The sequence below is a fragment of the Oncorhynchus mykiss genome, chromosome 13 (assembly GCF_057628025.1).
Source record: "Oncorhynchus mykiss isolate SJ-2025 chromosome 13, ASM5762802v1, whole genome shotgun sequence".
NCBI classification, from domain to species: Eukaryota; Metazoa; Chordata; class Actinopteri; order Salmoniformes; family Salmonidae; genus Oncorhynchus; species Oncorhynchus mykiss.
This window is the reverse complement of record NC_143034.1, coordinates 2671907-2804396: the sequence shown is the minus strand read 5'-3', so window position 1 is coordinate 2804396 and position 132490 is coordinate 2671907. Positions and strand designations below refer to the sequence as shown.

General features: G+C 39.7%; 8 protein-coding genes across 9 annotated transcripts; 6 read left to right on the top strand and 2 right to left on the bottom strand.

Annotated features, from left to right (window-relative positions):
* Positions 1-253: 253 nt before the first annotated feature.
* Positions 254-28262, bottom strand: LOC110506851 (uncharacterized). The gene is made up of 4 exons (XM_090194558.1): positions 27731-28262; positions 9000-9931; positions 4848-5277; positions 254-2648 (listed from the first exon to the last, which is right to left on the bottom strand). The coding sequence occupies exons 1-4, from the start codon at positions 27978-27980 to the stop codon at positions 1603-1605; spliced, it is 2658 nt and encodes an 885-aa protein (XP_090050684.1). The 5' UTR covers positions 27981-28262; the 3' UTR covers positions 254-1602.
* Positions 28263-29694: 1432 nt separating this feature from the next.
* Positions 29695-35279, top strand: LOC110500808 (uncharacterized). Of its 2 annotated transcripts, none has more exons than XR_016485550.1 (2): positions 29695-30433; positions 33250-35279. XR_016485550.1 is itself a non-coding variant. In XM_090194708.1 (2 exons), the coding sequence occupies exons 1-2, from the start codon at positions 30178-30180 to the stop codon at positions 30970-30972; spliced, it is 342 nt and encodes a 113-aa protein (XP_090050834.1). In that variant the 5' UTR covers positions 29710-30177; the 3' UTR covers positions 30973-31010. The 2 variants fall into 2 exon arrangements, 1 of the variants encoding a protein (XP_090050834.1); XM_090194708.1 differs by lacking the exon at positions 33250-35279 and adding an exon at positions 30887-31010 and having other exon boundaries at positions 29710-30433.
* Positions 35280-43523: 8244 nt separating this feature from the next.
* On the top strand, positions 43524-54143 carry LOC118940203 (uncharacterized). The gene is made up of 2 exons (XM_036948635.2): positions 43524-44226; positions 51197-54143. Exons 1-2 carry the CDS (start codon positions 43974-43976, stop codon positions 52000-52002), a joined length of 1059 nt encoding a protein of 352 aa, XP_036804530.2. The 5' UTR covers positions 43524-43973; the 3' UTR covers positions 52003-54143.
* A 3760-nt stretch (positions 54144-57903) lies between these two features.
* LOC110500803 (uncharacterized) lies at positions 57904-63823 on the top strand. The gene is made up of 2 exons (XM_090194694.1): positions 57904-58716; positions 61540-63823. The coding sequence occupies exons 1-2, from the start codon at positions 58206-58208 to the stop codon at positions 62247-62249; spliced, it is 1221 nt and encodes a 406-aa protein (XP_090050820.1). The 5' UTR covers positions 57904-58205; the 3' UTR covers positions 62250-63823.
* A 4266-nt stretch (positions 63824-68089) lies between these two features.
* On the top strand, positions 68090-81048 carry LOC118940202 (uncharacterized). Its single transcript, XM_090194557.1, has 4 exons — positions 68090-68732; positions 73189-73823; positions 75528-75951; positions 79448-81048. The coding sequence occupies exons 1-4, from the start codon at positions 68324-68326 to the stop codon at positions 80416-80418; spliced, it is 2439 nt and encodes an 812-aa protein (XP_090050683.1). The 5' UTR covers positions 68090-68323; the 3' UTR covers positions 80419-81048.
* Positions 81049-93558: 12510 nt separating this feature from the next.
* LOC118940200 (uncharacterized) lies at positions 93559-103671 on the top strand. The gene is made up of 2 exons (XM_036948630.2): positions 93559-94175; positions 100996-103671. Exons 1-2 carry the CDS (start codon positions 93803-93805, stop codon positions 102051-102053), a joined length of 1431 nt encoding a protein of 476 aa, XP_036804525.2. The 5' UTR covers positions 93559-93802; the 3' UTR covers positions 102054-103671.
* A 3214-nt stretch (positions 103672-106885) lies between these two features.
* Positions 106886-109821, top strand: LOC110500804 (uncharacterized). The gene is made up of 2 exons (XM_021578339.3): positions 106886-107603; positions 109154-109821. The coding sequence occupies exons 1-2, from the start codon at positions 107198-107200 to the stop codon at positions 109750-109752; spliced, it is 1005 nt and encodes a 334-aa protein (XP_021434014.3). The 5' UTR covers positions 106886-107197; the 3' UTR covers positions 109753-109821.
* A 7250-nt stretch (positions 109822-117071) lies between these two features.
* On the bottom strand, positions 117072-132033 carry LOC110500805 (uncharacterized). Its single transcript, XM_036939841.2, has 2 exons — positions 131374-132033; positions 117072-118643 (listed from the first exon to the last, which is right to left on the bottom strand). Exons 1-2 carry the CDS (start codon positions 131717-131719, stop codon positions 117787-117789), a joined length of 1203 nt encoding a protein of 400 aa, XP_036795736.2. The 5' UTR covers positions 131720-132033; the 3' UTR covers positions 117072-117786.
* Positions 132034-132490: the final 457 nt, after the last annotated feature.

Here is a 132490-nt window from a genome sequence, read left to right as displayed (position 1 = left end):
CTGGATTGGTTGAAATGTGATAATAAACTTACATAACATGCACCATTTTGACATAGTGGAGGTTATACTGAGCTTATACTGTCTTTCATGGTAAGATCGACCAAGATATGTGTTGCTTTCGCAAATATTTGTTCATTGGTTTTGCAAAAGTCTGTTGATTGGCCGGTCACTGGGTTAATTTGTTTTGATTGGTCAGTCACTGGGTTAATTTGTTTTGATTGGTCAGTCATTGGGTTCATTGTTTTACAATATGTTCAAATCAAATCAAACTTTATTTATATAGAACATTTCAGACATGGATTCAACACAATGGGTTTCACAGGAAACTTATAAAGCAATGAAAATAAAACCTGCAATATTTACTACACAACAAACTAAAGAATAACAAACTGAAAGACTAATGATCATTCTGAGGAAAAGACCATTGATTAAAATAGTAAGAATAGGTTGTAATGACTCCTGGCACAAACTATAAGCTTGATTTACGACATTGTTAGTAAACAATATCATTATACGAAAATAAATTGTAAGTTAGTTGCATAAATAATTATGATTACTAAATGTTACATTACATTTATGTATTATGAAATATCAAAACCGAATGTACATCCCTTTGGTAATATGTTTTGGCAATAATTAATAAAGACAATTAGCAATTGAATGTTGTAAAGAAATACTGTGTGTGTAAATACTAGGAGCGATGCAAGATTGTTAATAAAATTGTTCATAAACTTCTAGAACGTTAAAATTAGGTTGATTCAGTGGAGTCGTTGAAACGATTCGAAAAATACGTTTTTTTCAACGTTCAACCAAAGCCGAACGTAGATTGGACGTCGGGCATAGTCTTCTTTTCAATGACACTAGGTGGGATAGCCCCAATGTCAAAACAGTTTTAACGTTTTATCGACACAAACATATTACTTGTATTTTTTTTTAAAACACCTTATTAACTGCACAAACACCAAAAACACGTGTTTTGTCAATTAACAATAAATCACTGATATCGATTAGGGGGGAAATCAGATTGTTTCTTGCTGTTGAAACTAACGCAACTAAAAATGAAAATGGGAGATATCTTTTACCTCACTGGTTAGATAACCTGCAGAAAACAGTCAGCTACATGTTGGAGTGATGCATTTACATTTAGTGGTCCCTAAAACGAAGAGAAATGCAACACTTATTCGTCATCACTCATATCGATATCATTTGGAAATAAATTGCACGAGAGAGGGGAGAAGAGGTTGCACGTCCTGTTAAAACTAACAGCTCAAACACCACACAGAATCTGGGAATAATGTGTACATCCCTGGTTAGAGGACCATTTGTAGACAACAGCTAGCTACATTTTCAAGTGTTGCATTTTCATTCAAGTGGGTCGCTAATGCAACACTTTTTTTGTTAAATCACATAAATAGGACTCTTTCAAAACCTGGATTTTTCCCCTGATGAGGCTAATATCCATATCATGCTGAAATCAATAGATCAGGGGACAAACATTTAGGCTTCTACATTGTGACATCATTAGAATTCTCCTACTCCTACTACAATGTTAAAACATTCTACATTGTGACATAATTTCATTGATATCATGAAACAACTCCTTCATGTATGTACTTTCTGATGTCTAATCAGAGCTCTTTTATCAGAGTATCTCTTCCCACATTGATCACAGCTATGAGGTTTCTCTCCTGTGTGTGTTCTCTGGTGTATAGTCAGATGGCTAGACGTAACAAAACTCTTTCCACATTGATCACAGCTGTAAGGTTTCTCTCCTGTGTGTATTCTCTGGTGTGATTGTAATGTATATAATTTTGAAAAGGTCTTCCCACAGTCAGAGCAGCCATAAGGTTTCTCTCCAGTGTGAATTCTCTGGTGTGATTGCAATGTAGATGATTTTGAAAAGCTCTTCCCACAGTCAGAGCAGCTATAAGGTTTATCTCCAGTGTGAATTCTCTGGTGTGTTTTCAGGCTGCTTGTATCATTAAAACTCTTCCCACACTGATCACAGTTATAAGGTTTTTCTCCAGTGTGAATTCTCTGGTGTGTTTTCAGGCTGTTTGTGTTATTACAACTCTTCCCACATTGAAAACATCTATAAGGTTTTTCCCCAGTGTGAATTCTCTGGTGCACTTTCAGTGAATCTGATCTTGAGTAACTCTTTCCACAGTCAAAGCAGTGATGAGGTTTCTCTCCTGTGTGTGTTCTCTGGTGTGTAGTCAGATGGCTAGACGAAGAAAAACTCTTCCCACATTGATCACAGCTATGGGGTTTCTCTGCGGTGTGTGTTCTCTGGTGTGCTTTCAGATTACTTGATCTAGTAAAACTCTTCCCACATTGATCACAGCTATAAGGTTTCTCTCCTGTGTGGATTCTCAAATGTTTTTTAAGGTCTGCTGAAGAGGTGAATCTCTTCCCACAGTCAGAGCAGCAGTGAGAATTGTCTCCTGTGTGAATTCTCTGGTGAAGTTGTAGTGAATCAGATCTTGAGTAACTCTTCCCACAGTCAGAGCAGTGGTGAGTTCTCTTTCCTGTGAGTCTCTGCCGGTGTTTTATCAGACGTTCTGATGTGGAGAGACTCTTCTCTGCTTCGTCAGCATCATGAGGTTGTTGAGGCTCCCCAGAGGACCCGCGGTAGTCTCGTCTCTCTCCTGTGTGAACAACAAAGTCAGACAGATGGTTAAAGGCCCACAACAGCAGAAGTCAACTGTTTATTTTAGCCAAAAGAAATGTGATGCCCAGGATGTTGTACAACAATTTACGTCTGTAATGAATATGTAAACGCTTTGATAAACTTATTTGACAATTATCTTAATATGACAGTCAGTGATCAACAACAGTCGTATTTAGTCTTATTTTTTCACTTTTGTAGTAAAATTGATGATTCTAGGCTAGAATATAGGCACCTTTTCTGTGTTAAAAAAGTCGTCCCTGCTAATACAGAAACCGTTAAGGATGAAGTAAATCATTTTTTGTAAAGTAAATCTGCATGGAGCAACATTTTTTTGCCGTCGTCTCAAATCAACTGGTTTATACTTTTTTTTTTAAACACTTCAACCTGTAAGATGCTCTTTGCTACTAGCTTGTCAAGGAGCGTTAGCATTCACAAGTTATTACAGTTGCTGAAACCCTAAGCAGACTTTTAGTCAGCAATATAGGGCCCTCCCTGCTAATGAGGAAACTGCAAGTTATGAATATAATAATATAATAAGCTCTGCGTGGAGCAAAAAATGGTGAGTGAAGATTTTATACTGAACAGAAACTATAAACGCAACATGCAACAAGTTAGAGTTCGTATAAGGAAATCATTAGGCCCTAATCTATGGATTTCACATGACTGGGAATACAGATATGCACAGATATGCATCTGTTGGTCACAGATACCTTTAAAAAAAAAAAGTAGTGGATCAGAAAAAAAGTCAGTATCTGGTGTGACCATTTCCACCTTGTGCTGGGGACAATAACTGGCCTATAGAGTTAATAGAGTTAATCAGGCTGTTGATTGTGGCCTGTGAAATGTTATCCCACTCCTCTTCAACGGCTGTGCGAATTTGCTGGATATTGGTGCGAACTAGAACACGATGTTGTACACGATCCACAACACTTTAGTAAGGAAACAGCATGCTAGGCCATGGAAGAACTGGGACATTTTCAGCGTCCAGGAATAGTGGTAATGGCAACGGATGAATGGCACGACTAAGGGCCTCAGGATCTCGTCTCGGTATCTCTGTGCATTCAAACTGCCATCAATAAAATGCAATTGTGTTCATTTTCCGTAGCTTATGCCTGCCCATACTATAACCCCACAGCCACCATAAGGCACTCTGTTCACAACGTTGACATCAGCAAACCGCTTACTCACACGATGCCATACACGAGGTCTGCAGTGTGAGGCCGGTTGGACGTACTGACAAATTCTTTAAAAAACATTGAAGGCGGCTTATGGTAGAGAAATTAACATTACATTTTCTGTAAAACAGCTCTGGTGGACATTCCTGCAGTCAGCATGCCAATTGCATGCTCCCTCAACTTCAGACATCTGTGGCATTGTGTTGTGTGACAAAATGGCACATTTTAGAGTGGCCAGTTATTGTCCCCAGCACAAGGTGCACCTGTGTAAGGATCATGTTGTTTAAACTGCAGTGAAAAGTGATAGAGATACATCAAGGTTTGTCAGACCATGAGACATCCTGAAAATCAGACTTCTCACAAAAACATCTGAACAGTTTTTAGCTACACAATAATATGATCCCTCTGTAGAAAGGTAAGTCTCTCACCAACAGGTATATGTGGACACACAGAAGCCTGACAAGACTGGTCTGAAGGTAAAAGGTGAAATAAAACAGGGCTCAGGGCTGACACTTTGTTGCTGATTAAATCCCACATCAATCAATCTGCAGTTGAAACAATAACAAAGCTGTCATTCCGCCACTGTTTTGGTCATAAGATGAGGGATGGAGAAATGTAAGTAGTCTCAAATTCATAGACAAAAGCTTTTATAGCAACCTAGTGACCTCGTCACGATGTTCAGACATTATAAGGTGTTGACTTGACAGTCGCTCAAATTCATAGACAGACCTATGGATGCAAGGACTGACCATCCATGATATCAACATTATAGTTCTAACCATGTTGAGGATATACAGTGTTGATTTACATTTTGGGTCCTGATGGGGTACAACAGTTGAACTAAGCTCATGAGGCATGTGTTATATTCTTCAAGAATCAATGGCTATAAATAAATAATTTAAAAGTCCAAACATGGATGTAATTACAGATTTCCCCTTTAACACCAAACATCAGTTCAACAACTGCAGAGTTTGTGCCTCTGTTTTTAAGACTGTACTTACTAGTGTTAATCAGGGCCCGGTTTTCCAAAAGCATCTTATGACTAAGTTCATCATTAGAACCACTGGATGCATTAAGATGGCTTTGGGAAACCGGGCCCAGATATCCAGTTTCCTCCTCTTCTTCTTCCTCCTTTTTCAGTGTGACAGTCATCTCCCCCTCCTCTCCTGCATCCTCCTCTTTCTCTTCCTCCTCTTCTTTTACAGTAACATCCTCCTCCTCTTTCACTCTGAACGCGTCTTCCTCGTCTTTCACTGAAACGTCTTTCTCTTCTTCTTTCACAGTACCAGACTCACCCTCTACTTGTTTTTGTATTGTAACATCCTTCTCTTCCTCCTCCTCTTTCACGAGCGTTTCTTTCTCCGTCCAGCAGACCTCCTCTTCTTTAACAGGAGGAGAGTAGCTTAGTGAACTCATGGTCGGAGATGTTAGCTAGCTAGGCTAGTGCTTAACAAGCCAGCTAGCTGACTAATAACAACGTAAATGTGACAGTAAATGGTATAACTAACGTTAGACGACAGAAATGTGTTTACAACACAGTGGCTAATATACCACAAAACGTCTAAGAGCTTTATTGGTGCGTCTCTGTTGTCTACAAGCTACCGAGGTGTCTGACTAGCTGTTGTTGCTGTTGAAAGAAGAGTTCCGTCCACTACATTATACGTCACACTAACAGCATCGCCTTAAATTCCCAGACCGCCATCTGCTGACTGGAGTGGGTAAGATATCACAGTGGGAACGCAGATGAGTAAAAACATTTAATTTTCGGACAAGTTACAAGTACAACTGAATGCATTCAACTGAAATATGTCCGCATTTAACCCTGAATCAAAGAGGTCGGGGGGTAGGAATCATGAGTTTTTACTCACCAATGTAACAACACAGTGTGGTTAAAGATGTAGTAAATTCATTGTAGTCACGATCTGGTTAACTATAAGTACAAACTTATTTTTGCGTTATTACATATTTATGAACTTATTTCCGGATATCGCCCCACAATGCATTATTTCTCAAGTTCACCTGGTTAAATAAAGGTGAAATAAGTAAAAGAATACACTAAAATATGGATCTAGTCAGTGCTACCGAGTTCATTCGCTTGAAGAGACGCTGTTTATAGCTGGAAGGGCCAAGATGGCTGCGCACCATAATTTATTTTTTATTTTATAAAAGTAGTTTCCGGTCATTCCTATCATTGGTTTTATCTGCTGAATGTATGAAGAACTTCCCTGTGACTGGAATGATAAATGGATCATTTATTTCCGCGAAGTCGTGACAGGAAGAGAAAGGCCGTTCTATTGCTACGCAACAAGAGAGGAACGTGCTTATTAAAGACAACTGCCTTCGCCCCATATGCATAAAATCTCACACTTTCGAAATCTATGAATTCCCCTGAATTACAATTACTGCTAGGGTCCTCAGACTCGGTGGTCGGGACTGTAGGCTGGTCGGTGAGCTTGGTATCGCTCTCGACATGGTGTTCCTCAGTTTTTTGCCCAGCCATTTATCGGTTATCCATGCTGACCAAAGCTTAGCCAACTAGCTATAATTATTCAGCGCGCCGTTTCCAAAAAACATATCGAAGCTAGTAGCTACTAGCTAGCCTATTGTTAGCTGTAGCTGTCTGAAAAAGTGATCAACCTTTTCCCCTTTCTGTGAGTAAAAAAAACCCTCCCTAGGATCCAATGAGCTTCCTAAACAAGATAATGAATGCGGTACCTTATGACATTGCATGGCTAGGTGCCCAATCAAAATGCATTTTGGGATTTTAAGTACTAAATATTACATTATTACATCCCCCTACTTCACCGCTCCTTAGATTATGAGTTCTCACCTGGCATATAACATCTCTGTCCTGGTCTGCTCTACTGACGGGACCGCCAGCGCTACATTGGCAGAACCAGACAGGATTATTCACATTCCATCTGTTATGTTTATGGGAAACAAAACTGGGGGGGACACAAATTCAAATTCTATCTGGGGAATCCATGCCACCCCCTAGATCCGGCCCCAGACTCAGACTAATTAAGCAAAGAACACAGGTTGAAAAAGAGTTTGATTTATACTGTCTGGTGTGTAAAGGTGGGGGGAAAAAACATTTGATTTAATGTAGTTTGAATGAAATCACATCCAAATCACATTTATTCAACCACTGTGTGCCCAGTGGGAAGAGTGAACTCTGTATTTTTGAGGTTCGCTGCATGACTGTCTGTTTATGTCACAAGAGAGTTCTTTTGGCACCTTTTGGGTGCAATACAGTCACAGTTACTGAGGTGAAGGATTAAGTTGAAGCCTTAGTGGAAGGAAACTCCATCAGGGTTACTGATTCATTCCAACCAATCGGGGCTCTTGGACACACTCCGGGGCTCTGCACCTGCACACTTTAAGTTAGAGCGTGTTTTGCTAACTATAGAAAATAAGTGTTTGATGCTGATGGACCATTCGCATGCTGTTTCCTCACTAAAGTGTTGTGCGTATAATATAAAACCAACACATGCGGACACAGCTGCTTCAGCAGTTCTTACTGTTCATTTCTTAACAGGAGCTAGTCAACAATTGATCAAATACTTCCGGTGCTGCTTTTGGATTCACTTCCTGGTACACATCAGACCAACACACATGTTGAACTTCCACTTCCTGGTACACATCAGACCAACACACATGTTGAACTTCCACTTCCTGGTACACATCAGACCAACACACATGTTTTACATCTTCAACAACAAAAAAGTCCTGAGAAAACATGTTGTAAGATCTCTTATAAATTATTTTATTACCACAATGTTATGGTCAATACGGCCGACGGGAACTTTTATTGCTGTGGAGCAAAGCTAAAATAGCTAGCTGGTAAAATAGTATTTTCCCCCATTGGTAAGACTGCTAATACATCCTCCCCTCACACGAAGGCTCAAAATGCTTGTAGTTGCTACTATTTTAATCCCTGGTCATTACGATGTGTCAGTTTCGTTTCTCCTTTTCAGAAAGCGCCATCACAGACTTTTTCTTGACGAGGAAGTGTGTGGGCGTTACACATGCAAATAGCGCGCATGTTAGAACGAATCAAAAAGGAGCTCAACGTCAATAAGAATTGTGTGTGTGTTTGTGGTGGGGCTGAAGCTATTGACCTGGAAGTTGATGGGAAAGACATTTAATTGTTTAAAATGTTTAAATGTTTATTTAACTAAATAGCTAACAATATTGTATTGAGACGTACAAAGAGAAGAGTGTTGATTGATTGGTGAAGATTTTTAATGAGTGAGAATAAAATAAAATGTAACATCTACTACAGATCTGCATTTAAATTTCTTATTGAGCCATTTAAACAAACAGATAGCATCAAAATAAGCAACTAGGTCTATACTGCTCCTACATGTAACAGACTAGGTCTATACTGCTCCTACATGTAACAGACTAGGTCTATACTGCTCCTACATGGTGTAACAATACATCATGTAGATGTATATAATGAACAGACTAGGTCTATACTGCTCCTACATGGTGTAACAATACATCATGTAGATGTATATAATGAACAGACTGGGTCTATACTGCTCCTACATGGTGTAACAATACATCATGTAGATGTATATAATGAACAGACTGGGTCTATACTGCTCCTACATGGTGTAACAATACATCATGTAGATGTATATAATGAACAGACTAGGTCTATACTGCTCCTACATGGTGTAACAATACATCATGTAGATGTATATAATGAACAGACTAGGTCTATACTGCTTCTACATGGTGTTACAGTACATAGATGTATATAATGAACGTTCACTAATGGCCTTACACATTTTATTTATATTCAGAAAAAAATGTTTGCATTTATCAAAAGTGTTTTACAATCAGCACCTGTGTTCTCTCTCTAACATGGTGGAATAATACTGACGGGAACATTGATGAGATACACCACATGGTCAAACGTATGTGGACACCACTTCAAATGATTGGATTTTGCTATTTCAGTTACACCCTTTTGCTCACAGGTGTATAAAATACGAGTAGACATTATTTGGGTATGATTTTAACAGAATAAGAACTTTGAAAAGTTAGATTTCCACAATTACTTTAAAATAACATTAACCGGTTCCCGGTTGCTTTTCAAAAATAACGCTTCTGTTCTTGAACAGTAGAGATCACTTTCATTATCGGTTCTGTTTCTGTTCCTCAAATGTTTTGCTCTTTTCAGGGTTTAGGTTCTGTTCCCTGAACCGGTTCCAAGTCCTGCTCCTCACTGGGCGCGTTGGAAAGAGCGCGTGTATTCTCTCATGCCTTTTCAGGTTCCCTAACCGTGTAAAATCCTTTCCGCACAGAGAGCAATGGTAAGATGTCTCCCCTGTATGTGTCTTTTCATGCTCCTTCAGGTTCCCTAACTGTGTAAAGCTCTTTCCACACTGGGAGCATTGGTAAGGCTTTTCTCCCGTGTGTGTTTTTTCATGCATATTCAGGTTCCCTAACAAGGTAAAACCCTTTCCACACTGGGAGCATTGGAAAGGTTTCTCTCCTGTGTGTATTCTTTTATGTTCCTTCAGATGCCCTAACCGTGTAAAACCTTTTCCACACTGAGAACACTGGAAAGGTTTCTCTCCCGTGTGTATCCTTTTATGTACTTTTAGGCTCCCTAACTTGGTAAAATCCTTTCCACACAGAGAGCAACGGTAAGAGTTCTCCCCTGTGTGTGTCCTTTCATGCTCCTTCAGGTTCCCTAACTTGGTAAAACGTTTTCCACACTGAGAGCATTGTAAGGGGTTCTCTCCTGTGTGGGTTCCCTCATGCTTTTTCAGGTTCCCTAATCGTGTAAAACCCTTTCCACACTGGGAGCATTGGAAAGGCTTCTCTCCTGTGTGTATTCTCTCATGCCTTTTCAGGGTCCCTAACTGGGTAAAACTCTTTCCACACTGGGAGCATTGGAAAGGCTTCTCTCCTGTGTGTATTTTCTCGTGCTTTTTCAGCTTACATAACCACTTAAAACTCTTATTACACTGGGAGCAGTGGTGTGGTCTCGCTGGTTTGGGCGTCTCTGGGTCTCGTTCCCCTGAAGGACCATTTCCACGGTCAGAGTGAGAGTCTGGTCTCTCGCCTGCCAAAGACAAACATAATATTTGGTTAAAAACAGAGAGACGTAAATTAAATCTCCACATGACAAAACAGTCTTCCTATGACGTAACTGCAAAATACACAGGCAATGAATATATTGATCGGGGAACTAGATGCTGAGGAAAGTGGCTGTTGTAACAGTAAAACAACAACAGTATGTACAGGAGGAGATAAAAGATGGGCTTGTTGAGTAACCCCCCCCCCCCCCCTCTCCTCTAATGGTGATAAATCACACAGATTCAGCAGTGTGGACAAACAAACAAAAACTAGACGCAGAACAGATAAAGGAATAGAACATCTAAACAGAGTCAAGCTACTGAGGGTGTAAAACATTAACTAATAACCAGTGGTCAGAGTTTATAGAACATTAACTAATAACCAGTGGTCAGAGTTTATAGGACATTAACTAATAACCAGTGGTCAGAGTTTATAGAACATTAACTAATAACCAGTGGTCAGAGTTTATAGAACATTAACTAATAACCAGTGGTCAGAGTTTATAGGACATTAACTAATAACCAGTGGACAGAGTTTATAGAACATTAACTAATAACCAGTGGTCAGAGTTTATAGAACATTAACTAATAACCAGTGGTCAGAGTTTATAGAACATTAACTAATAGAACTAATAACCAGTGGTCAGAGTTTATAGGACATTAACTAATAACCAGTGGTCAGAGTTTATAGAACATTAACTAATAACCAGTGGTCAGAGTTTATAGAACATTAACTAATATAACTAATAACCAGTGGTCAGAGTTTATAGGACATTAACTAATAACCAGTGGTCAGAGTTTATAGAACATTAACTAATAGAACTAATAACCAGTGGTCAGAGTTTATAGGACATTAACTAATAACCAGTGGTCAGAGTTTATAGAACATTAACTAATAACCAGTGGTCAGAGTTTATAGAACATTAACTAATAACCAGTGGTCAGAGTTTATAGAACATTAACTAATAACCAGTGGTCAGAGTTTATAGGACATTAACTAATAACCAGTGGTCAGAGTTTATAGAACATTAACTAATATAACTAATAACCAGTGGTCAGAGTTTATAGAACATTAACTAATAACCAGTGGTCAGAGTTTATAGGACATTAACTAATAACCAGTGGTCAGAGTTTATAGAACATTAACTAATAGAACTAATAACCAGTGGTCAGAGTTTATAGAACATTAACTAATAACCAGTGGTCAGAGTTTATAGGACATTAACTAATAACCAGTGGTCAGAGTTTATAGAACATTAACTAATAACCAGTGGTCAGAGTTTATAGAACATTAACTAATATAACTAATAACCAGTGGTCAGAGTTTATAGAACATTAACTAATAACCAGTGGTCAGAGTTTATAGGACATTAACTAATAACCAGTGGTCAGAGTTTATAGAACATTAACTAATAACCAGTGGTCAGAGTTTATAGAACATTAACTAATAACCAGTGGTCAGAGTTTATAGAACATTAACTAATAACCAGTGGTCAGAGTTTATAGAACATTAACTAATAACCAGTGGTCAGAGTTTATAGGACATTAACTAATAACCAGTGGTCAGAGTTTATAGGACATTAACTAATAACCAGTGGTCAGAGTTTATAGGACATTAACTAATAACCAGTGGTCAGAGTTTATAGAACATTAACTAATAACCAGTGGTCAGAGTTTATAGAACATTAACTAATATAACTAATAACCAGTGGTCAGAGTTTATAGGACATTAACTAATAACCAGTGGTCAGAGTTTATAGGACATTAACTAATAACCAGTGGTCAGAGTTTATAGAACATTAACTAATAACCAGTGGTCAGAGTTTATAGAACATTAACTAATAACCAGTGGTCAGAGTTTATAGGACATTAACTAATAACCAGTGGTCAGAGTTTATAGAACATTAACTAATAACCAGTGGTCAGAGTTTATAGGACATTAACTAATAACCAGTGGTCAGAGTTTATAGGACATTAACTAATAACCAGTGGTCAGAGTTTATAGAACATTAACTAATAACCAGTGGTCAGAGTTTATAGGACATTAACTAATAACCAGTGGACAGAGTTTATAGAACATTAACTAATAGAACTAATAACCAGTGGTCAGAGTTTATAGGACATTAACTAATAACCAGTGGTCAGAGTTTATAGAACATTAACTAATAACCAGTGGTCAGAGTTTATAGAACATTAACTAATAACCAGTGGTCAGAGTTTATAGAACATTAACTAATAACCAGTGGTCAGAGTTTATAGAACATTAACTAATAACCAGTGGACAGAGTTTATAGAACATTAACTAATAGAACTAATAACCAGTGGTCAGAGTTTATAGGACATTAACTAATAACCAGTGGTCAGAGTTTATAGGACATTAACTAATAACCAGTGGTCAGAGTTTATAGAACATTAACTAATAACCAGTGGTCAGAGTTTATAGAACATTAACTAATAACCAGTGGTCAGAGTTTATAGAACATTAACTAATAACCAGTGGTCAGAGTTTATAGGACATTAACTAATAACCAGTGGTCAGAGTTTATAGAACATTAACTAATAGAACTAATAACCAGTGGTCAGAGTTTATAGGACATTAACTAATAACCAGTGGTCAGAGTTTATAGAACATTAACTAATAACCAGTGGTCAGAGTTTATAGAACATTAACTAATAACCAGTGGTCAGAGTTTATAGAACATTAACTAATAACCAGTGGTCAGAGTTTATAGGACATTAACTAATAACCAGTGGTCAGAGTTTATAGAACATTAACTAATAACCAGTGGTCAGAGTTTATAGAACATTAACTAATAACCAGTGGTCAGAGTTTATAGAACATTAACTAATAACCAGTGGTCAGAGTTTATAGGACATTAACTAATAACCAGTGGTCAGAGTTTATAGAACATTAACTAATAACCAGTGGTCAGAGTTTATAGGACATTAACTAATAACCAGTGGTCAGAGTTTATAGAACATTAACTAATAACCAGTGGTCAGAGTTTATAGGACATTAACTAATAACCAGTGGTCAGAGTTTATAGAACATTAACTAATATAACTAATAACCAGTGGTCAGAGTTTATAGGACATTAACTAATAACCAGTGGTCAGAGTTTATAGAACATTAACTAATAGAACTAATAACCAGTGGTCAGAGTTTATAGGACATTAACTAATAACCAGTGGTCAGAGTTTATAGAACATTAACTAATAACCAGTGGTCAGAGTTTATAGAACATTAACTAATATAACTAATAACCAGTGGTCAGAGTTTATAGGACATTAACTAATAACCAGTGGTCAGAGTTTATAGAACATTAACTAATAGAACTAATAACCAGTGGTCAGAGTTTATAGGACATTAACTAATAACCAGTGGTCAGAGTTTATAGAACATTAACTAATAACCAGTGGTCAGAGTTTATAGAACATTAACTAATAACCAGTGGTCAGAGTTTATAGAACATTAACTAATAACCAGTGGACAGAGTTTATAGAACATTAACTAATATAACTAATAACCAGTGGTCAGAGTTTATAGAACATTAACTAATAACCAGTGGTAAGAGTTTATAGGACATTAACTAATAACCAGTGGTCAGAGTTTATAGAACATTAACTAATAACCAGTGGTCAGAGTTTATAGGACATTAACTAATAACCAGTGGACAGAGTTTATAGAACATTAACTAATAGAACTAATAACCAGTGGTCAGAGTTTATAGAACATTAACTAATAACCAGTGGTCAGAGTTTATAGGACATTAACTAATAACCAGTGGTCAGAGTTTATAGGACATTAACTAATAACCAGTGGTCAGAGTTTATAGAACATTAACTAATAACCAGTGGTCAGAGTTTATAGAACATTAACTAATAACCAGTGGTCAGAGTTTATAGAACATTAACTAATAACCAGTGGTCAGAGTTTATAGAACATTAACTAATAACCAGTGGTCAGAGTTTATAGGACATTAACTAATAACCAGTGGACAGAGTTTATAGAACATTAACTAATAGAACTAATAACCAGTGGTCAGAGTTTATAGGACATTAACTAATAACCAGTGGTCAGAGTTTATAGGACATTAACTAATAACCAGTGGTCAGAGTTTATAGAACATTAACTAATAACCAGTGGTCAGAGTTTATAGAACATTAACTAATAACCAGTGGTCAGAGTTTATAGAACATTAACTAATAACCAGTGGTCAGAGTTTATAGGACATTAACTAATAACCAGTGGTCAGAGTTTATAGAACATTAACTAATAGAACTAATAACCAGTGGTCAGAGTTTATAGGACATTAACTAATAACCAGTGGTCAGAGTTTATAGAACATTAACTAATAACCAGTGGTCAGAGTTTATAGGACATTAACTAATAACCAGTGGTCAGAGTTTATAGAACATTAACTAATAACCAGTGGTCAGAGTTTATAGAACATTAACTAATAACCAGTGGTCAGAGTTTATAGAACATTAACTAATAACCAGTGGTCAGAGTTTATAGGACATTAACTAATAACCAGTGGTCAGAGTTTATAGGACATTAACTAATAACCAGTGGTCAGAGTTTATAGGACATTAACTAATAACCAGTGGTCAGAGTTTATAGAACATTAACTAATAACCAGTGGTCAGAGTTTATAGAACATTAACTAATAACCAGTGGTCAGAGTTTATAGAACATTAACTAATAACCAGTGGTCAGAGTTTATAGGACATTAACTAATAACCAGTGGTCAGAGTTTATAGAACATTAACGAATATAACTAATAACCAGTGGTCAGAGTTTATAGAACATTAACTAATAACCAGTGGTCAGAGTTTATAGAACATTAACTAATAACCAGTGGTCAGAGTTTATAGAACATTAACTAATAACCAGTGGTCAGAGTTTATAGAACATTAACTAATATAACTAATAACCAGTGGTCAGAGTTTATAGGACATTAACTAATAACCAGTGGTCAGAGTTTATAGAACATTAACTAATAACCAGTGGTCAGAGTTTATAGAACATTAACTAATAACCAGTGGTCAGAGTTTATAGAACATTAACTAATAACCAGTGGTCAGAGTTTATAGAACATTAACTAATAACCAGTGGTCAGAGTTTATAGAACATTAACTAATATAACTAATAACCAGTGGTCAGAGTTTATAGGACATTAACTAATAACCAGTGGTCAGAGTTTATAGAACATTAACTAATAGAACTAATAACCAGTGGTCAGAGTTTATAGGACATTAACTAATAACCAGTGGTCAGAGTTTATAGAACATTAACTAATAACCAGTGGTCAGAGTTTATAGAACATTAACTAATATAACTAATAACCAGTGGTCAGAGTTTATAGGACATTAACTAATAACCAGTGGTCAGAGATTATAGAACATTAACTAATAGAACTAATAACCAGTGGTCAGAGTTTATAGGACATTAACTAATAACCAGTGGTCAGAGTTTATAGAACATTAACTAATAACCAGTGGTCAGAGTTTATAGAACATTAACTAATAACCAGTGGTCAGAGTTTATAGAACATTAACTAATAACCAGTGGTCAGAGTTTATAGAACATTAACTAATAACCAGTGGTCAGAGTTTATAGGACATTAACTAATAACCAGTGGTCAGAGTTTATAGAACATTAACTAATATAACTAATAACCAGTGGTCAGAGTTTATAGAACATTAACTAATAACCAGTGGTCAGAGTTTATAGGACATTAACTAATAACCAGTGGTCAGAGTTTATAGAACATTAACTAATAACCAGTGGTCAGAGTTTATAGAACATTAACTAATAACCAGTGGTCAGAGTTTATAGGACATTAACTAATAACCAGTGGATAGAGTTTATAGAACATTAACTAATATAACTAATAACCAGTGGTCAGAGTTTATAGAACATTAACTAATAACCAGTGGTCAGAGTTTATAGAACATTAACTAATAACCAGTGGTCAGAGTTTATAGGACATTAACTAATAACCAGTGGATAGAGTTTATAGAACATTAACTAATAGAACTAATAACCAGTGGTCAGAGTTTATAGAACATTAACTAATAACCAGTGGTCAGAGTTTATAGGACATTAACTAATAACCAGTGGTCAGAGTTTATAGGACATTAACTAATAACCAGTGGTCAGAGTTTATAGAACATTAACTAATAACCAGTGGTCAGAGTTTATAGAACATTAACTAATAACCAGTGGTCAGAGTTTATAGAACATTAACTAATAACCAGTGGTCAGAGTTTATAGAACATTAACTAATAACCAGTGGTCAGAGTTTATAGAACATTAACTAATAACCAGTGGTCAGAGTTTATAGAACATTAACTAATAACCAGTGGTCAGAGTTTATAGAACATTAACTAATAACCAGTGGTCAGAGTTTATAGAACATTAACTAATAACCAGTGGTCAGAGTTTATAGGACATTAACTAATAACCAGTGGTCAGAGTTTATAGAACATTAACTAATAACCAGTGGTCAGAGTTTATAGGACATTAACTAATAACCAGTGGACAGAGTTTATAGAACATTAACTAATAGAACTAATAACCAGTGGTCAGAGTTTATAGGACATTAACTAATAACCAGTGGTCAGAGTTTATAGGACATTAACTAATAACCAGTGGTCAGAGTTTATAGAACATTAACTAATAACCAGTGGTCAGAGTTTATAGAACATTAACTAATAACCAGTGGTCAGAGTTTATAGAACATTAACTAATAACCAGTGGTCAGAGTTTATAGGACATTAACTAATAACCAGTGGTCAGAGTTTATAGAACATTAACTAATAGAACTAATAACCAGTGGTCAGAGTTTATAGGACATTAACTAATAACCAGTGGTCAGAGTTTATAGAACATTAACTAATAACCAGTGGTCAGAGTTTATAGGACATTAACTAATAACCAGTGGTCAGAGTTTATAGAACATTAACTAATAACCAGTGGTCAGAGTTTATAGAACATTAACTAATAACCAGTGGTCAGAGTTTATAGAACATTAACTAATAACCAGTGGTCAGAGTTTATAGGACATTAACTAATAACCAGTGGTCAGAGTTTATAGGACATTAACTAATAACCAGTGGTCAGAGTTTATAGAACATTAACTAATAACCAGTGGTCAGAGTTTATAGGACATTAACTAATAACCAGTGGTCAGAGTTTATAGAACATTAACTAATAACCAGTGGTCAGAGTTTATAGAACATTAACTAATAACCAGTGGTCAGAGTTTATAGAACATTAACTAATAACCAGTGGTCAGAGTTTATAGAACATTAACTAATATAACTAATAACCAGTGGTCAGAGTTTATAGGACATTAACTAATAACCAGTGGTCAGAGTTTATAGAACATTAACTAATAGAACTAATAACCAGTGGTCAGAGTTTATAGGACATTAACTAATAACCAGTGGTCAGCGTTTATAGAACATTAACTAATAACCAGTGGTCAGAGTTTATAGAACATTAACTAATAACCAGTGGTCAGAGTTTATAGGACATTAACTAATATAACTAATAACCAGTGGTCAGAGTTTATAGGACATTAACTAATAACCAGTGGTCAGAGTTTATAGAACATTAACTAATATAACTAATAACCAGTGGTCAGAGTTTATAGGACATTAACTAATAACCAGTGGTCAGAGTTTATAGGACATTAACTAATAACCAGTGGTCAGAGTTTATAGGACATTAACTAATAACCAGTGGTCAGAGTTTATAGAACATTAACTAATAACCAGTGGTCAGAGTTTATAGGACATTAACTAATAACCAGTGGTCAGAGTTTATAGAACATTAACTAATAGAACTAATAACCAGTGGTCAGAGTTTATAGGACATTAACTAATAACCAGTGGTCAGAGTTTATAGAACATTAACTAATAACCAGTGGTCAGAGTTTATAGGACATTAACTAATAACCAGTGGTCAGAGTTTATAGAACATTAACTAATAACCAGTGGTCAGAGTTTATAGAACATTAACTAATAACCAGTGGTCAGAGTTTATAGGACATTAACTAATAACCAGTGGTCAGAGTTTATAGAACATTAACTAATATAACTAATAACCAGTGGTCAGAGTTTATAGAACATTAACTAATAACCAGTGGTCAGAGTTTATAGGACATTAACTAATAACCAGTGGTCAGAGTTTATAGAACATTAACTAATAGAACTAATAACCAGTGGTCAGAGTTTATAGGACATTAACTAATAACCAGTGGTCAGAGTTTATAGGACATTAACTAATAACCAGTGGTCAGAGTTTATAGAACATTAACTAATAACCAGTGGTCAGAGTTTATAGGACATTAACTAATAACCAGTGGTCAGAGTTTATAGGACATTAACTAATAACCAGTGGTCAGAGTTTATAGAACATTAACTAATAACCAGTGGTCAGAGTTTATAGGACATTAACTAATAACCAGTGGTCAGAGTTTATAGAACATTAACTAATAACCAGTGGTCAGAGTTTATAGAACATTAACTAATAACCAGTGGTCAGAGTTTATAGAACATTAACTAATATAACTAATAACCAGTGGTCAGAGTTTATAGAACATTAACTAATAACCAGTGGTCAGAGTTTATAGGACATTAACTAATAACCAGTGGTCAGAGTTTATAGAACATTAACTAATAACCAGTGGTCAGAGTTTATAGGACATTAACTAATAACCAGTGGTCAGAGTTTATAGAACATTAACTAATAACCAGTGGTCAGAGTTTATAGAACATTAACTAATAACCAGTGGTCAGAGTTTATAGAACATTAACTAATAACCAGTGGTCAGAGTTTATAGAACATTAACTAATAACCAGTGGTCAGAGTTTATAGAACATTAACTAATAGAACTAATAACCAGTGGTCAGAGTTTATAGGACATTAACTAATAACCAGTGGTCAGAGTTTATAGGACATTAACTAATAACCAGTGGTCAGAGTTTATAGAACATTAACTAATAACCAGTGGTCAGAGTTTATAGAACATTAACTAATAACCAGTGGTCAGAGTTTATAGAACATTAACTAATAACCAGTGGTCAGAGTTTATAGGACATTAACTAATAACCAGTGGTCAGAGTTTATAGAACATTAACTAATAGAACTAATAACCAGTGGTCAGAGTTTATAGGACATTAACTAATAACCAGTGGTCAGAGTTTATAGAACATTAACTAATAACCAGTGGTCAGAGTTTATAGAACATTAACTAATATAACTAATAACCAGTGGTCAGAGTTTATAGGACATTAACTAATAACCAGTGGTCAGAGTTTATAGAACATTAACTAATAGAACTAATAACCAGTGGTCAGAGTTTATAGGACATTAACTAATAACCAGTGGTCAGAGTTTATAGAACATTAACTAATAACCAGTGGTCAGAGTTTATAGAACATTAACTAATAACCAGTGGTCAGAGTTTATAGGACATTAACTAATAACCAGTGGTCAGAGTTTATAGAACATTAACTAATAACCAGTGGTCAGAGTTTATAGAACATTAACTAATAACCAGTGGACAGAGTTTATAGAACATTAACTAATATAACTAATAACCAGTGGTCAGAGTTTATAGAACATTAACTAATAACCAGTGGTCAGAGTTTATAGGACATTAACTAATAACCAGTGGTCAGAGTTTATAGAACATTAACTAATAACCAGTGGTCAGAGTTTATAGGACATTAACTAATAACCAGTGGACAGAGTTTATAGAACATTAACTAATAGAACTAATAACCAGTGGTCAGAGTTTATAGAACATTAACTAATAACCAGTGGTCAGAGTTTATAGGACATTAACTAATAACCAGTGGTCAGAGTTTATAGAACATTAACTAATAACCAGTGGTCAGAGTTTATAGGACATTAACTAATAACCAGTGGTCAGAGTTTATAGAACATTAACTAATAACCAGTGGTCAGAGTTTATAGAACATTAACTAATAACCAGTGGTCAGAGTTTATAGGACATTAACTAATAACCAGTGGTCAGAGTTTATAGAACATTAACTAATAGAACTAATAACCAGTGGTCAGAGTTTATAGGACATTAACTAATAACCAGTGGTCAGAGTTTATAGAACATTAACTAATAACCAGTGGTCAGAGTTTATAGGACATTAACTAATAACCAGTGGTCAGAGTTTATAGAACATTAACTAATAACCAGTGGTCAGAGTTTATAGAACATTAACTAATAACCAGTGGTCAGAGTTTATAGAACATTAACTAATAACCAGTGGTCAGAGTTTATAGGACATTAACTAATAACCAGTGGTCAGAGTTTATAGGACATTAACTAATAACCAGTGGTCAGAGTTTATAGAACATTAACGAATATAACTAATAACCAGTGGTCAGAGTTTATAGAACATTAACTAATAACCAGTGGTCAGAGTTTATAGAACATTAACTAATAACCAGTGGTCAGAGTTTATAGAACATTAACTAATAACCAGTGGTCAGAGTTTATAGAACATTAACTAATAACCAGTGGTCAGAGTTTATAGAACATTAACTAATAACCAGTGGTCAGAGTTTATAGAACATTAACTAATAACCAGTGGTCAGAGTTTATAGAACATTAACTAATATAACTAATAACCAGTGGTCAGAGTTTATAGGACATTAACTAATAACCAGTGGTCAGAGTTTATAGAACATTAACTAATAGAACTAATAACCAGTGGTCAGAGTTTATAGGACATTAACTAATAACCAGTGGTCAGCGTTTATAGAACATTAACTAATAACCAGTGGTCAGAGTTTATAGAACATTAACTAATAACCAGTGGTCAGAGTTTATAGGACATTAACTAATATAACTAATAACCAGTGGTCAGAGTTTATAGGACATTAACTAATAACCAGTGGTCAGAGTTTATAGAACATTAACTAATATAACTAATAACCAGTGGTCAGAGTTTATAGGACATTAACTAATAACCAGTGGTCAGAGTTTATAGGACATTAACTAATAACCAGTGGTCAGAGTTTATAGGACATTAACTAATAACCAGTGGTCAGAGTTTATAGAACATTAACTAATAACCAGTGGTCAGAGTTTATAGGACATTAACTAATAACCAGTGGTCAGAGTTTATAGAACATTAACTAATAGAACTAATAACCAGTGGTCAGAGTTTATAGGACATTAACTAATAACCAGTGGTCAGAGTTTATAGAACATTAACTAATAACCAGTGGTCAGAGTTTATAGGACATTAACTAATAACCAGTGGTCAGAGTTTATAGAACATTAACTAATAACCAGTGGTCAGAGTTTATAGAACATTAACTAATAACCAGTGGTCAGAGTTTATAGGACATTAACTAATAACCAGTGGTCAGAGTTTATAGAACATTAACTAATATAACTAATAACCAGTGGTCAGAGTTTATAGAACATTAACTAATAACCAGTGGTCAGAGTTTATAGGACATTAACTAATAACCAGTGGTCAGAGTTTATAGAACATTAACTAATAGAACTAATAACCAGTGGTCAGAGTTTATAGGACATTAACTAATAACCAGTGGTCAGAGTTTATAGGACATTAACTAATAACCAGTGGTCAGAGTTTATAGAACATTAACTAATAACCAGTGGTCAGAGTTTATAGGACATTAACTAATAACCAGTGGTCAGAGTTTATAGGACATTAACTAATAACCAGTGGTCAGAGTTTATAGAACATTAACTAATAACCAGTGGTCAGAGTTTATAGGACATTAACTAATAACCAGTGGTCAGAGTTTATAGAACATTAACTAATAACCAGTGGTCAGAGTTTATAGAACATTAACTAATAACCAGTGGTCAGAGTTTATAGAACATTAACTAATAACCAGTGGTCAGAGTTTATAGGACATTAACTAATAACCAGTGGTCAGAGTTTATAGAACATTAACTAATAACCAGTGGTCAGAGTTTATAGGACATTAACTAATAACCAGTGGTCAGAGTTTATAGGACATTAACTAATAACCAGTGGTCAGAGTTTATAGAACATTAACTAATAACCAGTGGTCAGAGTTTATAGAACATTAACTAATAACCAGTGGTCAGAGTTTATAGAACATTAACTAATAACCAGTGGTCAGAGTTTATAGAACATTAACTAATAACCAGTGGTCAGAGTTTATAGGACATTAACTAATAACCAGTGGTCAGAGTTTATAGAACATTAACTAATAACCAGTGGTCAGAGTTTATAGAACATTAACTAATAACCAGTGGTCAGAGTTTATAGAACATTAACTAATAACCAGTGGTCAGAGTTTATAGAACATTAACTAATAACCAGTGGTCAGAGTTTATAGGACATTAACTAATAACCAGTGGTCAGAGTTTATAGGACATTAACTAATAACCAGTGGTCAGAGTTTATAGAACATTAACTAATAACCAGTGGTCAGAGTTTATAGAACATTAACTAATAACCAGTGGTCAGAGTTTATAGAACATTAACTAATAACCAGTGGTCAGAGTTTATAGGACATTAACTAATAACCAGTGGTCAGAGTTTATAGAACATTAACTAATATAACTAATAACCAGTGGTCAGAGTTTATAGGACATTAACTAATAACCAGTGGTCAGAGTTTATAGAACATTAACTAATAACCAGTGGTCAGAGTTTATAGAACATTAACTAATATAACTAATAACCAGTGGTCAGAGTTTATAGGACATTAACTAATAACCAGTGGTCAGAGTTTATAGAACATTAACTAATAACCAGTGGTCAGAGTTTATAGAACATTAACTAATATAACTAATAACCAGTGGTCAGAGTTTATAGGACATTAACTAATAACCAGTGGTCAGAGTTTATATAACATTAACTAATAGAGCTAATAACCAGTGGTCAGAGTTTATAGAACATTAACTAATAACCAGTGGTCAGAGTTTATAGAACATTAACTAATATAACTAATAACCAGTGGTCAGAGTTTATAGGACATTAACTAATAACCAGTGGTCAGAGTTTATATAACATTAACTAATAGAGCTAATAACCGGTGGCCACAGTTCACAGATGTTATATATATATATATTTTTTTTAAATTTCACCAGGTAGGCCAGTTGAGAACAAGTTCTCATTTACAACTGCGATCTGGCCAAGACAAAGCAAAGCAGTGCGACAAACGACAACACAGAGTTACACATAGGATAAACAAAAGTACAGTCGATAACACAATAGAAACATCTATATACAGTATCATCTACACAAACATATCAGCCCGTCTCACCTAAAAACTATATAATATACACTGCTCAAAAAAATAAAGGGAACACTAAAATAACACCTCCTAGATCTGAATGAATGAAATATTCTTATTAAATACTTTTTTCTTTACATAGTTGAATGTGCTGACAACAAAATCACACAAAAATTATCAATGGAAATCAAATTTATCAACCCATGGAGGTCTGGATTTGGAGTCACACTCAAAATTAAAGTGGAAAACCACACTACAGGCTGATCCAACTTTGATGTAATGTCCTTAAAACAAGTCAAAATAAGGCTCAGTAGTGTGTGTGGCCTTCATGTGCCTGTATGACCTCACTACAACACCTGGGCATGCTCCTGATGAGGTGGCGGATGGTCTCCTGAGGGATCTCCTCCCAGACCTGGACTAAAGCATCCGCCAACTCCTGGACAGTCTGTGGTGCAACGTGGCGTTGGTGGATGGAGCGAGACATGATGTCCCAGATGTGCTCAATTAGATTCAGGTCTGGGGAACGGGCGGGCCAGTCCATAGCATCAATGCCTTCCTCTTGCAGGAACTGCTGACACACTCCAGCCACATGAGGTCTAGCATTGTCTTGCATTAGGAGGAACCCAGGGCCAACCGCACCAGTATATGGTCTCACAAGGGGTCTGAGGATCTCATCTCAGTACCTAACCCCTACAACCGCATCGACAGCCGCATCATTGAGACGGCCCACCAGAACGGAGAGGACAAGATCAGCCTGTCCACCCTGGGCCGCGTCTACACTATCGACTTCAACTCTATTCAACTCTCCCCCAAAGAAATGCCACCCCACACCATGACTGACCCACCGCCAAACCGGTCATGCTGGAGGATGTTGCAGGCAGCAGAACGTTCTCCACGGTGTCTCCAGACTCTGTCACGTCTGTCACATGCTCAGTGTGAACCTGCTTTCATCTGTGAAGAGCACATGGTGCAAGTGGCGAATTTGCCAATCTTGGTGTTCTCTGGCAAATGCCAAACGTCCTGCACGGTGTTGGGCTGTAAGCACAACCCCCACCTGTGGACGTCGGGCCCTCATACCACCCTCATGGAGTTTGTTTCTGACCGTTTGAGCAGACACATGCACATTTGTGGCCTGCTGGAGGTCATTTTGCAGGGCTCTGTCAGTGCTCCTCCTGCTCCACTTTGCACAAAGGAGGAGGTAGCGGTCCTGCTGCTGGGTTGTTGCCCTCCTACAGTCACCTCCACATCTCTTGATGTACTTGCCTGTCTCCTGGTAGCGCCTCCATGCTATGGACACTACGCTGACAGACACAGCAAACCTTCTTGCCACAGCTCGCATTGATGTGCCATCCTGGATGAGCTGCATTACCTGAGCCACTTGTGTGGGTTGTAGACTCTGTCTCATGCTACCACTAGAGTGAAAGCACCGCCAGCATTCAAAAGTGACCAAAACATCAGCCAGGAAGCATAGGAACTGAGAAGTGGTCTGTGGTCCCCACCTGCAGAACCACTCCTTTATTGGTGGTGTCTTGCTAAATGCCTATAATTTCCACCTGTTGTCTATTCCATTTGCACAATAGCATGTGAAATGTATTGTCAATCAGTGTTGCTTCCTAAGTGGACAGTTTGATTTCACAGAAGTGTGATTGACTTGGAGTTACATTGTGTTGTTTAAGTGTTCCCTTTATTTTTTGGAGCAGTGTATATTGTTATGTTATATGGTTTAAGGTCAGACAGACTGATATGATTGTATGATGCATTTACACTGCTGATCAAACGTTCTAGAACACCTACTCATTCCAGGGTTCTTCTTTATTTTTATTTTATTCTATTCTTACTCACAGTTGTGACTGCTTCGCCTGGCATATTGTTGTCTCTACCTTCTTGCCATTTCCAAATCAAATCAAATTTTATTTGTCACATACACATGGTTAGCAGATGTTAATGCGAGTGTAGCGAAATGCTTGTGCTTCTAGTTCCGACAATGCAGTAATAACCAACAAGTAATCTAACTAACAATTCCAAAACTACTGTCTTGTACACAGTGTAAGGGGATAAAGAATATGTACATAAGGATATATGAATGAGTGATGGTACAGAGCAGCATAGGCAGATACAGTCTTATATTCAGTAGTTCTTCTCGACTGTATGTAATAAAACCTAAGATGACCTGGGGTACTAATGTAAGAAATAACACGTAAAAAAACAAAACACTGCATAGTTTCCTAGGAACGCGAAGCGAGGCGGCCATCTCTGTCGGCGCCGGATTTGTGCTGTTGTCTGTGCCCAATAATGTTTGTACCATGTTTTGTGCTGCTGTGTTGTCATCTTAGGTCTCTCTTTATTTAGTGGTGTCTCTCTTGTCGTGATGTGTGTTTACTCCTATATTTTTATTTAATTTATTTTTAATCTCAGCCCCCCATCCCCGCAGGAGGCCGTTATTGTAAATAAGAATTTGTTGTTAACTGACTTGCCTAGTTACATACAGATTGAAATATATTTATATATGTTTTATTTATTAATGTCAGTCTGTCTTACCTTAACTAAAAACCATATAACAACTATACATGTAAAGCTTCAAATAATGTTGTTTTTTTTATATTAATTTTCATGGGATGTTGAAGTGTAGAAACTGATCAAAGCACTACAGAAAAATATATATATATTTGGAAATGTTTAATTAAGGGAGATTATGTTACGTCTAGTCTGTGTGACCAGGCTGTAAACCGAGGTAGTTGATGTATTTTTTTACTATGTTACGTCTAGTCTGTGAGACCAGGCTGTAAACCGAGGTAGTTGATGTATTTTTTTACTATGTTACGTCTAGTCTGTGAGACCAGGCTGTAAACCGAGGTAGTTGTGATCAATATGATGAACCCGTTTTCACAACATTTAAGAACCTGGTGATAGAAAACAGTGTGAATGTAATAATGACAATGGACTGACTCAGGAGTAATTTAGCGAACTGGTAGTGTTTTCATTTGACTTAGAAAGAGTAGGACCAATAAGGACAATGGACTGACTCAGGAGTAATTTAGCGAACTGGTAGCGTTTTCATTTGACTTAGAAAGAGTAGGACCACATCAATGTCAATATATTGTAGCAATATACCTGAGAACACAGCGTTTAAGTCAGTCAGTACTCTCAAGTCAGACTGAGACATTCCCTTGACGTCCGGGCAATCCAATCTTTTTTCCACCAATAAATGCAAAAGGACAGCTGAAAGATGCTCTCTACCCTAAACTTTATTTATTGTTTGGAGAGACGGGGTTCCATCCTCCCAGGTAGATGGGCTGGTGTAGGATCATTTAGGGCCAAAGTAGTGGGATGGTGTAGGATCCTATAGGGCCAAAGTAGTGGGATGGTGTAGGATCATTTAGGGTTAAAGTAGTGGGATGGTGTAGGATCCTTTAGGGTTAAAGTAGTGGGATGGTGTAGGATCCTTTAGGGTTAAAGTAGTGGGATGATGTAAGATCCTTTAGGGTTAAAGTAGTGGGATGGTGTAGGATCCTTTAGGGTTAAAGTAGTGGGATGGTGTAGGATCCTTTAGGGTTAAAGTAGTGGGATGGTGTAGGATCCTATAGGGTTAAAGTAGTGGGATGGTGTTGGATCCTTTAGGGTTAAAGTAGTGGGATGGGATGGTGTAGGATCCTATAGGGTTAAAGTAGTGGGATGGTGTAGGATCATATAGGGCCAAAGTAGTGGGCTAGTGTAGGATCCTTCAGGGCCAAAGTAGTGGGATGATGTAAGATCCTTTAGGGCCAAAGTAGTGGGATGGTGTAGGATCCTATAGGGCCAAAGTAGTGGGCTGGGATGGTGTAGGATCCTTTAGGGTTAAAGTAGTGGGATGGTGTAGGATCATATAGGGCCAAAGTAGTGGGCTGGTGTATGATCCTTCAGGGCCAAAGTAGTGGGATGGTGTAGGATCCTATAGGGGGGAGTGACCAAAATGTGCAAAATCACACTCTGACCTGCAAAAGGCAGCGATACAGCTTCTTCATGTGAAAAGTCACTCTGAACTAGCCAGTCAGAGAACCTGAGGGGGACCAAGAGGCATGGAGAGGCAGCCTTTAGTTACTATGCCCCCAGCCTTTAGTAACTATACCCCCAGACTCTGAACTAGCCTGCCAGAGAACCTGAGGGGGGCCAAGAGGCATGGAGAGGCAGTCTTTAGTTACTATACCCCCAGACTCTGAACTAGCCAGTCAGAGAACCTGAGGGGGACCGAAACTGTGGACATATTTAAGATATTTTAATAACACACCTTTTCAGCTTTGCTTTTCCTTTAAATTAGTTAAGTTTTTATTGTTACTCTTTGGCTTTTTGATCCTCTGTTTGTTGTGCAGTAAATATTTCTGGGTTTTTTTCTCATTCTGTTGCATTCCATGTCTGAAATGTGCTGTATAATAAATATTGATTTGATAGTGAGAGCGCGACTTTTCCCTTTAGTTCAACAACTGCAGTGGGTGTTTCTGTTTTAAGACAGTAAGTTACTTACTGGGGTTAATCAGATCTCCAGTATCCTCCTCTTCTTCCAATATGACAGTTATCTCTCCCTCCTCCTTCACTCCAAAAACGGGAGCCTCCTCTTTCTCTTCTTTCACTGCAACATCCTCATCCTCTAATTTTGTTTCAGTGACATCCTCCTCTTCCTTCTCCTCTTTCACAACAACGTTCAGCCACAGACCCTCTTTCTCCGTCCAGCAGACCTCCTCTTCTTTATCAGGAGAGTAGCTCAGTGAACTCATGGTCGGGGACGTTAGCTAACAGTTAGCTATCTAGGCTAGTGAACTTAACCAGACAGCTACGTTCGCTGACTAATAACAACAATGTAAATATTAAATGTAATGGGATAACTAGCTAGACGACATAAGTGAGTTTAAAACACAGTGGCTAATATACACTAACGAGTCTAAAGAGCTTCAATGTTTCAGCTAGCAAGCTACCGAGGTGGCTGACCATTATCATTTAACTATAAAAGAACATGGCTGACTAGTTGCCTTATCAATAGTTACTACAGCCACAATGTCAACATTGGCCATCGTAAAAAATATATATATAAAAAATTAATAAAAAACATGACATGTTTTTGTCTTCATTTAAGGTTAGACACAAGGTTAGGTTTAAACATCTGATTTTAATAAGAGAAGTTGTAGAATTGAGAATTGGGCGAGGTTTAACCATAATTATGACTTTGTGACTTGGGTAACTAGTGACGACCGACTTGCTGTTGTTGTTTAAAGAAGAGTCCAGTTCACCTCCACGTCACATTCTGGCAGACTGGCCTGAAAGACTCACCGCGCCCTCTGCTGACTGGAGGGGGAAACGCAGTTGAGGGAATGTTTTATTTTATTTTCTGACTACAAGTTAAAACAATTTCAACGATTGGTTTTATTTTATTTCCAATAATAATGTTATATCACATTATATGAAAGGAACCTCAAAGTTCGTATTAATCATTTGAAACATTTAGGCTGTATCTGCTAAATATCATCCTATATTCCTCTCTGTCTCTCTTTGACCCTCTCTATCCATCTCTCTCTCTTTGACCCTCTCTCATAAGGAGAGGGAGAGGAGGGTCATATAATGTTATTCTTGAAAATTATTAACTTTTTGTCTGAAATAAAAATAAAATTAAAAAAAATCCCTCAACTGCGTTACAAACTCGTCAGCAGATGGCGACGTGGATCTTTCATGGAAGTCTGCCACAGTCTGACGTGGTAGCAAAGATTGTTATAACTAAACCAAGATAGACCACAACCCGTCGTTTCAAACCGGAACAAATTATTAAATAGTGGGCAGAACAAGCAAGGAGGTGGGCAGAGCCAAACACAAGCAACCAAGATCCTATTGGCCCGTTCTAGCGTACATGCGCATGTTTCCGTTACGGAACGCCGACTCTATGAAGAGCGTGTGCGTAACAACCCAATTCTCTATTGCACTCCTTCTAAACAACAACAACAATTTTGTTTAAAAACGTTGACAAAGGGTAACGTCTATAAAACTTATTCCACGATGTTTCATCGATTAGAAAATTAGCATATTGTCGACCACAATCCATCTCGTTCCATATTTTCCCACTGCCGACCACATCAATTCAATTCAATTAAAGGGGCTTTATTGGCATGGGAAAAATATTGTAAAAAAAAAATCTCGAACCCTCGACCTTCAAGCCCGAAGTCCAGGGCGCCATCGATTGTCCCGTAAAAGCTTGCTCCAGCGGCAGAGTCGATATCCGCGCTTGTAAAGCCAGGGTCGTTTCAATATGTTAACATTGCCAAAGCAAGTGAAGTAGATTATATACATAGATTATATACACAAGTGACATAAACAATAAAAATGAACAGTAAACATTACACGCACAGAATTTCTAAAATAATAAAAAACATTACACTATTTTGTAGTGAGTGGAAACGCCAAGCGGATGCTTCATATTTATACATCCGGTGAATGATCTGTCTCATTGCTCTTTGGTGATAGTGGAAGGACCGCTTCTTACCACAGTCATAAAGTCATAATTATGGCAAACCCCTATCCATTTATATAACTTCTCTTCTTAAAATCTGATTTTTAAACCTAACCTTAATCACACTGCTAAGATTATGCCTAACCCTAATCTTAAATGAAGAACAAAAAGTAGATTTCTGTTTTCATAAATGTTTTGCCAATGTTGACATTGTGGCTGTGGTAACGAGTGACAAGCCAAAGAGTCAGCCATGTTCTTTTATAGTTAAATGATAATGGTCAGCCACCTCGGTAGCTTGCTAGCTGAAACATCGAAGCTCTTTAGACTCGTTCATGTATATTATCCGCTGTGTTTTAAACTCACTTCTGTCGTCTAGCTAGTTATCCCATTTAATTTCATATGTACTTTGTTGTTATTAGTCAGCTATAGTAGCTGGCTGGTTACGTTAGCATTAGCCTAGCTAGCTAACATCTCCGACCATGACTTCACTGAGCTACTCTCCTCCTGACAAAGAAGAGGAGGTCTGCTGGACGGAGAAAGAGGGTCTGTGGCTGAACGTTGTCGTAAAAGAGGAGAAGGAAGAGGAGGATGTCACAGTAACAAAAGTAGAGGATGAGGATGTTGCAGTGAAAGAAGAGAAAGAGGAGGATCCCGTTTTTGGAGTGAAGGAGGAGGGAGAGATAACTGTCATATTGGAAGAAGAAGAGGAGGATACTGGACATCTGATTAACCCCAGTAAGTAACTTACTGTCTAACAACAGAAACACCCACTGCAGTTGTTGAACTAAAGGGAAAAGTCGCGCTCTCACTATCAAAATGGCCATATCTCTGAACCCTTATTCAAGTTCATGTGACTTTTCGTCAGACTAGATGTTGTTTTGCCTCCTGACTTGAGTCGGAGGGCAGTTTTGTGTATTTTGGTCTGACAAAATGTAAAATTGCACCACCATCTTACCCTGTACACTATCTAACCCTGTACCTATACACTATCTAACCCTGTACCTATACACTCTACTATCTAACCCTGTACCTATGCACTCTACTATCTAACCCTGTACCTATACACTCTCTAACCCTGTACCTATACACTCTACTATCTAACTCTGTACCTATGCACTCCACTATCTAACCCTGTACCTATACACTATCTAACCCTGCACCTATCCACTATCCCCCAAAACCCACCAGCCCATCCCACTACTCTGGCCCTAAAGGATCCTACACCAGGCCATCCCACTACTCTGGCCCTAAAGGATCCTACACCAGGCCGTTGACCTGGGAGATGTAACGTAGTAAATGTACATCCGGAACACTCTAATTATACTGAAAAATATATATAAACGCAACATTCTACAATGACCTTTGATATATATTCAATGAGCTGGTATATGGGATCAGAGAGCTCCCATGGTGTTCTTACTACTTTTCATAACATACATAGAGATGCCGCAAGTTGTTGGTAATGGAAATTACGTTAAAGGTCATGGAGATGTCATGAAATTCCAACTGTCAAAATGTGTATGAAACCTGACAATTTGACTACAGGTATTTACAAAAAAAAAGTTGCTAAAAATATTCACATTTATTAAAATACTCCAAATAAATAGTTTAAATGGGTATTGGAGCGGCAGGTAGCCTAGTTTTTTAAAATTTATTATTTTTTAAATCCTTCTCCCAAAATGATTTACATTTATTCAAAAGCTCTTCTTCTATCAAATGTTGCTTCTTCTTTCTTTTGTTTCTGTCCCCCTGCGTGTAGTAACCCCATCTTTACATTCTGTCCCCCCTGCGTGTAGTAACCCCATCTTTACATTCTGTCCCCCCTGCGTGTAGTAACCCCATCTTTACATTCTGTTCCCCTGCGTGTAGTAACCCCATCTTTACATTCTGTCCCCCTGTGTGTAGTAACCCCATCTTTACATTCTGTCCCCCTGCGTGTAGTAACCCCATCTTTACATTCTGTCCCCCTGCGTGTAGTAACCCCATCTTTACATTCTGTCCCCCCTGCGTGTAGTAACCCCATCTTTGCATTCTGTCCCCCCTGCGTGTAGTAACCCCATCTTTGCATTCTGTCCCCCTGCGTGTAGTAACCCCATCTTTACATTCTGTCCCCCTGCGTGTAGTAACCCCATCTTTACATTCTGTCCCCCTGCGTGTAGTAACCCCATCTTTACATTCTGTCCCCCTGCGTGTAGTAACCCCATCTTTACATCCTGTCCCCCTGCGTGTAGTAACCCCATCTTTACATTCTGTCCCCCCTGCGTGTAGTAACCCCATCTTTACATTCTGTCCCCCTGCGTGTAGTAACCCCATCTTTACATTCTGTCCCCCCTGCGTGTAGTAACCCCATCTTTACATTCTGTCCCCCTGCGTGTAGTAACCCCATCTTTACATTCTGTCCCCCTGCGTGTAGTAACCCCATCTTTACATTCTGTCCCCCTGCGTGTAGTAACCCCATCTTTACATCCTGTCCCCCTGCGTGTAGTAACCCCATCTTTACATTCTGTCCCCCTGCGTGTAGTAACCCCGTCTTAATGGCATTAGATCTTTTACATTCTGTAAAAGTGGAGAAGAAATGAGAAACACATCAATTCTGAATCTGACAATAAAAGGCCACTCTAAAATCTGCAGTTTTGTCACACAACACAATGCCACAGATGTATCTAGTTTTGAGGGAGCGTGCAATTGGCATGCTGACTGCAGGAATTTCCACCACAGCTGTTGCCCGAGAGTTGAATGTTCATTTCTCTACAATAAGCCGCCTCCAACATCAGTTTAGAGAATTTGGTGTTGAATATTTATGACTGTCATTAAGCCCTTTTCTGAGGAGACTCATTCGGATTGGCTGGGCATGGCTCCCCAGTGGGTTGACCTTTGCCCTCCCATTCTTTCGGCCCTGCCCAGTCATGTAAAATCCATAGGTCAGGGCCTAATTCATTTATTTCAATTGACTGATTTCCTTATGGCATGTTGTGTTTATATTTTGTTCAGTAAATGTAGTAGCTATCTAGCTAAGTGGTTAGCTTCTTCCAAAATCAAGCGTTGCTTGGTAACAGCAGAGAAACCTCTCCTGGATCAAGAGCCCTGCTGTCTAATATTTGTTTTGTGCAGCAAACTATGAGTATAATTGTTTTTGTTACTTCTATAACTCTATGATCTGGGATATCTGGCCTCCAAATAGTTTAGTTACTTGTATAACTCTATGAACTGGGATATCTGTCCTCCAAATAGTTTAGTTACTTACATAACTCTATGAGCTGGGATATCTGTCCTCCAAATAGTTTAGTTACTTATATAACTCTATGATCTGGGATATCTGTCCTCCAAATAGTTTAGTTACTTATATAACTCTATGAGCTGGGATATCTGACCTCCAAATAGTTTAGTTACTTATATAACTTTAGGATCTGGGATATCTGGCCTGGTCTTAAGACTATTGTTAAATTAATTTGTACACAACATCATTGGCATCACCTTTCAGCTAAAATAAACAGTGGATATCTGCTGTTTGTGGGCCTTTAACCGTCTGTCTGACTTTCTTGTTCACACAGGAGAGAGACGTAACTATTGTGGATCCTCTAGAGAGCCTCAACAACATCATGAAGCAGAGAAGAGACTCTCCACATCAGAACACCTCAAGAATCCCCAACGGAAACCCACAGGGAAGAAACTTCATCGCTGCTCTGACTGTGGGAAGAGTTACTCCAGATCAGATTCACTTAAAGTACACCAGAAAATTCACACTGGCGATAAATCTCACCGCTGCTCTGACTGTGGGAAGAGTTACTCCAGATCAGATTCCCTCAAAGTACACCAGAGAATACACACGGCAGAGAAAACGTATAGCTGTGATCAATGTGGGAAGAGTTTTACTTCACCTAGCCAGCTGACTATACACCAGAGAACACACACAGGAGAAAAACCTTTCCGCTGCTCTGACTGTGGGAAGAGTTTTGTTATCGCAGGAAATTTAAAATCACACCAGAGAACACACACAGGAGAGAAGCCTTATAACTGTAATCAATGTGGGAAGAATTTTGCTTACTCAAGCAGCCTGATAGCACATTTAAAAACACACACATGAGAGAATCTACTGCGTTGAATGTGGGGGAGACCTTTTCAAAATCATCTACATTACAATCACACCAGAGAATTCACACAGGACAGAAATCTTATAGTATTTTAATGATGTCACAATGTAGAATGTTGTAACATTATAGTAGGAGTATCTTAATGATGTCACAATGTAGAATCCTAAACGTTTGTCCCCCTGTTCTATTGATTTCAGCATAATATGGATATTAGGGGAAAAATCCAGGCTCTGAATTGAAAGAGTACTATTTATGTGATTTAACAAAAAGTGATTAACAAAAGAAAGAGTTGCGTTACACTTACCATGTTACGTTGGTGACCCACTTGAATCAAAATGCAACACTTCAAAATGTAGCTAGCTGTTTTCTACAAATTGTCTTCTAACTAATGATGTACACATTATTCCCAGATTCTGTGTGATATTTGATTTGAGTGATGCCAAGTAAGTGTTGCATTTCTCTTCGTTCTGGGGACTCCTAAATTTAAATGCATCACTCCAAAATGTAGCTGACGGTCTTCTGCAGGTTGTCCTCTAACCAGTGAGGTAAAAGATATCTCCCATTTCCATGTGTTTTTTTTGTTGTGTCAGTTTCAACAGAAACCTACAACCTGATTTTTATCCGATCGATGTCCGTAATTTATTGCCACTTTGTTAAAAGTGTTTTTGGTGCTCGTTTAAAAAATAATTCAAGGAATATGATTATTATTGTGTTTGTGTAAATAGCACATTTTATGTTTAGGTTTTGAATATATCAAACTGTTCCTGCATATTGGTGATTGATTTGGACGCGTTAAAACTGTGTTTTCACTTTGGGGATTTCCCCCCTAGCGACGTTGGAAGAAAGACCGAAGTTCAATCTACGTTTTTTTTTTTTTTTTTTTTTAAGTATTAAAGACTTATTTTTTTTCAACGTTTTTAACTTTAAGTTAATTATTGCCAATACATATTAACAAAGGGGTATTTCATCATATTTACATTTCATATAACATTTTAGTAATCATAATTATTTACGCAACCAACTGACAATTTGTTTTACTATCATATTGTTTTACTAAAATAAAACGAGATTATATTTCCGGTTGGATATTTGGTTTTGATATTTCATATTACATAAATGTAATTTAACATTTCGTAATCATAATTATTTACGCAACTAACTTACAATTTATTTTTGTATAATTATATTGTTTACTAACAATGTCGTAAATCAAGCTTATAGTTTGTGCCAGGAGTCAATACAACCTATTCTTACTATTTTAATCAATGGTCTTTTCCTTAGAATGATCATTAGTCTTTCAGTTTTTATTGTTATTCTTTAGTTTTTTTGTCCTCATGATTGTTGTACATATTTCAGTTTTTATTTTTTTATTTTTTTTAATGATTTTTTTTTATTTGAAGCGCATTGATTTGCTTCCATGTCTAAAATGTGCATAAATATGTGTGTAAATAAAGCTTGATTCGATTTGAATCAACAGACTTTTTGCCAAACCAATGAACAAATATGTGTAAAAGCAACACATCTTGGTCCATCTTAGTATGAAAACACTCAATTCTGTTTCTATGTCTAAAATTGTGCATGGTATGTAAATGTATCACTTTCAATCAATCCAGTGCATTTTTCAAAGGATTCAACTACTGAAACAAACACATGGATCAAACAGATCAATCCCACTTTTCCAGCCTGCTGAAGGCGTGGTGGAGTGGTAAACACCACCCCCGGCTCTACCAGGGGCTTCAGGTGGTCTCCCACAGCTCTGCTTATGTCATGTTCTGTGGCCTTGCTGTTCTATTTCTTGACTGCCCCTGCAACACAGAAAGAAACACATTTAGTCATATTATATAAAACACTCAAGGTAATGGATATGGAGCATCTACAGCCTCAGTTACACCTGGCACCTCAATGTGACTTCTGTCATCTGATCACTCCAAGCTGCATTAGGTTCAGCACAGAAAGAAACACATTTAGTCATATTATACTGAACAAATAGAAACGCAACATGTAAAGTGTTGGTCCCATGTTTCATGAGCTGAAATAAAAGATCCCAGAAACTTTCCATACGAACAAAAAGCTTCTCTCAAATTTTGTGCACAAATTTGTTTACATTCCTGTTGGTGAGCATTTCTCCTTTACAAAGACAATCCATCCACCTGACGGGTGTGGCATATCAAGAAGCTGATTAAACAGCATGATCATTACAAAGGTGCACCTTGTGCTGGGGACAATAAAAGGACACTATGCCACAGATGTCTCAAGTTTTGAGGGGTTGTACAATTGGCATGCTGACTGTAGGAATGTCCACCAGAGCTGTTGTCAGAGAATTTAATGTTCATGTCTCTCTGCCGCCTCCAACTTCGTTTTAGAGAATTTGGCAGTACGTCCAACTGGCCTCACAACCACAGACCACTTGCATTGCGTCGTGTGGTATATTCTAGAGTTCATCCATGATGTCATAATGACAGTCCGTCGTGTGGGCAAGCAGTTGTGAGCAGAGTGCCCCATGGTGGCGGTGGGGTTATGGTATGTTCAGGCTTAAGCTAAGGACAACGAACACAATTGCATATTATCGATGGCAATTTGAATGCACAGAGATACCGTGACTAGATCCTGATGGTGGTCACACCAGATACTGACTGGTTTTCTGATCCACAACCCTACTTTTTCTTTAGGTATCTGTGACCAACAGATGCATATCCGTATTCCCAGTCATGTGAAACCCATAGATTAGGGCCTAATGTGAATGAATGCATGTATTTTAATTGGCTGATTTCCTTCTATGAACTGTAACTCAGTAAAATCTTTGAAATTGTTGCATGTTGCATTTTATATTTTTGTTCAGATGTATTTTTGTTTGTTTGACCTGTTTTTGTTTTGGTATTTATTTGTATTTCTGTATTCTTCTTCTTTGTATTTCTGTATTCTTCTTCTTTGTATTTCTGTATTCTTCTTTGTATTTCTGTATTCTTCTTCTTTGTATTTCTGTATTCTTCTTCGTTGTAATTTGTATTTCTATTGCAAGATAAATCAATGTTGGAGTTTACATAAACTGGCCATAAATGGATGTTGCATGAGTTTTTTTATTTGATTTATTTGGGGCTTCTTCTAACCCAATGCTTTCTACTACAGATAATAATAGGATTCGGTATCTTTAGGCCTACAGAATAAACTGTCTGTCAGATTTCCAGTCTTCAAGAATAGGAAGTATTTGTATTTATTATGGATCCCCATTAGTTCCTGTCAAGTCAGCAGCTACTCTACCTGGGGTTTATTATGGATCTCCATTAGTTCCTGTCAAGTCAACAGCTACTCTTCCTGGGGTTTATTATGGATCCCCATTAGTTCCTGTCAAGGCAGCAGCTACTCTTCCTGAGGTTTATTATGGATCCCCATTAGTTCCTGCCAAGGCAGCAACTACTCTTCCTGGGGTTTATTATGGATCCCCATTAGTTCCTGTCAAGGCAGCAGCTACTCTTCCTGAGGTTTATTATGGATCCCCATTAGTTCCTGTCAAGGCAGCAGCTACTCTTCCTGAGGTTTATTATGGATCCCCATTAGTTCCTGCCAAGGCAGCAGCTACTCTTCCTGGGGTTTATTATGGATCCCCATTAGTTCCTGCCAAGGCAGCAGCTACTCTTCCTGGGGTTTATTATGGATCCCCATTAGTTCCTGTCAAGGCAGCAGCTAGTCTTCCTGGGGTTTATTATGGATCCCCATTAGTTCCTGCCAAGGCAGCAGCTACTCTTCCTGGGGTTTATTATGGATCCCCATTAGTTCCTGTCAAGGCAGCAGCTACTCTACCTGGAGTTTATTATGGATACCCATTAGTTCCTGCCAAGGCAGCAACTACTCTTCCTGAGGTTTATTATGGATCCCCAATCGTTCCTGCCAAGGCAGTAGCTACTCTTCCTGGGGTTTATTATGGATTCCCATTAGTTCCTGCCAAGGCAGTAGCTACTCTTCCTGGGGTTTATTATGGATTCCCATTAGTTCCTGCCAAAGCAGCAGCTACTCTTCCTGGGGTTTATTATGGATCCCCATTAGTTCCTGCCAAGGCAGCAGCTACTCTTCCTGGGGTTAAATATTGGTCCCCATTAGTTCCTGCCAAGGCAGTAGCTACTCTTCCTGGGGTTTATTATGGATCCCCATTAGTTCCTGCCAAGGCAGCAGCTACTCTTCCTGGGGTTTATTATGGATCCCCATTAGTTCCTGCCAAGGCAGCAGCTACTCTTCCTGGGGTTTATTATGGATCCCCATTAGTTCCTGCCAAGGAAACAGCTACTCTTCCTGGGATTTATTATGGATCCCTATTAGTTCCTGCCAAGGCAGCAACTACTCTTCCTGAGGTTTATTATGGATCCCCATTAGTTCCTGCCAAGGCAGCAACTACTCTTCCTGAGGTTTATTATGGATCCCCATTAGTTCCTGCCAAGGCAGCAGCTACTCTTCCTGAGGTTTATTATGGATCCCCATTAGTTCCTGCCAAGGCAGCAGCTACTCTTCCTGGGGTTTATTATGGATCCCCATTAGTTCCTGCCAAGGCAGCAACTACTCTTCCTGGGGCTTATTATGGATCCCCATTAGTTCCTGCCAAGGCAGCAACTACTCTTCCTGGGGTTTATTATGGATCCCTATTAGTTCCTGCCAAGGCAACAGCTACTCTTCTTGAGGTTTATTATGGATCCCCATTAGTTCCTGCCAAGGCAACAGCTACTCTTCCTGAGGTTTATTATGGATCCCTATTAGTTCCTGCTAAGGCAGCAACTCCTCTTCCTGAGGTTCAGTAAAACTAAGGGAGTTATACAATTTTAAAATATTACAATACATTCACAACAGATTTCACAACACAGGCCCCTAATCCACTACCACAGTGCTAAATCCATGTGTACTTGTGTGTTCAGTGCTTATGTTATTCTGTGTGTGTATGCATGTGTCTTGTGATTGTGTTGCTTCACAGCCCCTGCTGTTCCATACGAGGTATTTTTATCTGTTTTTTTAAATCTGATTCTACTGATTGCCTCAGTTACCTGATTTGGAATAGAGTTCCATGTAGTCATGTCTCTATGTAGTACTGTGGAATAGAGTTCCAAGTCGCACATTGACTCTGTACTAGTACCCCCTGTATATAGCCTCCACGTTGACTCTGTACCGTAATACCCTGTATATAGCCTCCACATTGACTCTGTACCGGTACCACACTCAGTTCAAAAGATGATGTTTTCCCTTTGTATCCCCTACTGAGGATCACCCCGCCCAGGCTGATGTCCCTTAACTTTAATACCATATAAGCTCATAATTAATAGTTGCTAATACAAAGATGTCTCTGCTAGGCGGAGTTCAGTTTATTGTTATTGGCAGTTAGTTTCCCAATCCTTCTTCCTCTTATTGCTGTCATGTGCTAGGCAGAAGTGAGAGGAACATAGTTTAAACAGGAATTGAAAGTATAGTTCCAACACACAGACCTCTGACTTTTGTACAGTTGACCTCTTCATGCACTTTACAAGGTGTCTACCACTGATTCTTCATCTCAAAGCTAAAGCAAAACATTCATCATTGTACTTTTGTCACGCCCTGACCTTAGTTATCTTTGTTTTCTTTATATTTTGGTTAGGTCAGGGTGTGACTAGGGTGGGTATGCTCGTTTTTGTATTGTCTAGGGTTTTTGTATGTCTAGGGTTGTTGTATGTCTAGGGTTGTTGTATGTCTAGGGGTTTTGTATGTCTAGGGGTTTTGTAGGTCTAGGTGTTTTGTAGGTCTAGGCAATATGCATGTCTATGGTGGCCTGATATGGTTCCCAATCAGAGGCACCTGTATGTCATTGTCTCTGATTGTGGATCATATTTAGGTAGTAATTTTTCCTTTTGTGTTCGTGGGTTCTTGTCTATGTGTAGTTGCCTGTCAGCACTAATTTGTATAGCGTCACAGTTTGTTATTTTGTTTAAGTGTTCATTCGTTAAATAACTAAGAATGTACGCTTACCACGCTGCGCCTTGGTCCAATCATTATGACGGACGTGACAACTTTTGTAATTACAGGTGTTCGTATGGGACTCCCAATCACAGCCGGTTGTGATACAGCCTGTGCTGTAAGTGCCAGCTGTGCTGCCCTGTTCTGAGCCAATTGTACTTTTCCTAAGTCCCCTCTTCATGGCACCTGACCACACGACTGAACAGTAGTCCAGGTGGGACAAAACTAGGGCCTGTAGGACCTGCCTTGTTGATAGTGTTGTTTAAGAAGGTAGAAACGAGGGCCTGTAGGACCTGCCTTGTTGATAGTGTTGTTTAAGAAGGTAGAAACGAGGGCCTGCAGGACCTGCCTTGTTGATAGTGTTGTTTAAGAAGGTAGAAACTAGGGCCTGTAGGACCTGCCTTGTTGATAGTGTTGTTAAGAAGGTAGAAACTAAGGCCTGTAGGACCTGCCTTGTTGATAGTGTTGTTTAAGAAGGTAGAAACTAGGGCCTGTAGGACCTGCCTTGTTGATAGTGTTGTTTAAGAAGGTAGAAACGAGGGCCTGTAGGACCTGCCTTGTTGATAGTGTTGTTTAAGAAGGTAGAAACTAGGGCCTGTAGGACCTGCCTTGTTGATAGTGATGTTTAAGAAGGTAGAAACTAAGGCCTGTAGGACCTGCCTTGTTGATAGTGTTGTTTAAGAAGGTAGAAACTAAGGCCTGTAGGACCTGCCTTGTTGATAGTGTTGTTTAAGAAGGTAGAAACTAGGGCCTGTAGGACCTGCCTTGTTGATAGTGTTGTTTAAGAAGGTAGAAACTAGGGCCTGTAGGACCTGCCTTGTTGATAGTGTTGTTTAAGAAGGTAGAAACTAGGACCTGCCTTGTTGATAGTGTTGTTAAGAAGGTAGAAACTAGGGCCTGTAGGACCTGCCTTGTTGATAGTGTTGTTAAGAAGGTAGAAACTAGGGCCTGTAGGACCTGCCTTGTTGATAGTGTTGTTTAAGAAGGTAGAAACTAGGGCCTGTAGGACCTGCCTTGTTGATAGTGTTGTTTAAGAAGGTAGAAACGAGGGCCTGTAGGACCTGTCTTGTTGATAGTGTTGTTTAAGAAGGTAGAAACTAGGGCCTGTAGGACCTGCCTTGTTGATAGTGTTGTTTAAGAAGGTAGAAACTAGGGCCTGTAGGACCTGTCTTGTTGATAGTGTTGTTTAAGAAGGTAGAAACTAGGGCCTGTAGGACCTGCCTTGTTGATAGTGTTGTTTAAGAAGGTAGAAACTAGGGCCTGTAGGACCTGCCTTGTTGATAGTGTTGTTAAGAAGGTAGAAACTAGGTCCTGTAGGACCTGCCTTGTTGATAGTGTTGTTAAGAAGGTAGAAACTAGGGCCTGTAGGACCTGCCTTGTTGATAGTGTTGTTTAAGAAGGTAGAAACTAGAGCCTGTAGGACCTGCCTTGTTGATAGTGCTGTTAAGAAGGCAGAGCAGTGCTTTATTATGGACAGACTTCTCCCCATCTTAGCTACTGTTGTGTCAATATGTTTTCACCATGACAGTTAACAACAATCTAAGGGTTACTCCAAGCAGTTTAGTCACCTCAACTTGCTCAATTTCCAAATGATTCATTACAAGATTTACCTGAGGTTTAGGCTTTAGTGAATGATATGTCCCAAATACAATGATTTTAGTTTTTTAAACATTTAGGAGTATAAATTAGCCAAATGGTTTTACCTAGTTAAATGGTTTTACCTAAGGTTTTACCAAGTCAAATGGTTTTACCTGAGGTTTTACCTAAGTCAAATGGTTTTACCTAAGGTTTTACCTAAGTCTAATGGTTTTACCTAAGGTTTTACCAAGTCAAAAACGAAGGCTGTTTTAGCACGTCATGTAAATACATGTTACCGTGGAAACGATATCAACTCCTGCAGGTTGAATGCTCTGGCTTCAGTCAGCTCAGCTGTCCTACAACACAATATTCTATAACGGGCTAGTTTTGTCTTTTCGCTTCACCAGAGAGATGGAAGAGGAAGTGAGACATCCCACTCCCTCATTTCTTGTCTGTTTCAATGAAAAGTCAATGAACTTTGTAGACCATACCCAGCTGCTATCGCATTGGTGTCTATGGGAGAGCCACTCCCTTAAGTAGACAATGGTAAACGGCCTGAGTGAGCTATCTTCATTTATCCACTAGTTTTATGTTGAGATATGTGGATCAATAGGCTGTAAGGCACATAGACTATACTAATATATTATATGCCACAGGACTATATAGTATAGTAATATATACAGTACAAGTCAAAAGTTTGGACACGCCTACTCATTCAAGGGTTTTTCTTTATTTTTACTATGTTCTACATTGTAGAATAATAGTGAAGACATCAAAACTATGAAATAACACATATGGAATAATGTAGGAAACAAAGCAAAAGTGTTAAACAAATCAAAATATATTTTAGATTCTTCAAAGTAGCCACCCTTTGCCTTGATGACAGCTTTACACACTTTGATCGTGTTAGGATATATATATTTTTATTTATTTATTTATTTTAATAATTGTATTTTGTCTCTATTTTATCTCTAGGACCCTCTGGGTGACAAATCGGAGCAGGATTACTAAATGATCAAAATCTAGAAAAGAGCCGTTAAATTCTACAACCACCTAAAAGGAAGCGATTCCCAAACCTTCCATAACGAAGCCATCACCTACAGAGTGATGAACCTGGAGAAGAGCCCCCTAAGCAAGCTGGTCCTGGGGCTCTGATCACAAACACAAACACACCCCACAGAGCCCCAGGACAGCAGCACAATTAGACCCAACCAAATCATGAGAAAACAAAAAGATAATTACTTGACATATTGGAAAAAATTAACAAAAAACTGAGAAAACTAGAATGCTATTTGGCCCTAAACAGAGAGTACACAGAGGCAGAATACCTGACCACTGTGACTGACCCAAACTTAAGGAAATCTTGTACAGACTCAGTGAGCATAGCCTTGCTATCAAGAAAGGCCGCCGAAGGCAGACATGGCTCTCAAGAGAAGATAGGCTATGTGCACACTGCTCAAAAAATGAGGTGGAAACTGAGCTGCACTTCCTAACCTCCTGCCAAATGTATGACCATATTAGAGACACATATTTCCATCAGATTACACAGATCCACAAAGAATTCCAAAAACAAATCCAATTTTGAAAAACTTGCATATCTATTGGGTGAAATACCAGTGTGACATCACAGCAGCAAGATGTGTGACCTGTTGCCACGAGAACAGGACAACCAGTGAAGAACAAACACCATTGTAAATACAACCTGTTTATGTTAATTTATTTTCCATTTTGCACTTTAACTATTTGCACATCGTTACAACACTGGATATAGACATAATATGACATTTGAAATGTCTTTATTCTTTTGGAACTTCTGTGAGTGTAATGTTTGATATTCATTTGTAATTGTTTATTTCACTTTTGTTTATTATCTACTTCACTTGCTTTGGCAATATGTTTCGCATGCCAATAAAGCCCCTTAAATTTAAATTGAGATGGTCAAACAGAGAGGGAGAGAAAAGGTCAAAGATAGAAAAAGAGAGAGGGGGTCAGAGAGTGAGAAATGAAAATTAAATAAAACCAATCGTTGAAATTGTTTTAACTTGTAGTCAGAAAATAAAATAAAACATTCCCTCAACTGCGTTTCCCCCTCCAGTCAGCAGAGGGCGCGGTGAGTCTTTCAGGCCAGTCTGCCAGAATGTGACGTGGTGGTGAACTGGACTCTTCTTTAAACAACAACAGCTAGTCGGTCGTCACTAGTTACCACAGTCACAAGGTCATAATTATGGCTAAACCTCGCCTAATTCTCAACTTCTCTTATTAAAATCAGATTTTTAAACCTAACATAATGCCCAACCTTAAATGAAGACAAAAAAATGTAATATTTGTTTTCATATATTGTTTTTACGATAGCCAATGTTGACTTTGTGGCTGTAGGAACTAGTGACAAGCCAATGAGTCAGCCATGTTCTTTTATAGTTAAATGATAATGGTCAGCCACCTCGGTAGCTTGCTAGCTGAAACATTGAAGCTCTTTAGACTCGTTCATGTATATTATCCACTGTTTTTTAAACTCACTTCTGTCGTCTAGCTAGTTATCCCATTTAATTTCATATTTACATTGTTGTTATTAGTCAGCGAACGTAGCTGTCTGGTTAAGTTCACTAGCCTAGATAGCTAACTGTTAGCTAACATCCCCGACCATGAGTTCACTGAGCTACTCTCCTCCTGATAAAGAAGAGGAGGTCTGCTGGACGGAGAAAGAGGGTCTGTGGCTGAACGTTGTTGTGAAAGAAGAAGAGGAAGAGGAGGATGTAACAGTAACAAAAGTAGAGGATGAGGATGTTGCAGTGAAAGAAGAAGAGGACGAGAAAGAGGAGGATTCAGATTTTGGAGAGGAGGGAGAGATAACTGGTATATTGGAAGAAGAAGAGGAGGAGGATCTGATTAACCCCAGTAAGTAACATACTGTCTTAAAACAGAAGCACAATGCAGTTGTTGAACTAAAGGGCAAAGTCACACGGTAAAGGAGTCACACTTCCACTATCAAATCGGCCATTTTTTGTTGTTGTTACAATCAGGGCCAAGGTCTTGGTCTTTGGTGTCAAAAGTGATCGGACCTCGCATCCACGACAGTGCGTGTGCTTGGCCAGTGAGCGCGTTCCTGTAAGACGTAGAGCCGCAAGGAGGACGCACTCTTTGAAAGGAGGGAGTAGTGTAACGTCACAACGACGTTGTATTGCTGCCTTTCGGGGGGAAGGGACAATTTGCACAATTTGACAACTGAAAAGGGGGGAAGGGAGAAAATGTTAAATTGCACCACCATCTACACCATCCCCCAAAACCCATCACCCAATCCCAATAAATTAACATTTTTATTTATGTATGATTTATGTAACCTTTATTTAACAAGTCAGTTAAGAACAAGTTATTATTTACAACGACGGCCACACCCGGATGATTTTGGGCCAATTGTGCGTCGCCCTATGGTACTCTCGATCACGGCTGGTTGTGATACAGCCTGGAATCGACCCAGGGTCTGTAGGGACACCTCTATCACTGAGATGCAGTGTCTTAGACCGCTGCACCACTTGGAAGCCAACCCATCCCACTACTTTAACCCTATAGGATCCTACACCAACCCATACCACTACTTTGGCCCAATAGGATCCTACACCATCCCACTACTTTAACCCTAAAGGATCCTACACCATCCCACTACTTTAACCCTATAGGATCCTACACCATCCCACTACTTTAACCATAAAGGATCCAACACCATCCCACTACTTTAACCCTATAGGATCCTACACCATCCCACTACTTTAACCATAAAGGATCCAACACCATCCCACTACTTTAACCCTATAGGATCCAACACCATCCCACTACTTTAACCCTAAAGGATCCTACTCCATCCCACTACTTTAACCCTAAAGGATCCAACACCATCCCACTACTTTAACCCTAAAGGATTCTACACCATCCCACTACTTTAACCATAAAGGATCCTACACCATCCCACTACTTTGGCCCTATAGGATCCTACACCATCCCACTACTTTAACCCTAAAGGATCCAACACCATCCCACTACTTTAACCCTATAGGATCCTACACCATCCCACTACTTTAACCCTAAAGGATCCTACACCATCCCACTACTTTAACCCTATAGGATCCTACACCATCCCACTACTTTAACCCTAAAGGATCCTACACCATCCCACTACTTTAACCCTATAGGATCCTACACCATCCCACTACTATAACCCTAAAGGATCCTACACCACCCCACTACTTTAACCCTAAAGGATCCTACACCATCCCACTACTTTAACCCTAAAGGATCCTACACCATCCCACTACTTTGGCCCTAAAGGATCCTACACCATCCCACTACTTTAACCCTAAAGGATCCTACACCATCCCATCCCACTACTTTAACCCTAAAGGATCCAACACCATCCCACTACTTTAACCCTAAAGGATCCTACACCATCCCACTACTTTAACCCTAAAGGATCCTACGCCATCCCACTACTTTAACCCTAAAGGATCCTACACCATCCCATCCCACTACTTTAACCCTAAAGGATCCTACACCATCCCACTACTTTAACCCTATAGGATCCTACACCATACCACTACTTTAACCCTAAAGGATCCTACACCATACCACTACTTTAACCCTATAGGATCCTACACCATCCCACTACTTTAACCCTAAAGGATCCTACACCATCCCACTACTTTAACCCTAAAGGATCCTACACCATCCCACTACTTTAACCCTATAGGATCCTACACCATCCCACTACTTTAACCCTAAAGGATCCTACACCATCCCACTACTTTGGCCCTATAGGATCCTACACCATACCACTACTTTAACCCTAAAGGATCCTACACCATCCCACTACTTTAACCCTATAGGATCCTACACCATCCCACTACTTTAACCCTAAAGGATCCTACACCATCCCACTACTTTAACCCTATAGGATCCTACACCATCCCACTACTTTAACCCTAAAGGATCCTACACCATCCCACTACTTTAACCCTAAAGGATCCTACACCATCCCACTACTTTGGCCCTAAAGGATCCTACACCATCCCACTACTTTAACCCTATAGGATCCTACACCATCCCACTACTTTAACCCTAAAGGATCCTACACCATCCCACTACTTTAACCCTATAGGATCCTACACCATCCCACTACTTTAACCCTAAAGGATCCTACACCATCCCACTACTTTAACCCTAAAGGATCCTACACCATCCCATCCCACTACTTTAACCCTATAGGATCCTACACCATCCCACTACTTTAACCCTATAGGATCCTACACCATCCCACTACTTTAACCCTAACGGATCCTACACCATCCCACTACTTTAACCCTAAAGGATCCTACACCATCCCATCCCACTACTTTAACCCTAAAGGATCCTACACCATCCCATCTACCTGGGAGGATGGAATCCCGTCTCTCCAAACAATAAATAAAGTTTAGGGTAGAGAGCATCTTTCAGCTGTCCTTTTGCATTTATTGGTGGAAAGAAGATTGGATTGCCCGGACGTCAAGTGAATGTCTCAGTCTGACTTGAGAGTACTGACTGACTTAAACGCTGTGTTCTCAGGTATATTGCTACAATCAATTGACATTGATGTGGTCCTACTCTTTCTAAGTCAAATGAAAACGCTACCAGTTCGCTAAATTACTCCTGAGTCAGTCCATTGTCCTTATTGGTCCTACTCTTTCTAAGTCAAATGAAAACACTACCAGTTCGCTAAATTACTCCTAACTCCATTGTCATTATTACATTCACACTGTTTTCTATCACCAGGTTCTTAAATGTTGTGAAAACGGGTTCATCATATTGATCACAACTAGCTCGGTTTACAGCCTGGTCTCACAGACTAGACGTAACATAGTAAAAATACATTCGGGACACTTAAATACTGAACAAAAATATAAACTTGCAAGAATTTTACCGATCTTACTGAGCTACAGTTCATATAAAGAAATCAGTCAATTGAAATAAATTCATTAGGCCATAATCTATGATTTCTCTTGACTGGGCGTGCAGCCAATCAGAATACGTTTTCCCCCCACAAAATGTCTTTATTACAGACAGAAAAAGTTCAGTTTCATCAGTTGTCTGGGTGGCTGGTCTCAAACGAATGTGGAGGTCCTGGGTCTGTGGTTGTGAAGCCTGTTGGAAATTCTACCAAATTCGCTAAAACGACGTTGGAAGCGGCTTATGGTAGAGAAATTAACATTAGATTCTCTGGCAACCGCTCTGGTGGGCATACAGTATATATTTAACCAGTTATTCATATCAATGTATTTTGGTTTTATTATTTTTTTGTCATTTAGCAGACGCTCTTATGCAGATACCAGGTTATTACTAAATAAACTGTTCACCATCTGGGACCATTCAACAGTCTAGATTTACCAGGATATTACTAGATAAACTGTTCACCATCTGGGACCATTCAACAACCTAGATTTACCAGGTTATTACTAAATAAACTGTTCACCATCTGGGACCATTCAACAGTCTAGATTTACCAGGTTATTACTAAATAAACTGTTCACCATCTGGGACCGTTCAACAGTCTAGATTTACCAGGTTATTACTAAATAAACTGTTCACCATCTGGGACCATTCAACAGTCTAGATTTACCAGGTTATTACTTATAAACAAACTGTTCACCATCTGGGACCATTCAACAGTCTAGATTTACCAGGTTATTACTTCTAAATAAACTGTTCACCATCTGGGACCATTCAACAGTCTATATTTACCAGGTTATTACTAAATAAACTGTTCACCATCTGGGACCATTCAACAGTCTAGATTTACCAGGTTATTACTTCTAAATAAACTGTTCACCATCTGGGACCATTCAACAGTCTAGATTTACCAGGTTATTACTAAATAAACTGTTCACCATCTGGGACCATTAAGCAGTCTAGATTTACCAGGTTATTACTAAATAAACTGTTCACCATCTGGGACCATTCAACAGTCTAGATTTACCAGGTTATTACTAAATAAACTGTTCACCATCTGGGACCATTCAACAGTCTAGATTTACCAGGTTATTACTAAATAAACTGTTCACCATCTGGGACCATTCAACAGTCTAGATTTACCAGGCTATTACTAAATAAACTGTTCACCATCTGGGACCATTCAACAGTCTAGATTTACCAGGATATTACTAAATAAACTGTTCACCATCTGGGACCATTCAACAGTCTAGATTTACCAGGTTATTACTAAATAAACTGTTCAGCATCTGGGACCATTCTACAGCCTAGATTTACCAGGTTTGTACTTCTAAATAAACTGTTCACCATCTGGGGCCATTCAGCAGTCTAGATTTACCAGGTTATTACTTCTAAATAAACTGTTCACCTCTGGGACCATTCAACAGTCTATATTTACCAGGTTATTACTAAATAAACTGTTCAGCATCTGGGACCATTCAACAGCCTAGATTTATCAGGTTTGTACTTCTAACCAAAAACACTATTTGGGGTTCTCAAAATGCTTACAATTGTTGTTTTGATTATTGCTTGAACAGTCTATAAGATAATTGCTAGCAAAATACCTGTTTTGGATGCAGCACTTGTTAGCTTGAATGCTAAATGCTCACTGGCAGGCTGATGGAAAAGCTAGCCACAGAGCATTTTACTGGTTGTAGTTAGTATTTTTTAAAGTCTAAAGCGGTTTATTTGAGACGATGGCACAAACGTTATATTAAGCAGGTGATTCAAACAAGCCTTACAATTATAATCCAAAAGTAGTGTGAACTGCACTCATAAGCAACCTGTAAATGGAGGCTGTTTTTTCTGTCAACCTATGAGAACTGGGTGGAACGGTAGCATTCCACCCAGCCAATGGCCAGTGAAAGTACAGGGTGCTAAATTCAAAACAACAAGAATCTCATAATTAAAATTCCTCAAGCATACAAGCATTTCACACCATTTTAAAGATACAATTCTCGTTAATCCAGCCACAGTGTGTGATTTCAAAAAGGCTTTACAGTGAAAGCACCACAAACGATTATGTTAGGTCACCAAGTCACAGAAAAACACAGCCAAAGCAGAAATATAGATAAAATGAATCACTAACCTTTGATGATCTTCATCAGATGACACTCATAGGACTTCATGTTACACGATACGTGTATGTTTTGTGCATATTTATATCCAAAAATCGTATTTTACATTGGCGTGTTATGTTCAGTATTTCCAAAACATGCGACGGTTTTGCAGAGCCACATCAATTTACAGAAATACTCATTGCCAAGTCAAAAAATCATTTTTCCAGCCAAAGATAGGAGTCACAAAAATGTTACACGATACGTTTTGTTCGATAATGTGCATATTTATATCCCAAAATCTCAGTTTACATTGGGGCATACAGTGCAGTAATTTTTTTCATTCCAAAACATCTGGTGATTTTGCAGAAAAACTCATAATAAACATTGATAAAAGATACAACTATTATACATGGAACTTTAGATAAACTTCTGCTTAATGCAACCGCTGTGTCAGATTTTTAAAAAACTTTACGGAAAAAGCAAACCATGCAATAATCTGAGTGCGGCGCTCAGAGACCAAAACAGCCAAACAGATATCTGCCATGTTGTGCAGTCAACATTAGTCAGAAATAGCATTATAAATATTCACTTACCTTTGATGATCTTCATCAGAATGCACTCCCAGGAATCCCAGTTCCACAATAAATGTTTGATTTGTTCGATAAAGTTCATAATTTATGTCCAAATACCCCCTTTTGTTAGGGCGTTTGGTAAACAAATCCAAACGAGCAGACAAAAAGTTCAAAAAGTTCCATTACAGTCCGTAGAAACATGGCAAACGATGTATAGAATCCATCAATCTTTAGGATGTTTTTAACATCCATCTTCAATAATGTTTCAACGGGAGAATTCTTTTGTCTGTAGAAAAGCAATGGAACGCGAGGTAACTCTCACATGACCGCGCGTCATGAGCCCAAGGTACTCTGCCAGACATCTGACTCATTCCCCTCTCATTCAGCCCCCCTTCACAGTAGAAGCCTCAAACAAGGTTCTAAAGTATGTTGACATCTAGTGGAAGCCTTAGGAAGTGCAAGATGACCAATATCCCATTGTATCTTCAATAGGAGCTGAGTTGGAAAAACTACAAGCCTCAGATTTCCCACTTCCTGGTTGGATTTTTCTCAGGTTTTTGCCTGCCATATGAGTTCTGTTATACTCACAGACATCTTTCAAACGGTTTTAGTTACTTCAGAGTGTTTTCTATCCAAATATACTAATTATATGCATATTCTAGCTTTTATGTCTGAGTAGCAGGCAGTTTACTCTGGGCACCTTATTCTTCCAAGCTACTCAATACTGCCCCCCATGTCACCAAGAAGTTAAAATTAGTTTCCTTGAGTAGCACTCCCGATCTTGCTCTAAAAGTCTGTGTAGTTTTTTCACAATGTATTCTGAATATTACCAATCTCGCCAATTTCTTTGCTATACGCAGATATACTACATCCATAACTAAAGGTTTCTGCATTCTCAGGGAGGAGTTTCTGCATCCAAATTGCGTGCGCATTGCACTCGTGCTGAAAGTTTAGCAAACACAGAAAGGGGCCAATATTGATGACCAAAAGTGGTCTGCTACACTGCTTTGAGTTTCTGTAATAACTTGTTTTTTTAGAATCATAAATGTTACTTCTGAAGTGAGAGAAAAAATAAGACAATATTACTGTTGTTGAACCGACTGTCATATTATTTTAAACATTCATTACAGATGTAAATTGTTGTACTATAACAAGGGGCATCACCTTTCAGCTAAAATAAACAGTGGCCCTTTAATCACCTGTCTGACTTTGTTGTTCACACAGGAGAGAGACGTGACTATGGTGGATCCTCTGGGGAGCCTCAACAACAGCACGATGCTGACGAGGCAGAGAAGAGTCTCTTCACATCAGAACACCTCAAGAAACACCAACGGAAACCCACAGGGAAGAAACTTCACCGCTGCTCTGACTGTGGGAAGAGTTACTCGAGATCAGATTCACTAAAAGTACACCAGAGAATTCACACTGGAGAGACATCTCACTGCTGCTCTGACTGTGGGAAGAGGTTTACCTCTTCAGCAGACCTCAAAAGACATCAGAGAATCCATACAGGAGAGAAACCTTATAGCTGTGATCAATGTGGAAAGAGTTTTAACGTTCCAAGCAGCCTAAAAACACACCAGAGAACACACACAGGGGAGAAACCTTATAGCTGCGCTGACTGTGGGAAGAGTTTCTCAAAATTATATACATTACAATCACACCAGAGAATTCACACTGGAGAGAAACTTTATAGCTGCTCTGACTGTGGGAAGAGTTTTTCAAAATTATATACATTACAATTACACCAGAGAATTCACACGGGAGAGAAACTTTTTAGCTGTGATCAATGTGGGAAAAGGTTTACTCACTCAAGCTGCCTGAAGGTACATCAGAGAACACACACAGGAGAGAAACCTTATAGCTGTGATCAGTGTGAGAAGAAATTTGTTACATCTAGCAGTCTGACTATACACCGGAGATCTCACACAGGAGAGAAACCTTATAGCTGTGGTCAATGTGTGAAAAGTTTTACTTCATCTAGCCATCTGACTATTCACCAGCGGACACACAAGAGAGAAACCTCATAGCTGTAATCAATGTGGGAAGAGTTTTAGCCAAACATCCTGATATCACACCAGAGAACACACACAGGAGAGAATTCTTATAGCTGTAATGATGTCACAATGTAGAATGTTTTAACATTGTAGAAGGAGTATTTTAATGATGTCACAATGTAGAATCGTAAACGTTTGACCCCCTGTTCTATTGATTTCAGCGTGATATAGATATTAGCCTCGGGATGAATCCAGGCCTCATCAGGGGAAGTAATGAGTACTATTTATTTGATTAACAAGAAAAATAGTTGTTACACTTGGCGCCCCAAGTGAATGAGAATGCAGCACTTCAAAATGTAGCCAGCTGTTTTCTACAGGTTGTCCTCTAACCAGTGATGTACACATTATTCCCAGATTCCGTGGGGTGTTTGAGCTGTTCGTTTTAACAGGATGTGCATCCTCTTCTCCCCCCTCTCGTGCAATTTATTTCCAAGTGATATCGATATGAGTGATGACGAATAAGTGTTGCATTTCTCTTCATTTTGGGGATCTCTACGTTTAAATGCATCACTCCAAGATGTAGCTGACTGTCTTCTGCAGGTTGTCCTCTAACCAATGAGGTAAAATATATCTCACATTTCCATGTGTTTTTTTTTTTAGTTGTGTTAGATTCAACAGCACATACAACCTGATTTCCCCTCTAATAGATGTATTGCCAGTTGTCAAAACAACAGAGTAATTAATATACTTACTTACTGACTTTATTGTCCCCATGGGGAGATTTACACATTTAAAGTGGCGTTTAAATACAAAACAAGATTGACAATACAACTTTCATAACAGTTACATACCTATAAAAATAATAATAGTACGAAATAAGAAGTACAACTTTTTTTTTTTTTATAGAAGAAAAGACTAGCCTGCTGGCCTTACAGGGTCAATGGGAACATTCGCCCGAGCTATTTAGGAGGGATATCACACCTGGCATAAATGATTGTCTCGTTCTGTTTTTCCTGCTGAGGCCCTATACCTGCGCCCAGAGGGGAGTAATTCAAAGTCTTGGGGGTAGGCTTGGGGGTAGGCTTGGGTCTAAAAGGATGATATGATATGATTACTACTGTGGAACATGTTTGTGTAGATAGTACATTGTATGTTTAACTTTTCAATATCACAAACTGTTTCTACATGTTGGTCATTGATTTGAACAAGTTATACCTGTTCTGATTTGGGCTCCTCCAAAATAGCAACAAAATAAAAATTAATTAATTTTAATTAGGACTATGCCCGATGTCTAATTTAAAAAATATATATTATTATTATTTTTTTTTTAAGTGAAAGTTTAAAATACTAGTGCATTATTGTCAATACATATTAAAAGGGGTGTGTGTTCGGTTTGATATTTCAACATATTTACATTTCATGTAACGTTTAGTCATCAGAATTATTTGACAATTTTTCGGCACAATTATATTGCTTACTAACAATGTTGTAAAACAAGCTTATATTTTGGGTTGGATATTACATCCTATTCTTACTATTTTAATCAATGGATTTTCCTTAGAATGATCATTAGTCTTTAATTTTGTTTTGTTATTCTTTAGTTTTTTTTATCCTCGTATGTTGTGTAGTAAATATTAATTTTATATATTTTTTTTTGCGACGCAAAATTTCTGAAATGTGTTTATATAAATAAAGCTTGATTTGATTTGAACTTATTGCAAAAACAAATTAACCCAATGACTGACCAATCAAAACAAATGAACCCAATGACTGACCAATCAACACTCTTGCAAAACCAACAAAAAAATATGTGCTTGAGGCGTCACTGGTTCGAATCTAGGCTGTATCACAACAGGCCGTGATAGTGAGTCCCATAGGGCGGCGCACAATGGGCCCAGCGTCGTCCAGGTTTGGCTGTTGTTGGCAGTCTTTGTAAATAATAATTTGTTCATAACTGACTTGCCTAGTTCAATAAAGGTTCAATTGAAAAAAAATAAATGTTTTTTTAAATGAAAAATAGTATCAATTCAGTATATCTTACACTATGTCAAAATAGTGCAAACTGTAAATTGTATCACTTTTCAACCAATCCAGTACATTTTTGTTGAAAATTTTGAAATTGTAGTGTAATATACACTGCTCCAAAAAATAAAGGGAACACTTAAACAACACAATGTAACTCCAAGTCAATCACACTTCTGTGAAATCAAACTGTCCACTTAGGAAGCAACACTGATTGACAATACATTTCACATGCTGTTGTGCAAATGGAATAGACAACAGTTGGAAATTATAGGCAATTAGCAAGACACCCCCAATAAAGGAGTGGTTCTGCAGGTGGTGACCACAGACCACTTCTCGGTTCCTATGCTTCCTGGCTGATGTTTTGGTCACTTTTGAATGCTGGCGGTGCTTTCACTCTAGTGGTAGCATGAGACGGAGTCTACAACCCACACAAGTGGCTCAAGTAGTGCAGCTCATCCAGGATGGCACATCAATGCGAGCTGTGGCAAGAAGGTTTGCTGTGTCTGTCAGCGTAGTGTCCATAGCATGGAGGCGCTACCAGGAGACAGGCCAGTACATCAGAAAACGTGGAGGAGGCCGTAGGAGGGCAACAACCCAGCAGCAGGACCGCTACCTCCGCCTTTGTGCAAGGAGGAGCAAGAGGAGTACTGCCAGAGCCCTGCAAAATGACCTCCAGCAGGCCACAAATGTGCATGTGTCTACACAAACGGTCAGAAACAGACTCTATGAGGGTGGCATGAGGGCCCGAAGTCCACAGGTGGGGGTTGTGCTTACAGCCCAACACCGTGCAGGACGTTTGGCATTTGCCAGAGAACACCAAGATTGGCAAATTCGCCATTGGCGCCCTCTGCTGGGTTCCTCCTAATGCAAGACAATGCTAGACCTCATGTGGTTGGAGTGTGTCAGCAGTTCCTGCAAGAGGAAGGCATTGATGCTATGGACTGGCCCGCCCGTTCCCCAGACCTGAATCTAATTGAGCACATCTGGGACATCATGTCTCGCTCCATCCACCAACGCCACAGACTGTCCAGGAGTTGGTGGATGCTTTAGTCCTGGTCTGGGAGAAGATCCCTCACGAGTCCATCCGCCACCTCATCAGGAGCATGCCCAGGAGTTGTAGGGAGGTCATACAGGCACTTGGAGGCCACACACACTACTGAGCCTCATTTTGACTTGTTTTAAGGACATTACATCAAAGTTGGATCAGCCTGTAGTGTGGTTTTCCACTTTAATTTTGAGTGTGACTCCAAATCCAGACCTCAATGAGTTGATAAATTTGATTTCCATTGATAATTTTTGTGTGATTTTGTTGTCAGCACATTCAACTATGTAAAGAAAAAAGTATTTAATAAGAATATTTCATTAATTCAGATCTAGGATGTGTTATTTTAGTGTTCCCTTTATTTTTTTGAGCAGTGTACAAATCCCCATCGACTGGCTGAGTCACCATTTAGTTTGGAAATGATCCAACCATTATGTAGGTTGGTAGAAATGATCCAACCATTATGTAGGTTGGTAGAAATGATCCAACCATTATGTAGGTTGGTGGAAATGATCCAACCATTATGTAGGTTGGTAGAAATGATCCAACCATTATGTAGGTTGGTGGAAATGATCCAACCATTATGTAGGTTGGTAGAAATGATCCAACCATTATGTAGGTTGGAGGAAATGATCCAACCATTATGTAGGTTGGTGGAAATGATCCAACCATTATGTAGGTTGGTGGAAATGATCCAACCATTATGTAGGTTGGTGGAAATGATCCAACCATTATGTAGGTTGGTAGAAATGATCCAACCATTATGTAGGTTGGTGGAAATGATCCAACCATTATGTAGGTTGGTGGAAATGATCCAACCATTATGTAGGTTGATGGAAATTATCCAACCATTGTGTAGGTTGGTGGAAATCCCCATCGACTGAGGATGAGGGGTCTCCATTTTGCAGTGTAATAATGATGTTGAATAATAATAAACTACAATCATCAATCTGACTCCATTACCATGTGAATGCTATAGGGCCCGTAATAGAATCCAGTGGGTGTAGCCAAGGTTGTGAGTCTATCGTCACCACTCAGAATACTATAAGATGCAAGTGTCCAGGTTTACCATTATGCAACTATTATTAAGGCTGAGGAACAAGGAGCTAACATTGATGTCTTAGCATTAAATGATTGAGTTAACCTTAGCTCAGAGATGCACCGTTAGAGAATACGTTCTAATATGTGCTACTTTTTGGACAGTGCCTTCTGAAAGTATTCAGACCCCTTGACTTTTTCCACTTTTTGTTATGTTACAGCCTTTCTCTAAAATGTATTAAAACATTTTTTTTTTAAATCCTCATCAATCTACACACAATACCCCATAATGACATCACAATACCCCATAATGACATCACAATACCCCATAATGACATCACAATACCCCATAATGACATCACAATACCCCATAATGACAAAGCAAAAACAGATTTGTAGATCGTTTTGCAAATTTATATTTAAAAAAATGTTTTATACTTTATCCCATTTTTATACAGTACCAGTCAAAAGTTTGGACACGCCTACTCATTCCAGGGTTTGTCTTTATTTAGACTATTTTCTACATTGTAGAATAATAATAATACTAATGAAGACATCAAAACTATGAAATAACACATGGAATCATGTAGTAACGAAAAAAGTGTTAAACAAATCTAAATATGACTCAAAATGTAATTCACTGAATGAGAGCTAGCTATTGAAACACTAATTGATATTTACAGTAGCTAGCTAGGCTATATATCAAGATAATTCTTATTGCAACTTTAATATTTCAAGTGCACTGTAAAACATATATTTATCTCATTTCAGTCTTTGGGAGCTAGATATATCTGTTTCTCTTCATCAGACAGCAGATCACGTTTTCACAAGAGGCTGTAGTTACATCGTAGATAAAAGCGGGCCATTGGCTGCCTACATCACCAGGGGTCTGTACGGGACCTCTGATTGGTTCCAAGTTTAGGAGTTCGGTAAGGTTGCCTGAGCAGACAGACAGACAGACCGTGTTAAAATATTATTTTTTATGAGAAGATGTGCAAGAATTGCAGGTGCCAACAAATGTTATAGTCATCATAACAATATTTGACTGTGCTATACAAAAAATCAGGATCCTCTCTCGACTGGGACCGATTAACTTCACTCTTTTTAGCTTCGGCCCACCACCTAATAATAAAAACTACAGAACAATGAGCCAGATGTTTCACCTGACGTATAAATGTGAGGCATCCGGTTGACGGTTTTCACTCCCAACCAAATGTGGTGATGAGAGGAAGCCCAGTGGTAGAAGATAGAGCAAGATGGATTCTGGCCGACATTCTGCTGATTTTCCCATCGATGAAACGTTTGATCTCAATACAGTTTTCTGTTTCCATAACTAGAACCTGTAACAAACAGAGTGGACTACGTTTTGAAGACATGACGTTTTGCCAAAGTTTCAAAGTAATTGCATTGTTTAGAAGGAGTGCAAGGGAGTATTGAGTTATTTCACACCGGTAAACTTCACAGAGTAGGCGTTCCCTAAAGGAAATATGCAAATAAATACTAGAATGCGCCAATAGGATCTCTCTTGCTCGTCCTTGTCTCTGCCCACTAGGATTAATTTGCTCCCATTGGAAACGACAGGCTCTGGTCTATCTGGGTTAGTTACACAAATCTTTGGACACACAGTCGGCGAAGAGCATGATGTGTTGCTGACGTTAGCCACCGAGCTAGTATAAGACCTATTATTATATATATTATAGGTAACCAGATCGTGACTACAACTAAGTTACTAAGTCTTTAACCACAGTTTAACATGTCTTCCTACCGTTTAACATGTCTAAAAATAAAATAGATACATTTTCTCAACTGCGTTACCCACTCCAGTCAGCAGATGGCGGTCTGAGACTTTAAGGCGATGCTGTTGGTGTGACGTATAATGTAGTGGACGGAACGCTTCTTTCAGCAGCAGCAACAGTTAGTCAGACACCTCCGTAGCTTGCTAGACAAAATAGACGAACCAATAAAGATCTTTAGACGCTTTAGTGTATATTAGCCACTGTGTTTTAAACCCACTTCTGTCGTCTACTAAGTTATCCGATTTAATGTCATATTTACGGTGTTGTTATTGGTCATCTAGTTAAGTTTTATTAAGTTAAGTTAGCATTTGCCTAGCTAGCTAACATCTCCGACCATGAGTTCACTGAGCTACTCTCCTCCCGTTAAAGAAGAGGAGGTCTCCTGGACGGAGAAAGAAGCTCTGGTGAAAGAGGAGGCTGTTACACTAGAAAAACAAGTAGAGGGTGAGGCTGTTTCAGTGAAAGAAGAGGAAGACTCGTTCAGAGTGAAAAAGGAGGATGAAGAGGGGGATGTTACAATAGAAAAACAAGTAGAGGGTGAGGCTGTTACAGTGAAAGAAGAAGAGAAAGACGTTTCAGTGAAAGAAGAGGAAGATGCGTTCAGAGTGAAAGAGGAGGAGGATGTTACAGTAAAAGAAGAGGGGGAGGAAGAGAAAGATGATGCAGTTTTTGGAGTGAAAGAGGAAGAGGAGGAGATGACTGTTACATCGAAAAAGGAGGAGGAAGAAGAGGAGGAAACTGGATATCTGGGCCCGGTTTCCCAAAGCCATCTTAATGCATCCAGTGGTTCTAACAATGAAGTTAGCCGTGAAATGGTTTTGAGAAACCGGGCCGTGATTACCACTAGTAAGTATTGTCTTAAATACAGAGGCACAAACTGCAGTTGTTGAACTGATGTCTGGTGTTAAAGGGGAAATCTGTAGTTTCTACATCCATATTTGGACTTTTAAATTATTTATTTATAGCCATTGATTCTTGAAGAATATAACACATGCCTCATGAGCTTAGTTCAACTGTTGTACCCCATCAGAACCCAAATAAGCTTTTTTTAATCCAATGTTTAGAAAAAATGTAAACCAACACTGTTTCGCCTCAACATGGTTAAAACTATAATGTTGATATCATGGATGGTCAGTCCTTGCATCCATAGGTCTGTCTATGAATTTGAGAGTAGTTACATTTCTCCAGTCCCATCCATCATCTTATTACCTAAACAATGGCGGAATGACAACTTTGTTATTGTTTCAACTGCAGATTGATGGATGTGGCTTTTTTAGAGGGACAGGTTTTAAATAGAAAAAAATGTCAGCCCAGAGACTTGGTTTGGTAAACAGCTGAGGGATGGGGGATGGAGAAATGTAACCACTCTCACATTCATAGAAAAAGCTATTGTAGGAACCATAACCCAACACCTAGTGACCTCATCAAGAAGTTCAGACATCTTGGCGTAACAGTTATAAGGTGTTGACTTGACAGTCGCTGGACCCAGGTTTGAGTTCAGCTCAGGGCCTCACCCTGAATTCACTACACTATGAATACAAGGACTGGCTGGCTATCCATGATGTCATAATGATAGTTTAACCAGGTTTCTAGGCTATATAGTATATTCTAGAATTCATCTATGATGTCATAATGACAGTTTAACCAGGTTTCTAGGCTGTATAGTATATTCTAGAATTCATCCATGATGTCATAATGATAGTTTAACCAGGTTTCTAGGATATATAGTATATTCTAGAATTCATCCATAATGTCATAATGACAGTTTAACCAGGTTTCTAGGCTATATAGTATATTCTAGAATTCATCCATGATGTCATAATGAGGCTATACAGTATTAGTTTACCAACAGTGGCGTTATACAAGCTCATGTTTTGGTTTCTGATGGGGAAATAGAGTTGAATCATTTGAGGCATTTATAAGTTCTGTTCTCTTCAAGAATCAACGGTTATATAGTAAATGGGTCTTTCTATAACTGACCCCATTCAGTCGACTATACACATTTTCTTACGTTACAGCCGTATTCTAAAATGGATTAAATCCATTTTTACCCCGTATCAATCTCCATAAAATACCTGATACATCACATTAACAGTATTCAGACCCTTTACTCAATACTGTTTTGAAGCACATTTGGCAGCGATTACAGCCTTGCGTTTTCTAGCCCTGAGTCTCTACTTTTATCCAATGTTAAAAACACCATTCCTAATGTCTCTACATAAGACAGGATCGAGCCGGTCGGTCACATGTGTGATCCATTACAGAAAGCTGGGTGTTTGTCGCAAGCCACTACTTCACAGGAGAGGCATTTGAACATAAAAAAAATGATTAAAAAATTATCAAAATGTCTCTTTTTTTGTCAGAAATTCCTCCTTGAACATGTGAACTTTCATGTGCTTTAATAACAAAGTCTTATGTTATCTGGAAATATAAATAAAATGTGATTTCACAAAGCTGTTTAGACATGGAGAAAATACAGAATGTAGCATAGCCATGATTGGTGGAGATGATGAGGGGGCTTGGACATTCACTAGAAAGAGAGTCCATTCTGTGATTGGTGGAGATGATGAGGGGGCTGGGACATTCACGAGAAAGAGTCCATTCTGTGATTGGTGGAGATGATGAGGGGGCTGGGACATTCACTAGAAAGAGAGTCCATTCTGTGATTGGTGGAGATGATGAGGGGGCTGGGACATTCACTAGAAAGAGAGTCCATTCTGTGATTGGTGGAGATGATGAGGGGACTGGGACATTCACTAGAAAGAGAGTCCATTCTGTGATTGGTGGAGATGATGAGGGGGCTGGGACATTCACGAGAAAGAGTCCATTCTGTGATTGGTGGAGATGATGAGGGGGCTGGGACATTCACTAGAAAGAGAGTCCATTCTGTGATTGGTGGAGATGATGAGGGGGCTGGGACATTCACTAGAAAGAGAGTCCATTCTGTGATTGGTGGAGATGATGAGGGGGCTGGGACATTCATGAGAAAGAGTCCATTCTGTGATTGGTGGAGATGATGAGGGGGCTGGGACATTCACGAGAAAGAGAGTCCATTCTGTGACTGGTGGAGATGATGAGGGGGCTGGGACATTCACGAGAAAGAGAGTCCATTCTGTGATTGGTGGAGATGATGAGGGGACTGGGACATTCACTAGAAAGAGAGTCCATTCTGTGACTGGTGGAGATGATGAGGGGGCTGGGACATTCACGAGAAAGAGAGTCCATTCTGTGATTGGTGGAGATGATGAGGGGGCTGGGACATGGTGAGATAAATACTGTTAATGGTTTTCCTAATGGGAGAACCTGGTGATATAATGTTCAGAGAATCCATTTAGACAATTTGGTGAAAGTATTCCCTTTCTAAATAATAAAAGACCAAAAGTAATCTGACACACTGCTTCGTGTTTCAGCAACTGTAATAATGTATTTATAGCCTAGAATCATCCACTATACTACTGTGGAAACAATAATACAAAATAAGTCTATTGTTGCTCACTTGACTGTCTTTTTAAGATAATTGTCAAATAAGTTTGTAAAAGCATTTAAACATTCATTAAGGATGTAAATTGTTGTACAACATCATGGGGATCACCTTTTAAGCTCAAATAAACAGTGGATTTCTGCTGTTGTGGGCCTTTAACCATCTGTCTGACTTTGTTGTTCACACAGGAGAGAGACATGACAATCGTGGATCCTCTGGGGAGCCTCAACAACATCATGAAGCTGACGAGGCAGAGAAGAGTCTCTCCACATCAGAACACCTCAAGAAACACCAGCGGAAACCCACAGGGAAGAAATCTCACCGCTGCTCTGTCTGTGGGAAGACTTACTCAAGATCAGATTCACTGAAGGCACACCAGAGAATTCACACAGGGAAGAAGTCTCACCACTGCTCTGACTGTGGGAAGACTTACTCAAGATCAGATTCACTAAAAGTACACCAGAAAAAACACATTGGAGAGAAACCTCACTGCTGCTCTAATTGTGGGAAGAGTTGCACCTCTTTAGCAACCCTAAAAATACACCAGAGAATCCATAGAAGAGAAAAACCATATAGTTGCTCTGATTGTGGGAAGTGTTTTGTTTTGTCAGGACATTTAAAATCACACCAGAGAACACACACAGGACAGAAACCTTATAGCTGTCATCTATGTGGGAGGAGTTTTAGGCACTTAAGCAGCCTGATAGTACACAAGAGAATACACACAGGAGAGAAACCTTACCAATGCTCTGACTGTGGGAAGAGTTTTGTTTCCTCAGGACTTTTAAAATCACACCAGAGAACACACACAGGAGAGAAACCTCATAGCTGTGATCAATGTGACAAGAGATACTCTGATAAAAGATCTCTGGTTAAACATCAGACAATTCATACATGAAGGAGTTGTTCAATGTGAGAAGAGTTTTACTGAATCTAGAGAGCTGACTTTGCACCAGAGAAAACACGGGAAATAAACTTTAACACTAGCTCTGACTGTGGGAAGAGTTTTGTTTAATCAGGACTTTTTAAAACTACACCAGAGAACACACACAGGAGAGAAACACCATAGCTGTGCTCAATGTGACAAGAGATACGTTATATCAATTTTTTAAAAATGTCACAATGCAATAGGAGTAGGATAATGATGTCATAGTGAAGAACCCCTAAATGTTTGTCCTGTTCTATTGATTTCAGCTGTGGATTGAAATGAAAGAGTTTACCAAAAAGTGTTGCGTTATGAAAAGAAAACTACGTTGTAGTTGAAAATATTTCGTTTTTTTTCAATGACTCGAAAACATCGTAATTTCAACGTACTTGCAGCCTATACACATGGACGAAGTATAATAAATTAGTTTATAATCAATTTTACTAACAATCTGACATCACTCCAGTATTTCTTGACAACATTCAAGCGCTAATTGTCTTTATTCCACTACTGAAGAAGCATGACTCAAATCACCTCATATTTCAAACATTCAGCCTGACAAAATATACATGTTTTATTATTCCATTCCTCACCATTAAGTGAAATATTGCCACTACATATTAATTAACAAAGGAGTGTACATTCGGTTTTTATATTTCATAATATTAGCATTTTTGTAACACTTAGTTGCGTAAATAATTATGATTAATAACTGAGTTTTTATTGGTACAATTATATTGTTTACTAACATTGTAGTAAAACAAGCTCATATTTCTGGTTGGATATTACATCCTATTCTTACTATTTTAATCCATGTCTTTTCCTCAGAGTGATCATTAGTCTTTCAGTTTTTATTGTTATTCTTTATTTATCCTTATGATTGTTGTGTAGTAAATATTACAGTTATTGTTATTCTTTATTTATCCTTATGATTGTTGTGTAGTAAACATTACAGTTATTCTTTATTTATCCTTATGATTGTTGTGTTGTAAACATTACAGTTATTCTTTATTTATCCTTATGATTGTTGTGTAGTAAATATTACAGTTATTGTTATTCTTTATTTATCCTTATGATTGTTGTGTAGTAAATATTACAGTTATTGTTATTCTTTATTTATCCTTATGATTGTTGTGTAGTAAACATTACAGTTATTCTTTATTTATCCTTATGATTGTTGTGTTGTAAACATTACAGTTATTCTTTATTTATCCTTATGATTGTTGTGTAGTAAATATTACAGTTATTGTTATTCTTTATTTATCCTTATGATTGTTGTGTAGTAAACATTACAGTTATTGTTATTCTTTATTTATCCTTATGATTGTTGTGTAGTAAATATTACAGTTGTTGTTCATTAGTCTTTCAGTTTTTATTGTCATTTTGTTTCCTGTTTGTTTGGTTGGAAATATTTCTGTTTTTATTTTCATAGTTTTTATTCATAGTTTTTTCCTCTGAAGCCCATTGTGTTGTATTCCATGTCTGAAATGTGCTGTATAAATAAAGCTTGATTTGATTTGAATATATTACCAAACAAATTAACCCAATTTCCAACTTTAACCAATCCAGTGCATTTTTTGTTGAATATGAAAAATGTTGAAATCAACAATACGTCAAAGGATTCAACTACTGGATCAAACAGATCAATCCCACTTTTCAAGCCTGCTGAAGGTGTGGTGGAGTGGTAAACACCACCCCCGGCTCTACCAGGGGCTTGAGGTGGTCTCCCACTGATCTGCTTATGTCATGTTCTGTGGCCTTGCCATTCCATTTCTTGACTGCCCCTGCAACACAGAAAGAAACACATATGGAGCATCTATGGCCTCAGTTACGCCTGGCACCTAAATGTGACTTCTGTCATCTGATCATTCCAAGCTGCATTAGCTCTGGATGCACAAAAATCACGATGTGCTGCATTAGGTTTAGATCTGCCAGGATGGGCATTGTGTTCGGAATTGCCAGAGTATCTGTGACCAACAGATCTGTATTCCCAAGGGGACATAAATATTTACCATCTAAACCATGTGTGACCTCTCACACCTCTGGCTGTAGAAGTGTCCTTCCTAACCAGTCCCTCAAAAGCTCTCAGACTGAGCTCCGCCCTCACTGGGTCTTCAGAGGAGAGGAAGGCTGAGGATGGAAGGATGAATGGATCAATCAGTCAACAAGTCAGTAATATAAAGAGGGTGTTGATCATCGGAAATGTCCATCTCCCACCCATGGAGAGACCTTTATACTGTATCCAGGGTTGGGTAGGCTACTTTCTAAATGTAATCTGTTAGTTACTAGTTACCTGTCTAAAAGTCTCATCAGTAACATAACTGTTGGATTCCCCAAACTCACTAATGTAATCGGATTACTTTTAGATGACTTTCTCCTCAAGAGGTTCAACTTAGTACCACAGTCATAAAATCTATAACCTTAACCACACTGCTAACCCTAATGGCTAACTGCTAACCCTAATGGCTAACTGCTAACCCTAATGGCTAACTGCTAACCCTAATGCCTACCTTGTCCCGGACTTTACCTTAAATAACCCTAACCTTTACCACACTGCTAACCCTAATGGCTAACTAACCCTTACCTTAAATAACCTTAACCATAACCACACTGCTAACCTTAATGGCTAACTGCTAACCCTAATGGCTAACTGCTAACCTTAATGCCTACCTTGTCCCAGACCTTACCTTATATTCATCATTGTGCTTTTGTAATTACAGGTGTTGCTATAATGTACAGATATTATAAAATTCCTTTCAGGATCAGTCAACAAGTCAGTTGATCAGTTTAAATGTCCATCTCCCATTAATGGAGAAGACCTGCAGTGCATTCGGAAAGTATTCAGACCCCTTGACTTTTTCCATATTTTGTTACATTACAGCCTTATTCTAAATTTGATTTAATAAAACATTTTCCTCATCAATCTACACACAATACCCCATAATAACATCACAATATCCCATAATGACATCACAATATCCCATAATGACATCACAATACCCCATAATGACATCACAATACCCCATAGTGACAAAGTGAAAACATGTTCTCGAAATGTTTGCAAATGTATTAAAAATAAAAAACAGAAAAAACGTATTTACATAAGTATTCAGACCCTTTTCTAAGAGACCTGAAATTGAGCTCAGGTGCATCTTGTTTCTATTGATCATCCTTGAGATGTTTCTACAACTTAATTGGAGTCCACCTGAGGTAAAGTCAATTGATTGGAAATTATTTAGAAAGGCACACACCTGTGCCACAGTTGAGAGTGCATGTCAGAGCAAAAAACCAAGCCATGGTAGGAGGAATCGTCCGTAGGGCTCTGAGACAGGATTGTGTCGAGGCACAGATCTGAAGAGGGTACCAACAAACTCCCAGTGGATCAGAAGTTTACATACACTCAATTAGTATTTGGTAGCATTGCCTTTAAATTGTTTAACTTGGGTCAAATGTTTCGGGTAGCCTTCCACAAGCTTCCCACAATAAGTTGGGTGAATTTTGGCCTATTCCTCCTGACAGAGCTGGTGTAACTGAGTCAGGTTTGTAGGCCTCCATGCTCGCACATGCTTTTTCGGTTCTGCCGACAAAATTTCTATAGGATTGAGGTAAGGGCTTTGTGATGGCCACTCCAACACCTTGACTTTGTTGTCCTTAAGCTATTTTACCACAACTTTGGAAGTATGCTTGGGGTCACTGTCCATTTGGAAGACCCTTTTGCGATCAAGCTTTAACTTCCTGACTGATGTCTTGAGATGTTGCTTCGATATATCCACATAATTTTCCTTCCTCGCGATGCCATCTATTTTGTGAAGTGCACCAGTCCTCCTGCAGCAAAGCACCCCCACAACATGATGCTGCCACCCCCGTGCTTCACGGTTGGGATGGTGTTCTTCGGCTTGCAAGCATCCCCCTTTTTCCTCCAAACATAACGATGGTCATTATGACCAAACAGTTCTATTTTTGTTTCATCAGACCAGGGGACACTTCTCCAAAAAGTACAATCTGTGTCCCCATGTGCAGTTGCAAACCATAGTCTGGCTTTTTTTATGGTGGTTTTGGAGCCGTGGCTTCTTCCTTGTCGAGCGGCCTTTCAGGTTATGTTGATATAGGACTTGTTTTACTGTGGATATAGATTATTTTATACCTGTTTCCTCCAGCATCTTCACAAGGTCCTTTGATGTTGTTCTGGGAATGATTTGCACTTTTCGCACCAAAGTACGTTCATCTCTGGGAGACAGAACACGTCTCCTTCCTGAGCGGTATGACAGCTGCATGGTCCCATGGTGTTTATACTTGCGGACTATTGTTTGTACAGATGAACGTGGTACCTTCAGGCGTTTGGAAATTGTTCCCAAGGATGAACCAGACTTGTGAAGGTCTACAATCTTTTTTCTGAGGTCTTGGCTGATTTCTTTTGATTTTCCCATGATGTCAAGCAAAGAAGCACTGAATTTGAAGGTAGGCCTTGAAATACATCCACAGATACACCTCCAATTGAATCAAATTATGTCAATTAGTCTATCAGATGCTTCTAAAGCCATGACATAATTTTCTGGAATTTTCCAAGCTGTTTAATGGCACAGTCAACTTAGTGTATGTAAACTTCTGACCCACTGGAATTGTGATACAGGGAATTACAAGTGAAATAATCTGTCTGTAAAGAATTGTTGGACAAATTACGTGTCATGCACAAAGTAGATGTCCTAACTGACTTGCCAAAAACTATAGTTTGTTAACAAGAAATTTGTGGAGTGGTTGAAACATGAGTTTTAATGACTCCTACGTGCATGTGTAACAGACGTGAAACGGCTAGCTTGTTAGCGGTGGTGCGCGCTAAATAGCGTTTCAATCGCTGACGTAACAATGCTTCGTGGGAGACTGTTGTTGATGTGTGCAGAGGGTCCCTGGTTCGCGCCCGGGTATGGGCGAGGGGACGGTCTAAAGTTATACTGTTACACTGGTATCGAGCATGGTGGCAACACAGTAAAGAGATTGACATGTGACCAGGCACCAATTACTTATAAATGTTTCAACTGTATTACCAACATAAAAAAAAACATTCTGCACTTGTCTCTCTACATCGGTCAGCTACATTAGTGAGCATAGTTAGTAGAATAATGAATGGTTTGGATGGTTTGGTAAGATTTTGGCACGTGTACTTTTAGAAGGTTAGTTTATATCCCAGGACAATTGAGCTAGCAACAGCAAGCTATCTAAATTGCCATGAATGTTTAATGTTTTTCGACCAGTCCCACAATTAATATAGTTGGTTCATTTTGATATTTCAAACTGCTGATCGAGTCTGGATGGACAAAATTAACATGCTCGTGACAAACGCGCCAGGGTCTTGTCAACATGTAAAACGTTAGCACACAAACTCGGTAGCACAGAGTAAATCAAATTTACTGTTTATATATAGTAGATCAATATGACGTTGTGCCTTGTAGGTAGTTTAGAAGATATCGGAAGTTAATAAATATGTAGTGTAATGAAACAACAGGACGCAGGTCTCGAACCCTCGACTTTCTAGCCCGAGCGCGCTATCGACTGTGCCGCAAACCGCTCTCGAGAAAACACAACAGTTTGCACATATAGGTAACCAGATTGTGACTGCTTCTACGTTACTAAGTCTTTAACCACACTGTGTTGTTACATTGGTGGGTAAAAACTCATGCTTCCTACCGATTAACTTTTTGTCTGAATATAAACTCGACATTTTACTCATCTGCGTTACCCACTCCAGTCAGCAGATGGCGGTCTGAGACTTTAAGGCGATGCTGTTGGTGTGACGTATAATCTAGTGGACGGAACGCTTCTTTCAACAGCGGCAACAGTTAGTCAGACACCTCGGTAGCTTGCTAGACAAAATAAACGAACCAATAAAGCTCTTTAGACGCTTTAGTGTATGTTAGACACTGTGTTTTAAACCCACTTCTATCGTCTAGTTAGTTATCCGATTTAATGTCATATTTACGATGTTATTGGTCTGCTCATGGCAATTTAGATTGCTGCTCATTCATTAGCCTAGCTAGCTAACATCCACGACCATGAGTTCACTAAGCTACTCTCCTCCTGCTAAAGAAGAGGAGGTCTGCTGGACGGAGAAAGAGGATATGTGGCTGAACGTTGTCGTAAAAGAGGAGAAAGAAGAGGAAGCTGTTACCGTGAAAGAAGAAGAGAAAGACGTTTCAGTGAAAGAAGAGGAAGACGCGTTCAGAGTGAAAGAGGAGGAGGATGTTACAGTAAAAGAAGAGGAGGAAGAGAAAGAGGAGGATGTCGTTTTTGGAGTGAAAGAGGAGGAGGGGGAGATGACTGTCACATCCAGAAAGGCGGAGGAAGAAGATGAGGGAACTGGATATCTGGGCCCTGTTTCCCAAACGCATCTTACGGCATCCAATGGTAACGATGAACTTAGCCATAAGATGGTTTTGGCAAACCGTTCCCTGATTAACACTAGTAAGTACTGTCTTAAATACAGAGGCACAAACTCTGCAGTTGTTGAACTGATGTGTGGCTATAAATGAGTAAATCTACAATTGCCTCATCCACTCATCCAGACCCATTGGCTTTTCCCTCATTATGTTATGTTACAGCCTTATTTTAAAACGGTTTAAATATATATATACACAATGACAAAAGAAAAACAGATTTTTAGACAATTTTGCAAAAAAAACAACAACGACTGAAATCACATTTAATTAAGTATTCAGACCCTTTCCTCAGTACTTTTATGGCAGCAATTACAGCCTTGAGGCTTCTTGGGTATGACACTACAAGCTTGGCACACTTTGGGGACTGTCTCCCATTGTTCTCTGCAAAGAAAAAAGTATTCAGGGTCGTTGTCCTGAAGCCACTCATGCGTTGTCTTGGCTGTGTGCTTAGAGTCGTTGTCCTGTTGGAAGGTGAACCTTCACCCCAGTCTGAGGTTCTGAGCGCTCTGGAGAAGATTTTCATCAAGGATCTCTCTGTACTCTGTACTTGCTCTGTTCATCTTACCCTCAATGCTGACTAGTTCCCTCAAGCCTGACTAGTCCTCCAGTTCCTGCCGCCATAGGGATGGTGCCAGGTTGGTGCCAGACGTGATGCTTGTCATTCAGGCCAAAGAGTTTCATCTAGGTTTCAACAGACCAGAGAATCTTGTTTCTCATGGTCTGAGAGTCAGGAAACAGGATGCACCTGATCTCAATTTAGGGTCTAAATACTTATGTAAATAAGGTATTCATGTTTTTTTATTTTAATAAATGTGCAAAAAAAAAAGTTTTTCATGTTGTCATTAGAGTGTATTGTGTGTAGATTAATGAGGAAAACATTTAATTTCATCCATTTTAGAATAAGGATGTAACGTAACAAAATGTGGAAAAAGTGGGTCTGAATACTTTCCAATTGCACTGTATATATTTATAGAAACAATGTGAACCAACACTGTATTTGTAAATTATTTATGTATAGCCATTGATTCTTCAAGAACATAACACATGCCTCATGAGCTTAGTTCAACTGTTGTACCCCATCAGAACCCCAAATAAACTTGTTTTACTCCAATGTTTAGAAACAATGTAAACCAACACTGTTTCGCCTCAACATGGTTAAAACTATAATGTTGATATCATGGATGGTCAGTCCTTGCATCCATCGGTCTGTCTATGAATTTGAGAGTAGTTACATTTCTCCAGCCCCATCCATCATCTTATTACCACAACCAAGATTGGTAGATTGTGGCTTTTTTTAAAGGGAAAACCTTGGATTTAAACAGCAACAAAATGTCAGCCATGAGACATGGTTTGGTAAACAGCTGAGGGATGGGGGCTGGAGAAATGTACAGTGAGGGAAAAATGCATTTGATCCCCTGCTGATTTAGTACATTTGCCCACTGACAAAGAAATGATCAGGCTATAATTTTAATGGTAGGTTTATTTGAACAGTGAGAGACAGAATAACAACAACAAAATCCAGAAAAACGCATGTCAAAAATTTTATAAATTGATTTTAATGAGGGAAATAAGTATTCGACTCCCTCACAATCAGAAAGGTTTCTGGCTCCCAGGTGTCTTTTATACAGGTAACGAGCTGAGATTAGGAGCACACACTTAAAGGGAGTGCTCTAATCTCAGTTTGTTACCTGTATAAAAGACACCTGTCCACAGAAGCAATCAATCAATCAGATTCCAAACTCTCCACCATGGCCAAGACCAAATAGCTCTCCAAGGATATCAGGGACAAGATTGTGGACCTACACAAGGCTGGAATGGGCTACAAGACCATCGCTAAGCAGCTTGGTGAGAAGGTGAACACAGTTGGTGCGATTATTCGCAAATGGAAGAAACACAAAAGAACTGTCAATCTCCCTCGGCCTGGGGCTCCATGCAAGATCTCACCTCGTGGAGTTGCAATGATCATGAGAAAGGTGAGGAATCAGCCCAGAACTACACGGGAGGATCTTGTCAATGATCTCAAGGCAGCTGGGACCATAGTCACCAAGAAAACAATTGGTAACACACTGAAATCCTGCAGCGCACGCAAAGGTCCCCCTGCTCAAGAAAGCACATATACATGCCCATCTGAAGTTTGCCAATGAACATCTGAATGATTCAGAGGACAACTGGGTGAAAGTGTTGTGGTCAGTTGAGACCAAAATGGAGCTCTATGGCATCAACACAACTCGCCGTGTTTGGAGGAGGAGGAATGCTGCCTATGACCCCCAAGAACACCATCCCCACCGTCAAACATGGAGGTGGAAACATTATGCTTTGTGGGTGTTTTCTGCTAAGGGGGCAGGACATCTTCACCGCATCAAAGGGACGATGGACGGGGCCATGTACCGTCAAATCTTGGGTGAGAACCTCCTCCCCTCAGCCAGGGCATTGAAAATGGGTCTTAGATGGATATTCCAGCATGACAATGACCCAAAACACACGGCCAAGGCAACAAAGGAGTGGCTCAAGAAGAAGCACATTAAGGTCCTGGAGTGGCCTAGCCAGTCTCCAGACCTTAATCCCATAGAAAATCTGTGGAGGGAGCTGAAGGTTTGAGTTGCCAAACGTCAGCCTTGAAACCTTAATGCCAGATGTGATTTCTGGCACAAAGACGACAGGAAGTCACCCATCGTCAGTCAGTATTATCAGCCAATAGGAAAGACTTTGTCCCCTTTCTGTTTGTCTACTCAACCCAGAGTGAAACCAAAACACCCCATGTAACCCATGGCAACCTGATGACTCAGAGTCACGTCATAAACAAGACGTCATAAACAAGTATAATGCCCACTGTGGGGGAAAACAACTGATATTCACCATCTGGGACCATTCAACAGTCTAGATTTACCAGGTTATTACTTCTAAATAAACTGTTCACCATCTGGGACCATTCAACAGTCTAGATTTACCAGGTTATTACTTCTAAATAAACTGTTCACCATCTGGGACCATTCAACAGTTTAGATTTACCAGGTTATTACTAAATAAACTGTTCACCATCTGGGACCATTCAACAGTCTAGATTTACCAGGTTATTACTAAATAAACTGTTCACCATCTGGGACCGTTCAACAGTCTAGATTTACCAGGTTATTACTGCTAAATAAACTGTTCACCATCTGGGACCATTCAGCAGTCTAGATTTACCAGGTTATTACTAAATAAACTGTTCACCATCTGGGACCATTCAACAGTCTAGATTTACCAGGTTATTACTAAATAAACTGTTCACCATCTGGGACCATTCAACAGTCTATATTTACCAGGTTATTACTTCTAAATAAACTGTTCACCATCTGGGACCATTCAACAGTCTAGATTTACCAGGTTATTACTAAATAAACTGTTCACCATCTGGGACCATTCAACAGTCTAGATTTACCAGGTTATTACTAAATAAATTGTTCACCATCTGGGACCATTCAACAGTCTAGATTTACCAGGTTTACCAATGTAAACCAACACTGTATAGCCTCAACATGGTTGAACCTATAATGTTGATATCATGGATGGTCAGTCCTTGCATCCATAGGTCTGTCTATGAATTTGAAAGTAGTTACATTTCTCCAGCCCCATCCATCAGTTTTCCCCACGGTGGTGAATTAGTGAATAGACACAGAGCTTAATGTGAGTTTCCTTCAGTAGCTCTCCTGATCTTGATCTGATAATGTGTGGTAATATTCACATTATACATAACTAGTGGTTTCCTCATTACCAGATATACTACATCCATAACTAGTGGTTTCCTCATTACCAGATATACTACATCCATAACTAGTGGTTTCCTCATTACCAGATATACTACATCCATAACTAGTGGTTTCCTCATTACCATATATACTACATCCATAACTAGTGGTTTCCTCATTACCAGATATACTACGTCCATAACTAGTGGTTTCCTCATTAGCAGATATACTACATCCATAACTAGTGGTTTCCTCATTAGCAGATATACTACATCCATAACTAGTGGTTTCCTCATTAGCAGATATACTACATCCATAACTAGTGGTTTCCTCATTACCAGATATACTACATCCATAACTAGTGGTTTCCTCATTACCAGATATACTACATCCATAACTAGTGGTTTCCTCATTACCAGATATGCTACATCCATAACTAGTGGTTTCCTCATTAGCAGATATACTACATCCATAACTAGTGGTTTCCTCATTACCAGATATGCTACATCCATAACTAGTGGTTTTCTCATTAGCAGGGAAGAGTTTCTGCAACCAAATTGTGTGTGCATCGGCCCTCGTGGCGAAATTTTAGCAAACACAGAGTGGGGCCTATATTGGTGATCAAAGTCGTCTGGCACACTGCTTAGGATTTCAGCAACTTTAAAAACGCATTTCTAGCCTAAAATCATCCACTTTACTACTAAGGTGAAGAAAAAAAAATTCTGTCTGACTTTGTTTTTGTTGTTCACACAGGAGAGAGACGTGACGATCGTGGATCCTCTGGGGAGCCTCAACAACATCATGAAGCTGAAGAGGCAGAGGAGAGTTTTTCCGCATCAGAACATCTCAATAAACAGAAGCGGAAACGCACAGGGAAGAAACCTCACCGCTGCTCTGACTGTGGGAAGAGATTCACATCTTCAGCAGACCTCAAAAGACATCAGAGAATCCATACAGGAGAGAAACCTTATAGCTGTGATCAATGTGGGAAGAGATTTACTGATCTAAGCAGCCTGAAAAGACACCAAAGAATTCACACGGGAGAGAAACCTTATAGCTGCACTGACTGTGGGAAGAGTTTTAATGTTCCAAGCAGCCTGAAAACACACCAAAGAATTCACACGGGAGAGAAACCTTATAGCTGTGATCAATGTGGGAAGAGTTTTGTTTCATCTAGCCAGCTGACTTTACACCAGAGAACACACACAGGAGAGAAATGTTATAGCTGTGATCAATGTGGGAAGAGTTTTGTTTCATCTAGCCAGCTGACTGCACACCAGAGAACACACACAGGAGAGAAATTGTATAGCTGTGATCAATGTGGGAAGAGATACTCTGGTAAAAGATCTCTGATTAGACATCAGAAAATACATGAAGGAGTTGTTCCATGATACCAATAAAATGTCATAATGTAGAACCCTAAATGTTTGCCCCCTGATCTATTGATTTCATCATGATATGGATATTAGCCTCATCAGGGGAAAAATCCAGGTTCTGAAATGAAAGAGTACTATTTATGTGATTAACAACTAGTGTTGCGTTACACTTACCTCCACTTGAATCAAAATGCAACTCTTCAAAATGTAGCAAGCTGTTTACCACAAGTTGTCCTCTAACCAGTGATGTACACATTAAACCCAGATTCCATGTGGTTTTAGAGCTGTTCGTTTAATCAGGATGTGCAACCTCATCTCCTCCCTCTCTCGTGCAATTGATTTCAACGTGATTTCGATATGAGTGATGACAAATAAGTGTTGCATTTCTCTTCGTTCTGGGGACCATCACTCCGAAATGTAGCTGACTGTCTTCTGCAGATTATCTAACCAGTGAGATAAAAGATGTTAAAATTCCAAAATATATCTCCCATTTCCACGTGTTATTTTAGTTGTTAGTTTCAACAGCAGTTTCAACCTGATTTCCCCCCAGTAGATTTATTGCCAGTTGTCAAAACAGCGTTTTTGGTGCTTATAAGGAGCTCGTTTAAAAAAGAAGATTTGTTTCACACTTTGTTGGTTACTACATTCCATATGCATTATTTCATAGTTGTGATGTCTTAATTATTATTCTACAATGTAGAAAATAGTTAAAATTAAGAAAAACCCTTGAATGAGTAGTGTGTGTGTCCAACTTTTGACTGGTACTGTATGTCTGAACTATCAAATCAAATTGTATTGTTTATTTGTCACATGCGCCGAATACAACAGTGAAATGTTTATATTTCGATGAACTCACAACATTCAGACATTTGTGTTACTGTCGTCAATAGAAAGTCCTCACAAACAGTCGTCTTCTCCCTTCGGACAACGACAACACTCTGACCTGAGTGGGCGGGTGTAGTGTCCAGATGCGCATTTCGAAGCGCTCTGATTGGTTGGGAATTGCAGGGCTATGATGGGTGAGGGATAATTTAGGTAGGCTGAGCAGCCAATCTAACGGGACTGTGAGGGGACGTTAGGGGAAATTGAAGGGACTGTGAGGGGACGTTAGGTAGAGAGGAGAGGAGCAGGATGTACTTTTTACTCACTACCAAATATGGCGATGAGAGGAAGCCCAGTGAAAGATGAGTGGGAGATGATAGAGTGAAATTGATTTTGTCCAAACATTCTGCACATTTTCTCATCGATGAAACGTTTGATCTCAATACAGTTTTCTGTTTCCATAACTAGAATCTGCAACAAACAGAGTGTACTACGTTTTGCGTTAAAATGGCGTTAAAAGGAGTGCAAGGGCGAATTGAGTTATTGCACGACCACACTTTACGCAGTTGCTTTTACTCAACATTTTACTCAACTGCGTTACCCCCTCCAGTCAGCAGATGGCGGTCTGGGAATTTAAGGCGATGCTGCTGGTGTGACGTATAATGTAGTGGACGGAACGCTTCTTTCAACAGCAGCAACAGTTAGTCAGACACCTCGGTTGCTTGATAGACAAAATAGCCAAACCAATATAGCTCTTTAGACGCTTTAGTGTATATTAGCCACTGTGTTTTAAACCCACTTCTGTCGTCTAGTTAGTTATCCAATTTAATTTCATATTTGCGGTGTTGTTATTAGTCAGCTTGCGCCTGGTTAAGTTAGCATTAGCCCAGCTAGCTAACATCCCCGACCATGTGTTCACTAAGCTACTCTCCTCTTGATAAAGAAGAGGTCTGCTGGACGGAGAAAGATGCTCTCGTGAAAGAGGAGGGGGAAGAGGAAGCTGTTACAATACAAAAACAAGTAGAGGGTGAGACTGTTACCGTGAAAGAAGAAGAGAAAGACGTTTCCGTTAAAGACGAGGAAGACTCGTTCAGTGTGAAAGAGGAGGAGGATGTTACAGTAAAAGAAGAGAAAGAGGAGGATGCTGTTTTTGGAGTGAAGGAGGGAGAGATGACTGTCACACTGAAAAAGGAGGAAGAAGAGGAGGAAACTGGATATCTGGGCCCGGTTTCCCAAACGCATCTTAAGGTGTCCGATGGTTCTAATGATGAACTTAGCCGTAAAATGGTTTTGAGAAACCGTTCCTCGATTAACACTAGTAAGTACTGTCTTAAAAACAGAGGCACAAACTTTGCAGTTGTTGAACTGATGAGTGGTGTTAAAGGGGAAATATGCAATTGCTACATCCATATTTTCACTTTTAAATTATTGATGTATTGCCAGTGGTCAGTCCTTGCATCCAGTCAGTCCTTGGCATAACAGTTATAAGGCGTTGGCTTGACAGTCGCTGGGCCCAGGTTTGAGTTCAGCTCAGGGACTCACCCTGAATTCCCTACACTATGAATACAAGGACTGGCTATCCATGAGGTCATAATGATAATTTAACCAGGTTTCTAGGATATATAGTATATTCTAGAATTCATCCATGATGTCATAATGATAGTTTAACCAGGTTTCTAGGCTATATAGTATATTCTAGAATTCATCCATGATGTCATAATGAGGCTATACAGTGTTTGTTTATGAACAATGGTGTTTAACGAGCTTATGTTTTGGTTTCTGATGGGGGAAATACAGTTGAAACATTTGAGGCATTTCTAAGTTCTATTCTTCAGTAGTCAATGGCTATTATGATGTCATAATGATATAATGTCTGACCCCACTTGGTCATCTGGTTGATTGTTTGGTCGACAAGCTGTTGGTTGACCAAGATTGTTTTTGTCCCAACAGTCTCTAATATGTCCAGCGTGTACGTACGGTCACTGTTACGACGCCGTCGATGCACTTATTAATGAAGCCGTTGACTGATGTGGTAAAATCCTAAAGGCCACCGGATGAATCCCTGAACATATTCCATTCTGTGCTAGTGAAGCAGTCCTGACGCTTAGCAACCGCTTCATCGGACCACTTCCTTATTGAACCTGTACTTCCTGTTTCCGTTTTGACTTATAATCAGGAGGATACAGTTATGTTGATATTTACCAGATGGAGGCTGAGGGAGGGGCTTTGTATGTGTCTCTGTGTGTGGAGTAAAGGTCGATCTAGAGGCCCCCCCCCCCCCCCCTAGTTGCACAGGTAGAAATAACATCAAATAGATTTCTGTTTTCCTGCATTAAAATCACCGGAGTGGCCCCTGGATGAGTGTTTTCTTGTTTGCTTATGGCCCTATACAACGCGTTGAGTTTGGTGTTAGTGCCAGCATTAGTTTGTGGTGGTAAATAGACAGCTAAGAAAAATACAGATGTAAACTCTCTTGGTAAATAGTCTGGTCCACACATACAATGAGGTATGAGCAGGTGAGCAGAACCTCAAATCAAATCAAATCATCAAAATCAAATCAAATCAAATTTATTTATATAGCCCTTCGTACATCAGCTGATATCTCAAAGTGCTGTACATAAACCCAGCCTAAAACCCCAAACAGCAAGCAATGCAGGTGTAGAAGCACTGTCTCAAGAGGTTATAATAATAATGGAGATGGTACACCATACAAATACAACTCAGGTGAGCAGAACCTCAAGAAGTTATAATAATAGTGGAGAGGGTACACCATACAAATTAAACTCAGGTGAGCAGAACCTCAAGAGGTTATAATAATAGTGGAGATGGTCCACCATACAAATTAAACTCAGGTGAGCAGAACCTCAAGAGGTTATAATAATAGTGGAGATGGTACACCATACAAATTAAACTCAGGTGAGCAGAACCTCAAGAGGTTATAATAATAGTGGAGATGGTACACCATACAAATTAAACTCAGGTGAGCAGAACCTCAAGAGGTTATAATAATAGTAGAGATGGTCCACCATACACATACAACTCAGAATAATAAATACACAACACTTAAAAAAAAAAGTTTATTTAACTAGGCAAGATGTTTACCTTGTCAGCTCGGGGATTCGATCTAGCAACCTTTCGGTTACTGGCCCAACGCTCTAACCACTAGGCTACCTTCCGCCCCATCAGATCCTTTGAGTAACTTTGGTTATGATATGAACAAATTCATCTAACCTGAAAGCATATTTTTTCTGCCCTTTGGACCAGGACATGTAATGTCCATGGTCTCTTCATTTAATGTCTGTGGTCTCTTCATTGCAAAAGTCCTGATCTTACAAACTGGGGCGGCAGGGTAGCCTAGTGGTTAGAGCGTTGGACGAGTAACCAGAAGGTTGCAAATTCAAATCACTCATCCTTACAAGGTTCAAATCAGTCGTTCTGCCCCTGAACAGGCAGTTAACCCACTGTTCCTAGGCCGTCATTGACAATAAGAATCTGTAACTGACATGCCGAGTTAAATAAAGGTTAAATAAAGAATATATAAGCCTGGTCTAGATATTGTTTTGACCTTCTTGTGTTCTAGGTTTTTCCTAATTGTAATCTACTTGAAGTTAATAAAGTATTTTATTGTTGACATCTTTGTTTTTTTAGGCCTCACTGCTTTATCACATGGCCACATTCTCATGTTCCAATGTGAACTCTTTGAGAGATGGGCGGGTCTAAGGCTCTAGAGGGTGTGAAGGATGATAAATGGGCGTGAACAAAGAGCAGCACTGAAGATATACAACAATAGACAATGTAGTAATGATAATGGTTTGCCTAATGGGGGAGCCTGGTGAGATAAATACTGTTAATGGTTTGCCTAATGGGGGAACCTGGTGAGATAAATACTGTTAATGGTTTGCCTAATGGGGGAACCTGGTGATATAATGTTCAGAGAATCCATTTAGGCAATTTGGTGAAAGTATTCCTTTTCTAAATATATGTTTCCCAATGATTAATGTAGAGCAAGTGTGAAAACCACAGAAACCTTTGGAATGCCCTTTTGTCCTGAATGGGATTCTAAGTGTAATTTAAAAAAAAATCTACATTACTTCCTCATGTTTCCTCCAATCACAGTTTATGATACCATGTAGAAGCTCTGAGTCATTACTTCCTCATGTTTTCCTCCAATCACAGTTTATGATACCATGTAGAAGCTCTGAGTCATTACTTCCTCATGTTTCCTCCAATCACAGTTTATGATACCATGTAGAAGCTCTGAGTCATTACTTCCTCATGTTTCCCCCAATCACAGTGTATGATACCATGTAGAAGCTCTGAGTCATTACTTCCTCATGTTTCCTCCAATCACAGTGTATAATACGCCATTTAGAAGCTCAGTCTGTACTTTTATCCAATGTATGAAATAAACACCAGTTAAAAGGTTGCTACATAAGACTGAATAGAGACGGCGGGTCACATATTTGGTTGTGAAATAAAGTTGTAAAATACCTATTTTGGATGCAGAAGTTGTTAGCTTGAATGCTAAACGCTCATTGACAAAGGCTGGTAGCAAAGCTGTTAGCTTGAATGCTAAACGCTCATTGACAGGCTGGTAGCAAAGCTAGCCAATGAGCATTTTACTGGTTGAAGTTGAAGTGTTTTTTTAAAGTATAAAGCAGTTGATTTGCAACAATGACACAAACATTATTATATATATATTATATATATATATATATATATTATATACCTTAACATTACCTTAGCTCAAATAAACAATGGATTTCTGCTGTTGTGGGCCTTTAACCATCTGTCTGATTTTGTTGTTCACACAGGAGAGAGACAGAACTACCGTGGATCCTCTGGGGAGCCCCAACTACATCGCGAAGCTGACGAGGCAGAGAAGAGTCTCTCCACTTCAGAACATCTCAAATTCCAGCAGAGACCCACAGGAATGAAACCTCACCACTGCTCTGTCTGTGGGAAGAGTTACTCAAGATCAGATTCACTAAAAGCACACCAGAGAATTCACACTGGAGAGAAACCTTATAGCTGTTCTCAATGTGGGAAGAGTTTTACTACATCTAGCCGTCTGACTATACACCAGAGAACACACACAAGAGATAAATCTTTCCACTGCTCAGACTGTGGGAAGAGTTACTCAAGATCAGAGTCACTAAACACACACCAGAAAATTCACACTGGAGAGAAACCTTATAGCTGTTCTCAATGTGGGAAGAGTTTTACTACATCTAGCCGTCTGACTACACACCAGAGAACACACACAGGAGAGAAATCTTTCCACTGCGCAGACTGTGGTAAGAGTTTTCTGATATCAGGACATTTAAAATCACACCAGAGGATACACACAGGAGAGAAGCCTTATAGCTGTGATCAATGTGGGAAGAATTTTAGTCACTTAAGCAGCCTGATAGTTCACCAGAGAACACACACAGGAGAGAAACCTTATAGCTGTGATCAATGTGGGAAGAGTTTTACTCAGTCTAGTCAGCTGACTAGACACCAGAGAACACACACAGGAGAGAAATATTTTAGCTGTGATCAATGTGGGAAGACTTTTACTGAGCCTGGTAACTTGACTAAGCATCAGAGAACACACACAGGAGAGAAACCATATAGCTGTGATCAATGTGGGAAGAGTTTTACTGAGTCTGGTAACTTGACTAAGCACCAGAGAAGACACACAGGAGAGAAGTCACATAGTTGTGATCAATGTGACAAGAGATACTCTGATAATCGATCTCTTATTAAACATCAGAAAATACATGAAGGAGTTGTTTCATGATATCAATGAAATAATGTCACAATGTAGAATGTTTTAACATTGTAGTAGGAGTGTTCTAATGATGTCACAATGTACAATGTTTTAACATTGTAGTAGGAGTGTTCTAATGATGTCACAATGTAGAATGTTTTAACATTGTAGTAGAAGTATTTTAATGATGTCACAATGTAGAATGTTTTAACATTGTAGTAGGAGTGTTCTAATGATGTCACAATGTAGAATGTTTTAACATTGTAGTAGGAGTATTCTAATGATGTCATAATGTAGAATGTTTTAACATTGTAGTAGGAGTATTCTAATGATGTCACAATGTAGAATGTTTTAACATTGTAGTAGGAGTATCTTAATGATGTCACAATGTAGAACCCTAAACGTTTGTCCCCTGTTCTATTGATTTCAGCATGATATGGATATTAGACTCATCGGGGGAAAAATCCAGGTTCTGAATTGAAAGAGTACTATTTATTTGATTAACAATAAAAGGAGTTGTTACCACATTGGCACTATTTTAGTTTTTTTAATCATCTTATGTTTGTTGTGTAGTAAATATTTCCGTTTTTATTTCCATTGTTTTTATTCGTACATGTCTGAAATGTGCTGTATAAATAAATCTTGATATATATTTTCAAATTGCAAAACAAATTAACCCAATGACCGACTTCAACGAATCCAGTGGATTTTTTGTTGAAAAGGAAAAATGTTGAAATCAACAATATGTCAAAGGATTTAACTCCTGAAAAACTGAATCAAACAGATCAATCCCACTTTTCCAGCCTGCTGAAGGCGTGGTGGAGTGGTAAACACCACCCCCGGCTCTACCAGGGGCTTGAGGTGGTCTCCCACAGATCTGCCTATGTCATGATCTGTGTCCTTGCCGTTCCATTTCTTGACTGCCCCTGACACACAAAAAGAAATACATTTAGTAATATTATATAAAACTCTCAAAGTAATGGATATGGAGCATCTATGGCCTCAGTTACACCTGGCACCTAAATGTGACTTCTGTCATCCGATCACTCCAAGCTGCATTAGGTTCAGATCTACTAGGATGGGCGTTGTGTTCGGAATTTGAGTCTGGCCACTGAATATGACAGTCTGGACGCAGTCAGGCCACCATGTCAGCATAACCAATGTAAAGAGATGGGGTGAATGAGTGGCGGAAAAGTATGTTTTACACAATATCAGTGGTCAATTTGTACTAATGTAAATAAACATGGATGATGGAACATATTCCCTTCTGCTGATGTGATGAACCGCTAAGGGGACATAAATATTTACCATCTGTGACCTCTCACCTCTCTGGCTGTAGAAGTGTTCTTCCTAACCAGTCCCTCAACAGCTCTCTGACTGAGCTCCACCCTCACTGGGTCTTCAGAGGAGAGGAAGGATGAGGAGGGATGGAAGGATGAATGGATCAATCAGTCAACAAGTCAGTAATATAAAGAGAGTGTTGTCCATCTCCCACCCATGGAGAGACCTTTATACTGTATCCAGGGTTGGGTAGGTTACTTTCTAAATGTAATCCATTAGTTACTAGTTACCTGTCTAAAAGTGTCATCAGTAATCCGTTAGTTACTAGTTACCTGTCTAAAAGTGTCATCAGTAACATAACTGTTGGGTTCCCCAAACTCACTAATGTAATCAGATTACTTTGAATTACTTTCTCCTTAAGAGGCACAGGTTTGTACCTCCAACAAATCTGATTTGCTAACCCTAATGCCTAACCCTAACCTTAACCATAATGCCTAAACCTAACCTTAAATAACCCTAACTTTAACAACACTGCTAACCCTAATGCCTAAACCTAACCTTAACCATACTGCTAACCCTAATGCCTAAACCTAACCTTAACCATACTACTAACCCTAATGCCTAAACCTAACCTTAACCATACTGCTAACCCTAATGCCTAAACCTAACCTTAACCATACTGCTAACCCTAATGCCTAAACCTAACCTTAACCATACTGCTAACCCTAATGCCTAAACCTAACCTTAACCATACTGCTAACCCTAATGCCTAAACCTAACCTTAACCATACTGCTAACCCTAATGCCTAAACCTAACCTTAACCATACTGCTAACCCTAATGCCTAAACCTAACCTTAACCATACTGCTAACCCTAATGCCTAAACCTAACCTTAACCATACTGCTAACCCTAATGCCTAAACCTACCCTTAACCATACTGCTAACCCTAATGCCTAAACCTAACCTTAACCATACTGCTAACCCTAATGCCTAAACCTAACCTTACATTGTTGTGTTTTCATGAATTGAATGCAAGAGTGTGCAGAGCTGGCATCAAGGGGAAATGAGGCTATTTGAAAAGTCTCCAATTTAAAATATATTTATTTTGATTTGTTTAACACTTTTTTGGTTACTACATGATTCCATATGTGTTATTTCATAGTTTTGATGTTTTCATTATTATTCTACAATGTAGAAAACAGTTAAAATTAAGAAAAACCCTGGAATGAGTAGATGTGTCCAAACTTTTGACTGGTACTGTATATCTGAAAGCTATCAAATCAAATTTTTACTTGCTTACTTACGAGTCCCAAATCAACAAGGCAGTTTAAAAAAATACAGATAAGAATAAGAAATAAAAGTAACATGTAATTAAAGAGCAGCAGTAAAATAACAATAGCGAGACTATATACAGGGGGGGTACTGGTATAGAGACTATATACAGGGGGGTACTGGTACAGAGACTATATACAGGGGGGTACTGGTACAGAGACTATATACAGGGGGGGTACTGGTACAGAGACTATATACAGGGGGGGTACTGGTACAGAGACTATATACAGGGGGGTACTGGTACAGAGACTATATACAGGGGGGTACTGGTACAGAGACTATATACAGGGGGGGTACTGGTACAGAGACTATATACAGGGGGGGTACTGGTACAGAGACTATATACAGGGGGGTACTGGTACAGAGACTATATACAGGGGGGTACTGGTACAGAGACTATATACAGGGGGGTACTGGTACAGAGACTATATACAGGGGGGGTACTGGTACAGAGACTATATACAGGGGGGGTACTGGTACAGAGACTATATACAGGGGGGGTACTGGTACAGAGACTATATACAGGGGGGGTACTGGTACAGAGACTATATACAGGGGGGGTACTGGTACAGAGACTATATACAGGGGGGTACTGGTACAGAGACTATATACAGGGGGGGTACTGGTACAGAGACTATATACAGGGGGGTACTGGTACAGAGACTATATACAGGGGGGGTACTGGTATAGAGACTATATACAGGGGGTATCGGTATAGAGACTATATACAGGGGGGTACTGGTATAGAGACTATATACAGGGGGGTACTGGTATAGAGACTATATACAGGGGGTATCGGTATAGAGACTATATACAGGGGGTACTGGTATAGAGACTATATACAGGGGGTACTGGTACAGAGACTATATACAGGGGGTACTGGTACAGAGACTATATACAGGGGGGTACTGGTACAGAGACTATATACAGGGGGGGTACTGGTATAGAGACTATATACAGGGGGTATCGGTATAGAGACTATATACAGGGGGTACCGGTATAGAGACTATATACAGGGGGTACTGGTACAGAGACTATATACAGGGGGTATCGGTATAGAGACTATATACAGGGGGTATCGGTATAGAGACTATATACAGGGGGTACCGGTATAGAGACTATATACAGGGGGTACTGGTACAGAGACTATATACAGGGGGTATCGGTATAGAGACTATATACAGGGGGTATCGGTATAGAGACTATATACAGGGGGTATCGGTATAGAGACTATATACAGGGGGTACTGGTACAGAGACTATATACAGGGGGTATCGGTATAGAGACTATATACAGGGGGTACTGGTACAGAGACTATATACAGGGGGTATCGGTATAGAGACTATATACAGGGGGTAATGGTATAGAGACTATATACAGGGGGTATCGGTATAGAGACTATATACAGGGGGTATCGGTATAGAGACTATATACAGGGGGTACTGGTATAGAGACTATATACAGGGGGTACTGGTACAGAGACTATATACAGGGGGGGTACTGGTATAGAGACTATATACAGGGGGTACTGGTACAGAGACTATATACAGGGGGTATCGGTATAGAGACTATATACAGGGGGTATCGGTATAGAGACTATATACAGGGGGTACTGGTATAGAGACTATATACAGGGGGTACTGGTACAGAGACTATATACAGGGGGGGTACTGGTACAGAGACTATATACAGGGGGTATCGGTATAGAGACTATATACAGGGGGTATCGGTATAGAGACTATATACAGGGGGTACTGGTATAGAGACTATATACAGGGGGTACTGGTACAGAGACTATATACAGGGGGGGTACTGGTATAGAGACTATATACAGGGGGTACTGGTACAGAGACTATATACAGGGGGTATCGGTATAGAGACTATATACAGGGGGTACTGGTACAGAGACTATATACAGGGGGTATCGGTATAGAGACTATATACAGGGGGTACTGGTATAGAGACTATATACAGGGGGTATCGGTATAGAGACTATATACAGGGGGTACTGGTACAGAGACTATATACAGGGGGTATCGGTATAGAGACTATATACAGGGGGTACTGGTATAGAGACTATATACAGGGGGTATCGGTATAGAGACTATATACAGGGGGTACTGGTACAGAGACTATATACAGGGGGGTACTGGTATAGAGACTATATACAGGGGGGTACTGGTACAGAGACTATATACAGGGGGGTACTGGTATAGAGACTATATACAGGGGGGTACTGGTACAGAGACTATATACAGGGGGGTACTGGTATAGAGACTATATACAGGGGGGTACTGGTACAGAGACTATATACAGGGGGTACCGGTACAGAGTCAATGTGGAGACTATATACAGGGGGTATCGGTATAGAGACTATATACAGGGGGTACTGGTACAGAGACTATATACAGGGGGTATCGGTATAGAGACTATATACAGGGGGTACTGGTATAGAGACTATATACAGGGGGTATCGGTATAGAGACTATATACAGGGGGTACTGGTACAGAGACTATATACAGGGGGGTACTGGTATAGAGACTATATACAGGGGGGTACTGGTACAGAGACTATATACAGGGGGGTACTGGTATAGAGACTATATACAGGGGGGTACTGGTACAGAGACTATATACAGGGGGGTACTGGTATAGAGACTATATACAGGGGGGTACTGGTACAGAGACTATATACAGGGGGTACCGGTACAGAGTCAATGTGGAGGCTATATACAGGGGGTACCGGTATAGAGACTATATACAGGGGGTATCGGTATAGAGACTATATACAGGGGGGGTACTGGTATAGAGACTATATACAGGGGGTATCGGTATAGAGACTATATACAGGGGGGTACTGGTACAGAGACTATATACAGGGGGTATCGGTATAGAGACTATATACAGGGGGTACCGGTATAGAGACTATATACAGGGGGTATCGGTATAGAGACTATATACAGGGGGTACCGGTATAGAGACTATATACAGGGGGTACCGGTATAGAGACTATATACAGGGGGTATCGGTACAGAGACTATATACAGGGGGTATTGGTACAGAGACTATATACAGGGGGTATCGGTACAGAGACTATATACAGGGGGTACCGGTATAGAGACTATATACAGGGGGTATCGGTATAGAGACTATATACAGGGGGGGTACCGGTATAGAGACTATATACAGGGGGTATCGGTATAGAGACTATATACAGGGGGTACCGGTATAGAGACTATATACAGGGGGTACCGGTATAGAGACTATATACAGGGGGGGTACCGGTATAGAGACTATATACAGGGGGTATCGGTATAGAGACTATATACAGGGGGGTACTGGTATAGAGACTATATACAGGGGGGGTACCGGTATAGAGACTATATACAGGGGGTATCGGTATAGAGACTATATACAGGGGGGTACTGGTATAGAGACTATATACAGGGGGGGTACCGGTATAGAGACTATATACAGGGGGTACTGGTATAGAGACTATATACAGGGGGTACTGGTATAGAGACTATATACAGGGGGTACTGGTATAGAGACTATATACAGGGGGTACTGGTATAGAGACTATATACAGGGGGTACCGGTATAGAGACTATATACAGGGGGTATCGGTATAGAGACTATATACAGGGGGGTACTGGTATAGAGACTATATACAGGGGGGGTACCGGTATAGAGACTATATACAGGGGGTACTGGTATAGAGACTATATACAGGGGGTACTGGTATAGAGACTATATACAGGGGGTACCGGTATAGAGACTATATACAGGGGGTACTGGTATAGAGACTATATACAGGGGGTACTGGTATAGAGACTATATACAGGGGGTACTGGTATAGAGACTATATACAGGGGGGTACCGGTATAGAGACTATATACAGGGGGTATCGGTATAGAGACTATATACAGGGGGGGTACTGGTATAGAGACTATATACAGGGGGTATCGGTATAGAGACTATATACAGGGGGGGTACTGGTATAGAGACTATATACAGGGGGTATCGGTATAGAGACTATATACAGGGGGTACTGGTATAGAGACTATATACAGGGGGTACCGGTATAGAGACTATATACAGGGGGTACCGGTATAGAGACTATATACAGGGGGTACCGGTATAGAGACTATATACAGGGGGTATCGGTACAGAGACTATATACAGGGGGTATCGGTACAGAGACTATATACAGGGGGTATCGGTACAGAGACTATATACAGGGGGTACCGGTATAGAGACTATATACAGGGGGTATCGGTATAGAGACTATATACAGGGGGGGTACCGGTATAGAGACTATATACAGGGGGTATCGGTATAGAGACTATATACAGGGGGTACTGGTATAGAGACTATATACAGGGGGTACCGGTATAGAGACTATATACAGGGGGGGTACCGGTATAGAGACTATATACAGGGGGTATCGGTATAGAGACTATATACAGGGGGGCACTGGTATAGAGACTATATACAGGGGGGGTACCAGTATAGAGACTATATACAGGGGGTACTGGTATAGAGACTATATACAGGGGGTACTGGTATAGAGACTATATACAGGGGGTACCGGTATAGAGACTATATACAGGGGGTACTGGTATAGAGACTATATACAGGGGGTACTGGTATAGAGACTATATACAGGGGGTACTGGTATAGAGACTATATACAGGGGGTACCGGTATAGAGACTATATACAGGGGGTATCGGTATAGAGACTATATACAGGGGGGGTACTGGTATAGAGACTATATACAGGGGGTATCGGTATAGAGACTATATACAGGGGGGGTACTGGTATAGAGACTATATACAGGGGGTATCGGTATAGAGACTATATACAGGGGGTACTGGTATAGAGACTATATACAGGGGGTACCGGTATAGAGACTATATACAGGGGGTACCGGTATAGAGACTATATACAGGGGGGTACTGGTACAGAGTTAAAGTGCAAGGGCACCGGTTAGTTGAGGTAATATGTACATGTAGGTAGAGTTATTAAAAAGTGACTATGCATAGATGATAACAACAGAGAGTAGCAGGGGTGTAAAAGGGGGGGGGGGGGGGCAATGCAAATAGTCTGGGTAGCCATTTGATTAGGTGTTCATGAGTCTTATGGCTTGGGGGTAGAAGCTGTTTAGAAGCCTCTTGGACCTAGACTTGGTGCTCCGATACCGCTCGCCGTGTGGTAGCAGAGAGAACTGTCTATGACTAGGGTGGCTGGAGTTTTTGACAATTTTTAGGGCCTTCCTCTGACACCGCCTGGTATAGAGGTCCTGGATGGCAGGAAGCTAGGCCCCAGTGATGTACTGGGCCATTCACACTACCCTCTGTAGTGCATTGCGGTCAGAGGCCGAGCAGTTACCAAGTTGCAGTGATGCAACCAATGCTCTCAATGGTGCAGCTGTAGAACCTTTTGAGGATCTGAGGACCCATGCCAATTGTTTTCAGTCTCCTGGGGGGGAATAGGTTTTGTTGTGCCCTCTTCACGACTGTCTTAGTGTGCTTGGACCATGTTAGTTTGTTGGTGATGTGAACAATAAGGAACTTGTAGCTCTCAACCTGCTCCACTAAATCCCCGTCGATGAGAATGGGTTGCGTGCTCGGTCCTGCAGTCCACAATCATCTATTTTGTCTTATCACCTTGAGGGAGAGGTTGTTGTCCAGGCACCACACGGCCAGGTCTCTGACCTCCTCCCTATAGGCTGTCTCGGGCACTATGGTGTTGAACGCTGAGCTGTAGTCAATGAATAGCATTCTCACATAGGTGTTCCTTTTGTCCAGGTGGGAAAGGGCAGTGTGGAGTGCAATAGAGATTGCAACATCTGTGGATCTGTTGGGGTGGTATGCAAATTGGAGTGGGTCTAGGGTTTATGGGATAATGGTGTTGATGTGAGCCATGACCAGCCTTTCAAAGCACTTTATGGCTACAGACGTGAGTGCTACGGGTCGGTAGTCATTTAGGCAGGTTACCTTAGTGTTCTTGGGCACAGGCACTATGGTGGTCAGCTTAAAACTTTTTGGTATTACAGACTTGGACAGGGAGAAGTTAAAAATGTCAGTGAAGACACTTGCCAGTTGGTCAGCGCATGCTCGCAGTACATGTCCTGCTGATCCTGCGGCCTTGTGAATGTTGACTTGTTTAAAAGCCTTACTCACATCGGCTGCCGATAGCGTGATCACACAGTCTTTCGGAACAGCTGGTGCTCTCATGCATGTTTCAGTGTTATTTGCCTCGATGAGAGCATAGAAGTAGTTTAGCTCGTCTGGTAGGCTCGTGTCACTAGGCAGCTCTCGGCTGTGCTTCCCTTTGTAGTCTGTAATGGTTTGCAGGCCCTGCCACATCCGACAAGTCCTGAAGCTTAGCATCTGCTTCATCTGACCACTTTTTTATTGATATAGTCACTGGTGCTTCCTGCTTTAATTTTGGCTTGTAAGCAGGAATCAGGAGGATAGAACTATGGTCAGATTTGCAAAATGGAGGGCGAGGGCAAGCTTTGTATGCATCTCTGTGTGTGGTGTAAAGATGGTCCAGAGTTTGGACCATCTTTACACCATTAGGTTTCCTTGGCTACTAGGAGCGCTGCCTCTGGGTGAGCATTTTCTTGTCTGGCGGAATACAGCTCATTCAATGCAGTCTTAGTGCCTCTGATTGTGGTGGTTTGTAAATAGCTACAACAAATACAGATGAAAACTCTCGAGGTAGATAGTGTGGCGAGCAATAGCTCTAGACTTCCTTAGATTTCGTGCACCAGCAAAAATACATAGTCCGCCGCCCCTTGTCTTACCAGACGCTGCTGTTCTAGCCTGCCGGTGCAGTGTATAACCAGCTGTATGTTGATAGTGTCGTCATTCAGTCACGACTCAGTGAAGCATAAGATGTTACAGTTTTGAATGTCCCGTTGGTAGTTTAATATTACGCGTAGGTCATCAATTTTATTCTCCAAAGTTTGCACGTTTGCTAGTAGAATGGAAGGAAGTGGGGGTTTATTCGATCGCCTAGAAATTCTCCGAACGCAGCCCGCCCTCTGGCCCTTTTTATCTCCGCCTCCTCTTCATGCAATTCACAGGGACCTTGGCCTGTTCCCGAGAAAGCAGTATATCGTTCGTGTCGGGCTCGTCAGACTCGTTAAAGGAAAAAAAGGATTCTGCCAGTCCGTGGTGAGTAATCGCAGTCCTGATGTCCAGAAGTTATTTTCAGTCATAAGAGACGGTAGGGCAACATTATGTACAAAATAAGTTGAAAAAATAAGTTGCAAATAAACAAACAAAAAACACAATCGGTTGGGGACACGTAAAACATCTGCCTTCTTCTCCGGGTGCCATTTTATTTATCAAAGTAACTAAGTAATTAGTGGTAATTATTACACAGCATGTAAAACCACGATAACCACTCCTGCAACTTACATTTCGATGAACTGACAACATTCAGACATTCGTGTTACTGTCGACAATAAAAAGTCCTCAGAAACAGGCGTCTTCTCCCTTCTGACAACGATAACCCTCTGACCTGAGTGGGCGGGTGTAGTGTCCAGATGCGCGTTTCCAAGAGTACTGATTGGTTGGGAATGGCAGGGCTAAGATGGGTGAGGGATAATTTAGGTAGGCTGAGCAGCCAATCTAATGGGACTAAATGGAAACAATTGCAGATGTGCTGCTATTAACTGCCACTCAAAAATATAGCGCAGAGAGGTGATCAAGAGTCTGATGACTCTCACAACAAGGGTCATTTTTTGACAATCTTAGAAGAAATAGCAAAGCATGCATGACCCTCTCATAGAGAAAATGATGAATGTGTGTGTCAATGCTAAGTACACAACCCACCAAATCCAGAACGAAGTTCTTGGGGTCTGAGACGGTGTGAACTAATAAGAGAAGTAAAAGAAAGTGATGTTTTTAGTGCAGATGAAACAAAATATTTAATGAAAAAATAACACATCTCTCTAGTTGTGAGGTTCTATTACAATGGGGCCATCCGGAAGGGTAGCCTAGTGGTTAGAGCGTTGGACTAGTAACTGGAAGGTTGCAAGTTCAAACCCCAGAGCTGACAAGGTACAAATCTGTCGTTCTGCCCCTGAACAGGCAGTTAACCCACTGTTCCTAGGCCGTCATTGAAAATAAGAATTTGTTCTTAACTGACTTGCCTGGTTAAATAAAAAAAATACAAAATAAAATATTTTTTACACTTTCAGTCAGCTGAAAGCTTAGATGCAGCAGGTCTCACACAAATTATAATTGATTGCCTTGAAAAACATGGTCTGGACTACAGAAATCATCTTGTGGGGCAAGGCTGTGACGGTGCATCCGTTGTGAGCAGGAAAGCATTCTGGTGTGTCTGCACGGATTAAAAACAGTGCAAGATTTGCAATTTATGTGCACTGTAATGCACGTTGTTTGAACGTGGTTCTTGTCGATGCTGTAAAATCAGTGCTTGAGGCAGTTCACTTTTTTTTGCTCTCCTGCAGAAGCTTTATAACTTTGTGTCAAGTGGCTTGCAGTTCAGAAAGAGTTGTATCCACAGCAGCAGCCTGGGGAACTACGGAGACTTACGGATGGAAGGTGTGCATGCAGATACATGGCATGCCGTAATCTGAGGGACAGGCTTCCAGCAGTTTCTTAGAGTGATACAGGATATCACACTTGAAAATAGTGGTGATAGATCAGTGGAGGCAAGGAGCCTTCTTTCTCAGATTTACATTTCATAGGGCTTTTGGTTACCTTTTGGTTACCTTTTGGTTACCTTTTGGTTACCTTTTGGTTTCCTTTTGGTTACCTTTTGGTTACCTTTTGGTTTCCTTTTGGTTACCTTTTGGTTACCTTTTGGTTTCCTTTTGGTTTCCTTTTGGTTACCTTTTGGTTACCTTTTGGTTTCCTTTTGGTTACCTTTTGGTTACCTTTTGGTTACCTTTTGGTTTCCTTTTGGTTACCTTTTGGTTTCCTTTTGGTTACCTTTTGGTTTCCTTTTGGTTACCTTTTGGTTTCCTTTTGGTTACCTTTTGGTTTCCTTTTGGTTACCTTTTGGTTTCCTTTTGGTTACCTTTTGGTTTCCTTTTGGTTTCCTTTTGGTTTCCTTTTGGTTACCTTTTGGTTTCCTTTTGGTTACCTTTTGGTTACCTTTTGGTTACCTTTTGGTTACCTTTTGGTTTCCTTTTGGTTACCTTTTGGTTACCTTTTGGTTTCCTTTTGGTTACCTTTTGGTTACCTTTTGGTTTCCTTTTGGTTACCTTTTTGTAAAGTGCTTGGTGATGCCAAATGTCTTTCTGACATGCTCCAATCAAGCTCTCTTGAACTAGCAAGGGCTGTGGATCTAGTAGGTGCCCTTACAGACACATTACAGGACTATAGAAGTGAGGGTTACTATGGAGAACTATGGAAGGAGGTTGAAGAGATTGCAGAGCACTGCAAAAATAAGTGTACAAACAGTGTATAAAAGACAGGCTAAAACAAGCTTGTGATTTCACAACTCATTGATGATGAGCCCCGTAGGACAGAAACATAGTGACCAAAGGGATGGTGAGAGCTTCCAAAAGAGCTTTTCTTTTATCAGGTGCTCGACAGTCTCACCACTGAGCTGCAGAGGTGTTTTTCAAAGAAGAATTGTGAGATAATGCAAAGGGGTCCAGTCTCTCAACCCAAAGAGGACAACATTCTTGAATGAGGAGCCTCTGTTTTGCCTTTGCTCAGACCTTTGAGTCAGATTTAGAGGAACTCAAAACACGAGGTTCATCAAAACCAAGCGGCTTCTCGATAGGAGAGAGAAAAGTGGAAGTGACAGACCGTCTCCTCTCCTTGACTTTGCTGTGTTTCTAGAACCTTCTAAAAAGGTCTCCCATTTTGACTCTGTAAGATTTCTGTTGTTACGCCAGTCCGCAGTGCTTCTTGCGAGAGAAGCTTCTCAGCTTTAAAACGGATTAAAACCCATCTTAGGACAACAATGGTTGAAGACAGGTTAAGTCAGCTCAGAATTCTCCGTGTTGAGTCAAGGAGGACACGCTCCCTCAACATGGATGAGGTTGTGAAACATTTTGCCAGTTCTCACCAGAACCGCAGAATTGTGCTGTTTTTAAATCTACCATGGATCATTTGGCACTTAGGCAGTCCCTCTGTTCGTGATTAAAACCTGCACTGTGTACTGGCTAGTACACTGACATTCTGAAATGATACATCCAAAGGATATCACAGATTGCCAGCGTCAGCATACGACCTCGGTAGCACAGAGTAAATCAATATGACGTTGAAAAATAGTGTATTGTGGGTAGTTTAGAAGATATCCGGAAATAAGTTAATAAATATGTAATAACGCAAAAAAACATAACTGTTTGTACTTATAGGTAACCATATCGTGACTACAACTAGCTTACTAAGTATTTAACCACACTGTATTGTTACACTGGTGAGTAAAAACTCATGCTTCCTACACTTTAACTTGTTATCTGAAGATAAAATATACATTTTTACTCGACTGCGTTACCCACTCCAGTCAGCAGATGGCGGTCTGAGACTTTAAGGCGATGCTGCTGGTGTGACGTATAATCTAGTGGACGGAACGCTTCTTTCAACAGCAGCAACAGTTAGTCAGACACCTCGGTAGCTTGCTAGACAAAATAGACGAACCGATAAAGCTTTAGATGCTTCCGTAGAGCCACTGTGTTTTAAACCCACTTCTGTTGTCTAGTTAGTTATCCAATTTAATGTCATATTTACGTTGTTGTTATTAGTCAGCTAGCTGGCTTCTTAAGTTAGCACTAGCCTAGCTATCTAACATCCCCAACCATGAGTTCACTAAGCTACTCTCTTGCTAAAGAAGAGGAGGTCTGCTGGACGGAGAAAGAAGCTCTCGTGAAAGAGGAGGAAGAAGAGGAGGCTGTTACCGTGAAAGAAGAAGAGAACTACGTTTCAGTGAAAGAAGAAGATGTGTTCGGAGTGAAAGATGAGGAAGATGATACAGTAAAAGAAGAGGAGGAAGAGAAAGACCAGGATGCAATTTTTGGAGTGGAGGAGGGGGAGGTGACTGTCACATCGAAAAAGGAGGAGGAAACGGGATATCTGGGCCCAGTTTCCCTAATGCATCTTAAGGCGTCCAATGGTTCTAACGATGAACTTAGCCATAAGATGGTTTTGAGAAACCGTTCCCTGATTAACACTAGTAAGTACCGTCTTAACAACAGAGGCACAATTGTTGAACTGATGTGGTGTTTGGTGTTTAAGGGACAATCTGCAATGCTACATCCGTATTGGGACTTTTAAATGATTTATTTCTAGCCATTAATTCTTGAAGAATATAACACATGCTTCATGCTCTGAGTTCAACTGTTGTACCCCATCAGAACCCAGAATAAGCTTTTTTTTGTCTAATGTTTAGAAACAATGTAAATCAACACTGTATTTCCTCAACATGGTTAAAACTGTAATGTTGATATCATGGATGGTCAGTCCTTGCATCTATAGGTCTGTCTATGAATTTGAGAGTAGTTACATTTCTCCAGTCCCATCCATCATCTTATTACCAAAACAGTGGTGGAATGACAGCTTTGTTATTGGTTGAACTGCAGATTGGTTGATAAAAAAAAAAAAGGACAACCTAGGTTTTAAATAGCAACAAAATGGCTGCCCTGAGACTTGGTTTGGTAAACAACTGAGGGATGGGGGCTGGAGAAATGTAACCACTCTCAAATTCATAGAGAAAGTTATTGTAGCAACCTCGTCAAGAAGTTCAGACATCTTGGCATAACAGTTATAAGGTGTTGGCTTGACAGTCGCTGGACCCATGATTCACTCTCGCTCAGGGCTACCCCCTGAATTCACTACACTATGAATACAAGGACTGGCCATCCATACGGTCAAAATGATAGTTTTAACCAGATTTTGAGGCTATATAGTATATTCTAGAATTCATCCATGATGTCATAATGATAGTTTAACCAGGTTTCTAGGATATATTGTATATTCTAGAATTCATCCATGATGTCATAATGATAGTTTAACCAGGTTTCTAGGATATATAGTATATTCTAGAATTCATCCATGATGTCATAATGATAGTTTAACCAGGTTTCTAGGATATATTGTATATTCTAGAATTCATCCATGATGTCATAATGATAGTTTAACCAGGTTTCTAGGATATATAGTATATTCTAGAATTCATCCATGATGTCATAATGATAGTTTAACCAGATTCCGAGGCTATACCGTGTTAATCTACCTACAGTGGTGTTATATGAGTTTATGTTTTGGTTTCTGATGGTGGAAATACAGTTGAAACATTTGAGGCGTTTATAAGTTCTATTCTTCAGGATGGCTATAAGGGCTGAGCCCGAGTGGTAGGTCGATAGGCTGTTGTAGAAGTCTTCATCCAAATCAAGGTTAGTGAAAACTGTTCTGATGTCTATAAGCTCTCTTTGGTCATAGGAAATGATGGTGGAAACATTATGTACCAAAAAAAAGTTATGATCAGTGTAATATATATATTACAATATATATATATATTTAAACACAAAATACCACAATTGGTCAGGAGTCCTTAAAACGTCTGCTTTCCAATGTAGCACCATTCTAGATAACATTCTAAATAACATTCTAAATACCATTATATATAACGTTATAATAACATTCTAGATACAATTCTAAATAACACTCTAAATAACATTCTAAATACCATTATATATAACGTTATAATAACATTCTAGATACAATTCTAAATAACACTCTAAATAACATTCTAAATAACATTAGCATGAATTAGCCTACGTGAACAAGAAGCACAACATATTTTCAAAGATGTGTGATAATTAACTCCTCTGTAATATAGTAAAGCTTTGCAATCGTGACATTATGTACTTTCGAGGAAATTAGGCAGATTTTTCTTGACTGGTTTTTAGAAGGGATTTCGTGACTATTAGCTTAGCAACCACGTGACGCAGCAAGGTGAACTCGATTGGTCAACAGTCTGTTAGTCGTTTGAAAAGTTTTGAAACTTTCTGGAAAAGTTTTTCCTTTTAAAACATTTTTGTTTACTAGCCTGTTTAATTTGGATCCCGTTACGCGGTTAGCCTCAGTCCTGTACTTGTGGATATTTAAATCGCTGCTGTTTGTTGTGGTTTCCATCGGGTTTACGAGCTGTGCCTGTTGGAATAGTGTGGTGTACCAGCGTTAGTCTACGTCACATCCATCATGCCGCCCAAAGTTAAAGAAGGGTTGGAGGAATGTAGAGGACGGTGTTTAACTATGACAGGTACGTGATATTTTACATCAACAAAAATATGTCTACAAGCATTGGTTACAGCAACAGGAAAATAGCTTCAAGAGCCAAATACTGGTGGATTCAACTAACAAAAGAATGGCCGATCTGACCAGAGAGGTTCAAGACTTAAATAACAGTTTGCAGTTCTCCCAGGGAGAGGTGGATGTCCTGAAAGAGACTTGCAGCAAGATGGCAACAAACTGTAAGTCCCCGTGAGATGACATCATCACTGTCTGTGAATTATTATTATTACAGATGACTGGGGTAACAGACTATCTAGAGCGTGTGTCAAACACAAGGCCCGCAGGCCCAATCCGACCCGTGACACATTTCTATCCGACCCGCGCAGTTATTTGGGTTGTCAATTCAGTTTGGTTCAGCTTCCATACCACCCGCGATGCGTTGCACTTACAAGTCCCAGCAAGCACTGCCAACGTGCTGCACACAAAACATCAGTGGATTCCCTCTTCCCAGATCCACACACGAACCAGCCAGTGTGCTGTATCATATATACAGTTGAAGTCGGAAGTTTACACACACTTAGGTTGGAATCATTAAAACTCGTTTTTTCAACCACTCCACAAATTTCTTGTTAACAAACTATAGTTTTGGCAAGTCGGTAAGGACATCTACTTTGTGCATGACGCAAGTCATTTTTCCCAACAATTCTTTACAGACAGATTAGTTCACTTATAATTCACTGTATCACAATTCCAGTGGGCCAGAAGTTTACATGCACTAAGTTGACTGTGCCTTTAAACAGCTTGGAAAATTCCAGAAAATGATGTCATGCTTTAGAAGCTTCTGATAGGCTAATTGACATAATTTGAGTCAATTGGAGGTGTACCTGTGGATGTATTTGAAGGCCTACCTTCAAACCCAGTGCCTCTGCTTGACATCATGGGAAAATCAAAAGAAATCTGCCAAGACCTCAGAAAAAAAATTGTGGACCTCCACAAGTCTGGTTCATCCTTGGGAGCAATTTCCAAACGCCTGAAGGTACCACGTTCATCTGTACAAATAGTACGCAAATATAAACACTGTGGGACCACGCAACCGTCATACTGCTACGGAAAGAGAAGCGTTCTTTCTCCTAGGGATGAACGTACTTTGGTGCGAAAAGTTCAAATCAATCCCAGAACAACAGCAAAGGACCTTGTGAAGATGCTGGAGGAAACAGGTACAAAAGTATCTATATCCACAGTAAAACGAGTCCTATATCAACATAAGCTAAAAGGCCACTCAGCAATCAAGAAGCCACTGCTCTAAAACCGCCATAAAAAAAGCCAGACTACGGTTTGCAACTGCACATGGGGACAAAGATTGTACTTTTTGGAGAAATGTCCTCGGGTCTGATGAAAACCAAATAGAACGGACCATCGTTATGTTTGGAGGAGAAAGGGGGAGGCTTGCAAGCCGAAGAACACCATCCCAACCGTGAAGCACGGGGGTGGCAGCATCATGTTGTGGGGGTGCTTTGCTGCAGGAGGGACTGGTGCACTTCACAAAATAGATGGCATCATGAGGTAGGAAATTTATGTGGATATATTGAAGCAACATCTCAAGACATCAGTCAGGAAGTTAAAGCTTGGTCACAAATGGGTCTTCCAAATGGACAATGACCCCAAGCATACTTCCAAAGTTGTGGCAAAATGGCTTAAGGACAACAAAGTCAAGGTATTGGAGTGGCCATCGCAAAGCCCTGACCTCAATTCCATAGAAAATGTGTGGGCAGAACTGACAAAGCGTGAGCGAGCAAGGAGGCCTACAAACCCGACTCAGTTACACCAGTTACACCAGCTCTGTCAGGAGGAATGGGCCAAAATTCACCCAACCTATTGTGGAAGGCTACACGAAATGTTTGACCCAAGTTAAACAATTTAAATGCAATGCTACCTAATACTACTTGAGTGTATGTAAACTTCTGACCCACTGGGAATGTGATGAAAGAAATAAAATATGAAATAAATAATTATCTTTACTATTATTCTGACATTTCACATTTTAAAAATAAAGTGGTGATTCCTAACTGACCCAAAACAGGGAAATAAACGTCAGGAATTGTGAAAAACTGAGTTTAAATGTAGTTGGCTAAGGTGTATGTTAACTTCAACTTCAACTGAATATATATATACACCATACGCCTAATGTCTACCAGACCGAAAGTTTAAACACTTTGTAGGCTTAACAATGAATAACCAAAAAAACTAACAATTTTATTTTACATATTAAACCTGTTTTTTAGGCACCAAACAACTTCTAAATACTGCAGACTCCCATTAATTTATTAGACTGGTCCGAACTACCTTCAGACCAGTCTTGTCTGGTCTGAAGCAATCGACATATACCAGTCAAAAGTTTGGACACACCTACTCAGTTCAGTTTTTTTTTTTTTTTTTTTACTATTTTCTCCATGTAGAATATATATAGATAAACCACTACGTTGTAGAATAATAGTGAAGACATCAAAACTATGAAATAACACAAATGGAATCATGTAGTAACCAAAAAAAGTGTTAAACAAATCTAAATATATCTGAGATTCTTCAAAGTTGCCATCCTTTGCCTTGATGATGCTTTGTGCACTCTTGTTATTCTCTCAACCAGCTTCATGAGGTAGTCATCTGGAATGCATGTCAATTAACAGGTGTGCCTTGTTAAAAGCTAATTTGTGGAATTTATTTCCTTCTTAATGTGTTTGAGCCAATCAGTTGTGTTGTGACAAGGTAGGGGTGGTATACAGAAGATAGGCCTATTTAGTGAAAGACCAAGTCAATATGGCAAGAACAGCTCAAATAAGCAAAGAGAAACAACATTCCATCATGATCTATGATGAAACTGGCTCTCACGAGATCCGCCACCGGAAACTAAGATAAGTTCATTAGAGTTACCAGTCTCAGAAATTGCAGCACAAATTAATGCTTAAGAGTTCAAATAACAGACACATCTCAACATAAACTGTGAGACTGTGTGAATCAGGCCTTCATGGTCGAGTTGCTGCAAAGAAACCACTACTAAAGGACACCAATAAGAAGAAGAGACTTGCTTGGGCCAAGAAACACTGGACCTTAGACTGGTGGAAATCTGTCCTTTGGGTCCGAATTGGAGATTTTTAATTCCATTTGATTTCACTACGTGAATCAGGCCTTCATGGATGAATTTATGAATTCACTTCTAATGGACACCAATAATAAGAAGAGACCTGCTGGTCTAAGAGACACGAGCAATGGACATTAGACCGGTGAAAATCTATGTTTTGGTCTGATGAGTCCAAATTTGCGATTTTTGGTTCCAATCGCTGTGTCTTTGTGAGACACAGAGTAGGTGAATGGATGATCTTCTCATGTGTGGTTCCCACCGTGAAGCATGGAGGAGGAGATGTGATGGTGTGGGGGTGCTTTGCTGGTGACACTATCTGTGATTTATTTAGAATTCAAGGCACACTTTACCAGCATTCTGAAGGGATATGCCATCCCATCTGGTTTGCGCAACACAACAATGACCCAACACACCTCTTGGCTGTGTAAGGGCTATTTGACCAAGAAGGAGAGTGATGGAGTGCTGCATCAGATGACCTGGCCTCCACAATCACCCGACCTCAACCCAATTGAGATGGTTTGGGATGAGCTGGACTGCAGAGTGAAGGAAAAGCAGCCAACAAGTGCTCAGCATATGTGGGAACTCTTTCAAGACCGTTGGAAGAGCATTCCAGGTGAAGCTGGTTGAGAGAATACCAAGAGTGTGCAAAGCTGCCGTGAAAGGCAAAGGGTGGCTACTTTGAATAATCTAAAATATAAAATCTATTTTGATTTAATACTTTTATTTACTATATGTTTCCACATGTGTTATTTCATAGTTTTGATGTCTTCTACAATGTAGAAAATAGTAAAAAAAAATAAAAATCATTAAAAAGCCCTTAAATGAGTGTGTCCAAACGTTTTACTGGTACTATATATATATATTATTATATACATGGCTTAATGCATCATTACATTAGCCATTTAGCCCCAGTATGAAACTCAACTAGTCTCTCACTGTTTAACTAGAATAACATCAGTTGTGTCCTTCAAACTGTTAGACTGTTAGTCCATAATCAACTGATAAGTGGTACTTTTTTGGTGCTGTACGTGTTGGTGAGAGGGATGATATTAGAGGGTTCAGGTATGGAGATTGGGCCATGAGAGGGTCTTGAGCTGGTGGTCCTCCATCCACACCTTGATTGACCTGGCTGTGTGACATGGAGCATTATTGTCCTGCTGGAAAAAAACAATCCTCAAGAGTTTTGGTGAACATTGTCAGATCAGAAGGAAGCAAGTTTTCTTCCAGGACGACCTTGTACGTGGCTTGATTCATGCGTCCTTCACAAAGACACATCTGCCCTGATTCCAGCCTTGCTGAAGCACCCCCAGATCATCACCAATCCTCCACCAAATTTCACAGTGGGTGCAAGACCTGGAGAGGCCTACAAGCCACAGTGTCTCGCACCCACTGAAATTTTGTGGAAGATTGGTGATGATCTGGGGGTGCTTCAGAAAGGCTTGAATCAGGGCAGATTTGTCTCAAGACAATTGTCAAATAAGTTTATCACAGCATTTAAATGTCATTACAGACGTAAATTGTTGCACAACATCATGGGCATGGGCATCACCTTTTAGCTCAAATAAACAGTGGATTTCTGCTGTTGTGGCCTTTAACCATCTGCCTGACTTTGTCGTTCACACAGGAGAGAGACGTGACTATTGTGGATCCTCTGGGGAGCCTCAACAACATCATGAAGCTGACGAGGCAAAGAAGAGTCTCTCCACATCAGAAACCCTCAAACAACACCAGCAGAGATCCACAGAGAATAAATCTCAACGCTGCTCTGACTGTGGGAAGACCTTTTCAAGATTATATACATTACAATCACACCAGAGAATTCACACTGGAGAGAAACCTTTCAGCTGCGATCAATGTGGGAAGAGTTTTGTTACATCTGGCTGTCTGACTATACACCAGAGAACACACACAGGAGAGAAACCTTATAGCTGTGATCAATGTAAAAAGAGTTTTGTTACTTCGAGCTCTCTGACTATACACCAGAGAACACACACAGGAGAGAAACCTTATTGCTGTAATCAATGTGGGAAAAGTTTTGTTTCATCTAGCCGTCTGACAATACACCAGAGAACACACACAGGAGAGAAATCTTATAGCTGTGATCAATGTGGGAAGAGTTTTGTTTCATCTAGCCATCTGACTATACACCAGAGAATACACACAGGAGAGAAAGCTTACCATTGCTTTGACTGTGGAAAGAGTTTTTCTATCTCAGGAAATTTTAAATCACACCAGAGAACACACACAGGAGAGAAACCTTATAGCTGTAATCAATGTGGGAAGAGTTTTGCTCAATCAAGCAACCTCATAGCACACCTGAGAATACACACTGGAGAGAAACCTCACTGCTGCTCTGAGTGTGGGAAGACCTTCTCAAAATTATATACATTACAATCACACCAGAGAATTCACACTGGAGAGAAACCTTATAGCTGCTCTGAATGTGGAAAGATCTTTTCAAAATTATATACATTACTATCACACCAGAGAACACACACTGGAGAGAGGCCTCATAGCTGTAACCAATGTGGGAAGAGTTTTATTCGCTCAAGCTGCCTGATGGTACATCTGAAAAAACTCACAGGAGAAAAATCCTTTAGCTGTGATCAATGTGGGAAGAGATACTCTGATAAAAGATCTCTGATCAAACATCAGAAAATACATGAAGGACTTGTTTCATGATTTCAATGAAATAATGTCACAATGTACAAGGCGTATTTTAATTAATAATGTGACAATAATGTAGAACCCTAATATTTTGCCCCTGTTCTATTGATTTCAGTGTGATGTGGATATTAGCCTCATCAGGGGAAAATTCCAGGGGAAAATTCCAGGCTCTGAAATGAAAGTATTATTTGTGATTACCAAGAAAACGTGTTCTGTTACACTTACTGCATTGGCGACCCACTTGAATCAAAATGCAACACTTCAAATTGTAGCTAGCTGTCTTCTACATGTTGTCCTCTAACCAGTGATGTACACATTATTCCCAGATTCCGTGTGTTTTTTTGAGCTGTTAGTTTTATCAGGTCGTGCAACCTCATCTCCCCCTCTTGTGCAATTGATTTCAACGTGATATTGATGTGAGTGATGCTAAATATGTGTACTGTTTCTCTTCGTTTTGGGGAAACCCCGAAATTTCAACGCGTCATTCCAAAATGTAGCTGACTGTCTTCTGCAGGTTGTCCTCTAACCAGTGAGGTAAAATATATCTCCAATTTCCATGTTTTTTTTTGTTAGTTTCAACAGCACGTACAACCTGATTTCCCCCCTAATAGATATCAGTGATTTATTGCCAGTTGTCAAAACAAGTGTTTTAGATGCTTGTTTTTTTTTTTTAATTTTAAATTTATTTATTCAACCTTTATTTAAGGTCAGGGCAGGTCAGTTAAGAACAAATGTTTATTTTCAATGACGGCCCAGGAACAGTGGGTTAACTGATTTGTACTTTGTCAGCTGCATTTCTGTTTGTAAATATGCTAATTGTCTTTATTCCACTACTGAAGAAGCATGTCTCAAATCACCTCATATTTCAAACATTCAGCCTGAAAAAATATACATGTTTTATTATTCCATGCCTCACCATGAAGTGAAGTATTGCCAATACATATTAACAAAGGGGTGAACATTTGTTTTTGATATTGAATATTTCATAACATTTTCAATTCATGTAACATTAACCATTAAGTTCTCCAATACATATTGGAGATCATTTGGTTTTGATCATAATGTCAATGTAATGTAACATGTGACATAGTAATCACAATTATTTATGCAACCAACTGACTATTTCTTGGTACAATATATTTTGGACGGCATATCTATCGTATCCTATTCTTACTCAAATGAAATCAAATGTATTTATAAAGCCCTTCGTACATCAGCTGATGTCTCAAAGTGCTGTACAGAAACCCGGCCTAAAACCCCAAACAGCAAACAATGCAGGTGTAGAAGCACGGTGGCTAGGAAAAACTCTCTAGAAAGGCCAAAATCTAGGAAGAAACCTAGAAAGGAACCAGGCTATGAGGGGTGGCCAGTCCTCTTCTGGCTGTGCGGGGTGGATTTTTATAACAGAACATGGCCAAAGATGTTCAAATGTTCATTAATTTCAACCTGAAAGGATGTCAGTCCTGTCTGGTCTTACTATTTTATTCAATGCCATTTTCTTAGAATGCTCATTAGTCTTTCAGGTTTTATTATGTTTGTGTTTTTTATTAGTCTTTTCCTGTGAAGTCATTACATTCATGTCTGAAATGTGCTGTATAAATAAAACATAATTTGAATCAAACATATTAACCAATTCAGTGCCGGGGTAGTGCGGGCGGCAGCAAAACTCAGCAAAAAAAAGAAACGTCCTCTCACTGTCAACTGCGTTTATTTTCAGCAAACTTAACATGTGTAAATGTTTGTATGAACATAACAAGATTCAACAACTGAACAAGTTCCACAGAAATGTGACTAACAGAAAATGCAATAATGTGTCCCTGAAAAAAGGGGGTCAAAATCAAAAGTAACAGTCAGTATCTGGTGTGGCCACCAGCTGCATTAAGTACTGAGGTGCGTCTCCTCTTCATGGACTGCACCAGATTTGCCAGTTCTTGCTGTGAGATGTTACCCCACTCTTCCACCAAGGCACCTGCAAGTTCCCTGACATTTCTGGGGGGGAATGGCCCTAGCCCTCACCCTCCGATCCCTCCAACAGGTCCCAGACGTGCTCAATGGGATTGAGATCCGGGCTCTTCGCTGGCCATGGCAGAACACTAACATTCCTGTCTTGCAGGAAATCACACACAGAATGAGCAGTATGGCTGGGGGCATTGTCATGCTGGAGGGTCATGTCAGGATGAGCCTGCAGGAAGGGTACCACATGAGGGAGGAGGATGTCAGTCCTGTCTGGTCCAGCGACGGTGGGTTTGTGCCCATAGGCGACGTAGTTGCAGGTGATGTCTGGTGAGGACCTGCCTTACAACAGGCCTGCAGGCCCTCTGTCTAGCCTTTCTCAGCCTGTTGCGGACAGTCTGAGCACTGTTAGAGGGATGGTGCGTTCCTGGTGTAACTCGGGCAGTTGTTGTTGCCATCCTGTACTTGGAATGTATCCTGCCGAGAGTAAGGACACCATATTGGAGTGATCCAATAGCTCACATAACCATGGTTACATAAGTAATCATCGTTGGTAGTTTACAGAAATGGCAGAAGACATGGCAAACGACCCAGCAGCAGTAATGGAGTAATGGAGTCCGGGCCAAGAGGAGAACCTCAGATTTTCCTACATCACAGTAGAGAGAACAAAGGGAGTTAAAGTGATTCAAACGACCTGACCCAGCAGCAGTAATAGACTCCGGGCCAAGAGGAGAGAGTGAACCTCTGTTCCCTCTACTGTGTGTAGGGAAATCTAAGGGAGTTAACAGTGATTCAAACGGCCTGACCCAGCAGCAGTAATAGACTCCGGGCCAAGAGGAGAGAGTGAACCTCTGTTCTCTCTACTGTGTGTAGGGAAATCTAAGGGAGTTAACAGTGATTCAAAACCGACCCATAATTAGCCTTTATTCTGCTGAGACGGTAAGACATAACCTTTGTCATGATGCTGGCCTGGGGGTAGGTTTATGACAGTCATAAATACCTCTCCCCCCTTTTTCCTCTCTCTACCCAACTGATGTGACATTTGAAAATCCCTTGGTTAACATAGAGATTCTGGGAACATCAGAAGGTGGGGGGAAATTAAACATATTTTGGTAATACAACCAGTTGGTACTTAAGGAATATTAAGTCATCTGAGACATTCTCATCAATGATAAGGTGACATAACTTGTACAGTGGAAAGTCTACACATTATAGTATCAGATTCACATGGAATTGTTGTGCAATTTAAATGTTTGAATATGAAATTATTTGTGAGGGGATGAAATGTGATTTTAGCTTCTAAAATGTGAGAATTGGGTTTTCATGAGTGAATTAGGCCCGACTCAGTGTCCCGCCCACGTGAAGAGACATTGGTTATAAATTATGAGACACGCCCTCCTAACCCTTCCTATATAAAGCCTTGACGACAATATAACCTCCTGTTCCGGGTACATTACGATGACGATCCGATGTCCAGAAGGGTTCAGATAATAACTACAGAATGAAGCCAACCTCAGCGTGAGCTTTGGTTGAGAATGGTATGAACTTTGAACTCTTATTCGCTACAGAAGTGATACCTCCTAGCCGTTGAGTTAGTAACAGCAGCTGCAAACGTGGGCTAGGAAAGAACAGACAGAGTAACCTGTCTACCACACAACGACGTTACTACAACGTATCCAATTTACCGCCAGAGACATTCTTCCGAGGACAGGAAGATCTCTGTTGGCCAACACGAACAGCATCTACGACCAACCTACCGAAGCGCAGCTCAGATAAAATATTTCCTTTTCCAAATGGGCGGTCATTTAGAATGCATAAGATTCTGTATTTACGATAGAGTAGTTGCCTATGGCCTGATAGAGACATCGCTTCTCCCTTTGTTCTTCAGTCTTCCCGCTCTTTCACTCAAACCCAGCCCACCTTTCTTTGTGTAACCAGCTGTCATATCTGTTCCGTCTGCTAGGGACGTTTTCCTTTATGACATAATTTGTAATCAAGGTATGATTCATTCTGTGTATATGTATTTCTGTGTGATTAGTTAGGTATTTGGTAAATAAATAATTAAACCCAAATTTGTAGTGCTGATTCAACTTGTTAGCCAGGGTTCGTGAAGATAACCAAGAATTTACAACTTTCAGATGAGACTGAAATAAGGTGACGATTAATATTGACTGCTATTGATGTAAAATATTACTAGGTCTTTAAGAGTTCATTCGGAAGATAACTGCTCTATAAATATTATTTCGTGGTGCCCCGACTTTCTAGCTAATTACATATACATGATTAGCTCAATCAGGTGATATTAATTACAGAGAAAGGATTTTATAGAATAGCATGTCATATCACTTAATCCGGCATAGCCAAAGACACGACACGTAGTTAGATAATATATCTGACTAGGTATAAAGTGAAATGTTCCTTTAGTTGTAGATATGTATGCAGGTGCTATATTTTTGATGACTTGTTTTGATTGTGTTACAGCCGTGCATAGTTCATATTAGCTAACTAGCTACTAGCTTGTTAACTAACTGCAACATTGGACTGTTTTATGTGAATGTACATTGTCGCTTCACTAGTTAATCGTAACTATCTAATTCATGTGTATAAAATTACTTGGCCTTGTGTTATATTTCTGTTTGTGCTCTGAAAACCACGCTGATTTTGGCTAACTACTTCAGTTCCAGTGTACTGCCACAGAATAGACGAAAAGCTCAGTTCAGATGTCATTTTTCACCCCATCCATTGTATAAGACTGGTTGTGTTGTTGATACGGTATATTATTTAATAGTCGAGAAACATTTCCCCCCCAAAAAAACATTTTACTCAACTGCTTTATCCACTCCAGACAGCAGATGGCGATATGTGTCTTTCAGGCCACGCTGCTACTGTGACGTATAATCTAGTGGACGGAACGCTTCTTCAACAACTGCAGCCACCTCGGTAGCTCGCTGGACAACAACGTCGGAACATTCAAGTTCTTTGGGACAATTTCGTTGTTTATTTGCCGCTATGTTTTAAACACACTTCTATGCGTAAAAAGAACACACTCAGTTACCCCATTTAATGTCATATTGACGTTGTTATTCAGCTAGCTGGCTATTTAAGATAGCACTAGTCTAGTCGCTAATGCTAACTAGCTAGCTAACATCCCCGACCATTAGTTCACGAAGCTACTCCCCCCCCCTGCTAAAGAGGAGGTCTGTTGGATGGAGAAAGGAACTCTCTTAAAAGAGGAGGAAGAGGAGGCTGTACCAGTGAAAGAAAAAGAGGAAGAAGCTTACAGAGTGAAAGAAGAAGAGGAGGATGTTACTGTGAAAGAAGAGGAGGATGGAGTTTTGGGGGTTGAAGAGGGGGAGATGACTGTCGCAGTGAAAGAAGAGGAAGACTGTTTTGGCGTGACGGAGATGACTGTCGCAGTGAAAGAAGAGCAAGACTGTTTTGGCGTGACGGAGATGACTGTCGCAGTGAAAGAAGAGGAAGACTGTTTTGACGTGACTGAGATGACTGTCGCAGTGAAAGAAGAGGAGGACTGTTTTGGCGTGACGGAGATGACGGTCACATTGGAAGAAGAGGAAGAGCAGGCTGGAGATCTGATGCACACCGGTACATACAGTAAGTACCATGTTAAACAGCGGTGTTTTTTGTTGTTGTAGCGCTCCTGTCAATATTTAGTAAGGACGCGCAACCATAGAATTACAATGCTGCACCAACCAACCAAAACTATGAATCAATTTTAGCAGCACCCAATCACATCAGACCTTATACCTTCCATTCCGTCCAGCCCTGGACTAAACTAGCTAGTCATTCCACATGAAGGAAAGCTTCCACTCAACATTCCATAGCAGTCTGAGATGTAGCTACACATTTTTTTTGTGTGTAATAAGTCAAGGGATGTGAATACTTTCTGAAGGCATTGTATGTAGTTTCAGCGAGTCATTATCAACTGGGCAGACAACGGTTGTAAATTATTTAGCATAGGCCCTTAGTGGAGCAGCGGTCTAAGGCATTGCAGTGCTTGAGGCATCACTAGAGCCCCGGGTTCGATCCCAGACTGTGTCACCGGGAGACCCATGACGACGCCGCACAATTGGCCCGGCGTCGTCCGGGTTAGGGGAGAGTTTGGCCAGCCAGGATTTTCTTGTCCCATGGTGCTCTAGCGACTCCTTGTGGTGGACCCGGGCGCCTGCATGCTGACTCTGGTCGCCAGTTGAACGGTGTTTTTCCTCCGACACATTGGTGCAGCTGCATTCCGGGTTAAGCGGCTTTGGCAGGGTCGTGTTTCGGAGGACGCGTGGCTCTCGAACTTTAGCTTCTCCCGAGTCCGTACGGGAGTTGCAGTGATGGGACAAGACTGTAACTACCAATTGGATATCACAAAATTGGGGAGAAAAATGTGTAAAAAGTACAACAAACAAACAATAATAATAATATTCCTCATCCCCAAATGTATTATAATTATTTTATAAATCCTGAACCAACACAATTGCGCTTGACACCCCAACCCCTCCCCTGACTTTGTTGATAGCTGCTTTATCGAGGAAAAGTGTACTTCGAATACTTGTGATATGTGGTAGTCCCACCTAGCTATGAATGCACTAACTGTAAGTGGCTCTGGATAAGAGAGTCTGCTAAATGACTCACTACTGTAGTTTCTCTGGATAAGAGAGTCTGCTAAATGACTTACTACTGTAGTGTCTCTGGATAAGAGTGTCTGCTAAATGACTCACTACTGTAGTGGCTCTGGATAAGAGAGTCTGCTAAATGGCTCACTACTGTAGTGGCTCTGGATAAGAGAGTCTGCTAAATGGCTCACTACTGTAGTGGCTCTGGATAAGAGAGTCTGCTAAATGGCTCACTACTGTAGTGGCTCTGGATCAGAGAGTCTGCTAAATGACTCACTACTGTAGTGGCTCTGGATAAGAGCGTCTGCTAAATCACTCAAATGTAAATGTCAAATTGACTGGATGTCCTTTGGATGGTGGACCATTCTTGATACACAAGGGAAACTGTTGAGCATGAAAAACCCAGCACCGTTGCAGTTCTGACCTCAGGTTATTGAGGGGCCCAGTCTAAATTAAACCTCATAGGAAGACAGTTTTATGATGTGGCGATTTCATTTAGGTCTTTGTTTAGTATTTAACTAAATGCTCTGTCTTTGGCAGGAGAGAGACCAGACTCTCACTCTGACAGCGAGAAGAGTCCTTTAGGGGAACCAGAGCCAGAGACGTCCAAACCAGCAAGACCACACCACTGCTCCCACTGTGGAAAGAGTTTTACTAATTCATGGAACCTAAAAGAGCATGAGAGGATACACACAGGAGAAAATGCTTTTCAATGCTCCCAGTGTGAAAAGAGTTTTAAAGAGTTAGAGAACCTGAAAATACACAAGAGAACGCACTCTGAAGAGAAGCCTTACCACTGTTCCCAATGTGGAATGACATTTAGGTGGTTACAAGGCCTGAAAAGGCATGAGAGAATACACACAGGAGAAAAGCCCTACCGCTGTTCCCACTGTGAAAATAGTTTTAGGTGGTTAGAAGGCCTGAAAAGGCATGAGAGAATACACACAGGAGAAAATCCCTACCAATGCTCCCACTGTGGAAGGAGTTTTACTCAGTTAGCGAGCCTGAAATCACATCAGAGGATACATACACAGGAGAAGACATACCACTGCTCTAATTGTGGAAAGACATTTTCCCGGGCAGAGGACCTGAAATCACATGAGAGAATAGAGAGGCTGTGTTCTGACTTGTGTTTTTGATTGAGAATTTGTGTTTTTGTTCATGCCAAATTAAATCATATTGTTTAAATTAAATAATTCAAAAAAATAGGCCTGTTTTTTCATCTCGAGACATGATCATGTCTAAAATCAGATTAAATATTTGTAGATGTGTATTTCGTTTTCTTTGAGCTTTGATTAATTTGATACAATATAAACCCTCTGTTGTTCATTATATTATTTGGATATTGCTAAATGTAAATTATATAAGTAGGTACATAGCCTTGCACATGGCATATCTTGTCCAAAATGGCTCATAGTAACAGAAGCCTATTTCCTGTTTCTGTAGTGTGAGGAAGCTTGATGTACAAGTACTTCCCCTGGACAGGACTCTAGTCTATACAGTACCACAGTATAGTAACAGGAGTCTAGTCTATACAGTACCACAGTATAGTAACAGGAGTCTAGTCTATACAGTACCACAGTATAGTAACAGGACTCTAGTCTATACAGTACCACAGTATAGTAACAGGACTCTAGTCTATACAGTACCACAGTATAGTAACAGGACTCTAGTCTATACAGTACCACAGTATAGTAACAGGACTCTAGTCTATACAGTACCACAGTATAGTAACAGGACTCTAGTCTATACAGTACCACAGTATAGTAACAGGACTCTAGTCTATACAGTACCACAGTATAGTAACAGGAGTCTAGTCTATACAGTACCATAGTATAGTAACAGGACTCTAGTCTATACAGTACCACAGTATAGTAACAGGACTCTAGTCTATACAGTACCACAGTATAGTAACAGGACTCTAGTCTATACAGTACCACAGTATAGTAACAGGACTCTGGTCTATACAGTACCACAGTATAGTAACAGGACTCTGATCTATACAGTACCACAGTATAGTAACAGGAGTCTTTCTCCTGGTTGTTTGAGGCAGCTTGATGTACATTACCAGTCAAAAGTTTTAGAACACCTACTCATTCAAGGGTTTTTCTTTATTTTTACTATTTTCTACATTCTTGAATATTAGTGAAGACATCAAAACTATGAAATAACACATATGGAATCATGTAGAAAGCAAAAACAGGTTATATTTTGGATTCTTCAAAGTAGACGCCCATTGCATTGCCCTCGTGCGGCGATGTTTGCAAACACGGCACGGTGTTTTACACATCTACATAAAGAGGGCTTGCGTTTGCGTCACAAATCACCTAGCAACCGCACCAGGCGCCATGTTGGAACACCAGTCAGCCCGTTAGAAGTCCTCCCATCACGACTGGCTGTGTTTCGCGATCACCGGAAAACTTCGGGAAGACTGCCCATTATTTCATTTTTTTTCTAAGGACCCCAGAGAACGGAGGCAGTGGGAGAACCTATTCAAGTAAGTAAATATATTATGGGAAATGTTAGCCTGCATACAAAATTCCTATAGCTTACTCAAATGAGCTGCTGGCGTATTGTTCACTAGCGTTCTAGTGTTCTGACAAACGGAGTGGAAAAACAAACAAACGAACAACTAGTCAAAAAGCTCAAACCAAGTTTATTTACCCACTGGGTCAAACAGCTGTTTACACAGAGGCACATAGAATTACACTCTTCTTCCAGCTGGACCTTTGGCCTCCTTGCACCTCTGGACAGCCAATTACATCTCTGTTGCTAGGCAGGAACTTAAGTGGTGACTGTTCCTTCACATTTCATCTGACCTCGGCCCACATTCCTCACCTCTGGACAGACCAATTACATCTCTGTTGCAAGGCAGGAACTTAAGTGGTGACTGTTCCTTCTCACTTCGTCTGACCTCGGCCCACATTCCTCACCCTAATCCACGGCTATACAACCGTATCAGTGACTGAAACATTGACCGTTGTCCTTCTCCTCTCCATAGGATACATGAGATTTGACATGACTGAAAAATAGAGATCGACCGATTTATGATTTTTCAACGTCGATACAGATTATTGGAGGACCAAAAAAAGCCGATACCGATTAAATCGGCCAATTTCTTTTATATATTATATTTGTAATAATGACACATAAAATCAATTTGGTCTCAAATAAATAATGAAAAATGTTCATGTGTTTTAAATAATGTAAAAACACAGTGTTGGAGAAGAATGTAAAAGTGCAATATGTGCCATGTAAGAAAGCTAACGTTTAAGTTCCTTGCTCAGAACATGAGAGCATGTGATGGTTCCTTTTAACATGAGTCTTCAATATTCCCAGGTAAGAAGTTTTATGTTGTAGTTAAAGGAATTATGACGGGTTGACTATTTCTCTCTATACAATTTGTATTTCATATACCTTTAACTATTGGATATTCTTACAGGCACTTTAGTATTGCCAGCCTAATCTCTGGAATTGATAGGCTTGAAGTCATAAACAGTGCTAAGTGCTGTTTGAATGAATGCTTATGAGCCTACTGCTACCTACCACTGCTCAGTCAGACTGCTCTATCAAATCATAGACTTAATTATAATAAACACACAGAAATACGAGCATTTGGTCATTAATATGGTCAAATCCGGAAATTATCATTTCGAAAACAAAACATTTATTCTTTCAGTGAAATACGGAACCGTTCCATATTTTATCGAACAGGTGGCATCCATAAGTCTAAATATTGCTGTTACATTGCACAACCTTCAATGTTATGTCATAGTTATTTAATATTCTGGCAAATTAATTACGGTCTTTGTTAGGAACAAATGGTCTTCACGCAGTTCGCAACGAGCTAGGCGGCCCAAACTGCTGCATATACCCTGACTCTGCTTGCACTTAACGCAAGAGAAGTTACAATTGAGTTAATATTGCCTGCTAACATGAATTTCTTTTAACTAAATATGCAGGTTTAAAAATATATACTTCTGAGTATTGAATTTAAAAAAGGCATTGATGTTTATGGTTAGGTACATTTGTGCAATGATTGTGCTTTGTTAAATCATCGACCGTTTGGCGAAGTTGAAGTAGGCTGTGATTCGATGATAAATTAACAGGCACCGCATTGATTATATGCAATGCAGGACAAGCTAGTTAACCTAGTAATATCATCAACCATGTGTAGTTAACTAGTGATTATGTGAAGATTGATAGTTTTTTTTACAAGATAAGTTTAATGCTAGCTAGCAACTTACCTTGGCTCCTTGCAGCCTCAAGTTCCTTTTGATGCTGCACTCGCGTAACAGGTGGTCAGTCTGCCACACTGTCTCCTCGTGGAGTGCAATGTAATCGGCCATAATCTGCTTCCAAGAAGACCGATTACCGATTTTTATGAAAACTTGAAATCGGCCCTAATTAATCGGCCGACCTGCAAAACTTAACGAAGAACTGCAGTTACATTCAGATTGAGTAAATTGGTCCTAAATATTTCAACAACTAAAAGCTTATTTGGGACAAATCATTCCCTTAATCTTGTAATGAATAATGTGGAAATTGAGCAAGTTGAGGTGACTAAACTGCTTGGAGTAACCCTGGATTGTAAACGGTCATGGTCAAAACATGTTGATACAACAGTGATGCTCTACCTTCTTAACAAAACTATCAACAAGGCAGGTCCTTACAGGCCCTAGTTTCTACCTTCTTAACAAAACTATCAACAAGGCAGGTCCAACCGGCCCTAGTTTTGTCGCCCCTGGACTACTGTTCAGTCGTGTGGTCAGGTGCCACAAAAAAGGACTAAGGAAAATTGCAATTGGCTCAGAACTGGGCGGAACGGCTGGCCCTTGGATGTACACGGAGAGCTAACATTAATAACATGCATGTCATTCTCTCCTGGCTCAAAGTGGAGGAGAGATCGACTTCATCACTACTTGTATTTATGAGAGGTGTTTAAAGCACCGAGCTGTCTGTTTGAACTACTGGCACACAGCTTAGACATCCATGCATACACCACAAGACATGCCACCAGAGGTCTCTTCACAGTCCCCAAGTCCAGAACAGACTATGGGAGGCGCACAGTACTACATAGAGACATGACTACATGGAACTCTATTCCACATCAGGTAAGTCATGTAAGCAGTAAAATAAGATTTGTTAGCTAGCTATCTAGTCAACTATACATACTATAGCTAAGTGAAATATCATCAACTAGTTAACTTCATATCAGCTTCTTATCTTGATGTAGGCCTATTTATCATTGTAAATTAAAAACTCATGCTCCAAATAACAGCAATGGAAGCAGGGTGAAAGGATGTTCTGCTCCAGCTGTCAGCAAAGGGAGTATTGGTACTAGTTAGACAGGGTAACGGGGGTATTGGTGCTAGTTAGACAGGGTAACGGGCGTATTGGTACTAGTTAGACAGGGTAAAGGGAGTATTGGTACTAGTTAGACAGGGTAAAGGGAGTATTGGTACTAGTTAGACAGGGTAAAGGTGTATTGGTACTAGTTAGACAGGGTAACGGGGGTATTGGTACTAGTTAGACAGGGTAAAGGGAGTATTGGTACCAGTTAGACAGGGTAAAGGGAGTATTGGTACTAGTTAGACAGGGTAAAGGGAGTATTGGTACCAGTTAGACAGGGTAACGGGAGTATTGGTACTAGTTAGACAGGGTAAAGGGAGTATTGGTACCAGTTAGACAGGGTAAAGGGAGTATTGGTACTAGTTAGACAGGGTAAAGGGAGTATTGGTACTAGTTAGACAGGGTAAAGGTGTATTGGTACTAGTTAGACAGGGTAAAGGGAGTATTGGTACCAGTTAGACAGGGTAAAGGGAGTATTGGTACTAGTTAGACAGGGTAACGGGAGTATTGGTACTAGTTAGACAGGGTAAAGGGAGTATTGGTACTAGTTAGACAGGGTAAAGGGAGTATTGGTACTAGTTAGACAGGGTAAAGGTAGTATTGGTGCTAGTTAGACAGGGTAAAGGGAGTATTGGTACCAGTTAGACAGGGTAAAGGGAGTATTGGTACTAGTTAGACAGGGTAACGGGAGTATTGGTACTAGTTAGACAGGGTAAAGGGAGTATTGGTACTAGTTAGACAGGGTAAAGGGAGTATTGGTACTAGTTAGACAGGTTAAAGGGAGTATTGGTACTAGTTAGACAGGGTAAAGGGAGTATTGGTACTAGTTAGACAGGGTAAAGGGAGTATTGGTACTAGTTAGACAGGGTAAAGGGAGTATTGGTACTAGTTAGACAGGGTTAAGGTAGTATTGGTACTAGTTAGACAGGGTTAAGGGAGTATTGGTACTAGTTAGACAGGGTAAAGGGAGTATTGGTACTAGTTAGACAGGGTTAAGGTAGTATTGGTACTAGTTAGACAGGGTTAAGGGAGTATTGGTACTAGTTAGACAGGGTAAAGGGAGTATTGGTACTAGTTAGACAGGGTAAAGGGAGTATTGGTACTAGTTAGACAGGGTAAAGGGAGTATTGGTACTAGTTAGACAGGGTAAAGGGAGTATTGGTACCAGTTAGACAGGGTGAAGGGAGTATTGGTACTAGTTAGACAGGGTAAAGGGAGTATTGGTACTAGTTAGACAGGGTTAAGGTAGTATTGGTACTAGTTAGACAGGGTTAAGGGAGTATTGATGCTAGTTAGACAGGGTAAAGGGAGTATTGGTACCAGTTAGAGGTTAAAGGGAGTATTGGTACTAGTTAGACACGGTAAAGGGAGTATTGGTACTAGTTAGACAGGGTTAAGGTAGTATTGGTGCTAGTTAGACAGGGTAAAGGGAGTATTGATGCTAGTTAGACAGGGTAAAGGGAGTATTGATACTAGTTAGACAGGGTAAAGGGAGTATTGGTACTAGTTAGACAGGGTAAAGGGAGTATTGGTACTAGTTAGACAGGGTTAAGGGAGTATTGGTACTAGTTAGACAGGGTAAAGGGAGTATTGGTACTAGTTAGACAGGGTAAAGGGAGTATTGGTACTAGTTAGACAGGGTAAAGGGAGTATTGGTACTAGTTAGACAGGGTAAAGGGAGTATTGGTACTAGTTAGACAGGGTAAAGGGAGAATTGGTACTAGTTAGACAGGGTTAAGGGAGTATTGGTACCAGTTAGACAGGGTAACGGGAGTATTGGTACTAGTTAGACAGGGTAAAGGGAGTATTGGTACTAGTTAGACAGGGTAAAGGGAGTATTGGTACTAGTTAGACAGGGTAAAGGGAGTATTGGTACTAGTTAGACAGGGTAAAGGGAGTATTGGTACTAGTTAGACAGGGTAAAGGGAGTATTGGTACTAGTTAGACAGGGTAAAGGGAGTATTGGTACTAGTTAGACAGGGTAAAGGGAGTATTGGTACTAGTTAGACAGGGTAAAGGGAGTATTGGTACTAGTTAAGACAGGGTAAAGGGAGTATTGGTACTAGTTAGACAGGGTAAAGGGAGTATTGGTACTAGTTAGACAGGGTAAAGGGAGTATTGGTACTAGTTAGACAGGGTAAAGGGAGTATTGGTACTAGTTAGACAGGGTAAAGGGAGTATTGGTACTAGTTAGACAGGGTAAAGGGAGTATTGGTACTAGTTAGACAGGGTAAAGGGAGTATTGATGCTAGTTAGACAGGGTAAAGGGAGTATTGGTACTAGTTAGACAGGGTAAAGGGAGTATTGGTACTAGTTAGACAGGGTAAAGGGAGTATTGGTACTAGTTAGACAGGGTAAAGGGAGTATTGGTACTAGTTAGACAGGGTAAAGGGAGTATTGGTACTAGGTAGACAGGGTAAAGGGAGTATTGGTACTAGTTAGACAGGGTAAAGGGAGTATTGGTACTAGTTAGACAGGGTAAAGGTAGTATTGGTACTAGTTAGACAGGGTAACGGGAGTATTGGTACTAGTTAGACAGGGTAAAGGGAGTATTGGTACTAGTTAGACAGGGTAAAGGGAGTATTGGTACCAGTTAGACAGGGTAAAGGGAGTATTGGTACTAGTTAGACAGGGTAAAGGGAGTATTGGTACTAGTTAGACAGGTTAAAGGGAGTATTGGTACTAGTTAGACAGGGTAAAGGGAGTATTGGTACTAGTTAGACAGGGTAACGGGAGTATTGGTACCAGTTAGACAGGGTAAAGGGAGTATTGGTACTAGTTAGACAGGGTAACGGGAGTATTGGTACTAGTTAGACAGGGTAAAGGGAGTATTGGTACTAGTTAGACAGGGTAAAGGGAGTATTGGTACCAGTTAGACAGGGTAAAGGGAGTATTGGTACTAGTTAGACAGGGTAACGGGAGTATTGGTACTAGTTAGACAGGGTAAAGGGAGTATTGGTACTAAATAAATTAAGACTAAAAAAAATATTATTTTATTACAAAGAAGCGTCCCGTCCACTAGATTATACGTCACGCTAGAAACATCGCCATCTGTTGTCTGGATTGGGTAACGCAGTCGAGGAAAATATTTGATTTTCAGACAAAGTTTCTTTCAAAAGTTTAATATTATATTGAGACTTACAAAGAGAAGCTTTGGTTCACCAATTAACTTTTGATGAGTGAGAATTTTAATATCAACTTCACATCTACTACACATCTGTATTCTATGTAAATTCTGATTCATTCAGTCAACAGATAATATCAAAATAAACAACTCTATACTGCTTCTACATAGTGGAATTGGTGGGAACATTCATGTTTTTCAGGTCAACAACTTATCAATGTTGTTATAAAAACGTCATCACATTTTCATCGTCCTTTATCTTGACGACTAGTAAACATATTAACTCAATGAAACAAAACGACTAAATTCAAGAGGTTTCAAAGTTCAAAATCAAGAAATGCTCATTCTATTAATCTATTCCATAATGTACATGGTGCAATATCTAAATCATGTATTCAATCAAATTAATTTAGCGAAAAGCCAGATCACATCAAATCCAAGAGGTTTTAGGTTAGAATCAAGAGATCCAAAACTCCATTAATCTATATAATAATATCCCCAAATTATAATGAACAACAGAGGGTTTATAGTTGTATCCATTAAAGTTCATAATCAAAACAAAATACAAATTGTGTTTAATCTGATTTTAGATCAGGTCTCCAGATAAACATTTTTTTTTTTAAAGTTGGGATATTTTTAATGATTTCATATAAACAATATGATTTCATTTGGCATGAACGAAAACACAAATTCTCAGTCAAAAACACAAGTCAGAACACAGCCTCTCTATTCTCTCATGTGATTTCAGGTCCTCTGACTGGGAAAATGTCTTTCCACAATGAGAGCAGTGGTATGTCTTCTCCTCCTGTGTATGTATTATTTCATGCTTATTCAGATGTCTTAAGCGGTTAAATGTCTTTCCACACATGGAGCAGTAGTACGTCTTATCCCCTCCTGTGTGTGTCCTGTCATGCCTATTCAGGGCCCCTAACTTGGTAAAACTCTTTCCGCACAGGGAGCATTGGTAGGGCTTTTCTTGTGTGTGTTTTGTCTCATGCTCTTTTAGGTTCCCTAAGCGGGTAAAATTCTTTCCGCACAGGGAGCATTGGAAAGGCTTTCCCCCTGTGTGTATCTTCTCATGCTCCTTCAGGGCCCCTAACTTGGTAAAACTCTTTCCGCACAGGGAGCATTGGAAAGGTTTTTCACCTGTGTGTATCTTCTCATGCTCCTTCAGCCTCCCTAACTGGGTAAAACGCTTTCCACACTGGGAACATTGGAAAGGTTTTTCCCCTGTGTGTGAACTCTCATGGGTTTTCAGGCTCCCTAACCAGGCGAAAGTCAATCCACACTGGGAACAGTGGAACGGTTTCTCTCCAGAGTGTATTCTCTTATGCTCCCTTAGGCTCCCTAACCAGGTAAATCTCTTTCCACACTGGGAACATTGGAAAGGCTTTTCTCCTGTGTGTTTTCTCTCGTGCTGTTTTAGGTACCCTGACCAACTAAAACTCTTTCCACAGTGGGAGCAGTGGTGTCGTCTCGCTGGTTTGGGCGTCTCTGGGTCTGGTTCCCCTGAAGGACTCTTCCTGCTGTCAGAGTGGGAGTCTGGTCTCTCTCCTGCCAAAGACAAACATATTATTTTAGTTAAACAGAAACCTGAATGAAATCTCCAAATGATAAAACTGTCTTCCTATGAGGTTTAATCCAGACTAGACACCTCAAAAGAATAGTGTCTGTAGTGGTCTGTAGGCCAATAAAAACACTCTTCAACTTGACTATTGTGAAGCAGTATTAGACCTAATGGATAAATAGACTGGTCAGTATAGGATACATGTAATAGACTAGTCAGTATAGGATACATGTAATAGACTAGTCAGTATAGGATACATGTATTAGACTAGTCAGTATAGGATACATGTAACAGACTAGTCAGTATAGGATACATGTAATAGACTAGTCAGTATAGGATACATGTAATAGACCTAATGGATAAATAGACTAGTCAGTATAGGATACATGTATTAGACTAGTCAGTATAGGATACATGTAATAGACTAGTCAGTATAGGATACATGTAACAGACTAGTCAGTATAGGATACATGTAACAGACTAGTCAGTATAGGATACATGTAATAGACTAGTCAGTATAGGATACATGTAATAGACTAGTCAGTATAGGATACATGTAATAGACCTAATGGATAAATAGACTAGTCAGTATAGGATACATGTAATAGACTAGTCAGTATAGGATACATGTAATAGACTAGTCAGTATAGGATACATGTAATAGACCTAATGGATAAATAGACTAGTCAGTATAGGATACATGTAATAGACCTAATGGATAAATAGACTAGTCAGTATAGGATACATGTATTAGACTAGTCAGTATAGGATACATGTAATGGACTAGTCAGTATAGGATACATGTAATAGACTAGTCCGTATAGGAAACATGTAATAGACCTAATGGATAAATAGACTAGTCCGTATAGGATACATGTAATAGACCTAATGGATAAATAGACTAGTCAGTATAGGATACATGTATTAGACTAGTCAGTATAGGATACATGTAATAGACTAGTCAGTATAGGATACATGTAATAGACTAGTCAGTATAGGATACATGTAATAGACTAGTCAGTATAGGATACATGTAATAGACTAGTCAGTATAGGATACATGTAATAGACTAGTCAGTATAGGATACATGTAATAGACTAGTCAGTATAGGAAACATGTAATAGACTAGTCAGTATAGGAAACATGTAATAGACCTAATGGATAAATAGACTAGTCCGTATAGGAAACATGTAATAGACTAGTCAGTATAGGATACATGTAATAGACCTAATGGATAAATAGACTAGTCAGTATAGGATACATGTAATAGACTAGTCAGTATAGGATACATGTAATAGACTAGTCAGTATAGGATACATGTAATAGACTAGTCAGTATAGGATACATGTAATAGACTAGTCAGTATAGGATACATGTAATAGACTAGTCAGTATAGGATACATGTAATAGACTAGTCAGTATAGGATACATGTAATAGACTAGTCAGTATAGGATACATGTAATAGACTAGTCAGTATAGGACACATGTAATAGACTAGTCAGTATAGGATACATGTATTAGACCTAATGGATAAATAGACTAGTCAGTATAGGATACATGTAATAGACTAGTCAGTATAGGATACATGTAATAGACTAGTCAGTATAGGATACATGTAATAGACTAGTCAGTATAGGATACATGTAATAGACTAGTCAGTATAGGATACATGTAATAGACTAGTCAGTAAAGGATACATGTAATAGACTAGTCAGTATAGGATACATGTAATAGACTAGTCAGTATAGGATACATTTAAAAAAAATAAATTATTTCACCTTTATTTAACCAGGGAGGCAAGTTGAGAACAAGTTCTCATTTACAATTGCGACCTGGCCAAGATAAAGCAAAGCAGTTCGACACATACAACGACACAGAGTTACACATGGAGTAAAACAAACATACAGTCAATAATACAGTATAAACAAGTCTATATACAATGTGAGCAAATGAGGTGAGAAGGGAGGTAAAGGCAAAAAAGGCCATGGTGGCAAAGTAAATACAATATAGCAAGTAAAACACTGGAATGGTAGATTTGCAATGGGAGAATGTGCAAAGTAGAAATAAAAATAATGGGGTGCAAAGGAGCAAAATAAATAAATAAATAAAATACAGTAGGGAAAGAGGTAATTGTTTGGGCTAAATTATAGGTGGGCTATGTACAGGTGCAGTAATCTGTGAGCTGCTCTGACAGTTGGTGCTTAAAGCTAGTGAGGGAGATAAGTGTTTCCAGTTTCAGAGATTTTTGTAGTTCGTTCCAGTCATTGGCAGCAGAGAACTGGAAGGAGAGGCGGCCAAAGAAAGAATTGGTTTTGGGGGTGACTAGAAAGATATACCTTCTGGAGCGTGTGCTACAGGTGGGAGATGCAATGGTGACCAGCGAGCTGAGATAAGGGGGGACTTTACCTAGCAGGGTCTTGTAGATGACATGGAGCCAGTGGGTTTAGCGAGGGCCAGCCAACGAGAGCGTACAGGTCGCAATGGTGGGTAGTATATGGGGCTTTGGTGACAAAACGGATTGCACTGTGATAGACTTGATAGACATGTAATAGACTAGTCAGTATAGGACACATGTAATAGACTAGTCAGTATAGGATACATGTAATAGACTAGTCAGTATAGGATACATGTAATAGACTAGTCAGTATAGGACACATGTAATAGACTAGTCAGTATAGGACACATGTAATAGACTAGTCAGTATAGGACACATGTAATAGACTAGTCAGTATAGGACACATGTAATAGACTAGTCAGTATAGGATACATGTAATAGACTAGTCAGTATAGGACACATGTAATAGACTAGTCAGTATAGGATACATGTAATAGACTAGTCAGTATAGGATACATGTAATAGACTAGTCAGTATAGGATACATGTAACAGACTAGTCAGTATAGGATACATGTAATAGACTAGTCAGTATAGGATACATGTAATAGACTAGTCAGTATAGGATACATGTATAAATAAGTATGTACTATTAGTTCCTTTCAGATGAGCATACTAGAGCTTTTCCCGTCTATCGGAAGTTGATGCTGTTGCTATGCAACCTCTTGCTAGCTAGTTAGCATAACACATAACTAGTTAGACATTTTACGACTTCAATTATACTTTATTATTGACTGTATGTTTGTTTTACTCCATGTGTAACTCTGTGTTGTTGTATCTGTCGAACTGCTTTGCTTTATCTTGGCCAGGTCGCAATTGTAAATGAGAACTTGTTCTCAACTTGCCTACCTGGTTAAATAAAGGTGAAATAAAATAAATAAATAAATAAAAATTATGCTTCTTTGCCGACATTTACTGACAGCGGCCACATTCAATGGGTGTTGAGCATACGAGCTGTATCACCGCCTGGTACGGCAGCTGCACCGCCCACAACCGCAGGGCTCCGCCCACAACCGCAGGGCTCCGCCCACAACCGCAGGTCACCGCCCACAACCGCAGGGCACCGCCCACAACCGCAGGGCTCCGCCCACAACCGCAGCTGCACCGCCCACAACCGCAGGGCACCGCCCACAACTGCAGGGCTCCGCCCACAACCGCAGAGCATACGAGCTGTATCACCACCTGGTACGGCAGCTGCACCGCCCACAACCGCAGGGCACCGCCCACATAATGGAACACTGGTCACTTTAATAATGGAACACTGGTCACTTTAATAATGGAACACTGGTCACTTTAATAATGGAACACTGGTCACTTTAATAATGGAACACTGGTCCCTTTAATAATGGAACACTGGTCACTTTAATAATGGAACACTGGTCACTTTAATAATGGAACACTGGTCCCTTTAATAATGGAACACCGGTCACTTTAATAATGGAACACCGGTCACTTTAATAATGGAACACCGGTCACTTTAATAATGGAACACTGGTCACTTTAATAATGGAACACTGGTCACTTTAATAATGGAACACTGATCACTTTAATAATGGAACACTGATCACTTTAATAATGGAACACTGGTCACTATAATAATGGAACACTGGTCACTTTAATAATGGAACACTGGTCCCTTTAATAATGGAACACTGGTCCCTTTAGTAATGGAACACTGGTCACTTTAATAATGGAACACTGGTCCCTTTAATAATGGAACACTGGTCACTTTAATAATGGAACACTGGTCACTTTAATAATGGAACACTGGTCACTTTAATAATGGAACACTGGTCACTTTAATAATGGAACACTGGTCACTTTAATAATGGAACACTGGTCACTTTAATAATGGAACACTGGTCCCTTTAATAGTGGAACACTGGCCACTTTAATAATGGAACACTGGTCACTTTAATAATGGAACACTGGTCACTTTAATAATGGAACACTGGTCCCTTTAATAATGGAACACTGGTCACTTTAATAATGGAACACTGGTCACTTTAATAATGGAACACTGGTCCCTTTAATAGTGGAACACTGGCCACTTTAATAATGGAACACTGGTCACTATAATAATGGAACACTGGTCACTTTAATAATGGAACACTGGTCACTTTAATAATGGAACACTGGTCCCTTTAATAGTGGAACACTGGTCACTTTAATAATGGAACACTGGTCACTTTAATAATGGAACACTGGTCACTTTAATAATGGAACACTGGTCACTTTAATAATGGAACACTGGTCCCTTTAATAATGGAACACTGGTCAGAATGGTTCCATTTTGCTTTACTCATCTCATATGTATATACTGTATTCTATTCTACTGTATTTAAGTCAATGCCACTCTGACGTCGCTCAACCTAATATTTGATATATTTCTTCATTATTATACTATAGATTTGTGTGTATTGTTGTGAATTGTTAGATACAACTGCACTGTTGGAGCTGGAAACACAAGCATGTCTCCACACCTGCTAAATATGTGACCAATGAAATTGATTTGAAGTTATTCTACCATCTCTACTGATCTGCGTGACAAGTATGATTTTCATTGGCACATTTTTTCATGGAACAGTTTCATTTAATTTATATTAAAATATTTAATCTCAAAATCATTGTCATGTGATTAATCAAGATGGTATCTAAATGAAAATGATACAAACCTAAAAAGTAACTTATTTGGCCAAATATGTAAAAATAAAAATTACCTACGTAAAGACAACAAATAAAAACATTGCAGACTGCAGTTAGAAAATATCCTGATAAAAATACATCTCCTATAAATCACATTGGCTACACATGACCTGTCTGCTAGGAGTTGGAAACATTGGCTACACATGGTCTGTCTGCTAGGAGCTGGAAACATTGGCTACACATGGCCTGTCTGCTAGGAGCTGGAAACATTGGCTACACATGGCCTGTCTGCTAGGAACTGGAAACATTGGCTACACATGGCCTGTCTGCTAGGAACTGGAAACATTGGCTACACATGGCCTGTCTGCTAGCAGCTGGAAACATTGGCTACACATGGCCTGTCTGCTAGGAACTGGAAACATTGGCTACACATGGCCTGTCTGCTAGCAGCTGGAAACATTGGCTACACATGGCCTGTCTGCTAGGAACTGGAAACATTGGCTACACATGGCCTGTCTGCTAGGAACTGGAAACATTGGCTACACATGGCCTGTCTGCTAGGAACTGGAAACATTGGCTACACATGGCCTGTCTGCTAGCAGCTGGAAACATTGGCTACACATGGCCTGTCTGCTAGGAACTGGAAACATTGGCTACACATGGCCTGTCTGCTAGGAACTGGAAACATTGGCTACACATGGCCTGTCTGCTAGCAGCTGGAAACATTGGCTACACATGGCCTGTCTGCTAGGAACTGGAAACATTGGCTACACATGGCCTGTCTGCTAGCAGCTGGAAACATTGGCTACACATGGCCTGTCTGCTAGGAACTGGAAACATTGGCTACACATGGCCTGTCTGCTAGGAACTGGAAACATTGGCTACACATGGCCTGTCTGCTAGGAACTGGAAACATTGGCTACACATGGCCTGTCTGCTAGGAGCTGGAAACATTGGATTAACTTGGTCTGGCCCAGAAGATGGTGCTAGTGAACTCACAACATTGTATTAAATATTCTGGGCCCTCAGAGTTTCCTGCCCCAGTGAGCTCTGGACAGACAGACACAGCTGAAGGCCAAGGGATAATTAGTAATCAGGTAGGGCTATTTTCTGACGTTTCCATTGGATGCCGTAAGATGCGATGGATAATTAGTAATCAGGTAGGGCTATTTTCCGACGTTTCCATTGGATGCCGTAAGATGCGTTGGATAATTAGTAATCAGGTAGGGCTATTTTCTGACGTTTCCATTGGATGCCGTAAGATGCGTTGGATAATTAGTAATCAGGTAGGGCTATTTTCTGACGTTTCCATTGGATGCCGTAAGATGCGTTGGATAATTAGTAATCAGGTAGGCCTTTAAAAAAAAAGACTTTTCCATTGAATCAGAGGATGAAAAATAACAAATAAATCACCCTGAGTGGTTCTCTAAAGGGAGAGAGCAGGAAAGATGTTTCTAATCTGCTCCATTGAGGAACTATTGTCATTCTCCATGGATGTAAAAACACACTTTGTTTACTTCCTGTTTGAGGAGAAGAAAAAAAAGACTTTTTGAAGCTCCACAGTTTATTAGTGGTGGTGGTGAGTTAAAACTATCAGATCCCCAAAATGGGCACATTTATATCCCTACATTTGAGGGCCAGGTAGTCTACAGACCTGCTTCTATCAGGTGAGTGTCCTTACTCAAGATTGACAGGAGAGCGCCAAACTAAATTAATAAAATTGACAAAAACTCATAAACGGAATGAAAATACACCAACGTTTGCTTCTCACAAGTGTAGCATAGGTTATAAGCTCTGCAAACAACGTGTCCACTCTGACAACGACACGGGTAATAATATATTGAATGCATTAACAGAAATGACTGTAACCAAACAAACATTGCAGATAATAAATGATGATAATTAAGGGTAAATGTAGAACTGGTGAAATATTTATTGTGGAATTAATAGGTAAATATCCTATAGGTGATATATGTATTGGGGAATTGATAGGTAAACATCCTATAGGTGATATATGTATTGGGGAATTGATAGGTAAATATCCTATAGGTGATATATGTATAGGGGAATTGATAGGTAAATATCCTATAGGTGATATATGTATTGGGGAATCGATAGGTAAATATCCTATAGGTGATATATGTATAGGGGAATTGATAGGTAAATATCCTATAGGTGATATATGTATTGGGGAATCGATAGGTAAATATCCTATAGGTGATATATGTATTGGGGAATTGATAGGTAAATATCCTATAGGTGATATATGTATTGGGGAATTGATAGGTAAATATCCTATAGGTGATATATGTATTGGGGAATTGATAGGTAAACATCCTATAGGTGATATATGTATTGGGGAATTGATAGGTAAACATCCTATAGGTGATATATGTATTGGGGAATTGATAGGTAAATATCCTATAGGTGATATATGTATTGGGGAATTGATAGGTAAATATCCTATAGGTGATATATGTATTGGGGAATTGATAGGTAAATATCCTATAGGTGATATATGTATTGGGGAATTGATAGGTAAATATCCTATAGGTGATATATGTATTGGGGAATTGATAGGTAAATATCCTATAGGTGATATATGTATTGGGGAATCGATAGGTAAATGTCTTATAGGTGATATATGTATTGGGGAATCGATAGGTAAATGTCTTATAGGTGATATATGTATTGGGGAATTGATAGGTAAATATCCTATAGGTGATATATGTATTGGGGAATCGATAGGTAAATATCCTATAGGTGATATATGTATAGGGGAATCGATAGGTAAATATCCTATAGGTGATATATGTATTGGGGAATCGATAGGTACATGTCTTATAGGTGATACTGGTGTACCACCCCCACGACCTCTGAAATGGATTAGTCCACTCAGACAGGTGTCTAGTGTGACACATTTGTTATCATATATTTGCCACTGCTCAACTAACAAAAAATATATTGGTTGACCAACAGCCTATCGACCAAATCAATGGACCAGGTGACTAAATGGGATGAGCCCTAAAAACAATGGACCAGGGGACTAAATGGGATCAACCCTAAAACAATGGACCAGGGGACTAAATGGGATCAACCCTAAAACAATGGACCAGGGGACTAAATGGGATCAGCCCTAAAACAATGGACCAGGGGACTAAATGGGATCAGCCCTAAAACAATGGACCAGGGGACTAAATGGGATCAGCCCTAAAACAATGGACCAGGGGACTAAATGGGATCAGCCCTAAAACAATGGACCAGGGGACTAAATGGGATCAGCCCTAAAACAATGGACCAGGGGACTAAATGGGATCAGCACTAAAACAATGGACCAGGGGACTAAATGGGATCAGCCCTAAAACAATGGACAAGGGGACTAAATGGGATCAGCCCTAAAACAATGGACCAGGGGACTAAATGGGATCAGCCCTAAAACAATGGACCAGGGGACTAAATGGGATCAGCCCTAAAAACAAATACACATAATAAATACCAAATGTAAATCAATAAATGCAGATCAAACAGTTTACATAACATACAATATTACAAGCAATTTAAGAACAAACACATTCCTCAACAATGAGGTGGAACACTGACTATGAGGAAACCGTCAGGACTACAGACACAGAGAGAGGATGGTAGAACACTGACTATGAGGAAACTGTCCAGACTACAGACACAGAGAGAGGATGGTAGAACACTGACTGAGGAAACTGTCCAGACTACAGAGACAGAGAGAGGATGGTAGAACACTGACTATGAGGAAACCGTCAGGACTACAGAGACAGAGAGGATGGTAGAACACTGACTATGAGGAAACCATCAGGACTACAGACACAGAGAGAGGATGGTAGAACACTGACTATGAGGAAACCATCAGGACTACAGACACAGAGAGAGGATGGTAGAACACTGACTGAGGAAACTGTCCAGACAGTCAGGACTACAGAGACAGAGAGAGGATGGTAGAACACTGACTGAGGAAACTGTCCAGACTACAGACACAGAGAGAGGATGGTAGAACACAGACTATGAGGAAACTGTCAGGACTACAGACACAGAGAGAGGATGGTAGAAAACTGACTGAGGAAACTGTCCAGACAGTCAGGACTACAGAGACAGAGAGAGGATGGTAGAACACTGACTGAGGAAACTGTCCAGACTACAGACACAGAGAGAGGATGGTAGAACACTGACTGAGGAAACTGTCCAGACAGTCAGGACTACAGACACAGAGAGAGGATGGTAGAACACTGACTGAGGAAACTGTCCAGACAGTCAGGACTACAGACACAGAGAGAGGATGGTAGAACACAGACTATGAGGAAACTGTCCAGACTACAGACACAGAGAGAGGATGGTAGAACACTGACTGAGGAAACTGTCCAGACTACAGACACAGAGAGAGGATGGTAGAACACTGACTGAGGAAACTGTCCAGACAGTCAGGACTACAGAGACAGAGAGAGGATGGTAGAACACTGACTGAGGAAACTGTCCAGACAGTCAGGACTACAGACACAGAGAGGATGGTAGAACACTGACTATGAGGAAACTGTCAGGACTACAGACACAGAGAGAGGATGGTAGAACACTGACTGAGGAAACTGTCCAGACTACAGACACAGAGACAGAGAGAGGATGGTAGAACACTGACTGAGGAAACTGTCCAGACTACAGACACAGAGACAGAGAGAGGATGGTAGAACACTGACTATGAGGAAACTGTCCAGACAGTCAGGACTTATTGTCTAAGTTGTTTGGCATAGTGGTCAAAGTAGCCGATTTGTGTTTACAACAATGTTGGAAGTGATGACGTCACAACGGGCCCTTTTAGAATAGTGAGGAAGTGATGACGTCACAACGGGCCCTTTTAGAATAGTGAGGAAGTGATGACGTCACAACGGGCCCTTATGGAATAGTGAGGAAGTGATGACGTCACAACGGGCCCTTTTAGAATAGTGAGGAAGTGATGACGTCACAACGGGCCCTTATGGAATAGTGAGGAAGTGATGACGTCACAACGGGCCCTTTTAGAATAGTGAGGAAGTGATGACGTCACAACGGGCCCTTATGGAATAGTGAGGAAGTGATGACGTCACAACGGGCCCTTTTAGAATAGTGAGGAAGTGATGACGTCACAACGGGCCCTTTTAGAATAGTGAGGAAGTGATGACGTCACAACGGGCCCTTATGGAATAGTGAGGAAGTGATGACGTCACAACGGGCCCTTTTAGAATAGTGAGGAAGTGATGACGTCACAACGGGCCCTTATGGAATAGTGAGGAAGTGATGACGTCACAACGGGCCCTTTTAGAATAGTGAGGAAGTGATGACGTCACAACGGGCCCTTTTAGAATAGTGAGGAAGTGATGACGTCACAACGGGCCCTTTTAGAATAGTGAGGAAGTGCCGTGAAAGTGAACGAAGACAAAAACGTTTAATAGTTTAAGAAGTAAAAGACACCAAAGAGGTGTAGCCAACCAGCCACACTATTCCAGACCGATCTGCACGTTTTTAAAGTTTATATGACGTTTCCAGCTTAAACGTGAAGGAGTAGCGTTCCTAATTATAATAATAACTAAATGGTCATTTTCCATTACGAAAAATTGTGTGACTTGCTTCAGGTCTTTTAAAAGTGTTTATTAAAAAAAGAAAAAAAATCCCTCAGTGGAAAATGTATATAGTTACACTGTAGTTGAATAGCCTGAACATGTGAAAGATGGTTTGGTGTCTCTAGCTTGAAAGGTATCCTGAGTTACATGTAATGTTGGTGGGTATAAAAAAAGGCAGGATAATGTGGACTCTGAATCACTCTGAAAAGGCAGGATAATGTGGACTCTGAATCACTCTGAGAAGGCAGGATAATGTGGACTCTGAATCACTCTGAAAAGGCAGGATAATGTGGACTCTGAATCACTCTGAAAAGGCAGGATAATGTGGACTCTGAATCACTCTGAAAAGGCAGGATAATGTGGACTCTGAATCACTCTGAAAAGGCAGGATAATGTGGACTCTGAATCACTCTGAAAAGGCAGGATAATGTGGACTCTGAATCACTCTGAGAAGGCAGGATAATGTGGACTCTGAATCACTCTGAGAAGGCAGGATAATGTGGACTCTGAATCACTCTGAAAAGGCAGGATAATGTGGCTTCTGAATCACTCTGAAAAGGCAGGATAATGTGGACTCTGAATCACTCTGAGAAGGCAGGATAATGTGGACTCTGAATCACTCTGAGAAGGCAGGATAATGTGGACTCTGAATCACTCTGAGAAGGCAGGATAATGATTAGTGATTAGAAAAGCTTTAGGTTATTTGGGGAGAGAAATAGTGATGAGTATTTTTTATGGTCGTTGAAGAACCATGTAGAATAGGTTCCTATGGAGACCTACTGATAAACTAACAGTGATCACTGAAAAGTACTGTACATTTTTTCCTGAAGACAATGTGTTGTTTTCTAGCTTGTTTTAATGTATGTATGGCTGCGATATACATGATAGTAGTGGTAGTGACTGGTTATAGTAGTGGTAGTGACTGGTTATAGTAGTGGTAGTGACTGGTTATAGTAGTGGTAGTGACTGGTTATAGTAGTGGTAGTGACTGGTTATAGTAGTGGTAGTGACTGGTTATAGTAGTGGTAGTGTCTACAGTAGTAGTGGTAGTGACTGGTTATAGTAGTGGTAGTGACTGGTTATAGTAGTGGTAGTGACTGGTTATAGTAGTGGTAGTGACTGGTTATAGTAGTGGTAGTGACTGGTTATAGTAGTGGTAGTGACTGGTTATAGTAGTGGTAGTGACTGGTTATAGTAGTGGTAGTGACTGGTTATAGTAGTGGTAGTGTCTACAGTAGTAGTGGTAGTGACTGGTTATAGTAGTGGTAGTGACTGGTTATAGTAGTGGTAGTGACTGGTTATAGTAGTGGTAGTGACTGGTTATAGTAGTGGTAGTGTCTACAGTAGTAGTGGTAGTGACTGGTTATAGTAGTGGTAGTGACTGGTTATAGTAGTGGTAGTGTCTACAGTAGTAGTGGTAGTGACTGGTTATAGTAATGGTAGTGACTGGTTATAGTAATGGTAGTGACTGGTTATAGTTGGAAAAGTAGGTGGATGAAAAGGACAGCTGGAACATATGAAAATTGGTTTGTTGTATCTAGCTTGAACGGTTCAATAGTTTACTGGTAGTGGGTTATTTTATGTAAATGTATGCACATTTATATAGGTTAGTCGATAATGGATTGAAGTCAGGATAGCCTAAACATGTGAACATTGGTTTGGTGTATGTAGCTGTACTTGTGGTGGTCAGTAGCTTTGTGGTTGTGGTCAGTATCTGTAGTCAGTAGGTGTGTTCTGTGGTAGTCAGTAGTTGGCGTCAGTAGGTGAGGTCTGTGGTAGTCAGTAGTTGTGGTCAGTATCTTTGTGGTTGTGGTCAGTGTCTCAGGTTCAGCCTAATCGAACTACCTCCATGTTTTGAGGATATACAGTGTTATTTTACAATTACATTGTTCACAAACAAAGGAGTAAAAAACAAGCTTATATTTTGGGTTCGGAGTTCAGTGGACATTTATAAATTGTATTCTCCAAGAATCAATGGCGAGGCCCAGAGCCATATATTAAAACGATATATTAATTCAATAAGGGCAGTTTGCGGCCCTGCTTTTAAGACGGTACTCACTGGTGTTAATCAAATCTTCAGTCTTCTCTCCTTCCTCTTCATCTCCCAAAACGTCTTCCTCCTCTTTTCTTAAGATAGCCACCTCTGCCACTACAAAGGGTTCTTTCTCTTCTTCCACTGTGACAGTCTCTATCCCCTCTTCATCTTTCACTCTAAAATGTTCTCTCTCTTCTTTCACTGTAACACTGATCGCCTCCTCTTCCTCCTCTTTCATTCTGAAAGCTTCTTCCTCTCCTTTTACTGAAACATCCTCCTCTTCTTTCATGACAATGTTCATCCCCAGAGCCTCTTTCTCCGTCCAGCAGACCTCCTCTTCTTTAACAGGAGAGTAGCTCAGTGAACTCATGGTCTGGGATGTTAGCTAGCTAGCGGGTTAGCATTAACGACTAGCCTGGAGCTAATCTAATTTATCCAGCCAGCTAGCTACCCGATTTACAACGTAAATATGAAATTAAATGGGGCAACTAGCTATACGAAAGAAGTATGTTTTAAAACACAGAAAAATATACACTGAACGCGTCTAAAGAGCTCCAATGTTTCGGCTATGTTGACTAGCAAGCTACCGAGATAGCTAAACAAGCGATGTTAATAAAGAAGCGGCCCGTCCATTAGATTAGACGTCACACTCGGCAGCGTCGCCTTAAAGACGAATAACAACATCCAACATGGCGCCTGGTGCGGTTGCTAGGTGATTTGTGGCGCAAACGCAAAGCCCTCTATATGTAGATGTATATAATGACTGTCCAATAATGGTGCATTCTTTCCACATTTTATTTCCATTCAGACAGAAATATGTTCCATGAATTAAATCATTTTTTAACATTTTTTATTTATTTTTACAATCAGCACATTTTACAATCTGACATGGTGGAAAAATACTGATGGTAAGATTCATGAGATGGTGAATGTTTTTTTAAGTCAACAATTTATCAATGTTGTTATCAAAACAACAGCACCCTATTTTCATACAACAACGTCCTCTGTCATTGCCAACAAAGGGTATATAACAAAGTATTGAGATAAACTTTTGTTATTGACCAAATACTTATTTTCCACCATAATTTGCAAATAAATCCATAAAAAATCCTACAGTGATTTTCTGGATTTTTTTTCTCCT

Bases quoted from the DNA above. Each gene is read 5' to 3' on its own strand.
- LOC110506851 (XM_090194558.1), bottom strand. From the start codon at position 27,980: ATGAGTTCACTGAGCTACTCTCCTGATAAAGAAGAGGAGGTCTGCTGG. The intron at 5,278-8,999 runs TAATGAAAGTGA...TAGCCTAGCTAG, and splicing joins AGGAACAGAAACAGAACCGA to CTAACATCTCCGACCATGAG. The intron at 2,649-4,847 runs GTAAGTACAGTC...TTGTTCACACAG, and splicing joins CCGGGCCCTGATTAACACTA to GAGAGAGACGAGACTACCGC.
- LOC110500808 (XM_090194708.1), top strand. From the start codon at position 30,178: ATGACTTCACTGAGCTACTCTCCTCCTGACAAAGAAGAGGAGGTCTGC. The intron at 30,434-30,886 runs GTAAGTAACTTA...AAAACCCACCAG, and splicing joins TGGACATCTGATTAACCCCA to CCCATCCCACTACTCTGGCC.
- LOC118940203 (XM_036948635.2), top strand. From the start codon at position 43,974: ATGAGTTCACTGAGCTACTCTCCTCCTGATAAAGAAGAGGAGGTCTGC. The intron at 44,227-51,196 runs GTAAGTAACATA...TTGTTCACACAG, and splicing joins GGAGGATCTGATTAACCCCA to GAGAGAGACGTGACTATGGT.
- LOC110500803 (XM_090194694.1), top strand. From the start codon at position 58,206: ATGAGTTCACTGAGCTACTCTCCTCCCGTTAAAGAAGAGGAGGTCTCC. The intron at 58,717-61,539 runs GTAAGTATTGTC...TTGTTCACACAG, and splicing joins CCGGGCCGTGATTACCACTA to GAGAGAGACATGACAATCGT.
- LOC118940202 (XM_090194557.1), top strand. From the start codon at position 68,324: ATGAGTTCACTAAGCTACTCTCCTCCTGCTAAAGAAGAGGAGGTCTGC. The intron at 68,733-73,188 runs GTAAGTACTGTC...TTGTTCACACAG, and splicing joins CCGTTCCCTGATTAACACTA to GAGAGAGACGTGACGATCGT. The intron at 73,824-75,527 runs TGATACCAATAA...TAGCCCAGCTAG, and splicing joins TACATGAAGGAGTTGTTCCA to CTAACATCCCCGACCATGTG.
- LOC118940200 (XM_036948630.2), top strand. From the start codon at position 93,803: ATGAGTTCACTAAGCTACTCTCTTGCTAAAGAAGAGGAGGTCTGCTGG. The intron at 94,176-100,995 runs GTAAGTACCGTC...TCGTTCACACAG, and splicing joins CCGTTCCCTGATTAACACTA to GAGAGAGACGTGACTATTGT.
- LOC110500804 (XM_021578339.3), top strand. From the start codon at position 107,198: ATGGAGAAAGGAACTCTCTTAAAAGAGGAGGAAGAGGAGGCTGTACCA. The intron at 107,604-109,153 runs GTAAGTACCATG...TGTCTTTGGCAG, and splicing joins GATGCACACCGGTACATACA to GAGAGAGACCAGACTCTCAC.
- LOC110500805 (XM_036939841.2), bottom strand. From the start codon at position 131,719: ATGAGTTCACTGAGCTACTCTCCTGTTAAAGAAGAGGAGGTCTGCTGG. The intron at 118,644-131,373 runs GTGAGTACCGTC...TGTCTTTGGCAG, and splicing joins TGAAGATTTGATTAACACCA to GAGAGAGACCAGACTCCCAC.